Source organism: Callionymus lyra, chromosome 9 (assembly GCF_982586985.1).
Source record: "Callionymus lyra chromosome 9, fCalLyr1.hap1.1, whole genome shotgun sequence".
In the NCBI taxonomy this organism is placed as follows: domain Eukaryota; kingdom Metazoa; phylum Chordata; class Actinopteri; order Syngnathiformes; family Callionymidae; genus Callionymus; species Callionymus lyra.
Window position 1 is genome coordinate 18,595,443 of NC_141826.1, and position 144,179 is coordinate 18,739,621.

The following is a 144,179-nucleotide window of genomic DNA, read 5'->3' on the forward strand; positions in this document are numbered from 1 at the left end:
CTGTCGAGCGCATGATGTATGGCGGCTTATTACATCTGGCTCATTATGATTAATAACGCGGGACGCCGGCTTCTCTTGTCAGCCCCGGAAAATGTAATTAGCTGCTTTGGCTGCGAGTGGAAGAGTCCGAGTCTGCAGCTCTGCCTCCACCACTCTCGCCTCCGAGGTCCTCGGTTTGAAACTGGCTCTCGCTGCTGACTCAGCTGGAAACTTTCAGTTCGGAAAAGTTAGAAAACAAGATTCTTTATTTCTTATTTTCAACGTGAAACGTGTTCAACACGTCTTTTGAATCTCACTGGTTATTTTGAAGATCTGGTGTCAATGAGGTTGTTTTTTTCACACATACATTGTATTATGAAATCAATGAATTATATATATTTACTGGATTTATTTCCAATTAAATTAATGTTTTTAATTAATTAAATATTGTCTATAACTGCATTGTTTTAATTGTATTTCATTGTATTGCTTATAGAGTTTCATATGAAAAATACTGATTATTTTTGTGATCTTCTTTTTATTTTTTAATTAAATCCTATTTAATTAAAATTAATTACTATCCAAACATAGTTTTTATTTACAATTGACAAATGTGAGTTTTGGTCAGGCACTAAAATAGGTCAGGTGTGTGGAAAGTCATGTGACCTCTATTTGTTGTGGGTTTTTTTTTTTATCAGATAAAGATCATTTTATTGTAAAACTAAATGATTTAGTTTAGTTTTTTTATTGAATTAACTTTTTTTTTAATTGTCAAGTGTTGTTTTTTCTTGTTTTGTTTTTAATCCAGTTGTGTTTGCAACTGTCCAATTTTTTGGTATGTTTTCCTGACGTTCAATTAATTTCCAACTTTGTGTTAAATTTCTTAATGTATTTGTTTTGTTTTTGGTCCTTGTTTTTGTTACACATAATATTTTTTGGGGGGAAAATGTCAAGATCAAGCTTTCATCCGTCGACGATTGTGTTAATGTTAGATTGTAAGTATTTTTTGTTGTTCTTTTCCACAAACCAAAGTAAAAACAATATAATTCTACACTTATTTTTAATTAAAAAAAACAACAGTTTCCAACATCAGTCACCGGGCTGTCGGACGGGATTCGAACCCCTGACTGACGACCCACCGCTCTCTCTCCATTTCCAAATCCCCTCCGCACGGACTTCAACCTCCTCGACTTCCCTCTAGTCTCCGCATCCATCAGAACCGACTCTTATTTCCAGAAGCAGCGCAGATCTATGGCTGGCAACCCGAGATGGCGGCCGCCCATCCATCACTCGACTCGCGCTCACGACGCCGTTTGAAAACACAAACAAGCAATCAATTGTTGTGCGCGCAGCTTGGGGTCGCCTAATCGAGCACATTTATCTGGAGCCGCGGCGGTAGCCCCGGCAATACTTTAATTTGCGAGACATTATGTTGAGTTAGTGCCGCTGCTGGCACGTGGCGGTGTCGTACACGAGACGTAAATGATCTCACCTGCTGTATCTTTATGTGGGAATATTGTATCACGCTGTAATTAGAGAGCCCAGACTCGCCCGCCGGCCTCCGATTGGTGGAGCGAGACGGAGGAGGGAGAGCGGCTCTAATAAAGAAGCGCCCTCAGGCCTAATGTGCCATCCATCCCTCCTTTCTCCTCCTCCTCCTCCTCCTCCTCCCTTTGTTTCTGCCCGATGAAATCCGCTCTTCGAGTTAAACGTGTTTTCTGGACGAAGGCTTTCATCATAATTCAGCCGCTGTCACGCGACACGGTGACTTTAAAGATGACGACCTTCCACGTGTGCTTTGAGTCGTTCCACGCCGATGTCCTGAGGGCCCGGTTTTTAGGTCTATTTAGGTCTATGTGCTGTCGAACGTTAGACAAACAGATTAAAAATAGATCGGTTTAGCACTTGTTTCGTCGTTAAATCGTCCGTTTTATCGCGTCAACTTTACGTCGCTTTGCAATACGTCCTCGGATCCAAGTCGTCAACCGTCCGACACCCGGTATGTGCCCCGAGTCGTCACACGGGGGTCACAATAGTGGGGACAAAAGACCTCGATTTCAGAGAACTACCTCAACATCAGAGCTTTGAGAAAACTGTATTGTATTATGTAAAACGTTTTTCACAGCTTACTCTAGGGCCCGGTATCTTCAAATATTTTCGGTTCAGTACGATACCAGTTCTTGAACCATACTTTTTTCAATCCCAATTTTATAAGATCAGTTCTAAGAAAATGAAAATGTCTGGTCAAAGGTCAAGAAGCTCTTAAGTGATACTATCTTCTTTGGAAGGCTCTTAAGAACCCTGTAAAAGATACCATTTTCTGAACTATACTTTTTTTCGACAGCAATTTTATAATATCAGTTCTAACAAAAATAAAACTGCCTGGTTTCCTCAGATTGGTTAAGAAGCTCTTAAGTGCTACAATCTTCTTTCGACGGCTCTTAAGAATGCTGTATAAGAAGTATGTTTTTCCCAGTGTCGCTTCTAGCCTAAGAAGATTTTTCACTAAGAAGGAAATGTAAGATCGGGCTGACACACTCTTAACAGCCTTTTAAGCGATCAAATGCTCAGAGATCAACGTCAGGGAAACCTATATTCTCCACTTTTCCAAATAATAAAACAATACATCAACTGCACATAAAAACATCAACAAACCTGTGAAACCAATAAAGTTGAACTCAGAGAGGATGCCAAAGTCCACTGAGTGCTTCTTAGCTCACCGCTTCTTAAGAGCCTTCTTACGTCCTTAAGAAGAATTGAATCTTGGAATCCAAACATTTCATACAGTAAAAACTCCAAGTTTCGATCATGTTTGAGTAACTTGGCAAACAAGACAACAAATGTTTTGATACTTGGTAGTAAAGAAGCACCATTTGGTCGGTGCCAAAAAAGAACCGAAGTTTAATACTCAGTCCTAATGAATGGGACTTTTTAGACCAAGGTCACAAAGCACTTTAACAAACAAACACATACACAGTTAAAATATATACTTTAAAAGGTCAAGACACATAAGACAAACACAGGAGTCCCAGAAAATCAGGGAAAAGCACGAATAAGAATGTCTTCAGATGGTTCTTGAAGGAGTCAGTAGATCATCAAACACAGAGATCGTTCCAAAGCTTAGGAGCAACAGTCTGGAAGGATTTCTCTCCTCTGGTCGGGAAGCATGTTCAGGAACCATCAGTAGATTCTGATCCACAGACCTCAGAGCCTGAGCTGGGGTGTAAGGCTGGATCAGATCATGAATAGATCTGAAAGTAAGAACCAGAATTTTAAAATGGATCCTAAAAAACCGGCAGCCAGTAAAGAGTTTTAAGGATCGGGGAAATGTGAGTTCTTCTACTAGAGCGTGTCAGAATTCTCACTTTTCAGTTTTGTATTAACTGCAGGCGAGACAGATCCTTCTTGTTTTCAGTCTTATGGTCACTAAAGTCATCTGCGGTCAATCCAGTCAATGGGTTTAGATGACAAAGACTCACACAGTTGACCAGAGCTCACTCCAGACATGAAGCCAATGTTGTCTCCAGATATGGAGCTTGAGAAGAAATATTTGCTAAAAGAGAATAAATAAAAAAATCCCGTTGATAAATGTGACAACAATAAACTGGATATTTTCCACAACAACACCAAGAGTTAATGAACAAAGTGACGCTTATTGAGGACTGAAATGACGTCATGATGAAACTTCACTTCATATCCAGCCAATAAACGGGTTGACACGGCGATGATGAATGAATATGTTGTTGAGATTATCCACTTAAGTCTGCCTCATGTCGCTGTCATGCGCTTGCAGATGTCCGCCCTCCTCCTCCCCTTCAGAGTGGCCTCCGGGCGTCCTCCTGCTCCGCCCGGGGTCGACCGTCTGTGCTCGGCCTGACAGGCGGCTGGTGGCTCCTCAAAGCTGCACAGGAAATTGAATTACTGCTGCTGTTGTCCTGATCTGTAAACAAGACAAAAGCCAATGATACGGACAATTAAGCCCGAGTGGTGCGCATGAGCAGGAGAACCCTGCTGCGTTTGAGCCTCACACACACACACACACACTTTTATTAGTAAATTATAGTTTTAAACACACGTTCTACATCCATTTTTCTTCTCATAATAGATGTTTTTCTTTTTTTTTCATCCCTGAAGACTCAAAAACAAATTCTCAGTTCAATTAATGTTTAAGTTTGTTGTTTTAGTTTATATTTAATTGCAAATATCAACATCCTACAATGACAACAGATCTAAATGAACACGTTCTGCTACTTCCAGAAAAACTACTCGGATATATATATATATATATATGTGTATTCATAGCAAAATATTAGCTAATAGAGGTTAAAGATAAACAAGGAAACATGTGCGGTCAAGCTAACGCTAATGCTAATACAGTAGTTTCTACCACCTTCTAATTGAAAAGTTGATTTTTCTTGTAGCAAATTTATGTAATTATTTAATATTTATAATATTATAATATAATATAAACATTATATTATTCAATATATGTAACTGTTTATTGTATCATTTAAATATACAAGCTTACCTGTAAAAATCAAACTTGTGATATAGCTTCATGTCCTGGATATAAGGAGGATGTTACATCATCAGACAGGATGTGACATCATCAATGAAAGACAACCATCTTTGCTCCATTTTGTTGTACACAATTTTTCTTCTTTAGTCGTGATGTATTGTAAGATTGTAGTTGTTTTGTAACATGTGATCATTATTAATATATATAAATATATATTTATTTTTTTCTGTCAACAATCGTCCACTTTCGAACACAACTTTATTGTTGTTGCTAGCTTGACAACAGCAAGTGTTGGTCACAGAGGCAGGAGTCACCAGAAGTTGAACCATTAAAACTACTACAGTGAGTACTACTTTTGCTATGTCTACTACTCAGATGCTGCTAATAATACCATAGTACTAATGCTACTTCAGCTGTGTCACCCACATCTACTTCCTGGTACTACTGTACATCTCTTGCTGCTTTGCTACAACTTTAGGTATTTGTACTATGAATATTTTTGCCAAGTATTGATCTTTAAAGTATGTACTTTTTTGAGTATTGTTTTGATTGTTTAAGCGCTTTGTGACCCTGGTCTCGAAAAGCGCTATATAAATAAATATTACTTACTTACTTACTTACTTTCATGTATTTGAGAGATATATAAAATACTGGTACTTTGTTTATAATCCATGAGTACCTTTGTTGGTCATCAGGGGTGATGAGAAGTATTTAAGACAATACTTTAAATATTGATACGATGTCTGATACTACTACTAATGCTTCAACTAAAACAACTACTAATACAGTACTACGACTGCTACTACTGCTGATGGTACTTCTACTAATGGTACTGCTACTACAACTACTACTTTTACTATTACTACTGCTACAATTGGTACTTCATCTGCTACTACTACTACTACTACTATAACTACTGCTATGACTCATACTACTTATACCACTACTGCTACATCTGGTACTACTTCTGCTACTACAACTACTACGTCTACTATTACTACTGCTAGAACTGGTACTACTTCTACCACTACTGATACAACTGCTACTTCTTCCACTTCTACTAATACTGCTATGAATAATACTACTTCTACCACTACTGCTACAACAAGGTACTACTTCTGCTACTCATACTACTACTACTATTACTGCTACTACTAATGCTACTCTCTATGTTTGCTATTTCTAATACTCAGAAGCTGCTCATAATACACATCTTGCAAGTACTACCTCTACTTAAATCATGTCACTGAACTACTACAATCTTATACTTCCTGGGACTACATCTCTTGCTGCTTTGCTACAATTACAAAACAACTGGTAACTTGTCAGCGATGATGAGAAGTACTTATGACAAGTCTCTAAATACTGATGCGTGGGAGGAACCTGGAGCCTCTCGGTCGTCACCATGAAGCTCTCCAACTGCTGCGAGTAAATAAAACAGATGTTGGTGATCAGCTGAAATCAGATTTGGGCTAAATAGTCGACCGGAGGCCGAAACACTTCCTGTAATCCACTTTAGCAGCAGCAGCTGAAGCAGTGAAGGAATCAACTGCATCGATTATCAGCAGAAGAATGAAACGATTTAGTCAATGAAGAGATGCGACAAGTACTAGTACCACTACTGCAGTGCCTTCTATTCATAGAGGTACTTCAACAACGCTGCTGTTAAAAATACAATTTCTACTTCTGACACAACCATCTGTAGTACTTTTACTCAAGATGTACTGCTCTTGCTTTTATTCAGTGCAACGTTAGTACTTCTACAGCTGCTTCCTCTACTACTACTTCTGCCGTTGTTACTAGTACTGCTAATACTATGAATACTGTTACTACTGCTACTATTGTTAATACTACTACTGCTACTACTGCTAAAACTACTACTACTATTTTTAATACTACTACTGCTAATACCACTACTGTGACAACTACTTGCACTACTACTACTAGTATTGCTAATACCACTAGTGACACTAATACTGGTAATACTACTGCTGTTAAAACTATTACTGATAATACAACTATTTATAATACTTCTACTGATAATATTACTACTACTACTACTGTTAGTAATACTCCTTATAATATTACTACTTCTAATACTAATACTAATACTGATGCTGCTGTGACTACTACTGATACTTCTTCTACTCCAGTACTACTACAGGGAATACAGCTACAATAGGTCCTCCAGTAGAACTACTGCTACTATTGCTACTGCTATAACCACATAAGTACTGCTACAACTACTATTTCTACTTATTCTACTTCTTGTACTGCTGCTACTGCTTTACTTTGACATCATGAGGGCCCAGTATTACAACCAGAGGAACCGATCTGGCCCCCCAGCCACACTATTTCGACTTTATACTTCCATGACTGCTTCTTCTAACACTACTGTCTGCAGTACTACTAGTGCAACACCTAAATCTGATGTTTGAATATACTAATATCCCCAAAAAGCTCTGCTTAAACTACTAAAACTATACAACTTAAGTACTGTGAATGTGACTATGGATATTTTTGCAACTGATACTTCAACTGATACTGATGATACATGTGATGTACTTGTACTGCCACTACTGCTCCACGACTACAGATGAAACACAAGCGTTGTATCCCCCCCATCCCCCCTGAATCCCACTTTCCAGTCGTCTGTTCTGAAGGCGCCAGTTTTTCCCGGGAGAGCAGGAAGTCGAGGACCGAGCGCTGCTCGCAGAGTTAATAGACGTGAAGGAGTCCCTCTGTTTCTCTTCTTCTTCATGACGAGCTTGACTGACGCTCACAGACACTTTTAGATTCTCATGACGCAATTGTTTTAATACTTTCCAAATTTGACCTTTTTATTTTACATATCTTTTTTCCCACAATTCTACTGAAACTTTTTATAAAAAAAAATAAACTCTCTCTCCCGAATGTGAATTAAAAAAAAAACAAAAAGCATTTTAAAATACTAATTCAAGACAAAGTATTCAAAAAATTGTATTAAATTCCAGAAGAAAAGTGAAAGAAATATTTCTCTATTATTCAAATAAAATGTATATAAAATTTTGAATGACCTTATAAAAAGTCAATTTTCTCTCCTGACAGTTAATTAAAAAAAAAAAAGTACTTTAAATACTAATTTAATTCAGATTAGGCTTAAAATTAATTAAGTAGTTCAAAATATCTTTAATACAATAATAACCCAATAATATTATCTAAATGTAAAATAAATTGGTGTAAGAAATATTTGAAAATAAAACAAACATTTAAAATACAATTTAAAAAATATAATCTAATAAAATGTAATTAAAGACTAGAAGAGATTAATCTAATATATAAATAATAAACACAAATATCAGCCAAAAAAAACCTCTTACTTAATAGAATAAAATTGTTACAAAAAATAGCTTCTTCTTTGAGACAACTATTAAGAAGTTAAAAATAAATAACTTTAATTTGGCTAATATCTTACACGTATCTACATTTTCATAGTTTGTTTCCTCGAGTAAACAAACACTTGAACGAGTCTACTTCCTGCACGAGGTCATGTGACGCTGTGACATCACGGCGGACCAGCTGCTGGTCAGAGAATCTCAGCAGGACGAAGTCAGACGCCGGCGACCGGTTGTTTGGCAGACGCCGTCGACGACGACCCCGCGGCTGTTAGCGCGACAAACATCGTGATCCACTTATGAAAATGTGATTGATGAACCGTACTGGCGCCGTCGAGGCCGCGGGCTGTCGGCCATGTTTGCTCAGAGGAGACTCACCTGGAAGCACGCACAGGTGTTTGTTGATCAGATTAAACACACACACAGAAGCACAACTAAACAAACACACGCTTGACTTGTAATAACCTCGTTCGAACTGCAGAAGTACTACCACTCTGGCAAGTACGTCATTAATACTTGACTTCTGTCTCCAAATACTATTACTGTGAAGTACATCAATGAGTACTGATATACTTATTATTAATCTACCAGGTTCATGATCACTGCTACACATCAGAAGTACTAAAAACACTAGAAGTTCTCAACAGTATTGTGGGTAGAGACGGGTACTGTACTTGATAAATACTGTACTTGATGATTACTGACTGTTTGAACTGATTTACTAGTGATGTGTCAGTGAGGTTTCACGATACACTTGATAGAGCTTCATGATACAGCGTCTTCTTTTTGAAAGGCCACTAAATAAGGTTAAAAATTATGAATACAGTACTTGATTAGTACTCGCTGTTTCAACTTCAGCTTCTACTTTGACTATATCTACTACTTTGATGTATACGATTTACGTGTGATATGTGTACTGGCAAGAATTTGGCAATTCTGTTCATATCACGATACAGGGGCATAAATTTGTCGTGATACTGTAGTAACAAGGATATATTTGTAGTATTGTCGAGTACTTGACTCTGGTGTTGCAGAATCTACAGACCACATGACTCTTGACGAAGTTGTAACTGCTTTCATTTGTTTTGAAACCAAAATATGTCCAAACATCAGCTTTAAAAGCTGCTGGAGTCGACTGTATCCTCTCGTCCTCAGTCTTTTGTTGTTCCGTTAGCTGCAAATGTATTGAATGCTGCCATCTAGCGGCTTGAAGTTGAATTGCAACGCAAAAATGAATAAACACCATAAGAAAATTGTATATTTATTGTAAATTAAATTAATAAAAAATTTAAAAAAAAATTGGTTACAGTGCTGCTGAATATTTATACAGTATAGTTAAAATAAAGACTGTGTTAAAGTGTCATGAAACGGTATTTTCCCTACACAGCTGTTTCACGAGTCCTCAACAATCCAACACGACCTTGAAACACTAAACCAAAGAAACATTATAAACAGAGAGCGCCACCTACTGAGCTCTTAAGATCACGACACTGTATCATGAAAACCTCGTCAATCCATCGCTGCTTTTTTTTTAACTTGAACTAACCGGACTTTGACGACTGTCGCGACTCCAACGAGTACTTTGTGTACTCGTGGCTCGTACTACTACAATCGCTCTACCAATACCACAGTATAACCGTCGACACCATCAGAGTACTTCTAGAGAAATCCATCGTACACCTGCACTTTCACTCCTTCCACTTTCCTTTTCTGCTTCCTTTTGTTTGCTTTAATTTGGCGTGCCGTCCCTCAGGACCCCTGCCGCCCCCCCAACCCCGTCGACCCCCTCGGTTGAGAGCGAGCGGCGGGTCACGGGTGTGTCGAGGAGGCAACTGTGACAAATTCCTTTTGTCTCCATGTTGCTGGTACTTTATTACCCAGACGAGCTGCATGGCCTGCAGATAACGATTCATCACACACAGCCGGTGACCAGAGACACGCCTGCAGGGTGTGTGTGTTAGTGTGTGTGTGTGTGTGTGTGTGTGTGTGAGTGTGTGTGAGTGTGTGCTGATTACACTCCTGCATCACGGAGCTTTTTTAAATCGGGGAGTTTGACATCGTTTTACACGATAATCCGGAACAAGTGAGAAAGATAATCCTCATTTGTGATTCCCGGATGTTTTCCCAGTGTTACGTAAATAAAACATGAGACGTTTATTGCGTAACGGGGTTTGTGACCTTAAATAGAAAACCATTAATGAAGGAGGAATCGTGCAGTCGTTCTTGTTGTGTTTTGTTAACGTTATTTAAGGTTTGTTTCATGATCATTTCATTCATTTGTTGATTTTAAAATAATGTATTTTTTTATAAATTGATTGAGATTTGAACGTGAATGCTGCTGTGAACAGAGTGTATTTGAACGCACCACGGGTATCTTGAAGGCCAAAACAAAAAAGTAAACTTATTCATTTTATTTTACTGAATATTAAACCGATTAATAATGAATACAAATGATTTCTGAGATATTTTACATTGTTTATAAGTCGAGAACGCTATATATATATTTTAAAGTTCTTAAACTATAACAAATATCAAGAACATTCAAAAGTTTAAATAATTATCGATTGAGTTGTGTTTTAATTTACTTTATCAACTCACATTTTTGTAGAATATTAATTTAAATTTTGTATAATCAAAGTCAATGTAGCAACACTATTTGTCATTTATACAATTATCATTATTATTATATAAACAAAACTTATTTAAACGTTCTTTTTAAAGTAAAAAATGTTTTTATTAAACACACAATAGTGTGTAAAATACACTGGAACCAGAATATTTTGCTAACATGTTTAATATCCAACTGTCATCAGACTAACAGGGGGTTTCTTATTAAAATGATATTATACAAATATAATCTCATTTCTTATCATTAAAGTTAATTAAATTGTTCAGTTAACATTATTCAAACATTTAACTTTGTTACGGTTAATGTTGTTAACCATAATAGCATTGGAAGGTTAACAATTCTTCTGATAATAATGTTGCTAATAAAAATAAAAGGTTTCAATTTTGCGGAAAACTAATGAAGATAATAATAGAAATGTAAATTTTACAGTAAAAATTGTGTATCCGTTTCTTTCAAGTTGCAGAAATATATTAGACATACGTTTAGGTGTTTCCGTTAAACATGTTTAAAAACTAAGTTAAAAGGCGTGAGAATGTGTGTTTTCAGTTTTAGTTTATTAACTTGAGTGACAGCCTCGCAGATGTAACCGTGAGGGAGCAGCTCGAGGTCAGCGTGACGTCACGCGCGGGCTCAGGTTTCCGTTAAAAGGCGTTTAAAATCTTCGACGTTTGTAAATGAACCGTCTGGGAACTTCTTCGTCATCCTCGTCGTTGTTGTTGCTTCACGGTGATGGTGATGATGACGAAATAGACAAGTGACGTCATCGCCGCTGGGGCCTCAGATCAGCAGGTTGAGTTTATTACGACAACCTTCATCATATTTGACATGTTATTTTAAGAATTTTATTTCCAAATGGGGGGGAAAAAACAAACAGACCAGCTGACGTCACAACCGGAACTCATTTTTATAGAACGTTGAAAATTTGACTCTTGTTTTTTTTTTTTTGTATATTTATTTTCTTAAAATCTGAATAATATATACGCATAAGTAATTAATGTTTGTTTTAGCCGAAAAGATTAATATTGTAAACATTTAAACAGATCTGAATTTACTACGTATATGTTGATTTTAATCTTAATCCTAAATGTGTATTTATTCTATAAAAACCTGTATTTAAATAGTTTCAATACTGACTGTTTATAATTAAATTAGATTATTTTTAAATATATATTGTAATGACTTGTATTCATCGTTTTCTCATCACAAGCAAATTAAACTGATACATATATTAATTGAGAGTAAAACATGAAAAATAAAATATATTTTGACGATTTAACACGAAATATAAATAATTCAAATACATTTAATACATCAAAATATAATCTATATTTTTCTTGTCAACGTGTCAAATGAAACGAAAAGGAGGTGATTTGCACGATGACGTCACACGAGCAGGAGCTATTACGTCGTAACGATAGTTTACCGTCGCTGAATATGTTTATGTTTGTCACTCCTCCACTTATTCAATACCGTCAACAACGAATGTGTCATCGTTGTAGATGTGAGCGAACACACACACACACACACACACATACACACACACACACACACACGCGCGCGCGCACACACACAATTGATTTTGATTCCTCCCTCTCGCACCTCGAGCAGCGGAGAAGAATCTTTATTCGCGGGGAAAGTGAAATAATCGCGTAATAAAACGGTGATAGATTAAATTCGTTTTTCCCCGAGTCGCGTTTTTATTATCACTCGTTTTTCATTTTTATTGAATTGAGACCCCGAAGATCCACGAGGGGGGACGAGGAGGGACGACGGTGGGGGGGTGGGGGGAGGTGAGGGGGGGACGAGGGGGAGTCATCACCGTCTGCAGCTGTTAACTCCCTTAATTATTTTAATCATTACCCATCCATCTACCTGTCCATCTACCTGTCCATCCCTCTGTCCATCTACCTGTCCGAACATCCCTCCATACCTGGAGTACATGTTGGATCCGCGCTGACGCTGAAACACTCTCTGGTCTTGTTTGACGCCATTTTTTAACAAAATAATGTTAATTAATGTTCCTGCCAGTAGTTTGTAGCATCAACTTCATTCTGTTCATTCTATCCATAGAACATGAGAATGAAAACATATTTTAGCTCAAGAAGTGACTTCCAAAGTCTTGATGATGAAGCTTCAATGTTCAGAGAAATAAACATGTTTTTAATGGGGTTTTTTACGTAACATTATTATTATGAGTTCATTGGTTTCTTTAATTTTCTTAAATTTGACGTTTCCGCACCATTGAAATTTTTTCGGTGACTTGTGTGTGTGTAGACCAGATCTGGGCAAAGTGCAGCCCGAGGGCCACATGCGGCCCTTTCACTGTATATATGCGGCCCTTGTAATGTCAAAGTATGATCATGTATAAATGGTTCTAATGCATTAACAAAAGTACTTTGTATTTATAGTTCATTTACATTTTCTCATTACACTTATTTACTCCTTGTGTGTAATTTTTCGAGTATATATTAATCCCTCAAAACATTTTTTATAAGTTAGTTGAAGAAATGTTTTGAAAGAAACTCATATATACAAGAATAAAATTGCAGCTTATTTATCTAATACATTTTTTGGGGGGGGATTTTATCGTCTTTCTTTTTGCTTGACGGCCCCTAACAACATTCACAGAATTTAATGTGGCCCTTGAAGAATTATAATTGCCCATCCCTGGCTTAGACCCTAGTTCTAGCGGAATTTATAAAATAAAAATAAAAGGATTTTTGTCTGTCCTGCAGTTTTTCATACAAACCCATAACAACTTTGTGTTACAAAGACAGTGTTTTTTTAGTTTTTTTAAAGTGACATCACAGACAGCATCACTCAAACTCTTGCTGGAGCCAAGGTCAAGTCCCAATACAGTTTGATGTGAGTGAGTGGTTGACTTAACGTACCACCACACAACACACAACAGAGACACAACTAGTTAGTTGTTACAAGTGTAATGTGTAAGTGAAGGACATTTTCAACAATGTTATACTTGCTATAGCTTAGCTAGTGGCTAACAGTGCTATTGACCACCCCGTAACATTTGAACATATTGAAGATAAGAATATAAGTCGTGTTGATCTACAATTAAATTACAAAATGTAGTGTCTAAGATTTAATTGACAGATTTTTTACGACAGGAAAACATTAGACTTCGGGAATAAAATGAAAGCATCAGAGAATTAAAGTGTGTTGTGGGGTGGTATAGGAAGAAAACATGACACCTGCTCATTTTAAGCTTAATAAATGTTGTATCTACATTAGTTGTGTTTATGCACCATATAAATGTGGTCTTAAATGTATTATAAATATATATGTAATTGAATTAATTGGTCCGATACGCACAGAAATATATATTTTAACGTACTTGTGACGTCAGATACAATATTTTATGAACAAGTTGATGAAGGACGTGTTGTAACACAACAATAATACATCGATTTAATGACATTAAACCCACTTGAAAGTATTTCTTATGTCACGCAGAGACGCTTTTAAATTGATGGAGGTGTGGACGTCACAGAGCAGATGAGAAAACATTTATCTCCTCTTTTCTCTTTTACTCTCTCTCTCTCTCTCTCTGCCTTCTGCTGTTTCTTTTTATTATTAATATTCCTGCTGAAGTTTCGCTCGTAAATCAGTCGCCGCTGTGAACCGCATCTGTCGTCGACCTCTGGAGACTTTTTAAAAGCTCCAGAAGCGAAAAACGTAAATAAATCTGCTGTTTTTCCAGAAGAAGAGAAGAAGAAAAAAAAAAAAACAACCTTCTGTTTCATCAGCTCCAGTTTAGTGGACGAGAGGAGGCAGCGAGGATGTTTACCAACTGACAAGCGTTTAAATCTCATTAAACCACACCCAGGAGGCGAGCACGACCGCGGGCCTGATTTTCTGCACATTATTGACTCAAACTCGTTTTTCTTAAATCAAACATCGAGTCTTCAGACGAGACGCGCTTTTTTTGTTTTACTCTGCGTTTAAGGAAGATTAAAACGCGTTTTTCTAGCTTCAAATGACCACTTTTATAATAAAATGAACTCCATCTAACGGTGTTTTAATAAATAAGAGACAAGGGCTCAATGATTGTCATGAGAAATGTTGATTTAAAAGAGGATAATCTATTATTAGCGTAAATAAATAAGCCTGAAGATGACGACAATTATTCAACCGATTACTTTAATAGAACAAAAATAATATCAGATGTAAAGAAAAACAGCGATTAAATACTGGTTAATTTTACGAATGGAATAACTCATCAAAAATAATTAATAGGGCTTCAGTCAAATATTCTTTCAAATTATATAATAAGGTATATTAATTCAGATAAAAAAGGGGTTTTTAATCAAAGTAATTTTGTATTATTTAGTTAAAAGGCAATCAATTGTTAAATCTAATAAAGACAGTTGATAATAAAAAAAAAATGGTCTACTACTATGTAATATGTAGTTAACTCAATTAAATATGAAACAAAATATACCTCAATATACACGACATTAATTATAATTATATTTTGAAAGTAGGTAAAAGAGGCAATGTCTCAATGTCAGTGATTCTAAAAATATTTAATTAAATATACCAACACAAATGGCGGCGATGAAAAAACTGTATTAATTATATTTTAAACCCCACACACAAAAAAAATAAAAAAAATGTTGATAGTTATTCGAGTATAATGAGCGATGGTTATAAATCCATGTCCTCGGATGTTGTAACACGGATGACATCCTCAAAAGGTTGAGGATATATTTAATTCATGAATCATTCGGAGGAGACGTTGGTCTGACAGCTCGCTCGGGCGTTTGAGGAACGTCTCGCGCGCTTCAAACTGACGTTTAATTTAAAATATTTCTCTTCAGCGACATTAAAAGACTCGCTGCTGCGCATCAAAATGGCTGCGGGACGTGCGCCCCCTTTAAGAGGGGGGGTGTGTGTGTGTGTGTGGGGGGGGGGGGTGATGAGAGGAGGAGGGAGGAGGCGCGTCTGACTGATCGAATGGCAGCTTTTACGCAGAAGCTCGTCTCACCTGCTCGCACTCGCTTCATCCCAAATTAATCCGCGGAGCATCGAGGTCACGAGGCTTCTTCTCCTCTCCATGGTTCGGATCCCGGCGCGTTTGGATCAGCACTAGCCGCGCGCACAAAAAAAAGCCAAGAGGGTCCAGGATCGGGATTTTTGTTTTAAGTCTCCAGAAAGGATCTGTGTTCCACTTTCCTGCTCTGGTGTTCCAAGGATGAGGTGAAGATGGAGTACGCGGTCTCGTAAACAACAACAAAAAAAAAGAAAGTAGATATTATGGCTGAATTTTGGAGGTTTCGCACCCTGGACTCGGGCCTGTGTTGATGCTCGACTTGAAGACCCCCAAGATCCAGAGATCCCTTTTGATTTTTTGCCAGATTTGAAGAAGAAAGTGAAGCCATGGAGCACACCGGCATCGAGGAGGTGAACCAGACGCACCAGCAGCAGCAGCACGAGCCCATCAGCTTCGGCATCGACCAGATCCTCAACAGCTCGGACCAGTCCAGCGGCTGCATGCTCCCGAACCGGACCGGGGAGGCGGATTACGCGCTGGCGTCGGCGGCGGCGGCGGCGGCGTCCTACGGCAACGGCTACGGCGGTTACCCGGCATGCTCCATGGCGGCGGGTCTGGCGGGCTCCTACAACGTCAACATGAACATGAACGTCAGCATGAACATGAACGTCAACGTCAACTCGGCGGGCGCCGGCGGCGGCGGGGTGATCCGGGTGCCGGCGCACAGACCCATGCCTCCGCCGCCGCCTCCCGGTTCCTCCGCCGCCGCCGCCGCGCCGCACCAGCCGCCCGTCGGTCACCCGGCAGGACTCGGACCCGGGATCCCGGCTGTGCCCGGGATGGGGATGGGGAACGCGAATTTCACTTTTCCCTGGATGGAGAGCAGTCGGAGGTTTGCCAAGGACAGATTAACAGGTAATTTTAATCCGCACCTGGGTTCTCGCTGGATTTATATTTTACATTATACATTATATTTGAAACGAAAAAACAACTTTAAAACATCTAAAAATATGTATGTTCTGGTCACTAGTGGATCTATAAATTTAATTAGTTCAATACAACTTTTTTAAATAAAAATGAAATTAATAAATTCGAGCATAATCTGGATTACAGAAAAGAAATACCGGTTAAACGTTTTCACAATTAAAAGTAGCTGCAGGCGTTTTCGTTAAACATTACATTATTACCTTCCACCAGATAAACAATTAAATCATCATAATTCTAATCTATCAATGTTTTGGTTTTTTTAACCTCTGTTCGGATTTATTCTATCATCTAATCCTGTCTGTCCCTTACTATGTAAAAACTTTTTTTTTTTCATAAGCGTTTTAAAAATAAAAAAAACAACTCTTAATACGTAATATAAATATGATTCCAGGTAAGAAATAATAAGTGAAGCAGGTGGAACCTTTGACACCGTAGTCGCGGTTTCAAGTCGCTATTATGGGAAAGACTTCCGGGTTTTTTTTCCTACATAAATTGACTGGAACACGAGGATGTGTGTGTGACACTCATTTTTACTGTTCATTCATTTGTTATTGTGGGCGCCTCACCTGGTGACATAATAATAACCTAATAATAATAAATGTATCATTATAAGAATTTAGTTTTAAAAAATACAATTGAAAACAAAGTGAATGCAAAGCAAAAAAACAACATAATAAGTGTTTTGTAAAGCCAGGTTTTATAAGAGTTACCTGTCAACGATAATATATTTTAATGAATGAAAGACCATAAATAGTTGTTTCTCTCAACGTTAAATGCACGAGAATTAACAGAACAATCATAGGTTTATGAAATTATATTAATACAAATAATAATAATAAATAACATCGTAACATCCCAATCAAAAATATCCTAATGTGAAAATAATCTGAAAATAAAACCGATATATTATTATTATTATTGTAATTATTATTTGTTCGTTTTGTTTGATTTTCATCAGATTTACTTGTGGGATTTTTTTTTTTTTTTTGTATATTTAATAGAATAGTTTTATTTTCATCACAGTCGTTGGCTTATGAGTACTATTCGAATATTCCTCGCGAAGTCCTTAAAATCGTGTTTTTCTGGTTATAGAAATAACAACAAAAACATAACAATACATAAAGTAAAATATAAACTTGGCTGAACGATGTGTCACAAAATGATGAGTCATTATTATTGTTTTGTGACGATGAGTGAGCGGTTGTCATAGGTAGTCAAGTGATAGTTAATAGTTTACCAAACACAACCATTTGTAATACTATGGTGTAGAAAAATACACGCAGAGAAGTACCAGGAGTAGATGAAAGTAGTGACGTCGTCGTTCAAGAAGGTGTCGTTTAGTGAGAACTTGAATCAGAGCAGTTGTGTGTCGTTTACCTGGAGGAGAATTAAAGTCAACACGGAGACGAGCAGACTGGTGACGAGCCAGGAGAGTCGAGAGTGACGACAGCAAACACACACACACACACACACACATACACACACACACACACACACACACACACACACACACACACACACACACTGACACTCCGCAGCGATGACACCTGCATGTGTTTGTCCGCTCTGAGGTTCTCGAAATCAACCACCAAACCACGTGATATGATTTTTAACGTTTAAAATATTTGATCAAATGGACAGTTTTTAAATATTTACAAGACCTGAAATACGCCAGAAATTAAATTCATAAACCAAAAATGTGATTCGTAAATCTCACACATTCTTCACTTATTAAATTGAACGACATTGTGTCCTATTCAACAAAAAGACAATGTTTTGAATAAAAATTGAAATATTAAATAACGTAAATTTCAATTTAAATAAAATGAGTATTTTAGTGTTTTGACAAAAATAAATGGGAAAAAAAAATACAATTTTTCACATTTCAATTCACGATCGCTGCAGTATTTCACGTGACGTCATTGTCTTTTAGGCTGAAAATGAACAAACGCACACGACCCTCCCCCGTGCACACTCACACACACACTACACACATTAAATATTCACCAATCCGCCATTTTGTCTGATTAATTATTAAGAAATGGCAAAGTAAATAGCCTAATAGATCTTTTTTACACACACACACACACACACACGCACACACACACACACATTAATTATCCTCAAACACCACATGAATTGAACAATTTCGCCTCTAACGACTTCTTGTAGAAACGTTCTTCAGTTTCAGTGAGATATGAACAGATTTATACACACAAAGACACACACACACACACACACACACACACACACACACATACACACACACACACACACACACACACACACACACACACGCTCCCACACTCTCATTTTTCAGCCTGGCAAGCGTCCACGCATGAATTCATGTTTATTACAGTCGATAAATCATTTCAAATCGCATCAGACTGACGCTCGGGATTAAGATTGAGGCTGTTAAAGACAAATTTAATCCAACAGCGAGGAAGAAACGCGTGCACGGGCTCGCTGGTGCGTTCAGGAGCAAACGAGAATTATCCCAATCCACATCCAGATCGAATGTTGACACAAACTGTTTTCATCATTCAAACCTGATTCAGATTTTTAACCCTTGAAAAACAATTTAAAAAGGTGCGTTCAGGATCCATGTGTAACATTTACGATAATAGATCAAACATGAATCAATGGCGAATCAATGGAGGAGCAAATAATTCAAATATATTTATATTTAATTCTTTCTGAACTCATTCAGAATAAATAATCCCATTGATTTAATTAATTTAATTGTTGTGTTTCGATCACGACAACAACCATTTCTTAACACATCTGATGTCTCTAGTTTGGTCCCATCGAGGAAGAATTAAAGTGAGGAGATGACAGCGTGGTGCGTTCAGGTACACGCCAGTGCATCATCGTAAATAAAGAATCAAGATTAATTGTCTTTTAAACCCAGCCCGTACATTATTCTTCTTTATTCAAAAATATCCACCATTTCTTTGTCATTATTTAAGATCGTTTTAAATAAAACTATTAAGAAATTGATCCTTCTTGTTGTTTAACAATGATGACGTTGTCAACCGCTTAACTCGTATAAAGTTCCATATCTGCTTTAAAAAATAGTTTTGCTTCTTAATGTGATCTTAAATATAATAATAGTAAAGTAATTAATCACTTTATTAGCGAATGTTGATGTTGGATTATATATATTTTTGATGCGTTCAAACTAATGTAAAGATTTAATTTTCCTGCAATTTCATTTTTTATTTCGCAACATATAAATACATTTTAAAGGAACAAACATAAATTCACGTTAGTTTGTGTTATAGTTATCATAATCCGCATTGATCTTGTATTTATTTTAATATACAAAAATAACAAATAGAGTTAAAGGTGGTTTAATTCAATGTTTCAAAGAAATAAAAACGATGCCTTTTTACTGCAAAGGTTATTATTATTATCATTATTATTAAGAAAACACATTTGACACAGTTAAGTGTATTTTCATTTGACTTATCTCAACACTAACTCTCAATAACTGTGTATCAATAATCTTAAAGTGTTTTTCAAGGTGTGGATCCTGGCGAGGCGTCAGGTGTGTGTGTGTGTCTCCGCTGAACAAGATTGTGTTCATCTAAACGTGAACGTGTGTCAGCGGTAAACGTCATCATTTGAGTCATGAAACTTCGTGGCAGATAATCGTGATGAAGTATAAAAGTGAACTCGTGATCGTGTCGACAATAAAACAGTAGACGCCGCAGCTCCAATAAAAAAAAAAGTGTGTGCGCGCGCGTCACGGCGTGTGTGAGCGTGTGCCCGCGCGCGTGTGTGCGTGTAATAAATACGACTATATGTTCATGTTAAATCTCCATTTCCCTCCTGAAGGTGGATTTATTAGATTGTCGCGGTAATATCCGCAGCGGGGGCGCGCAAGTGTTATTGAGGAGGGGACTCACATCGTGTTATGATCCGGAGCAGATCCGAGCAGAAGCACAAGACCATTTATTCTTCCTACTTCATTCATGAATTCAAACCTGCAACCCCTTTAAATCACGTGACAGCAGGTGAAGCCTGTCACTCACACGAGCATCTGTGTTTCAACATCAGCGGAGGATGTTCATTTTCAGTGAAATAATAACATTTAAATATATGAATCCTTTCATTTTATTCACTGTTTTCTCATAGTTTAATAAATAATTAATTAAATGTATTTACCGTTATGGTCAGTACGTCTATGATCGTGTATTTATTTAATTTATTTCCATTTTCTATAATTATTTTTTAACATAACCCACGGATATTTATTCAAATAAAATACAAGATATTCATTCATAATTTCTCCTTCGTGCCGTATTGTAATTATTAATATTTTTTAATAAATAATTTAACCAGTTTTTAGGAATATTAATAAGAAAAAGTGAGTCATAAATTAATAATAATAATAATAATAAAAAAAATTTGAAGGTGAAATCGTTGATCTTGTTTATTCAACAGTTATTTAACTCGTTTTTGAATAATGTATTTTTCAATAATATAAGTAGAATTATTCAGACAAAAATGAAATACACGTCATTTCAGTATTCGTTTTTTTGTTATATTTGACAGTGAAATAAGTTTGACAATTAATAATAATTATAATTTAAAAAAAAACAATAATAGAGGGATTAACATAGAATTTGTGTATTTTATCGTATAAATATAAACTTTCAATCGGCATTTAATATTTTCATTTAAATATAGGACTTCTTTTAGTCACTGCAGTTTTGTTTAGTGTTCATAAAGTCATCAACTGTAATTGAAATCCTTGTTTTTATGAAACAGTTGTAGTATATTGTCAGTTAATGCAACATACAATAATATGTTAAAGATGATATTTTCAATCTTGAGCTAACATGCTAATGCTAACGATGTTCAGACACATTTGTGATTCTCGATCCTCGGAGGGTTTTCTGATGTGAGATCGATATCAACTAAACGACTCATTATCTCATTTTTAATGTGGCTCGCGTTTCATACACGTGTGAAATCAGACTCTGGCTTCAGATTATAATCCAGAATAAATCCATCAACAGCAGCAGCGGCAGCAGCTTCGTGATTCACCGCCATTTTAATTTAAAAAGGTTTTTTTTCTTCCGATGATTAACGAGTTTCTCTAAAGATGTTGATTTTTGGATGAATATTCCTCTTTATATTGTATTATATATATTCACTGTATATGGACATTTCCTGGTGCAGTCATTTATATACGAAAATGTTGCTGCCGAGAAAAAAACCCATAAAAATACACATAAAACCAAAAAACTCACCGTTAGATTCAGTTAAAAACATGACTATAATATAGTTTAAATCACAACAAAGGAGACAAGATGTAAACGTGTGGATTTACTTCAGCTTTAAATAGAAAAGTATAGAAATGAATGAAAATTGAATTTAGAAAAATGTACAATTATACTTTGACGAAGGTTCTGGTTCCTTTATGCAGCTTTTTTTTTAAATACACAATATGTGTTGATGCTTATTTGGGTAGAAAAAAGTCTAAATGTCTTATATTATCACACACACATGGAGAGAGACACACACATTGAGAGACACACACACGTAGCGAGAGAGACACACACAGAGAGAGAGACACACAAACGTAGAGAGAGAGACACACATATAGAGAGAGAGACACACAAACGTAGAGAGAGAGACACACACATAGAGAGAGAGACACACACATAGAGAGAGACACAAACACTTAGAGAGAGACACACATATACAAAGAGAGAGACACACACATACAAAGAGAGAGACACACACATACATTGAGAGAGGCACACACACGGAGAGAGACACACACATACTTAGAGAGAGACACACACACGGAGAGAGACACACTCACACACATAGAGAGAGAGACACACACATACAAAGAGAGAGACACACACAGACACACACACATGGAGAGAGAGACACACTCATAGGAAGACACAAACACGCAAATAAGGAAAGAAACACACATATAGAAAGACACACACAAGCACACAGAGAAACACACACATACACATGCTCATTGACACACACACACACACATTTACATATAGACGTATACATCCTCATAGATACACATGTATATAGAGACACATACACACGTTAAGAGACAGACACGCAAGACACACACCCTCACACACACACACACAAATGCGTTTGTTTGCTTTGTTTTTCACATCAGCTTTGACCCACTTATGACAATCACATCATGATCGTTTATGGAAACACAACTTTATTGAATTTTATTTTGTCAACACATAACAATCATTCATGTAGTCTTTAAAAAAACACATCATGTGACAAATCCTTCAAAGATCACGTTCTCCACGAGTGGATCGAGTCGATCACATGTTTTGTCATCAGTTACACAATCGCACACTAAACGAGGGAGAATCTAACATTTGTGGATGTTGTTGTGTTGCACAACGATTTGGCCTCGAAGATAAAGTCATGGATGATAATATATATTTATAGATGATATTATAGACGATATTACACATTTATAGATGATATTACACATTTATAGATGATATTACACATTTGTAGATGATATTACACATTTATAGATGATATTACACATTTATAGATGATATTACACATTTGTAGATGATATTACACATTTATAGATGATATTACACATTTATAGATGATATTACACATTTGTAGATGATATTACACATTTGTAGATTCTATTACACATTTGTAGATGAAATTACACATTTGTAGATGATATTACACATTTGTAGATGATAGTACACATTTATAGATTATATTACACATTTGTAGATGATATTACACATTTATAGATGATATTACACATTTGTAGATTCTATTACACATTTGTAGATGATATTACACATTTGTAGATTCTATTACACATTTGTAGATGAAATTACACATTTGTAGATTATATTACACATTTGTAGATGATAGTACACATTTATAGATTATATTACACATTTGTAGATGATATTACACATTTGTAGATGATAGTACACATTGATAGATGAAATTACACCTTTGTAGATTAAATTACACATTTGTAGATGATATTACACATTTGTAGATGATAGTACACATTTATAGATGAAATTACACATTTATAGATTAAATTACACATTTGTAGATGATATTACACATTTATAGATGATAGTACACATTTATAGATGAAATGACACATTTGTAGATTATATTACACATTTGTAAATGATAGTACACATTTATAGATGATATTACACATTTGTAGATGATATTACACATTTATAGATGATATTACACATTTATAGATGATATTACACATTTATAGATGAAATTACACATTTGTAGATGAAATTACACATTTGTAGATGATAGTACACATTTATAGATGAAATTACACATTTGTAGATTATATTACACATTTGTAGATGATAGTACACAGTTATAGATGAAATTACACATTTGTAGATGATATTACACATTTGTAGATGATATTACACATTTATATATAATATTACAAATTTGTAGATGATATTAAACATTTGTAGATAATACTACACATTATTGGCTGATAATACACATTTGTTGATGATATTTCACATTTAAAGATGATATTACACATTTGTAGAAGATATTAAACATTTGTAGATGATAATAAACATTTGTTGATGATATTTCACATTTATAGATGATATTACACATTTGTAGAAGATATTAAACATTTGTAGATGATAATAAACATTTGTTGATGATATTACACATTTTTAGATGATATTACAACGTAAAGTCAATCAAGGTGTCATGTGACTGACATGTATTAATAAACTACATTTAACTACTTTTATCTTTCTTTCTATAATTCTTTTAAGATCGTATTTGTGTTTGTGGATCAAGTGTTTTTATAATAATGTGAATTAAATCAATGATTGTGCAACATAGATGTGCGTCAAGAAAAATACTTGTGCGTTTGTGTTTGTATCATTTATCTTCAATAAAGAACTTGTTGCTGAAGTTACACACAAGTTGTTGTGTATCAAGGCACAGCAAGAGATAGACACACACACACAAGTGTGTATTCAAAATCAACTCATAAAAACCTCAAGTTAGAACCAGTGTGTAGTTCTTCGTGTGTCTGTGCGTGTTTTTGATATCAACACACCAAAACCTCACATTAAAAGTGAGTGTGTAGTTTATTGTGTGTGTATCCATAATCAACACACAAAAAATCTCATGTAAGTAGTACAAACACCTAATGTTAGAAGTGAGTGTATAGTTTGTTCTGTGTTAAAAAAAATTGTTGAAAAAACTCATGTTAGAAGTGAGTGTGTAGTTTACTGTGCGTTAACATAAACACACAAAAACCTCATCTACGAAGTGAGTGTTCAGTTTGTTGTGTGTTAATTTAAACACACAAAAACCTCATATAAGAAACTAATCTGTGTTTTTTTGCGTGTGTATTCATAATGAACACACAAACAATTCATATTGGACAATTATGTGGTACTTCATGAGTGTGTGTGTGTGTGTTTGTGTGTGTGTGTGTGTGTGTATGTTCAAAATCAACACAAAAAAACCTCTTGTAAGAAGAGTCTGTTATGTGTTCATTTAAATGCACAAAAACTTAATTTCAGAAGTGAGTTTGTCATTTGTTTTGTGTTACTATAAACACACAAAAAACTCATGTTATAAACAAGTGTGTGGTTCTTTATGTGTGTGCATGTGTGTGTTCAAAATCAACGTACACACAAGGCAGTGTTGTACATTTTTCAATTATGAAAACATTACATAACAACAATTGTAGCTTGTTGAGTTGAGCATGTTTTTGTGTATTTAAGCAGCTGGAATGAAGCTTCATTTGTTGGTCTTTGTTTAGGTTGTGTATTTAAAGGTTGGGGGTACAGGGTGGTGGTGGGCGGGGGGTGCCACCTCTGCAGCTGTTTGTGAATTTGTTTGTCTGCCTGTGACAACACAAAAACATCCTGTACGACACAAACAGATGCTGCAGCGAGGAAGAGGAGGAGGAGGAAGAGAGACGGAGGATCAGGTTCCTCTTATCGAGCGACTGTTTACCTCAGGATGACAAAATAGACAGAAGGACCCCAGATTTATGATGCTGCAGATAACACACACACATGGAGACACACACATGGAGACACACACACACATGGAGAGACACACACACACACACATGGAGAGACACACACACAATCAGTGTGCAGTTCTTTGTGTGTGTCAATTTCAACAAACAAAAACCTTTTTTTTAGAATTGAGTGTGTAGTTCTTCGTCTGGGTTATTATAAACACACAAAAACTTCCCGTTAGAATTTAATGTGTAGTTATTTGTGTGTGTTTTTATCAACACACAAACCTCCTGTTAGAATTGAGTTTGTAGTTCTTCGTGTGTATTATTATAAACACACAAATACCTCCTGTTAGAATTGAGTGTGTAGTTTTTCGTGTGTTCATATCAACACACAAAAACCTTTAAAATTGAACATGTAGTTATATGTGCGTGTTCAATATCAACACACAAACCTGATATAATTGAGTGTGTAGTTCTCCGTGTGTTATTATCAACACACAAAAAACTCCTGTTAGAATTGATTGTGTAGTTCTATGTGTGTTATTATAAACACACTATAAACTCCTGTTAGAATTGATTGTGTAGTTCTATGTGTGTTATTATAAACACACATAAACCTCATGTTAGAATTGATTGTGTAGTTCTATGTGTGTTATTATAAACACACTATAAACTCCTGTTAGAATTGATTGTGTAGTTCTATGTGTGTTATTATAAACACACATAAACCTCATGTTAGAATTGATTGTGTAGTTCTATGTGTGTTATTATAAACACACTAAAACCTCCTGTTAGAATTGAGTGTGTAGTTCTTCGTGTGTTCATATAAACACACAAAAAATACTTTTTTTTAGAATTGAGTGTGTAGTTCTTCGTGTGTGTTATTATAAACACACAAAAACCTCCTGTTAGAATTGAGTGTGTAGTTATTTGTGTGTGTTATTATCAACAAACATAAACCTCCCGTTATAATTGAGTGTGTAGTTATTTGTTTGTGTTATTATCAACACACAAACCTCCTGTTAGATTTGAGTGTGTAGTTTTATGTGTGTGTTCATATCGACACACAAAAAAACTCCTGTTAGAATTGAGTGTGTAGTTCTTTGTGTGTGTTACTGTCAACACACAAACGGCGTCCCTGAGTCCTGCTGATGTGATGTTTGGTCCAACTGCTGCTCCAGATGTGGGACTTCACTGTGTGTCCCTTTCCTTTAGGGGAGCTGGTAGAGGAGGGCCGGGCAGCAGAGCTGACAGGGGGGTCGGGGGCCGGGGGCCCCCTCTGTCCGCTCCCCAAAGGAGACCTCGGCAGGGTCCCCGTCTGGAGCACGATGGAGACCTTAACTAAATGTTATTACCCAGAACTCGCTCACCTGCGGGACGGCACGGGCCTCCTCGCTGACTATGCGTTCCCTAAGGGGGCGTGTCCAGGTGAGTCTCCCCCCCGATTTTCCTCCCCCCTATGACTCCCCCAACCCCCCCGACAGAGCTTTGATCTCTGATCCCCGTCATTCCAAACAAAGATTTCCTTCCGGAAAGTTTAACAAACGCGTTCAGGGATCAACAAAACATAGAATGTAAAAAGTTGAGTATTTGATTTTTAAAAAAAAATAGAAGTTTTAGGAAATAAATAAAAAATACTCAAGTCAACTTAATAACATCTTATTATATAATATCATATTTTGTTCTATTTTTATTTATTATTAACGTTCTGGTTTGTTTGTCTATGTGTATTTTTATTTATTATTATTTTTATTTTACATACATGAAATATTCTATTTACGACACAAACTTGATCGAACTTATAGATTTGATTTATTTAGTTCATTAATATTTAACTTAACATATTTACTTTTTGTAATTTTTCCGGATAAATATATTTTATAAAAAATATATTTCACGTATTTACGTTGACAAAATTTAATAAATATAGTTTTCTTCAAATAAATTTCATTTAAATAAACTGCATCTTGTTTATTTATTTATTTATCTTGTGCATTTAAATGAAACTTTTTTTATTCAAATTTTATTTAATTTTTTTAACATATTTTATTAACATTTTTATTTGAAATACGTACGTGAAACATTATTTTAACGACACAAACAAAAACACATGTAAAAATGTAATTAACGGCATTTTAGTTTTATTGAACTGTTGTAACATCTTGTTTATTTTATTAATTGAAACTTATTAAAACAAATTTATTATAATTTTTAAATTAAATTCATCTTTAATTTAAGATCAATATATACATGTTTATATTATTCTTTTAATGTAAAATGTTAAAAAGAATTATAGAAAACACTTTCTTAAATGCAATATATACTGTATATAGTTTAAGTACATTATTAAAAACAAACAAAAAAACAAAGAAGGAATATAATAAGGCAAAAGAAAAGATAAGAAGTTAAGAGAAAGGGTCAAAAATCAAACTAATTTAACTAACCAGTTTGTCTCCTCTCGTCCTCAGCGGCGCTCTCGCCTTTCTCCGTGACGCGGCGGATCGGACATCCGTACCAGAACCGGACGCCGCCCAAGAGGAAAAAGCCGCGCACGTCGTTCAGCCGCGTCCAGATCTGCGAGCTGGAGAAACGGTTCCACCGGCAGAAGTACTTGGCGTCGGCCGAGAGAGCGACGCTGGCCAAAGCTCTGAAGATGACGGACGCACAAGTCAAGACCTGGTTCCAGAACCGACGCACCAAGTGGAGGTGAGACCCGGAACAACTACTACTAGCCTTGTTGCGCTAATGTTTACGTTGAAAAAACTTAGACTTGGATCGAGAACGCAAGACAGTCGCTGCTGCTAGCCTTGTTGCGCTAATGGCTACGTTGAAAAAATATAGACCTGGAACAAGAACACAAGGTGTCGCCGCTGCTAGCCTGGTTGTGCTAATGGGTACGTTGAAAAAACATAGAACTGGAACAAGAACACAAGGCAGTCGCCGCTGCTAGCCTTGTTGCGCCTTATGGCTATGTTAAAAAAAGGTAGACCTGGAACAAGAACACAAGGCTGTCGCCACTGCTAGCCTTGTTGCGCTAATGGCTAGGTTGAAAAAACGTAGACCTGGAACAGGAACACAAGGCAGTTGCCGCTGCTAGCCCTGTTGCGCTAATTGCTACGTTGAAAAAAAGTATACTTGGAACAGGAACACAAGGCAGTTGCCGCTGCTAGCCTTGTTGCGCTAATGGCTATGTTAAAAAAAAAGGTAGACCTGGAACAAGAACACAAGGCTGTCGCCGCTGCTAGCCTTGTTGCGCTAATGGCTAGGTTGAAAAAACGTAGACCTGGAACAGGAACACAAGGCAGTTGCCGCTGCTAGCCTGGTTGCGCTAATGGCTACGTTGACAAAAACATAGCCCTGGAACAAGAACACAAGGCAGTCGCCACTGCTAGCCTTGTTGTGCTAATGGCTACGTTTAAAAAAAAGGTAGACCTGGAACAAGAACACAAGGCAGTCGCCGCTGCTAACCTTGTTGCGCTAATGGCTAGGTTGAAAAAACGTAGACCTGGAACAAGAACTACTAGCCTTGTTGCGCTAATGGCTAGGTTTGAAAAGCATGGACCTGGAACAAGAACACAAGACAGTCGCCGCTGCTAGCCTTGTTGCGCTAATGGCTACATTGAAAAAATGTAGACCTGGAACAAGAACTACTAGCCTTGTTGCGCTAATGGCTAGGTTGAAAAAACATAGACCTGGAACAAGAACACAAGGTAGTCGCCGCTTCTAGCCTTGTTGCGCTAATGGCTACGTTGAAAAAAGATCACTTCCAGAACCTCCAGTAACTTCAATAGACTCCCACTTTTTACCAAATGAAAAAAATAAAAAAATGTTTAAATTGTTTTAACGTAGCCATTAGCACAACAATGCTAACATGACTGGGTTCATGCGTGACAGTGGATACAGCTCAGTCTTCGACAGATCGTGTGATTCACTTTAAACGCTTCAATCGGGACTTAAACCGTCGACTGTTTTTTCCCGTCGGATCTCAATTACTTAGCGACGTCCCGGAGAGAAGCGTCTCGCGGCTGCAGGGAAAACAACACCTCGGTGTCTCTTGACCGAAGCACAATTACTGCTGCTCCTGAAAGGCCTTTCGGAAGAAAAAAACGCCGACCGGTGCAATACTGGACGTGGGGTTCAGGAATCGACCGGCGACTCAGAAACACTCACTTCATTCCAGCTCGTGTTTAATGCGGAGCAGCCGGAGATGAAATCATGAGGCTTTTGAGCTGAAGGGAGACGAAGACCAGACGCTGAGACCAAACTGTGAAGATCCCAGTTGATCAAATAACGTTTTTTAACAGTAAAAACTAAATCTTTATTGAAGTCAAACGACGCACACTTGTGCTACATTTTATGCATAAACTCAAACATAAGAAAATAACCAAGAAAATACAGCAAAATTATTTATGAAAAGTGTTTTTTAACTTGTACATTATATAGTTGAAAAAATACATATATTAATACATATATTCATTTATTTATACTTTATATTTCATTGTTTTTTATCATGAATTTTGAATAACATCAGAATCAATTCTAACATGTTAAATGTATTCATAACACTTTTTAGATTAATTGTTTGTCCAGAGAAATAAACACAAAATCATTCTAAAGCAAAGAAATGTGGAAAAGATGTAAAATAAAAACAATTCACTGTTGTAAAAAATGAATTATAGACATGATTAATCGAAAAAATGAGGAGAAAATATCCTAATAAAATGGGGGTGGATAAACAGACCAAAAAAAATCAGGTTGAAATTATAATTTCACTAATTATTTTTAACTATGTTATCATATTTTATTTCTTTTATTTTCTACTTGAAATTGTATACGGTTAAAAATATATAAAAATATTACTTTAGTTATTTTTTAATATATATATATTTCGTTATCATAAAATAAATGTTTTAAAATAGTGATCTGACCAGAAAAACATACGAAAAAAGTTTTTTTATGTGAGAAAAAATTATAACTTTTTAGAAGAATTGTTTAAATAAAAACAACAACAAAAAAGAAAAAATGTGCAAAAGTTTAGCCATAAAAAGAGAGTCTTGGAAAGATTTACTGTAGGAAAATATATTATATTATTATATTATAGTATTGTTTTGTTTTTACTTGAAATTGTATATGGTTAAAAAATATATACAAATAATGATGTAGTTATTTATTTTCCCGTGAATTTGCTATAATATGCACATATATTTTGTGGTTTTCTTATCATAAAAAAATGACCAGAAAAACTTTATTACATGAGAAAAAATTATAACGTTGAATATTTTTATGAAACATTTTAGAAGAATTGTTTTTTTCCAGAGAAAACAAAAATTAAAAAACAAACAGAAACAAAATAAATCAAAGAAAAATTAGGGAAAGTTAAGCCATAAAAAAACAGTCTTGAATAGAGACAAAAACAGAGAACATTTATTTTCCAATTTTGACTCTCCACTAACCTTAGACCCCTAAGATTGACCTACTTGTTGGTCAACAGGAAGTCAAAACTTGTCCCTATAAACCAGGAGCGAACGTTTAAGTACATCTCAGAACCATCAGTCGTCCTGCGAGTCGCGGCGCCACGTTTGTGATCCTCCACCGGAGACGGATGGCGAGCGCCGCGGCGTCGGAACATGAGGGATTTCTCTGCATGACGACTGCGATTCTAACAAGACGCTGATCGAATCTGCAGCGGCCAATCAGATTAGAGTAATGCAGTTAAGAGTAACGTGTGGCTAATGGCTGCAGCTTTCAGAGGTGTGCTTCCGCCGCCATTCTTCCCCGCTGACATAATCGTTTTCTTCTCCTCCGTTTATGAGCCGTCGTGTTTTTAGCATCATTTAATCTTTTCTGAGAGGACAGTTGTGTGTCTGTGTTTCATCGCAGTGAGGCAGGAAACACACAAACTCCATCCAGACACACCTGAACAGACACGCTACATGCTACACATGCTAATTATGGTGTAACATGTTATTAACTGCTACTTTATTTTTGCATTATTGCGCAAATAAATGTTCTTAACTAAAATGCTGCTTATTAATTACTTGTTTGAATATAATTAGTTGCAGAATTTTGCGAATTAAAATCGTATACATTATTATATTTAATTGATTAGGTTTTACCTGGAATGATGCATTTGATTTAATTTGAAAATAAACATATTTATAATTTCATTTTTAGATTTTGAAAAATAATTCTGCCAATAAATGGTTGTTTGAATATAATTAAATGTTGTACACGTTTGCAAAACATTCTTTTTAATTTATTATTACATTATATTAATTTCATTTGTACCTGCAATGGGTCTTTTTATGACAATAATTACATTTTTTTTAAATAATTAAAATGCTACAAATGATAAGTTGTTTAAATATAATTAAACATTGTAGAGTTTAGTAAAAAAAAAACATTTGATGATATTATATAGATTTGTTACCTACTTCTGCCTTTTTTATTAGGAATGTAAATACAAAAACTTGAAATAAAAGTTTGCATATTATTAGTTGTTGACATATAATTAAACTTTGTAGAATTTAACTAAACATTTTTTAATATATTATAATTTTATATATATTTTATATATATTTTTTACCTACAATGATGCCTTTGTTGGAAGAAAAAAATGTAATTAAACATTTAAAATGACTTAAAATGAAAAAAGAAATGAAATAAAATGCTAAAAATTATTAGTTGTTTAAATATAATTAAAAGTTATCAAAAACATATGATTCTTGATCATATTATATTGATTTTGTTTTATCTGCAATGGTGCATTTTTATTAAAAAAAAATAAAATCGTAGAAATTATTAGTTGTTTAAATATAGTTCAACGTTTTAGAAGTTAGGGGAAAAAAACATGCCATATGTCCATCATGTTTAATTGTTTAACTGGAATTGTGTATTTTGTGTGTTTAGAAAATATAAAAACATGAAGAAAGATTTTGAAATAAAATGCTGCAAATCATGAATTTAAATATAATACAAATGTTGATGATAATATATAGATTTTTGTCTTGAATGAAATGTTGCGTTTTTATTTGGTAACAAAATATCCAAACCTTGAAAAAGATTTAGAAATAAAATGCTGTAAATCATTAGTTGTTTTGAATATATTTAACCATTATAGATGTAAGAAAAAACATATGATACTTATATTCATTTTATTTTATCTACAATGATGCAATTTTAAAAACAATTAGAAAAAAATAAACTGCAAATTATTAGGTGTTTGAAATGTAATAAAATGTTTAATATTTGACCCGGAATTATTCATATTTTGCAGGTTTGAAAATATAAATCTTGAATTAAAATGAGTTACTTTGAGTTGTTTTTAATATAATTTAAAGTTTGGTTAATATACGTGATATATTATCATTGCTTTACCTACACATTTTAAACTGCTTCTCTTTCAATTATTATAATAAAATACATGATGTTTTAGAATGTTTTAATCAACTTGCAATTGTTATGTTTTTCTTTGAAATGTGATTTTAAAATGTATTAAATTGTGTATCACTGAATTTTCTTTCAAAATAAAATGTTTTTTCAACATGTATCCATTAAATATTGTGGCTCCTGGTGTGAAAACACCTGTTGAATGAGTGACGGTGTTGTAAACTAAGGTAAAACTTTATTGTCTGTGACCAGGAGACAGACGGCGGAGGAGCGCGAGGCGGAGCGACAGCAGGCCAACCGTCTGATGCTGCAGCTGCAGCAGGAAGCCTTCCAGAAGACCCTGAGCCAGCCCCTGCAGCCGGACCCCCTGTGCCTGCACAACTCCTCCCTGTACGCCCTGCAGAACCTGCAGCCGTGGGCCGACGACAATAAGGTGACCTCCGTCACCGCCGTGGCTACGTCTGTGGTGTGAATGTGTGTTTGGTGTTGCCTTCAGGGACACGCATGAATGTTCGAGTCTTTATCCCTGCCTGACACCCGCTTTCCGTCTCCCTTCAGCTGACGGTCTGACAGGAGTGGTGGCAGGACACAAACGGACCTCTCTGTACATGCCCCACCTTCCAGACTATTCTCCCCCCCTCGTCCTCCCGCCCTCTCCCTCCCTCACCCTCGGAAGCTGTGAGAGACTTTTGGCCCCAAGCGAGCCTCCCGTTCTTCCCTCTTTGTACAATGTAGTAAATAATGCATGTCTCTTTTCTCTGTGAGCGCCGCCCTGGTGGAAGGACGGGGCGCTGCGGGTCGCGGATTCTCATTACGGTCATGAAAAGGGTGTTTTATATTAAATCATATTGTGACTTTTTGAAAACATGAACCATCTCCTGGTGTTTATTTTCGCTGCTGTGAACTGTCCTTGTGTGAAGCAGCGGTGGTGGTCGTGACCTCTCGACGGAAGGTCATAGGGGTCAACGTCGAAACGGCAAAGTCTGGAAAAGAAGGTTTGATCATGTGATGTGATGGTTTTAAAATTAACGGCGTGTTAAGGTGGAGCATAGATTTTCTTCTGCTTCTTCTTCTTCCTAATATTATTATAAAGTTGCTTCAATTAGAAAACTAAAAAATATAAAAATAAAAAAGTAAAAGTTCCTGGATCAAAAAAATTAAAAGTACATTTTTCGATAAAAACAATTTTGAATTTAAAACAACTTACTTCAATCAAATAGATATTTAATAAAATTTGATATTTATTAATTAATAAAAGAATAGCTTTATTAAAAACGTATTTTCAATCGAAAACAAAAGTTGCTTTATGTCTAAAAATATTTTCAACCCAAAAAGAAATTTCAACACAAAAAGTTCCTTCAATAAAAAATATATGTTCTTTTTTCTCAAGTGCTTCAATAAAAAATATATTTTCTAAATATAAAAAAAAAGAGTTCGAACGCTTCAAAAACCGTATGAAGTGCGTTTCTTATTGAAGTGAAAAAAGTTTTATAATGGACAATAAGAAATAAAAGTACCTTTTAGAGTGGATTTTTGCAAAGATGAAACTTAAGTGCCACAAAACACAATTTGACTGAAGCCAACAAGGAGATTACATTTTTTTAATCTAAAAACAGTCTAGAAAATCAAATAAATAATAAAACAAAAATCCCTTAAAAAATGAAAATACAAATGATCGATGAACTCAATGTAGTATAATAGTAAGAATCCAAACTTTTATAATATACTTTACCAATAAGAATGTTCCTGTTAAAATTATTTTACATGTCAACTCAATTAAAAACATAATGAAAAATATATATAAATATCAATCTTATCAAAAAGGATTAAAACCGACTGAGACGTTCACGAGAGATGATGTGTAACAAAAAGTGTTTGGACATAAAACCGGTGCCATATCAGCCAAGCGTTCCCCGGATAAATAAAGGCTGGAACATGGAATCTGGATCCGATTACAGCGAGTGTCGGAGACGACGGGGAGAACGACGTGAAGACACCAGTCCAACGCTTCAAACTGAGCGAGGCGACAGAATCTCGTCTAAACGGTCCCTGCTGGGGGTCACGGAGGTTTGTGGGATGTGGAGCCGAAACTCTCCGGAGTCTCCGCTTCTGCGGATGAAATTCATGGTAACCCCTGAGTTATCTATTCATAACTTCAGGTTCTACGAATGGTTGGTTTTCCCGGAACCTGTGTGTTCAGCTGGTGAAACGCAATCTTATACGGCAAAAATATGTTTTTCATCATGGATACCTGTCTGTGTCGTGTATTGTGGGAGGAAACTAGAGTGCCTAAAGGAAAAAATTGGTCCAGATGAAGGAAGATGTTCGAGATTCTTCGTAAAAACGCAGCAGAAATAAGATAACGTTCGTTCCGGAAACACTGGGTTCCCTCGGTCGGATGTAAGTTTACGTTGCTGTCAACAAAAGCCTCGTCGACCCTCGTCAACATCCACTATCGCCACATCCGCTCCGTCATGCGAACATTTCTCAGCCAAGACATAACAAAAAGAAAACTTATCTGAGTGTAAACACATCTCTCAGGGTTCTGCCCGTAAATGATCCGAGGGCCGTCACGTCCGGGGGGCTCAGGATCCCCCACCGGATTCCTTTTTTTTTTTTGCAGATCGGAACCTTGCTGTACATCGACAGCGTCTGTCATCCCAGGACTCCCTAGTTGTTGCTCGGGTTGATGATGTGCAGCCGCCGCTCCTCTGAAGACGTGGTATTTTCGGGGGCGTCGTGCCTGGTTGGGATCCTGTCAGTAGACGCCGGTTCTGCAGGTGACGCCTCCCTCCGCCCCCACTTCCTCCCCACGGCTTCGCCGCTTTCATCTCTCCACAGCGGTGAAGACGTGACTTGGCCCATTCGAGAAAAAAACATTCCTCTACTGTTTTTAAAAACCGGTATTGTGTTTGGCTACAGGTGCTTAAAAGGGCTTTTCTTTCCTCCTCCTCCTCCTCCGCCCCTCGCCCAGGAGATCCGATGAACAGAATTATCAGATCTCCTTCTGAAAGCTTTATTTTGAGCAGAGAAAACTATTCATCACAGTTTCTATTGTGGTTCATGTCACGCTTTGACGGACGGTATCTGTTCATCTTTAAAAAGTTTAGCTAGAAACACACGGCGACACAACACGATGACGGCTCCGCTATCAAGTTCTGTACAAGTACAAACACGGCGTCCGTTTGTATATCGAGTCGTGTCTTTAGACGGTGTTTTCGTCTGTCAATACCCACCACAATAAGTATTGTTCCCATATAGATGAGTTCGAGAAATTGTACGTCCGATATTTGTCCTTAAATTGATAGTTCACCCAAATTTTTTTAACTTATTTCCTACTCATCCTCATGTTGACTAAGGTTGCGAAGAATTGTTCCGGAAAAAACCTAAATAAGTACATTTTAAGCGGAAATTATCAGTGTCGCAAGGTTTAGGCTAATGGCCTCGCAGCTAGCCTTACAGCTAGCCTAGCAGTTAGCCTCGCAGTTAGCCTCACAGCTAGCCTAGCAGTTAGCCTCACAGTATACGCTAAAAACAAGCTTAATATATAGACTTATCTAAGTTCAATTCAATTTCTAATGTCGTGACTTTAATACTAGATGGACATTATAAACGAGCACCACAGAGGTATTTGCATACATGTCTTTTTGAACGAAGATAAAGGCGATGACAACTGAGCTCTATTTTATACATTAAAATTACATGCAAATAATTTTGGGTGAACTAACCCTTTAAATTACTAGGGTTTTAAGAAAGTGTCCATACTTTTTTTCATCGCTATTCAACAGCACTGTATAAATGTGCTTTTCGCTTTCAAATCATGTTTTCTTTTGATTATAGTTCTTTAATGGTTTATATTTTAATAAATGATGTGTAAAATAAAGAATTGCCATTTTCTTATTTACAATTAAAACACAAATATTCACATGTTTGTTAATTATTTATGTTTTAATTAAAATTCCGGTCTACCAGTTGAGAGCAGTCATTATGTCCTGCACAGCTAAAGGAACAATGATGACTGAGGACGAGAGGATACAGTCGATTTAAACAGCTTTTAAAGCTGATGTTTTGACATATTTTGGTTTCAAAACCAATAACAGCAGTTATGTCTTAGTAAAGAGTCATGTGAATTCTGCAACACCAGAGTCAAGTACTCGGACAATACTACAAATATAACTTTGTTCCTACCATACCAAATACATCACAGTGTACTGCAGGGGTCACTAATCTTTTTGCAACGGGGAGCTACTACTCCAAGGGCTTCCATCAGTTTGATACACACTTCTTAAATAACTTCATTAAAAATGATCATGGACGGTAAATGATGTTCCTCTAATACACTGATCACATTATTGATTCTTAGATGATTACCAATAGGGGAGCAATCAGGGGAATCACAGGATGAAAGATGATAAGTTGGTTACTGTATGAAAACGCTACCACGTTGAAGCCCCCGGGTGTATTGTTTAATTGACCTTGTATTTCGATACGTATCGCATCACCAGACTCTTGTCAATACACACCCTAAAGATCCCTCACAAAACTCCTGAATCCTTACAGTCCCTGGAAATTCTGTCCATAAAAGGAACCGGCGGTAAAGAGCGTCAAACCTTCCACTATGAGTGACGCCAGATCTTTGTTCATATATATCGATGAGAGATGGTTGGAGAAGGTCTCTAGATACAAATCTACAGCCTGGTCAAAGGTGACGTCAAAGAAAGGACTCTCACTCTTTAAACCATCGCCGTCGGGAGCGGACGGAAAAAACTGCAACACATCACGTAGGTGACTTCAAGAATGCTCACCTGTCACTGACCCATTAAACTCCACTTGCTGGCACAGCACGCTGCCATGGGTTTCTCTCTACACTCCTTCAGTTACGCATAAGTTCCGCTCAAGAATGCGAGCATAAACAGCTACACAAATGTTTTGCCAGGCTTACACAAGCTGAAAGACGTGCCGGGCCCAGGTTTATAAAGACTTATCGGCACGCTACACGATTAATCTTGAAGCGAGACTTAAGACACCGTGTGATGCTTCGGGGATGGGAAAGACGTGGGACGATAGTTCAAGTCTGGATCCACCCACACGGTCGTTCTCAACGTGTCATTCTTAAGGACCCTTTAACAGCACTTTAACCTTTTTTTTAAGGTCATTAGATTTTCTGCTTGGTATAAATTCATTAGTTGGATCATTGCTAATATTATGGTGGATGGTATCTCACCTGTGGGTGTGGGTGTCCTACTGACAAAACGTCTCTCGAGCGTGAAGACAAGTCCATCCTTGTTGGTAGCAACATGCCCCCTTGTTCAGTGACTCAACATGGGATCGTTTTTTTTTGTTTTTTTCCCCGTCTTGTTGACTTAATAACCAATGTTACGACACGGATCTAACAAACCCATCACAAATTAGTTGGTTGTTTTTGTTTATTCTTTTTCAAAAGGCGGTCTTGGACAGCTTTGGAACGATCTTTCCTCTCTCTCTTTGCGCTTGATGGAGTCTACTGACTCCTTTAAGAAACATCTCAAGACGTTTTTATTTGTTCAGGCTTTTCCTTGATTTCCTGGAACTCCTGTTGTGTTATCAGTTTTATCTTGATCTTTAAAGTATATACTTTATTGGATATTGTTTTGAAAGTTTAAGCGCTTTGTGACCCTGGACTGGAAAAGCGCTATACAAATAAAAATTACTTACTTATTTACTTACACTTCTGGGGACCATCCTACCTCTGACACCATTTTTATGAACAAAAGAAAATTACAAAACCCTTAAAAAAAAGCTGGCACTTCTACGCCCCCCGCACCCCCCAAAAAAAGTTGGCTTGTAATTATGTCAGCCAGAAATCTAATATCTCTACTAATATAGTGAATTGTTTTAGTGGTAGTTAGAACTTTCATCTAATATGATTGGATTGTTCTGTGTGTTTATTCGTCTACAAGGAACTCCTTCCCCGGGTGAGTTTTGACACAATTGCTTCTCTGTCACTAATATGTGGATAACTTTCTTCAGCAGCTGGGGTTGTTTACTTTTAGTCGGATGACATCTTGACAGTTTTCTTCCACCTCCGCGCACAAACAGGGTCAGTACTTATATTCAGAGCTACCCTCGTGTTTGTGCGCCTCCATCTCTTGAGCCCATTCTTTTGTAATCATTTAGCTTCACTGTCAAACTTCTCAGCTGGAGGTTCCAGACAACGGGCCTTTTTTTTAAAAAGGTACCGACGAGAGACTCTGTTGTTTTATGTCATCGTAACAAATGAATCCGTATCTTAATTTTGAATTTACAACGTCTTTACGCCGGCGGAGTCAACGTCCCGCCATATTTGCTAAACTCCTATTAACTTTTACAGTTCTACGGAGCCTGGCTAATAAACCACCGTTTACAACTTTAATATTAATAATAAGAAACTATCCCTGGTGCTCGTTTGCTTATTTTGTTGAACGTGCTGAGAGGTGAACGCGGATCTCGGGGGACGAGTTCAGCCTGTGAGGAGTCTACTGTGCCTGTTAAATCTCAATGACTTGAGGACTAGGAGTAGTTTTTTTTAATTATTATTATTACTGGAAGATAAAGACTGAGCCGTGGTCAGTTCAGGTGTAGACCTTAATTAAAAAAAGGAAATGATTAAAGATCTATTTTGTTTTCACATCTCCATTTTAAACTGGTGGTCGAAATGTTGCTGATGTTGAAAATAAATTATTTAATGTAGAATATTCGGAACAAGTAAAACAATATATCTGTAAAATAGTAACACAAAATTTCCAACATTGACATTTAATTAATTAATATATTTTTTTATTTTTTTGGTATTTTAAACATTCAAAAAACATAAATGTATTTTTAAAAAAAGCTATTTTTGTCTTCCCTCTTGTAAAATGCAACACCGCCATCTAATGTCCTTTCCTAAAAAAACAACTCTTGATTCTATTGGTTGAAACGTTTTTTAGTTAACGATACCCTGCCTTCCTATTGGCTCAGCCACACATCAGTCATTTTCCCGCCCGGAAGCGAGTATCGCCTACAACAAAGATGGAGGACGACATCCCTGACGTGAGCAGACCTCAGATGTATTTGTTTGGTGAGCGCTTTTCTCTCGTCCTTCCTCGGATTATTAAGTTGCACAATGAGTTCAAGCACAACTTAGTCATGCTCGAACGTTAAACAGCCACTTTAAGTTCCTTTAAAAGGGGGTAAAACGTGAAAATGGCTCCTGCTACTCCCGCCAGTGGAGCTCTTTTGTTAAGCTAGCTGTTGTAGTCGGCGGTAGAGATTTTATTCTGGGGTTTTTAAAAACGCTTTTTCTGACTTATTTATGGTTAAATGTCCTGTCGTTGATCCAGGCTGCACCCTGAAAGCCGACAAACGGGAGTTTAAAGTTGAAGTGGATGAAGATGAGACGGAGCAGCAGCTGTCAATCAAAGCGGTAAATATTGTTTGAAATAAACTGTCATTAACCAAAATATTATCATTGATTTATGATGTAAAGTTTGTATGTAATGGAATAAAGCTTCAGGTTTTATAAATTGTGGTTTTGAAACTATAAACATCTTATGGATTAGTGGAGGATGACCTCCATCACTATGTAGGTATGTTTGAAAAAATTCAAAGATTAATTGATTTTTATTTTACTTTTATGAAACAGTAATTTGAAAACATATTATCTAAACGGTCTTGTAAAGACGATTCCAGTGACATAAGTATAATTGTTCTGTGATGCATATTAAGGAAGTTATGGACTATTATAATCCTGGTCAACCTCCTCAATACTAACTACAATGAGGTCAATATTTGACCCGACATTAAACAATTCATGACTTGCTCAATATTTACTAAATATTTAAAAAAGGTTGCTATCGTTTGAGAGCTTGATAAACAAAGAAACAGAATCAATTTACTTATGTTATAATGATGTAAATCATTTTTAATCCATTAATAAATGTTGGAGTAGAAAAACAATTGGCTCTAAAAATATGCATAGAAAAAGCAAATTATTAGCCCAGTTGAACAAATGCACCATAAGTTGTTTAAATATGTATACTGTATATTTAAACAACTTGTACTTGAGTGTATGCATCTATATATATATTTATGCATATATACACACACACCAACATCAACATATACATTTGTATACATACACACAAAAAAAGTATTTTTTCTCATATATGTATGTATGTATGTATGTATGTATAAAAAACTCAATTGTAAGTTGTTTGAATATAAACCTATGGAAACATAAAGCACACCTGTAGTGCAGTTATTTGGTTAACTTCATGAAATTAGCTTTGGAAGTGACAGTAAATGTCAGTAAACATGGCTCGTCGGACTCGACCAGGAAATCGGCGGGTCCCAGAAAATATATAATTTATAATATAATGGGGGTTCCAAATGATATTTTACTCATCTGAGAGGTCTGCAAGGGAGTCTTGTCGAGTGTATAAATGGAAAATGTTGTCGTAAATTTGTGGCACGTGTACTTTATCAATCTGAAAGTTTCAATATTCTACATAAATATGACGTGTGTTCTACGTCATCAGCATTAATGAACAGTGGTGACATGAACGATGCGGACGAAGTTGAACGGTGAACACAGCGATCCGGCAGCTATTCAGACATCTTCTACTGTACTTCACCTTAAACATATCCTTCTTCTCAATTCTTATGTCTGTCACGTAGCATCTGAATTTATACTTCAGTTAGCATTGAAACATTGTTTGTTCTATACAACATTTCTGAATTCGTTTTTTTTCCCACGAAATGTGTATTTAGAATTTCCATACAATAGTGGGAATGTTTAAGCAATATTTGAACATTTTCTGTTGAAAATGTTTGCATAGTTATCAGAATCGAATACTTTTATTGTCAGTGTTTCATATTTGAAGTAGCCGTAACTGAATTCTTATATTAAAATATTTAATTATCACTGTATACCATCTTCTCCAGGCATGTTTGGGCGTGGATGCTGAGGATAAATTCCACACTGTGGAAGTGGAAGGATTGACCTTTGACGGGAAGACGACCAAAGTCCCGCTGGTCGTTCTCAGACCTTCAGTTTTGCCCTCAGTAAGTTTTCGGAATAATTGTAATATGTTTATAATGTGAAGTTGCTCTTGTGGTTTCCAAACACATTTGTTGTTCTCACATTTAAAAAATGTTTTCTGGATCTGCTCAGATGAGTTTAGGAGGATTTGAGATCACGCCTCCCGTCACCTTTCGTCTGAAGTCCGGTTCTGGTCCAGTTCATATCAGCGGCCAGCATTTTGTCAGTGAGTGTAAATAATTAAGATTTTGAAGGCTTGATACCCTGATGTAACCTGCCGCGCCCCCTGGTGGTTATTTGATAGTAAAACCCTGCATAAGTAATTTGATAAAACATCAGTTGTGAAGCTTGAAGTGTACAAAAGATCGTATATTTTTTAAATCATTAATACATTTAAGGTTGTTGTGAGAGTTTTGTTTGTCTTTCGATGAGATTCAAAAGTTTAAAAAAGAAACAGTGGAATGGTTGGAATCGATTTTTGTTTACATTCTTAACGTGATATCTTTAAATAAACACCTCTTGGGTTTATTTTTAGGCGTGAAAGACTCTGACGATGAAGAGGAGAACAACTCCTCACCAGTGAAGCGGCTCGCAGGCATGGCAACGGGGAAGAAGCCTTTACCGGTAACACATCTTCTGCAATTATATTGATCTGAAGCAAAGGATTCTTGTGTTGTTGACAAAATGCTTTCTTCCCACAGAAGAAACTGAAGATGGAATCTGACGAAGACGACAGCGACGACGACGACGATGAGTGCGTCTTTTTTTTTTATTCAGAAGATGTTGATTCAACATGAACTTATTTATTCTTGTGTGTACTGTACAAAATATTTGATGGAGGTGATTTTTTTTCTCGCAGTGATGAGGATGATGACAGTGAGGAAGAAGATGTGAAGCCTCAAAAAAGTTTTGTCAAAAAGGTCAGTTTGCTTTTCCTTGGCTACTCGATTTTGTTGCTCAAGAAAATAATAATAATTAATCATTTTATTTATAAAGCACTTTTTAAACTGTAGTTAAAAAGTGCTTTGCATAAAAGCAAACAAATACAGTTAAAATGACACAATCCATTAAAAAAACACAGTATTAAATTCCTTTCAAAGAAAATATTATTTAATAAAATTATACAACACTGAAAAATAAAGGAGAGTAAAAGCCCATTGATGAACCCAAGGGTTAAGGGTCAAGAGGCGACATCACAGAAAAGCCATTCTGTAAAAGTGTGTTTTTAAAGGAAGAAGGCACAGACTTGGCCAATAGTTGTGATGAATTTCATTTTCTGAAACAGTTTGAAAACAACACTTGATCAGAGCTGGAACCAAAATAATGAAGAAACTAAAGACAAAGTTGAAAAGACTGTATTTATATCCAACAATAACATTCATTTTTATATGAGCTTAATTTCCCTTTTAGACTTAGAAATATTTATATATAGGAATTCTTTGCTATTTGTTGAGGTAAGGGTACGTTTCTCAACTACTTGGTGCTTCTCTACCAAATAATCCGACAAAGAAACTACGGGAACCTGAACTTGTCGGTGAGAGTACGCTACGAATATATGGAAATCTTTTTTTCAAATGTATAAGTTGAAAGAAGAGCCGTCATTTGAGTACTGAACATGAGTACTTCTCTTATTTACTCAATTTAAAGTTGTTGTTAAAAACAAACGTGCCGAATGAGAAACTGGAACCTAAACGTTGACATTTTTTAATGAAATAACAATAATAAACCATTTGGACGCTGCTTAATCCAAATATCACAATAGTTTGTGCGAATGCGTTTCCTCATTTGGCCACCAGGAGTCAGTGTCGACGCGAGTATGTTTGGACCGCGTCCCTCTCGTGTGTTAGTACAGCCTCGCTCCTCACTTGCATCAGCTCGACTCCCACGGACAGATCGTGCGCTTACATTTCATCTCGGCAGGCCCTTCCCATCCCTGCACTCGCTGACCGTCCACTGTTTTCCTTTTTTCTTCCCCCCGTCAGAGGCAAAACATGGAACTTTTTCATCCTGTCGGCTCTTGTACCCACCTGTTTTGGGAGCGTAAAACACAGGGTCTGTGTGTTGTAATGATCGGATTTCTCCTCTGTAATCTGCTTGAATTCTCTGTCTCACCAACAAGACAGCACTATTTCATACCTACACACACACACATGTATACATCCACACACACACACACACACACACAGAGGGTTGCAGAAGCATATCTGCCAAAAACACATCCAGTCAAGCGTGGACTTCATACACGCACCACTTATGGGAAACATCTTCCCTCATTTTTTGCTGCATATCTTTGTCCCTCTGTCATCCCCCCGCTAACATGATCGCTCCTTTTTATCGTCTCATGCCATTTCAACGTTGCACCTGGCTCTCCGCTTTGAACACTTGTTTTGCACAACTATGTGGCTGCATGTGTGTATCTGCCTAATTTTATTTTAACGTCGGTGTCTGTTTGTGATTTCGTCCTCCTCCCTTTTTAAAAAAAAAAAAACAACAAAAAAAAAACACGCAATCCGAGTGTGAACGGTGCCAGGCGAAAAAGATCAAAGCTGGGCAGATGCACATACCTGCGACGTGAGCTGAGATCCTCGCCTCAGGGTCAGATGACAGCTGAGCGTTTCTGTCACCTGTTGATTTATTCTGTTGTCTTCTCCTCCGCCCCCCCCTTCACGACCTTAATCCTTCGACTCCTCACTTAGGCTGTCTCTTTACAATGATGCCGGTGACGAGACTTCAGGGCTTTGATTCACTGAGAGTCACTCGTCATCTGTCGTTTCACACATTCAAGAGGGGAAAAAAAAGAAGTTTTAATCACTTCTGAGGTGAAGGTTTATCCACTAGTTTGAGATAAAACAAAATGTGAGATAAACATTCAAAATATGTCTTCTTTTAAACACCCTGGTATCACCAGATGAGTGTGTTGAATTCTGTCAAGAATGAAATATGATTCATTCATGCGTTTAATTTGCTTTTGCAACTAACTTGCATGCGATATGGAAGCAGGGAATCGTTTGTGGCTGGTGGAATCTTTTTAATTATTTTTTTTTACGAAACAACTTTTGCTGTAACAAACTCTCAAGTCTCCTTAACCAATCAGAGCTCTGATTTAACTGAGACAAAGGCAGATTTTAAGTAAGTCATTTTTATTTGTATAGCGCTTTTCCAGACCAGGGTCACAAAGCGCTTAAACAATCAAAACAATATTCAATAAAGTATATACTTTAAAGATCAAGATAAAAACTGCTGAAGAAAGTTATGAACATATTAGCAACAAAACAGAGAAGCAATAGTGTCAAAACTCACCCGGGGAAGGAGTTCCTTGTAGACGAATAAACACACAGAACAATCCAATCATATTAGATGAAAGTTCTAACTACCACTAAAACAATTCACTATATTAGTAGAGATATTAGATTTCTGGCTGACATAATTACAAGCCAACTTTTTTTGGGGGGGGGGGGTGTAGAAGTGTGTGCCAGCTTTTTTAAGGGTTTTGTAATTTTCTTTTGTTCATAAAAATGGTGTCAGAGGTAGGATGGTCCCCAGAAGTGTAAGTAAGTAATTAAGTAAGTAATTTTTATTTATATAGCGCTTTTCCAGACCAGGGTCACAAAGTGCTTAAACAATCAAAACAATATTCAATAAAGTATATATTTTAAAGATCAAGAAAAAACTGATAACACAACAGGAGTTCCAGAAAATCAAGGAAAAGCCTGAACAAATAAAAACGTATTAAGATGTTTCTTAAAGGAGTCAGGAAGGCAAAGAAAAATCCAATGAAACTAAATTGTCGTATTTAAAATGGGATGCATAACTCTATCCTAACGCCGACGCTCTTGTGGTGATACATGATAGCCTGTGACGGTTTCTTGTCAGTTTGCTTCACCCTCGTCCTCACTTTGTTGCTCTTAATGTGTAACTTAAGATTGAAAATGTCCAACTCGATCCCCTTATCCTACCACTAATGCTGAAGCTTAACCCCAACAGTGTCGAGGTGTGACATCAAATCTAACTTTTCATGTTCTTGTGGACATGTTTGTGGTGTTAATGTGTTAAACACGAGTCTCTGTGCATGATGTGCTGGAGTTTTGGTGGAAGGTGCAGAAGTCGTGGCACGTTCATGGAACGACAAACTACCACGTCTTTTGGCGCTGGAGTCCAGCTTCTGTTCAAGGCAGCTGAACTTCTCTTTCTTCCTCTCTTTTTCTTTAAAAAAAAAAAAAGAAGGGGGTGTCGATAAAATCTCCTTCTCTTGTCGAGTGATGTTAAGGACCGAGCCGCCTCAGCCGCTGAGTGAGACGCCACGAAACAACTCAAAACAGTCATTAGGAGCGTGTCAGAACCTTTTGGAAATTTGTCTTGCTGTATGTTAAAGTTTTTTTCTCCCTCATTCTCATGTCATTACCTCTCGGAGACACCGTGACCCTCAATCTTTTTTTTTTCGAAACTATCATCCTTGAATTTATCCTCTGACCTGAAACGGTGCCCATTTACTCTGTTCACGAACGAGAATCAACTTGTCGGGCGAGATCTCAGAGTTATTGTAGCTGCTGAAGCCGGTAAACCTCAGGGTAGCAAGTCACGACTTCTTGATTTAGAAAGATAATAATGGGGCGACTTCGGGTTACCTGACTCTGTCGTGCCTCTCATGCTGAGTCTCCAGAGGTGCGTCGACGCTCTCGCATCCAAACATCCTCTGAAAAAAAATGTAACGTTACTTTAGTTTGCGTCACATAAGCTTTCTTTTTGAAAAGGTGAGAGCGTTCGTAAACTTTTCGGCATCAGGATCCGTTTGTGTTTGATACATTTATGGATATTAAGCATTTTAGTTGATACATTTATGGATATTAAGCATTTTAGTTGATACATTTATGGATATTAAGCATTTTAGTTGATACATTTATGGATATTAAGCATTTTAGTTGTCATCATTATGACCTTGTTTCAACTCGTCTACTATTTAATTCTGTGGTAATTGGCAGTAATTCTGGTGAAGAAAACACAGTAATAATCTCCTTTCAAGGAAAATATTATACAACACTGAAAAATAAAGGAGAGTAAAAGCCCATTGATGAACCCAAGGGTTAAGGGTCAAGAGGCGACATCAGACAAAAGCCAGTCTGTAAAAGTGTGTTTTCAAAAGAAGGCACAGACTTGGCCAATAGTTGTGATGAATTTAATTTTCTGAAACAGTTTAAAAATGACACTTGATCAGGGCTGGAACCAAAATAATGAAGAATGGTGTTTTTTTTAGTACATTGAATTCTCAAGGATATTTTTATGATATTCCATTCACTTGGAATTATTTTCTGAAGCCTAGTAATGACAGCAGTAAAACTGCACACCAGTATGTGTGAAATATGTTTTTTGTTATTACCTACAGATTCATCTATGTGTATCAGTTCCCTAATCTCTCTGTATTTTATGTGTAAATTGTGTCACTATTTCAAGCTAGACTCTAGAGCAGGGGATGTCGAACTCCATCACACGATGAGCCAAAATCTTTTAGCAGTCCATCTTGTGGCACGAACAAATTGTGTAATTGCTTTTGTCCTTTAAAGGAAGTACGAGTCTGATTGTGACCTTATCTTTTTCGTACTTGGTCGCTGTTAATTAAAGTTTATTTTTGTCCTTCATCCAATTCCTTTTTACTGGAAGTCTCTGTATAGTTGTTGTGATTCATTATTGCTATTATTTATCTTATCTTAAACACAGGATTAACACAATCTGTGGGGCCACAGAAAATAACATGGCAGGCCAAATTTGCCCCCTGGGTTTTGAACTATTGGTTAACCCAAAAATCAAATTTCACTCATTTTCTTCTCGCCCTCATGTCGACTAAGAGTTGGGATTTCAGGGATTTATTTTCCAGTTTTTTTTTATTTATTTAGAATTGTAAGCAAAAATGTTTAATTTTAATGCATCAACTGGAACTCAGTTGTCTTCATCTTCGTCCAAAAAGACACTTAAAAACATCCATTACCTCCAAAATGCTTTTATGTAACGTCCATCTTGTATTGAAGCTTCTACCCGAGTAATTGTCCTGGAAAAAACAAAAAAACAAGTCTGTATATATTGAGTCTGTCGGTGTGCAAGATTTACCCTATTAGCCTGTGACCTTTGCACAATCTTGAAATATAGACTTATTTTCTTAACTATTCCTAATTCAATACAAGAGGGACGTTACAAAGGGCAGAATGGAAGTATTTCGATGTTTTACGTGTGTTTATTTTGGTGTGATACATTTTTGTTTGTAACTCTAAAAACGAATTTATTACTCTGAAAATGATCTCAACCCTTAGTAGACATGAAGGTGAGTAGAAAGTCAGTGAAATTTGAATTTTAGGTTAATGATCAGTTTTAGTTTTAAACATGTGCTCTAGAAGAAGATGCTTTCATAGAGATGTTGGATCTAGAAAGGTTGCGTGAGAGAAATTTATATGGATTCCAAAACATGGATGTATTGATTCCAAGTCACATTTTCCACATGGTGAGCTAGTGTGTGTGTTTTATCTTATTTATTTTATTTTGTACTGTATGGTGGCAATACAAGCTTCTGATGGAGGACATAAGCATTTCAGGAAAAAAAATAAACTGAATAAAGTTTGATTGATATTGAAACGGACATGTGCAAAATGTTCAGGACATCAATCAGAGCAAAGGTCATAGTTATGGTTTGATCAGTCAGCGTATCTCTTTTAATCTCTCTTCTATAAAACAATCTAGCTAAGACTGTTGATGTTTTGTGATATTTTAGTTGAGATAAAAGTCACATGTGATATCAATACCTTCCTGCACCATAAGCGAGGTACAGTAGTTTGGCCAAAATCAATTCCGTCAGTCGGTGGTGCTTCAATATCCAGCCTTAAGGTGATCCAGCCTTACACCCCAGCTCGGGCTCTGAGGTCCGTGGATCAAAATCTACTTATGGTTCCATGCACACGGCTCAGGACCAGAGGAGAGAAATCTTTTCAGGCTGTTGCTCCTAAGCTTTGGAACGATCTTCCTCTCTCTTTGCGCATGATGGATCTACTGACTCCTTTAAGAAACATCTTAAGACGTTTCTATTTGTTCAGGCTTTTCCTTGAATTTCTCGAACTCCTGTGTTGTTCTCAGTATTATCTTGATCTTTAAAGTATGTACTTTTTGAGTATTGTTTTGATTGTTTAAGCGCTTTGTGACCCTGGTCTCGAAAAGCGCTATATAAATATAAATATAAATAAATAAATATATAAATATAAAGTCGATGGATTAATGATTCCAATTCTGTAAGGAACAGATGTTATTCCCGTATCTAATCCAGACTATCATCTCTCTGTCAGCGGCCAGTGACGAGGAACGATGAGTGATTGAGCAGTTCTCTGATACAGGAGATTAGATCACCTCATCTTCACTTCCTCTGACATGCTTTTTTTTCTCCATGCGATGACATCATCGATGTTCTTTCTAAACCTCTTAAAACCAACATTTACATCATGCGCTGTCGTCCGGCAGTTTCATCAAGTCATCACATGGTTTGATCCGGCGGTCCGTCTTCATGGCTTGGGTGGCTTTATGTCCTCAAAATAAACGCTGCCTGCACACTTTTTAATCTGCTGGAAGTGTTGTTCTGGGAAATGTGTAATTGCCTTGTAGCAGTTATGTCAACACAGGCAATTACACTGGTAGCTGGTTCCAAAGCGAACACCAGTGATTGAGGAGCGACCGAGGAAACGCAGGTACTTGTCTCGGCTATTACAAGGTAATTACACAGGTGACTGGGACTAATGGGAAGGGCCCCCAGTGCGGAGACGAACAATGATGGATTATTGGGGGATTTGAGTGTCGTATTAAAGCCAACGTATCGGCTGTTTCGTCCGCGCTGGGACGTTTATTTGACTTTTGGTTTCAGTTGCCGGGGCTACAACCTAAATACATCAGCGAACGCTCGCAGTGCTCGTGTTGTGACGCGGCAGAAAAGATCATCAGAATGCCTCATGGCAAATTACGCCTAATTATAGCTCATTCAGCAGTTATAATTTGTCAGCTATAAAAGAAACTTGGCAGTCGAACCCTTGACTTGTTTCTTTTTTCTTCCAGCCAAAGTGCGCTTGAGTTTTAATCAATGTTTTGAAAGGTGTTCAGATAATGCAGACACACTGTCTTGACCTTTTTAGCATATATTTTATTGAGTATTGTTTTGATGGTTTAAGCGCTTTGTGACCCTGGTCTGGAAAAGCGATCTATAAATACAAATTACTTACTTATTTACAATGTTCTGTCTTGTTGTTGTTGTTGTTTACGGTTGTAGAAATTGTTGCATTTCCAGACAAGCTTAGAAAAAGTTATAATATCCTGATTTATTTAGATCTAGATGATGGTTAAATATATTCACCTAAAGTGAGTTTTAATCAAAGATAGTAAATCCAGAACCTGTTGCATTTTAAACATCAATTCCTAAATCCTTGGTTCAGCTCAAACTGAAAATAAGTGTTGTGACTTCTGAGCTCTCACTTCGCCACAATTCTTCATGACAATTAATTTCTCCAATTCCATTCTTGCCTTGCTCGAGAGGATACATTTATATCCTGTTTAAAAAAAAGAAGAGAAACTCTAATCGGAGTAGGAGAAACATTGTGTCACAGTTGGGATGTTTTAGTCGTGGGTCGTTGAGAAGTCCCTGACAAATCATCAATGAAAATGGGGAAACGTAAGAAAAACCCGATATTTGAAGCTTTAAGCCTAACGATTAGTTTAAACCTCACGCTCCACTTCCATTCCATTATCTGAGCCACTCTCCTGCTCACACCTGGTATCTGCAGATGATCAAACGGCTCTAATTCAAAGCAAGTACATGATGGATAAACACCATTTTCCCACAGTTTCACCACAGATTTTTGTTATGTTTTGTATAGCGGGGGCTGCGACATAATTGGCAAGCAGGCTAATCACTCCACACACCTTTTTTATCTTGTTTGCTTTTGCCACCTGCTTTCAATCAACGACAGAAACTTGGTTTTTATTTTGCATTAAAACGTCTCTAATAAAAGACTCCTGGTTACCGGGGCTGTGACTGTTAAACCAAATACATCTTTGTGGTTTATTCCCAGAGCTTGGAGGCGAAGAAGCCCAACAAAACTCCCGTCAAACTGAACGGCCCTGCAGGAAAGCCCTCGGGGTCAGGGGTCAAACCGCAGACGAAGGTAGGAAAAGGCTCTTTTCCAGCTTGTTTACATTGTGTCAGGATGTAATTCCTGAGCTTTATTAATTGCTTGATGGTCTGGAGCACACATTTGCAGGTCTGAGTTTTATCTCCAAACGTTTGTGTGTTTGCTGACCATACACGCCTCTCCTGTGAAGTGAACCGAGGAGGAGAGGAAACCCTTCAGACTTTGTTCAAGAGCTGCTCAAACGACTGTACTCTCTGAAGGAATTAATGATCCAGTGAGCACCTGCAACTTTCAGATGCTAGAAAAATGAAAGAAATAACGGGTCTCATTCTTGAAGCCTAAGAAATCGGGATTTTGGAATTCATCAATATTTTATTAGCGCTGATCTTGACTCTCAAAATCTACACCTGCCCTTGAGCTTAGAAATTAAAAAACGTAATTAATATTGCACTTTATTTACGTTAACAATACGCCTGTGCCTTTGGATAACGTGATTCGAACATAAGAAATAAAATGTACTTAAATGAGTTGACAATTAGCAAGTTTAAAATGAAGATTATGTTTAAAATTGTGAATTATTGATGTAAATTGACTCAAAACATTCTTTATACGTGATGAATGTTTCAAAACATTAAAAATGTATATAAGAATATAGGCTAATAATGAGCTAAAATGACGATATGTTAACAATCGTCAGGTTTTTTTCCTCACAAAGAGGTTTCCTCAATAATACGAGTGATTTTTCTCACCAGCAGGTGATATTTCTACTGTGAGGTCACTGCTCTCATGGCAGAAGTGTTTATTTTGTGCGTTACACAAACGCTACACATGGTCCAGAGTGCGTGTAGATTTAGTTAGTATCTAAGAATTTCTTTCATTTATGTAAAAAAAGGAAATTGTCTTAAATAAGGATAAAAAACTTGATTGACGTACTGCTTGACCATAAATGAAAAGTTGAGCAAAGTAATGAAAAAGAGAAGAATAGACTTAAAAAAATCTGGTTATTAAAGATGATTATTAACCAAATGCCAATATTAAAAACCAAATATAATTAAATACATTTGGAAAAAAGGGGGTGGGGGGATTTGTATGCCAAAAGTTTTGACTTGTGGGTACTGGTGTTTATGTTTGGGAAATGTAATAAAAATCTCAAATGAAAATATGAATTGGATTATAGAATACAAAAAACATATTTAAAAATGCCTTATGAGTTTACAGAAGGTCCCTTAAGTTTCCTGATTTGGAATCTGTGACAGTAATTTGGATCTAAAATGAAATCGGATCCAGTGCCAGGAGGAAACATAAATATAAGAAGCTCAATGCTTTTAAACATTCATCACTATTGAAGCAGACCGACGACGTCACAAATTAGATTTCGTGTCAGAATTTGATTTACACCGTGAACTGAGAAGAAACGCATTCTTATTAAGTCGGCCTCTACATGTGTCTTTGATGTCAAATATTTCATTAGTTTATATTGGCTTCAAATACAGTCTGGCATTATCACTTTCTTATTTATAGAAAGAAGCCAAACAAGCAACAGCTGGCTGGAAACGGTGAGGCTGCTGGGAGTTTTCACGATTATGGACAAGCCAGTGAAATGTATTTTCATACATATATTCATTTTTCTTGTGTACCGGTTAAAGTATGCTAGTGCTAACATGCTAACACCGGTTTCGCAGCAGAGAGGATTTTGGCACCTCGGCTACATGAGCCGATTTTCTTTCTTTCTTCTTCTTTTTTACATCCAGTAGATGTCACAGCTGGCTGCAACAAACCGCAAGAACATCAGAAAACAATCTCTACCTTTTTCTCGTTGGCTCTTGAACACACGTGCACAGGTGTTTCGAGGAACTTGGTAAACTCTCAGATTATTGAATGGCAACAGTGGCTCCAATATCCTCTTGCTGCTGTTATTTAAGACATAAGGAGTGTGTAGTCATTTGTATAAGTATAAAATGTAACTATGTAGTTTTGTGAACTGGTACATCCTCGTAAATGATAGCATAGTCGAGCCCCACTTGTCATTCTTGTTCTAGTAATTTAGCATTTTGAATATAAAGCTCATCAAAGTTCCTTTGGCTCCATCGGAGCCGAAGTGAAACCAGGTGAAATCTAAAGTGTTCTTGGTCACGTTAGCGTCTAGATTAGATCAAATCACACTTGGCCAGACTGGATAGTAAATTTTGTGAATGGAATGTCTCTCACAACCAGATCTTGAACTCTGTCGCTCTTTAAGCAAACACACCTGACCTCCAAAGAAAGAGTTTCCCGGGGCAAGGTTTAAACCCGTGACCCCGTTGGCCCCGACCCTGCCTTCTCGAGCGGCAGCTACCTTTGAAGCCCCCCGCGCCACCCCCTGAGCCTGTCCGCACACCGGCGAGAAGTATAAATTGGCAAACTCCGCCACAGACGCACATTAATCTGATAAAAAGACAAAAGGTGGTTTAAGATAAGAGCTCCAACTGCACCTCGACCCGAAGTATGCTCGGAGCTCGGTTATCTTACCGAGGGGGGGGGGGGCGCCCGAAACCATCCCAAAGTTTCCCTGCCCTGCGGCTCTGCCCCGAGACCCCTCTCCCGCTTCCACACAACAACTGTTCCCTCTCGACAACCTCTTCACACCCCTCGCTTCCTGGACACACCTTCTCCCAATTGCTCTCATTACCAGTGTTTGATGTCTGGTGCAGCTTGCGCTTCCAGATGCCCCTGAGGAGCAAGGAAGCAGGCGTGGATGACTGTTTTTTTTTTCTACCCTTCCCGCTCCCCCCCCTCCTTGCTTAACGCAGGTGACTGGTCATTAGATTTGCTCGTCAGATGTGCTGCCAGCATCGCGGGTCTCACCTCTCCGGGCGCAGCTATTCTTGCATAACCGAATCCGACATGACAACCAGCAAAAGTTCGAGTTCTGCTGATCTGAAGTAACAGTATCTTGCAGCTGGTGTCTTTTGACTGATAGGTCTGGAAAAAAAGTCGATGCCTCAAAGCAGACGTCAGCGTCATAAACTTGTTAACCACTTATCCCAAAAGGGTGTGCGTCATTGTTTTAACGACTGATTGACGTTTGGTGGAGCAGGTGCCTATCTGGTCATCGTTGAATCCGAGAATGTTGGCCCCCGGGTACGAGTGCGATTACGCGGAAACAAAAAAAAAAAAAAAAGAAATCCAACAACACCCACACGTGTATCGCCTGACTTGCTGGCCAGACGGTGACCAGCGGATCTGTCATTACAGCGGAGAGGGGGAAAAAAAAAAAAAAAAGGACGGGTCCTGTCCGAGCGCTGATGAGCAGAGGTGTCGCAACCATGTGTTTGCGCCGAATTGAAGACAAACGATCTCATCAAACGATAGTGTGCTTGTGATTAAGTTCCATGTCTCGTGGCATCTGTAATCAGCGTCTGGCCCAGATGAAAAAGCTTGCCGGCGTTGTGTGTTTATCAGCTGTTTCAGGTCCACAGCTGTCCTTTGGAAGTCGAGAGGCTGCCCGTAAATAATAAATACGTAGTGGATTCGTCTGGCCAGCAGCCAGCCACATATGTGCTCTTTTTTTTTTTTGTTGTTGTAGTGAGGTATGTGTGCGCCAAGGCTTTCTTCATTTTATATCTTTTGATGTGCGCTATAAACAGGCGATCTCTTAGGGACAGGGACAGATGAGTGCATTTTTCAAAACAAGGGGGATAATGAAAGATGATTCCACATGTTTTTAACTAAGTCATAAGTCTCTGTTCAAAGCATGCCATTGCAGGGGTTTTAAGCAATCAAGTAGTAAGCCTTGACATTTGGTGATGGCTTTTATCCCCGAATCCTTGCCAGTAAAGACCGGCAGAATTGACTTTTAATGATGGTGAGGCATTCGTGAAAAGGAAAAGAGGTGAGAACTTGATAAGATGGGACTCTCAGGAGTGTCAACTGTTGGATCAAAGCGAACAGTACGTCTTTTTTATTCCTAGTCAATATACCAAGCCCTGGGGGGATTTTTTTTAATGCCTAACCGTTTAATTCACATGGGAAACCAGCACTTTCTCACAGAATAAGACTAGATGACAAAAAGAACGGCTTAAAAAAGACCAAATTATGACACCAAATAAATTGTAATGACGACCGGACTTTATTTTGGTTTCATTTTCCCCACTAGTTGTTGTTTACCTGAACTCACCTGACAAACCTCATGTTATGGCTACATAATATATATATATAGCCTGGTATTTTGTTGACATTTTTTAAATGTGCATTTTATTTATTGCTCTTGGTATGTTTTAAAAGCACTGGTTTTGCACCAGTGTGATTGATGTCTCAATTTGAAGGAAACGACTTGAACAGTTTAGAAAACATGTGTCAGACTCGTGGCCTGGGGGCCAAATCTGGCACACCAGAAGGTTTGCTCAACATCAGAGTAGATTAAAGGGCAACTAATGTCAAAAACCCAACTGATTTGAAGTCTTCCTCTCAAAGTCAGTCCCTCATCATGACCAATGTTTCGAAGCTATTACTTTTTGAAGTTCTCCCCCGTCCGAAATCTTGGCGAACGAGAGGTTACAAGATTCCGTTAAGGCGTAATAATGGCTTCACTCCTCATCCAGTCAGCTGTAATCACGCCCCGCTTTGTTTAAACAACGAGTCCCTTGGAGACTTTGCGGATTGACGATGTGTGGTGACAGGTCTTAATGTTTGACCAATCACAGCAGAGTGGGCGTGGTTATAGAAAACAAAATGTCATCTCGAGATGTGTTTTCAGTGGGCGTGGCTTAAGCACATTTTCTAATGTAAATGTTTAAATTAAAGAAGAGTTTTGTTAAAACGGACACATGATGAGTACAATAGAGGTCCAAGATCTTTTTAAGACGCACTTAATCGACACATTAGTCGAACTTTAATGTCGATATGACTTATAAAATATAGTAGGACTTGCCAGTGAATAGGCTTAGCTAAGGAATGGAGATGTCAACGATTGTACAGACTTCCAGTAACAATAAAACTGAGGTGGATGGAAGAGAATTTGACGGAAATCGGATACTCTCTACTTGGATGGCTTGCGACCAAGTGCTCAAGAGTTTTTAGCCCCTCGTATGATTTAGTTTGACACCGTCGATTTAGAACCTAAACACAGAAAGCGAGCGAGCAGTCTCCCTGCATATGAACTGTAGTGGGCAGTTGAAGCATCGCTATACTGGCATCCTTTTTCTCATCCAACCTACCAACAAACAATCCCTGGAGAGTTGTGGAGAACATACGACAGCTTCCTCTGCAGCAGTAAATATCACCCCAGTGCACCCCTCAATAACGTCCCCCTGCACCAGGACCGTACTTGCCGCACCCGTTCTATAAGTTGCCTCTTTCAAGAGCGTCCTGGCTATCAATGAAACCCTGCAATTTCACAGGATTCCACACTTGCATTGCATGTAGCGACAAGCTCAGTGGCTCCTTCTCCGCATATGTGTGTTTTGTGTGCGAGTGTGTGTCACATTCAGACATTTCCTAATGGAGGACCTCTGGGGCCTCTGCTGCCCTGGTCCGGACACACCTTTTGGCTCACAAGTACAGTGTTTCTGAGTCACAAACGTGGCTCTTTGCGTGACTAAGTAGTTCTCTTGAAAGCATGAAAAAAATATTGCCCTTTTAAAGAGAATTTTAAACCATGACAACTGATGAAGTCATCTGGTGAAACTGATCACTGACGGCAAGACCTTTTATCTACTGATGGGATCGAGGTACGGCTGTGTTGATGGTGACTTTCCCAATAAAACTCAATACAACGTCAGAGGCTATATTGTATAACTATTGTACTAAGGTATTACTGATCACCACGTGATTTAAACACGTGTGGTGGAAGGCTGCGCAAAATCCCATCGTAAGATTTGAGCAAAAAAAGAATAAACTCTGCACTGATTTCACGAAAACAAATGATTACAGAGGCCTCATCTCAGAATACAGAAGAAAGATTAATCATCGCTTGAACTCCTTCACCTCGGTGACGATCTCATCTACAGCCTGGACAGTAAAGTCCACTTCTCCCTTTATTTACAAAAACCTTTTTAAGTTTAGGCTTGAATGTCTCCTCTAACCATGGCAACAACACGGCGTCATCTGCCAAAAATTAGTTATGAGATTCAGAAAAATATGTCAGTGAAGAAGAGCACTTTGAAATTTGAATAACGTGTTTGCGTTTCATCAAGTCTTTCTTTTAAAAAAAAAAAAAGAAAAAAAGTCAGGTTTCAGTCAAACACCTGTAGTCGGTGGAAAAATACTTTGAAAAACATCTTTCCGGCTCACAGAGGACACAGGGCTTGCCCTCTCCTGCTTGCGAACAATAAAATGATAATGTGCACCTGATGTATTTGCTCGAAAAAAGATGGTGTAATTAGGGTAGAATCTGTTGTCCTTTCTCATTCTTTTATCTCCCTCCAGCTGCTTACTCACGCCAAGTCTGTAAACACAGACTCCGACAAATTGTGTCACGATAGCGCAGACGTTCTGTTGGTCACCAATGAACCCCGACGACTCATTTGAAGTCGAGATTCAAAACATGTCGTCATGTCATGTTTCCAATTCGAAATCAAGGATCACGTAAATCCGCGTTGAAGTTGATGTTTTTATTCCTCCTGTGTTGCGTTTGACGTAGCGATCAGTGCTTCTTATCTGGCTAATATTTTTTTATCGCAGACACCTGCTCCGGGAAAAGACAAAACCCAGGCCGGCCCGTCCAAAGCTCCTTCAATGGAAGAGATAAAGAGCAAGTTATCAACGGCGGCCAAAGAGGTGAGGCTGTCAAGCTGTTTTTGCAAATTACAGCTTTTAATTCAACGCCTGACATTCCGTAAAGCTGATGATTAATCTTTCTGTTTTCCCCCCCCCCTCACATCAGGGAAAACCGCTGCCAAAGACGGAGCAGAAGTTTGAGAATTATGTGCGATGCTCCTTTAGAGTAGTGGACAAAAAGGTAAGCCGTTTGAAAGCTTCATATAGGAATCGTGTATTAAGCGTTAAAGACGTATTGACGCATGGGAAAAATGAATCACGAGGATACGTTGTTGGAAATAGCATTTTATGCAAGAATTATTAGGTTAAAGTAGGTTAAACTCAAACTTGACTGATTTAAAAATGCTCCTTGTTGGTGAAAATAATAGGCCCATCTATCGAGATGTTAAAGATTAAGTTTCAGTTTTGTGTAAGAAGGCAAAGGGAAAACGTTTAATCCTGCGAAAGGTGCTTAACAAATAGATACTTAGTTGAAGGTGGAGAGCATCACAGCACATACATGTGATATGATGGATGAGATTCCAACTCCAACATATGGCCCATTTATTTTGTGTGGATTGAAAAGTATACGTGCAGCAGGTCTCTGATGTTTTGCCAAAGGCAACTATACGTCAAATGCAGAAAGTGACTGGTAGAAAATATCAGCTGTGAGAAAATACATTCTATAGAATGTATTTGGAATAAAAAAAAAAAAAACCCAACTTAAAATGCTTAAGGTTTTATCAGAAGCGTCAGCAAAACTTGTTGGTTCTTGATATAGGTTTTTGTGCAAGTTTGATTTCTATACATTTTTCTCTGCTACTAATCTTCGGTCGTCATTGGGTTCATACGTTAGTATTATTCTATCAGATCCATGATGGAGGTCTGTCATTACATAGATGGATAGATGGATGGCTAAAACTATATTAATCCTTCTGAATATCTCCTTCGGGAAATAGTTTTTCCAGCAGACAGCGACACAGACGATAGATTTATAAAAACAAGAACAAAGGTCAATAAAACGAACAAAGTGCAAGATGACCAAATCTAGTAGAAAGAACATAGATTAAAGAAAAATAATACAAAGATAACAAAATGAGTATCCACAACATAAAGATGAATTAAGTTGGTGTATTATTAAAAAGGAGAGTAAATGTATAGAATGTCTATTACACAGATTAATTAAATATCGTGGGTCTCTTAAATATTTTTAATAAAAGTTCATATCACTGATGTTTAATGGTCTGGAATGAACAATGGTGGGCGTTGAGTTCAGGGACTGGTTTTACACCAAAACCTTTTTGTTGCGGCTTCTTAAATGATGAATACGCAGGAATGCATCATTGTTCTGATCCGACGGGCCTCAAACGCGGCATGCTCTCCTTGAATTATATTCATCTTGTGTCAGTGGAGAGATGGGACGGGAGTACACCTGCCAGCGCTGGTGATTTACTGGAGAGTGTGTCTTTTGTAGCGTTAATGAAGGGACTGGAGGTATGTGGATGGTACCGGTCGCTCCATCACCTCCAAGGCCTTTGACCAACCGAGCTTTTAGTCCAGGACTACCTGTCCCGGGGGGTGGGGGGGGGGCGCCTCTTTTCGGGGTCTGTAGATTATCAGGAATAATATTGCCAAGTTTGATTATAAATGTTCCAGCATCTGCAAGACTTTAATGAGTCTTTTTGATCATTTGTTATTGTCGAGGCGTACAGTTGTGGGAGCAGGTGAGAGCTCGGTGGACAAGTGGGGTGGAGGGTGGAGGGTGGGGGGGAGCTTGTTGATCCCAGTGTGTAGAAACATCTGTGCAAATGCTTTAGTTTCATCAGCCAAGCCTGAGATTTGTCAGACCTGGAGCACCTAGTCATATACTCTGGTATGTAGCGCTGCCCCCACCCAACCCCTGGTCGTTCCCCGTCAGCCCCATCGCAACGGCTCCTATAGGCGAGAAGCGAAAAAACAAAAAAAAAGCATGCTGGCGTGTCGGTGAGTCATGTGTTCATCTGGATGAATTTATCATTTCTCTGTCTTCGCCCCCCCCCCCCCTCACCCCCCCATCCCCCTCTCTCTGTCCCCTCGTCAGGTGGTGAAGGACCTCTGGAGTTTTGTACAAACACAGAAGAGAGGGAACAAGTAACACTGCGAGGTTCTTGGACCAGTTCTCATGTTTGACATCCTCGGGGGACGTTTAAAGGCACAGTCGGCGCGAGTTTCTCTGCTCAGCCTTATCGTGGGTCGGGGAGGGAGGAGGAGGAAGGCTGTTTCGCATTTCGTCACAGGTTCGGTCCAGCGACGGGGGGAAAGGAGAGTCGAGTTTTTGTAGAGCCGCACGAGGGAATTACTTCCTCACAAGTGACGACTCGGGTCGTTCTTTGATCAACTTCTTCCTCCTAAACGATTCATCCTGTGCTCGGCGTTTGTTTGAGGTCCCCATCATAACAGGACACCAAGACAAAACCTCTTTCGCACAAAATTCACACGTTATTTTGTTTGCGACACGCTCCGACAGAAACCATGACGACCGCTCGCTCGTGTTTCTTCCAAGGATGATGAGAACCAAATGAAAGTTGATGGCAACAAACTGTAAAATTTGATCCAGGTGAAAACTTGACTCTCCCTTCCACGTCGTCACAGACTGTACTTCCCTTCTATTTTCCATCGACGATGGTTTCATTTTTTTTTTTAAAAAACCCATTCCTGGTGGTGGACGTGTTGCCGAATGTGCCTTTAAATATCTTCGCTCTCGAGACGAACCCGGTTTTTATCGACATGAAACGAATCATATTGGAATGTGACATTTCTACATTTTAGTGTTTGAGTTTTAGAATCATCTTCATATTTTAAAAATATTTTCTCACAGAAGCTGCAAATCAAAAAGAATTATACTTTTGTTACATGGTTTTTATTTTTGAATTGTTCAATTTTGATGAAACCATCAACTACTGGTGAGATGCTTACTTTGTTAAACCCCTGCTGCCGAGTTTAAGATCATACCAGCGATATACAGTTTTTTTTATCTTCAGATAAGTTTTCAAAACCAGGAAAATAACACAGACCTGTTGATTTACAAGCAAAACGACTCTCGTTTTAGACTGAACTGTCTGCACACGGACGACTCCGCTGTGCTCTCTACGTCACTTAATTGACATTTTGAAGTTTATTCAAATCGGACGTCAATATTACTCCAACACGGTGACTTCTAGGAGGCATCATCGATCACAGGAAGGAATCTTTGTGAAAAATATTGTTATTGCCTCAAGGTTTACACTCAAATTAACTTGTTAACTCTGCGACCGCTCACTCCAGTTGCACTCCGTTTGGTTAACTGACTCCTCTAACCAGTTGGGTTTAGAAAAGAGGTTAAACTATATTTTTGACAAGTCACTGTATAGTGCATTTCACTTTTCGTAAACTATCAGATGTTCCTCAGTCACTGTCAAAACTGATCACCGGTAAATAATCTTCATTTTTAAATCGAGAGAATGATTTGATGTTAAATCTCAGATATTTTCTCATCACGATCGAAGATGACGTTTGTTAAAAAGTACCACAGAAGAGAAGGCGATGAATATTTGAATCAGTTAAATGGATAACATGTGACTGCTCAACAAATGTGATGTTCTATAGAATACAAATGAACTGGTTTTCGTGAGCCATATGGAAAAAAAACGATCTACTTTAATGACACTGTCGATACACATCATTAGCGTTTTTTCTAACGTGACGGTAAAGTGTCGGATGGTTAACAAATGTGATTAAAGGTCGTGGAAACGACCCTGAAAATAGAGGGTTAGACGCCTCACATCCAGAGGCAGCGTTTACAAGTCGACACTGGTCCGGATATCATCGCTCTCGACACAAACCGTGTGATTAACGCCGATCGTCTTGTTTATTACAACATAATCAGCGGGTTCGCTCGACACAATTACATTAAAGCGACTTGACGTCAGCGTGTAGAAGTCGACACGGCTCCCATGACGTGAAGCGTGTGCGCTCGCGCTTATAACGTGTTAATGATCTTGTAGAAAGGACTTTTATGAGCCAAATGTTGGCAGCGGAGGCCATCTTTAACCATTAAGACCTTATTGTCTGTAAAATTAGAAATTCCTCTCATGTCAGCTTTATGACTGGAGCTGATTTAGATGATTAAACTTTATCGCCGGCGCAGGGTGAGATAATGAACCCCAATAATTAACCTGTATTTAGGTAGTGTGTGCGTAGTAAAGTAGACGGCCAACCTATTCCATTAAATCCTTTGTGTATATAACTCTTTCAAGTTCGGCAGCTCATCCGTCCCGCAAGCTTCTTTCATGATTGTTCCATGGTATCAAGCTCTGTTTTTGTATTTTTACTGCTCCGTTTTGTTCTCCCTCGTTATCGATCGACCGTTTCATCAATAAAATGTGAAGTTGGTTAAGAAGAGAATAACTTGTTTTTGGTTTTTGTTAAATCTTGTAAGTGTGCTTTAGCGCCACCAAGCTCTTGACTTGTCCAATAACACCCGTAATGTTGTCCAGTAAACATCAGGTGAACTTTTCCTTCAAAGTAAAAGAAACTATGATCTGATCGCTGTCAATACAATTATCTTAGACGAAAAAATGTATAAATTAAAAAAGAAAAATAACTAAATATCTAAAGATGGTAACAAAAAAACTGGATCTAAAAGGGAGATCTTAGGATATCTGGGGGTTCTTGCACCCGTGACCTGATAAGAGGTGGAGAATGGATGGAGATGGGAAATAAAACTACAAAAAGGAAATACAATATTAATTAATTTAAATTACTTTCAACGTTTTAACTATGATTAAAAACAAATTATATTTAAAAGTCATTTTTTTAACAGAAAAGTAAATGATTAAAAATAAATATCGTAAAAGAAACTTGAAACTATAGGAATTCTAAACTATAGATCATTTGTCAATTCCCAGTTTGATAGATGGGGGTCAGATCATTGCAGAAAGGAACCCGTCTGGGCCGTACCCGCACCAGTGACGTATTATAAAGTCAAGTGAAGTTATTTTATTGTCAAATATGCATGTATTGAGACATATAGCATACATGAAATTGTGGTCCTCTCTGATGATGATGAAGGGAGGCATAATTAAATGAAAAAGTAGAATAAATATGAATATTTTACATAACATACATCTAAATTTCATATATATAATATAGTTCTACATTTATGAAAATTGATTACAAAATATTTGGTGATCAAATACGGGGGAAAAAACTTCTGGGTGAGGCACAACACTGCTGTGCCTCACTTGTGACTCCCTAATCAAATACAAAGTGGGTCAAGTGACGCATGTTTGTTGCTGTTCCTCAGCATATCACCAAAATGGACTTTACAGATATATGTGGGATACCACACGACTCCCTACAGCCTGTAATGCATTTATGAGAGAATTGTTGCTTCCGATCGCTCAATGAAGCGCAGAAGAGTCATGTGACGTTCGTGACGGGGGTCTTTCTGACTGTATTGCTGCAATAGAAGAAGAATTATTTTCAAACAGAAAAAGGTATCTAATCTTCCACTATCTTAGCTGCATCTCCCCTCAGGTTCCTTCCCGTGTTACAGATGAGTGACGAGAAATGACTAAGTCAGCACATCCTGATTTATCATGATGTCACCGTTAATACGTTAGTAATTACGGCTAATTTGTGTCCGCCACCACTGGAGGGCACCGAAGTCCAAGAATCCCTTCAAAGACCAGACCATAATGACGTTTAATTGATTAAGACTTTACCTGAAGTGTGAGTCAGCCATTACTTCATCCGCCGGTCTTTGGATGTCTCCTGCCCCGTGGCTGCGAGCGAGCTGGCGGATGCAGGCGCGTGATGACACACACTTTAATGTTTCCGAGCGACGAGCGAGCGAGAGGCACGTGGAAATCCCCACTTTTGCGGCCGAACGAATTCCTGTCCTGGGTTTGACTGAAGTGGCCCCGAGGTATTGACACAAACGTTCGCTGCACTTGTTGCCGGTTTATTAAACGACTGTCAAGAGGTCAATAAAATAAAAATCTTACGAGTTCAACATGATCAAGAAAAAAAACTGGGTCGTCGTGGCAACATTTTATGAGTTTGAAAGAAAAAAAAACTCTCCCCGTGGGACCTTTTTAAGTGTGTTTTCTGCAGGTGACAAAGGCGACTTATGTGGGGGGGGGGGGGGGGACCCTCGCTTTTGTCGGGGTCGTCAATATGAATCTTGGGGTGTCGGATCCTCGTTCAATGGTCCTGAAGTGTCTTTTGCCTCGTCAAGTGTTTCTGATTACAACAACAAATTGGAGCCGTAACTCGATAGTGTTTCTGTGGCGGCAGCCTGTTCTGACGGCGTGCTGGGTCAGGTCGTCTCAGCCTCCAGACGATAATTGTGTTTTTCACACAACTTTACTTCTTTTTCGCTTCCTGGATTGGCACATTGGAGTGATTGTTCGGTTACCACAGCAAGTCCTTCACCTGTCCGGGCCATACCTTTGTCTTTTTCATCAACACTATCGGTCCAAAATTGTCTTTTCTCTCAATCTTTCCAAAAGGTTTCTAAACTGACTATGTTTACGTCTCCGTTTTCAAGGCCTATCCTCCATTTTAAGAGAAATGTAAATATCGTGACCTTCTTAGTCCTAAACATTGTGATCGTGTGATCCTGGTCCTGAGACTTCAGATGTAGACCAAATAAAAAAGGAAACTAGTAAAACCTTGTGAGCAAGAAATGTATTTAGTTCAACTAAACTCATAATAGTAGGGGTTTGAAAAGAAAAGGATACAGAATTACAGGTCGTTTTTTGGTTCTTTATCACAAGCACTGTATAGATTTTTTGGGGTGGTTCAGGCTTCCAAATCATATTTTCTTTTTGTCATAGCGATTTTCTAGTTTATATTTCAAGAATATGTATGTTTAATTAAATAATTACATTTTATATTTGCAGTCATGTGCAAATAATAAAATGTTAATTTTGGTCAGGGGTCGTCAACTTTTTTGCAACTGTGAACTACTCCAAAGGTGTGAGCCTAAAGGTCTACCATATGTTTAGTTCACACTTTTTTAATAACTAAAGTATTATTATGAATGATAAATTATGTTCCTCGAACACAATAATTCCATTATTCCACATTAGATTCAAGATTCAGTGTCAAAGTGTTTATTGTCATGGGTACAGTGAGAAAAGGTTCTCTGTAACATGAAATTCTTACTTTGTTGCCCAAATAGAATGCACAATGTATAAATATATATATATATATATATATATATATTTAAAATGGAAAAAATAGATAAAACACAACAACAAAAGCTAAAAACAAAATAAAAGCGCAATTAATGCAGAATTTGTCCAGAAGTTCACTGTTGGCTTGAGGTAGATGGTAGATTAACTGTTAAGAAGTATGATGGCGAAAAATAGATTTCAGACTTCACACTCCTGTACCTGTGGCCTGAGGGCAGGAGTGTGAACAGTGCTTGCTGGGGTTGGGTGGGATCCTTGAGGATAGAGGCAACTGCACAACTCTGGGCAGAGAAGTTCTGGTGATCCTCTCTGCAGATGTTTTGCGCCACAGTACTGCTGCCGAACCACACGGTGATGCAGCTGGTCAAGATGCTTTCAACGACGCAGCTGTAGAAGTTCCTGAGGATCTTGGTTGACATGCCGAACTTTCTCATCCTCCTCAGGAAATACAGCCGCTGTTGCGCCTTCTTGACCAGCTGTGTGGTATTAAGTGTCCAGGTAAGATCCTCGCTGACGTGGACGCCCAGGTATTTAAAGCTGTTCACCCTCTCCACTTCAAGCGTGTGTGTTGAGGGTGAGGTTGTTGTCCTCGCACCACGCCACTAGACTGGCCAACTCCTTCCTGTACGTTGCCTCCTCCCCGCCAGTGATGCATCCCATCACTTCAGTGTCACCTGCAAATTTAAGGATGATGTTGTCCTTGTGGGAGGCGACATTGTCGTGGGTGAACGGGTGTAGAGGATGGGGCCGAGGACACATCCCTGTGGGACACCGGGGATAGGACTGGGGCCTCCAGGAGCCAGTCACAGAGGGTGGGATACAGACTGAGTGCAGAAAGTTTGTGGGGAGTGAGTGTTAAAGGCAGAGCTGAAGTCAATAAAAAGCATCCTTACATAGGAGTCTTTATTTTCCAGGTGGAGGAGGGAATAATGGAGGGCAGCAGCAATGGCATCTAAAGTGGATCTGTTAGATCGGTAGGCATACTGTAAGGGGTTCAGTGTGTCTGGTATGCTGCTCTGAATGTGGGCCAACACCAATCGTACCATTGGTCAATATTTGATTCTTCAATAATGACCAATGTGGCAACAAGAAAGGAAACTGGAACATAATAAGATGGTTATTATATGTGGGGAAAAACGATTTGGGAACCCTGGTGACCCCTGGTTTTGGTGTTGCAATTAAACCTCCAGCCACTAGATGGCAGCAGTCATTACGTACTTAAGGAACTATGAAATATCAATGACTGAGGACGAGAGGATACAGTGACTCTATTAGCTGTTAAAGCTAATGTTTGGACCTATTTTGGTTTAAACACAATTGAAAGGAGTCCTCATTCATTGGTCTGTAAATTCTATGACACAAGAGTCAAGTACTTGACGATACTACAGTATCTCAATATATCCTAATGTATCGTATCGTTGCAATACTGTATTACAATTCTATTGCCATATTCTTGCAAATAAACAACCTCAAATATTTTGAGAATTCATATGAAGCGTTTTGTAAAGGATTTTTTTTTTCTCCAAAGTGATATAAAGGTCAAATAATATAAGCTCCTATGTGTTTCTGCATCGACTTTATTGCAGCGCATTCACATGACAGCTTGTGACATCAAACCCAAATGTCTTCCATCCACATTCTCCCGCTCATCGTCGTGGGGGCAGCAGTTGGAGCAAAGCAGTCCAGTTTTTTTTTCTCTCTCCCAGACGCCTTGTCATGCCCTTCTGTGACCGATGCTGGAGATATTGTCTCTTCGATGTGAAACACCTCCCTAGGGAAGCCCCCTTAAAAGGTTTCCCCTCAACGAATATGGTAGCTGGGGAGCTTTGTGTTTTGGCTCAGCTCTTTCTTTATCACCCTACATGATACAGAAACCTCATAACTGAGGATGCCCACTTCAATTGTGGGTAAGACCCTGAGATACTCAAACCTGGACAGGATTTTCACCCTTTTCTGACTGGTCTTTGATTTAGAAACTGATTCTAATCCCGACCGTTTCACTTTATTCTGGTGTTTCTGTGCGAGCTTTAATAAGAACGTCAGTCACAATCTTCTGAATTTAATTTACCGAATGTGAAGTTATTAAACCCGTCTTGATCACGCCTTCCAAAAGTTTCCCCGACCACGTCTAAGCTCTTGTTGGTTCATTAGCCGCCCCTTTGCAGAAGAACTTGTAGAAACAAACTTGCATTAAAATTCAGACGTGTGTTGTCACCACTTCACCGCCTCTTTTGTTAGCTACAAATTTCCAACTGATACCATCACCCGCTCCGCTGCCAAGAGCGTTACTCCGCATGCTTCTCCCCAGACGTCTTGTAAGTGTCAGTATATCTTTCTCAAAGACCAAGCATTCTTTTCCATGAATCCGAGGCTCAGATTATGCAACCTCATCCTACGCTGTTCTTTAAACTGCCTTCAGGGAATGCTAACACTTCTGTCAGACTGACTATATCACACCAGCAGCAACGCCTCTACCTGCATTTTTACAATTCCACTTTTGATAGCTAACCGCAAAGATGGCAACAGCGCGGATGATTGTATTGGTTCATGTTAAGCCATGATTGCGATCTGACACAGAGGTGTGTTTTTATTGCTACAACACACTGAAAAATGCATCAAATCATCGAAATCGTTGACTTGTATTCCCTCCAAGGCATCAAATTGAGGACAATATTTTTCTGGTGGAAAGAAATGTAAGGTCATGTCTCTGCAGGCATGTACATTTCCGCCCTCTTTTTCTTTTTCTTTCTCATGACCCAAAGGGATGTGTGATTTTTTGAACACATCTGTGTGTCAAGTTTGGAAAGAAAGAAAAAAAAAAAAGCTCCACAACAACAGCTGTTGGTAACGTGTGCTAAGAGTGTGTAATAATATTCTGGGTCTGGACATGTGGACGGTAATGTAACCGCTGGAAATTGTTTGTCATGATGATGATGATGATGATGATGATGGGAGGAAGCCGAGCATTTGTCCAGTTTTAAAGGGAGCTTTACAGATGTTTTGCTGAGACTTGACTACGTGGCCTAGTTTGCACTTTGGCGGCTCCAAGCGGAACAAAATCTGGACAACAATTATTAAAACACACCTAAAAGTCTCACTAGCGTCACACCAATATCAAGGAGTTTTCACAGTACGTCTCTGGAAGTGTTGGTTACTCCTGGTGCACATGATGGTATAAGGTCTAATGGAAATACTGGTTGATGTTTAAAGAGCAACTGATGTGTTGATTTAAGTGTCTTTTAAATAAATCTTGGACCTCAGTTTGTCAGTATTCTCTTTCAATTGAAATATTTACATAGATACATAGAAATTCTACTTAATACCGCACGTCATCAATCCCCAAAGTCTCCACCTCCAAGAGACTCGTTGTATAAACAAAGCGGGTTGGATTACAGCTGGCTGGAGGGGGAGTGAAGCCATTATAACGTCATAATGGGCTCCGCTCTTGTAACCTCTTGTTCGCCCTGAATTCAGGCAGGGAAGACCTCTTAAAAGGAGAATTTGGGAGAACAGGAAATGTTGTGAAAAGATCTTCTTTCGGTATTCTTTTTTTTTAATTTTGTGTTTGTTTTTTATGTTCACCTGGAACGTACATCAATAGACCATCCACGTTGAGACGAAGCTGCTGTTCTATGTTTGGTTTTAGTGAGTTTATATCTTGTCAAATCATCGTTGGACAAACTCATTTCCCAGTTTTCAACCAACTCCTATTGGCCCGGGTTTCCAAGATTGGTTAAGAAGCTCTTAAGTGCTACTTCTTTGGAGCACTCTTAAGAACAATGTGAAAGAAGGATGTGTTTCCCAGAGTCGCTTTTAACTTATGATCTTTTTTTAAGACGGAAATGTAAGATCGTACTGAACCCACTCTTAAGAGCCTGTTGAGCGACCAAATGCTCAGTGATCAACTTCCAAAAAATGTTTTTCACTAATACTATGAGTATAACAGTTAAATTAAAAAATCATTTTGAGTCCAATAAACAAATCAAACATGCAACGTAAAGTGTATGGGCTTTTGAGCGATGACACGTCAAAAAAGCGTCAACAACCCTGTGATGTAATTGAAGATGTCATTTAACTCAGAGAGACTCCACCTTAAGAAGCTGTTGCCAAAGTCCACTAAGAGTCTTTGTCTTGATCTAAAGATTAAGGCAGTTAAGAACGCGTCCAGGAAACACCCGTATCTTCTTTAGAGCCTTCTTACGTCCTCAAGAACAATTGAATCTGGGAAACTAGGCCCTTATCTTATCTGGTTTAGCACGTCAGAAAATTACTTTTACCTCCATCAATACACAATGTCTAACTCAAGATCCAGGGGCCAAATCTGGCCATTGAATTCATGCAAAAAAATGAAAGAATTTTAGAGGAAAAAGGGCAAATAAATTGAATAAGAGAAAGGGGAGGAATGTTGGAGTCAGATGGGGTAATTCTACACAAAAGCACAGGCCTGGTTTAGTCTAGAATTTTCTGTGACTAATATTATTTCTCCGCTCAGAGAGTTGTTTAAAACTTGACTCTGTTTAGAGTCTTTGGGCCCTTGTCTTGTTTCTGTTTGACACCTGTGCTTTTGAGTGAAATGTTTAAAAAAAAAAAGCCTTTTGTGTGTGAAGGGTTTTTTGTTTCTTCTCCATTTTGGGGGGTTTTCAGGGAATTTTTTATTTTGTAGTTTCATCTTCCCCTCAAAACATCTGCGGCAGACGACGTCAACCTCCAGTCCATTGATCTCCGAAAACAAAGACGTTCAAATCTGTCAGAATCTCAAGGCGGCTTTTCAGCGAGGAACACTCAGGTGGTTTGTACTTAACTTGTCAAGCTCCCACGGCTGAGTGTGGTCCGACCCCCCCACCCACCCCCTCACCCCTCCACCTCACATCCCTCCCATGGTGATTGTTTTGACCTTTGCTCTGAGGGAAACGTCTGAGCTTGACGTGACAGGTTGGCACATCACCTCAATCCAAACAGATAAAAAACCCCTCCAAACATTTTAACGACAACAAGGGAGGCCTTCAAAACGGAACAATACTTTGGCCCCCGGGGGGGGGGGAGGAAAGTGATCACGCTGGTATGTTTACACTAGAAAGAAAGGAAGCCGTCATTGTCATCGCCGGCGATTTTTTCTCTTCGTCGTTTCTCCTGAGCTCGTGTCAACATCTACCCCCGACTCAAGATGCACGAACCTCCCCAAGTGTTGCCGATCGGTCGCTATTTTTAACTCCTGGGGGGGGGCAAAGTGTGCGAAGGTTCACGGAAATTTCGGGGAAGAGAAAAAAACATTCGAAGGAAGGACGTGATTGTGCAAATGAGAGGAAGAGGTGGAGGAGTTCATCATCCGTCTTTTCCCGTAAGCGAGCGCCGGCGCTGTAAAACACAGTGGGTACAGCAATAGGACATGCGGTTATTAATACAGAGGAGGGAGGCGCGCTCGCCTCGACAAGCGCCGACACGCAGACGCATTACCTCCTCGACTGCTATGGCAAAGATGTAAGCCGCATTCCTCTGCCCAGAACTTGTGTCTCGAATGTGGAGCAGATATTTCTTTCGCTCGCAGCTGAGGTTTCCACGGAACGTCGCGCTGCTAACTTTAGAACTTTCTAAAATATATCCCAAAAATCTGTTTGAACTGTCGCAACTTCCTGGAACTTTACGAGAAATACTTCCAGGTTTTTTCGTGATACGTACCTTCAAGGTTATCGGTGGTGTTCGTACAGTACGAACGAATCGATACAATGATATTTTCACACTGTATTGAAACTATTTTCATACCATAAATCTTGAGCCTACTTGGTTTTCATTACGTTTCAATGTTGTTTTATTTAAAAAAGAATGTTGACAATTTTGTTTTAGTAACATTTGTCAAATTATTTTTTTTTACAGACGTAAACAGACGTGACTCTTGACGAAGTTGTAACTCCTTTCAATTGTGTTTAAACCAAAATATGTCCAAACATCAGCTTTAAAAGTTGGAGTCATTGTATCCTCTCGTCCTCAGAGATTGGGAGTTCATTGTTCCTTAAGAACGTAATGAATGCTGCCATCTGGGGGCTGGAGGTTTAATATCAACACCAAAATCAGCGGTCATCAATCTTTTTTTATACATACAATAACATTTTTTTTTACTTTATTTTGTTATCCATGTTATTCCCTGTATTTTCCGGTTCCATCCATTGGTTATGGGTTTGAAGAACTTTTAAAAATAATAGTATCTTTAGCTAGTAACTGCTTTTTTTTCCTCTCTTTCTTCTACGTAAGTATATTTTGTACCTTCTATTTTCGTTGTACAGGCCGGCCAAGTTTTTTCTTTCATGAAAATTCAGTGTTTTCCGGGCTTCGTTCTCTCAATCAATGGACCACATTTTGACTGGACCAAGATTATCAATTAAAAAGTTATTTAACTATTTTTAAAATGTATTTTCATTCAAAAAAAATAAATCATGGTTATCACCAAAATACTTGACTAGAATACGCAGTGGTAATAAATAAGTAAGTAAGTCATTTTTATTTATATAGCGCTTTTCCAGACCAGGGTCACAAAGCGCTTAAACAATCAAAACTATATTCAATAAAGTATATATTTTAAAGATCAAGATAAAACTGATAACACAACAGGAGTTCCTAGAAAATCAAGGAAAAGCCTGAACAAATGCAGTCTTCATAAAAAGTGGAGAAATAATGGACGAAATCTCACGTTTTTTCACGAATTTTAACCTTAAACTAAGTTTGCTTTTGTCTTCATAAGTGGCTTGACCTTCCACGTTGACCTTGTCTCACCTCTGATGCTCCCTCATATCCACACAGATAGCAACTCATCGCGAAAGAGTCAATGATTCACCAAAAAAAAGTTGACCCTTTTTATCTGGAGACGCCGACGACTCTTCTCCTGCGCTAAACAAACCCACGAAGAGAACGTCGAACCTTCCTCCTCAACGGTCCGACATCAGCAGCAGCAGCAGCAGCCCTGGGCCACACTTTCACCGCATCTCGCGCAGACGAGCCTCACTCAAGCGCCGCAACAAGGTAATTTGTCAGACTTCAAACGGCCGATAGCTGTAATGACTTCAGCCCCCCGAGCTCCTGGAGGGCCCGCGCACACTTGACGTGCGGTCTCACCGTTACACACTCATTTTAGATTCATGTCTTCAGTTACTGCGTTCCTTTCGGGTTGACAGGATCTCGATCAGCGCGAGCGGATAAATCATCTCCGGGGATGCCTGGACAAGATTTAGTGTCGTAGAACAAAGATCTTAAAAAACCTGAGCATCTCCGATCCCGGCACCTTTTCTTTTTTTTGTTACCAAAGATTGTCGGGTGCTGCTCCGAGGTCGGGATGAGCTGAAGGAAGATACGGAACATTTTATCCACCTGTAGAACATGTTTTTAACAGCTGGACATGGGATGGGGTCCGAGCGAAGTGAGCATCATTTCGGAGGTTTCAGAAACTGAACACACTTTTTTAATTCAAGCACGTTTAACCCTCTTTTTTGAGTGGTTGCATATCTTCCAAGACTCATTTGATGATCCAGGCACATTCTTAGATGAACCGACCTGCGGAATCTCACCAGTCAACCATCCATCCTGATTTATGCCCCCCCCCCCCTCGTACCCCCTCTCCCGCCTCCCCCTCTCGTAATGTAGATGCCGGATTCATCGCATACTTCTGCTCGACGGGAACAAAGTGGACAAGAGCCAAAACATCCCTATCAAAAGCCCGGGGGTGGGTGTGGACGCCCGAGATACCAGCACTGCCTTCAATTTAGTACGCGGTACATCTGGAGCAGCCCCTCCCTCCGCTCACATCTGCCGGGTCAGACAGGTAGTTAGAGTGGATTTGGTCACGGACGGATTTTCTTTCTCTTGAGTTTTCTCCTTTTATTTCGGGGCCGACAAAAGCCCCGAGGCTTGTGTTTCACTGATTACAGAGTCATTTGAACGGCGATGTGTGTATTGTCAGAACAAAGAGGGCCGGCGGCCTCTGCTAAGGTGCTAGACGAGAGGAGGGGGGGGGGGGGGGGGGGGGCTCCACGATTAGGTTGAGTGGAAGTGCAGGTTCAGGCTAGCTGGTCTTCTTCACCGCGGAGCTGCACCTTTTCAATCTTTTCTCGACGCCGATCGTCCGGAGGTGCGTCGTGAAGGATTCACCATCAGCTGACGAAACTGCCACGAGGGGATGTGAGACCCGTGACCCCTGACCCCTCCCACGTGGACACATGTTGACCCTCAACCCAGTTCTGAGGTTCAGATCAAGATCTGCTTCAAACCGACTAAGAAAATATTGCGTATTAGTGTGGATTAAATGGTCCCTTTGCCATAGCACAACTTTTTTTTTGTTGTTGTTGCAAACGGTACATCATATTTAAGATGATTCAGTAACATCAGAGCTCTTTGTCATTGTTCAAACTCTGACTTCAACTTCAACAATTTAGTGGGAGACACTAAATACCTGCACCCCCATTACTCCCATGATGCATTTCTACACGGCTGATTGGCCACTACAATACTGTATTTAGAATTCTACCTGGATGTTGCTAGGTGTTAGAGAGCGGATCGGTTGGCTGGGCGGCAAAGCATCGTAGGTGCTTAGAGGGTTGTTGAGGGCAATGGCGTCTCCAATGTGATGTCGAGTTTTCCAGTTCAAGTTAATGTTGTTTAATAAATATACTGTGTTTTCTGCGCTACATGGGACATTGGATTATAAGGCGAGCGTAGATGGTCTATTTTCAAACATTTTTGCACGTATAAAGCCCAAATAAGTGAGTCAAAATTTATTAAAGACAATACTTTTCAACCTTGTTCAGTTTTAGCATGTGAAGAAAAAAACACCGCCTGTTCCCGCTAAATCAAATGTTAGCGTATTCAAAATAGTTCAGTTATAACACCTAAATTTCAACACAATACAACTTTTTTTAGTTAATTCCTCGTCCATAAATCCATCAAGTTCTTCATCTTTAATGTCGTTTTTTAAAGTCAAATTAAATGATTTTCAGTGCAACTCATAGTCCATTACATTTTATTAAGATCATGTAGGTTTTTAAGAGTGTATATAACTGTGAGAACGTTTAAAAGGGTTTGTTTGGAAAACTACAACAATACTTTTTTTTTTTTAGTTAATTCCTCGTCCACAAATCCCTCAAGTTCTTCATCTTTTATGTCGTTTTTTTTAATGAAATTAAGTTATTTTCAGTGCAACTCATAGTCCATCACATTTTATTAAGATTATGTAGGTTTTTAAGAGTGTAGATAAACTTTGAGAATGTTTAAAACAGTTTGTTTGGAAAAGGTTTACAAAGAGTCTGAGGAGGGATTCTAAGGCCTCAACATGTATTCGAATAGAGAAAAATTAAAGTCACAGATTTTGTTTAATAAAGCAGGTTTTTCCAGAAAGTAACCCCCGCATCAAAAACGAGGGCCTGTTGTATTTCCCTTTATCTACCTCGAGTCGATCCGTTCGGATGCTCCTGCTTTCACACCAACTCCTCCGTGTCCGAGACGATTCAATCCTTATCTGGATCTCCCGAAGCCTCACATGTTCCTCTTGGATCGTGGACCCGTGAGATCGGGAGCGGCGTGAGCGTGACAGCTTCCTCCCGGAACACTCACTCAGTTCCTCTCACCCTCCGACATGAGAGTCCGCCACCTACAATCAAAGTCCTCGTCAAATTAGGAGGGTGAGTCGGGGTCACGCGCTTGGTGGGCTTCTGTAGCGTCACCTTCGCAAACCTGCTTCCCAACCCATTTTTAATTTACTCGGCAGGGTCTCCGGGGCTTTAATGAGGCTTGTAAACCTCCATCCATCAGCGGGAGCGAAGACGCCGGCCAGTCAAGAGGCCAGAGCCGAGGCTTTCTTGTTTGTCTTTGGTCAGGCTGGACAAACATCAGGAGCAGATCAGAGGGTAGGATCAAAGGCGCTCTTCGGCGTGGACGGTTAGGAGTCAATTCTACCACATTTTAGGATCAGAAACTTTCAGAAACTATTTATTTTTGCGCACCTTGTACAAGTATTATCCGAGTTTAGTTTACGTATATTTGAATTTCCTAGTCTCAGTATTTTCTGATTGAAATTACATTTTATAAATCATTTTTTTCATACAATATTTTGTAAAATTCCTATTCTTTTGACTCGTTCCCTTCAGTTTTTGTAACCTTTTGGCTTCCATTTTGTTTATTTTTCCCCTTTTTTCTTTTTCTTTGTCTTTCCAACTGTTTAAATTCATCGCAAAATACAACGCAATTCAAAAGTGGCATCAAAGTATATCTAAAATAGTCTTTACGGATGCATCAAGGTGTCCATTAGAGTCAAAATTAAGTATATATATATATATATATATATATATATATATCTAGATTTAAACTAAACTATGAATTAGTTTATATATATCTTTGACCTCTATTGTATCATGTATCTGTATCTTTTTGTTCAAAACTCTCTTTTCATCTAAATATTTACAGTAAAAAATGATCTCAAATCCTTCCGACCTAAAACTATACCTAAAACTTGGTTTTCTGGAGATGAAATCTCGTTTACCGTAACCACACCCACTCTGCTGTGATTGGTCAAACATCAAAGGGACTCATTGTATAAACAAAGCGAGCCTGATTACAGCTGGCTGGAGGAGGAGTGAAGCCATTATTACGTCATAATAGACTCCGCTCTCGTAACCTCTCGTTCGCCCAGATTTCAGACGCACTTTATAAAGTAATATAAGTTCAAACCATGGTCACGATGAGGGTCTTAAAGAAAGTTCAAGTATCATCTTTTCCCGTATAATTGTTGAATATTTCATGGATCACTTTTGTCCTTCGATCTTCTACCAAAGAATGTCCAAATCTTTCATGTAACAAAGTTACCGTAACGACCTCCTGAGCTGTTAGCGTAACCGTGGCGCTGAAGCTGCAGCGGCGTCTGCTCACAGTAGCCGACATCATCGATCAAGTCGGTCCGATCGGCTCACACTTGAGGAGTGACGCTTTAATTTTCGCCTTTCACCCCCTGCGACCACCATCGCCCCCCCCCCACCCCCACCCCCCAAGAAAAACCCCCACCGCCCAGATTCGGTCCTAATAGATCCTTAATGACTCGATGCTAACGCGGTGTGACGCGGGACCAGCGGCGACCACCTCCAGGTGAGACTTGAAAGCTCCCGCGAGGAAGGTGCGCCGCCTCTGTTTCCTCTCTCCGCCACCCGCCGCCGCGTCAGGGTGTCGCGACCTGTTACAAGCTGTCGGACCCCGGTAGCCCGCGGAGGAGCCTGGCCCGCACTGAGGTGGGGTTGGAGGGGGGGGTCATGGGTCTGCTAATGGGGTGAGGCTGATTTCAGGGAGATCAGAGGCCTTCAGGTCTTCACACACTTCTGATGCTGGGGGGGTCTGGGTGGCTCAGTGCGTGCCCCCTTTTTTCTTTTTTTTTAACTGCCCCCCACCCCCTTGAGTCAATATGTCGGTGTCAGAGATGAAAGTGCAAAGTGGGGGGGTCCTGACACTAATGTACTACACTGGGCTTCTTTTGTCGGCTCTTAAATGGCCACCGGACCCCTTTGAACCTGCGAGACCCCCCACCCCCCTCCTCGCCGCCCCCTTGCTTGTTCGTTCCCACCGTCGCTGTGCAGGGACACGCCTTGCTGCACCACGTTCACACTCTTTGAAAGGGGGGGGTCCCCGAAATAACATCGTTCACCAGTTCAGAATGGGTGCAGGACGGTTGCTCGGCGACAGCTAAGAAGTAAGGGGGGGGGGGGGGGGGGGGGCAGGTAAACTAAGACCTGTCGCTTGTTTTCTTCGCTCCTTTTGCTCTTGTCTGATAATCTCTGAGGAGAAACCTTATCCCTGCTCCCCCTGCCTCACCTGTCCCCCCCCTCCTCACCCTCACCTGCCCCCCCCCCTCACTCACCTATGTTGCGTCTTGTGTTTCTGATCGACGGCCATGTTGGCAGCTGATCTGTAACGTGGCGACTCCAGCTACACGCTTCACAGTGCTGCTCGGGGGCCACGTGTAGGACGTGCACTGCAACTGTCGGACCCCCGTGATCACCTGTGTGACTGAATATTGAGTTTTGTTTGCAAACGATTGAGTTTCTCTGTTGACCTATGGAGGTAGATTTCCTTTTTACTAAATGAAAAAAGAAAATGTTGCTTTTAACCCCCAAAAAATATCAGTTAAAATACCCAAAAATATTTTTATCTAAAAAATTAAGATGTTCAAACTGACAAAAAGTTGTATGAATTAAATTAAACTTAAAAAGTTGTTTCAATCAAAAGAAAAGTTGCTTCAATAAAGAAAATGTCATCTAATAACAAATATTTTTAATCAAACAAAAATTTGTATCAATAAAAGAAAAGTTAAATTGAAACGAAAATCCAATAAAAAATGTGTTTGTTGTTCTTTGACTAAATTATTCTGTTTTTGTTTCCAACATATTACAGATTATTATGGAAGAGAATGTGTCTTTATTATACGATCCTTAAAAGTATTTTTAAAAGTCTTGTTTTTTTAAGCAACTTTTATTTTGATTGCTGATGTATTTCTTTGATTAAAGCAGCCTTTTTTTTATTGATTAATAAAGAAAATAAATTCTCCATATTAACCAATAAAAAGGTTGATCGTTCTGAACTTTGTTTTCTATCCTGTGTGTATTGATTTATATTCTGCTGTTTAGTAAAATATATTCTCTAACACATTTTAGAAATTGTTTATTTTAATTGTTTGAAAAAAAGCTTGCTTTTAATGAAACCGCGGTGTTCACAGCGGCTCTGAGGACTGTGTTGATTTAGACGAGGAAAAGTTTGAAGAAAATCAAGTCTGACCAAAAACCCGACACTGTCTGTCGCTCAAAGGTCCTAATACACGAGTTTAAAAAGTCTCTCTTGCTGCTAAATCCGAGACCCAGGGGCCCCTTGATATTTATGTGGCCCCCTTGAGGTCGCAAATCTGCTAGAAACTAAACAAATAGTTTGTTTTTATTAATTATTTACATGTGTACTCATTACTACTCTCTAAAAATTACTGTTTTTAGGACTCTTGTCATTTTTGTGAGTCTTTATTTCCCTCTAAAATATTTATGTGAATATAAAAAAAATATTTCGAAAATAAATGTGCTTTTATATCAGTTTTTTTTTTAACATTAAGTTAGACGTTGATAAAATAAAACTTTTTGAGTGTATAAAATAAAACTAGATTAAGCATAAAATATTTGTGTCAATATAAAAAAAATATTTGGATAATAAATGTGCTTTTATATCCTTTTTTTTTTTTAAACAAGTTTGACATTGATAAAATAATCTTTTTTTGAGTGTATAAAATAAAACTAGATTTATCTTTCATTAACTGTAAAAAATGTGTGGCCCCTAAGAAAATTGAGATGCCCACCACTGTGCAAATTCTTTATGTTCTTATGTTCTATATCTTTATCTTTAGACTTAGATTGTTTCATCTTGTTCTTTCTCTTTATCTTCTTATTTGATTTTGATTTTTTTTTATCAAAAATTGCTGTATTTTCTGTGGCTATTGGAAAAAAAAACTATTTCATCAATAAAGTTTAACTTTACCTTACCTTACCTTAAATATGATCAAATTCAAATATAATCTGAATTTATCGATGAAATATTCTCAAAATTTAGCAAAAATAATTCGTATTGAATTCATAAAACAAATGTTTCATAGATTAATATTAAAGATTGTTTTTAAAGAATAACGTAGGTATATTTTATTACTTGAAAAAATGAATAAAACAAGACAATAAATGCGTAATAAATGACCCGAATTGAAGGGTTTCTGTAAATAAAAGCAGACGTTCCATCCCTTTGGTGAGCAACACAAAAACACGCCCCCGTCTGTGCAGATGAATCACTTTTATTTGTTAAAAGAAAAAAAAAACAGAAAAAAAAACTCTGTAATTTGTGCTCAGATCCAGCAGCGCTGGTTCTGGTTCTGGCTCCTGACGAGTGCGAGGAGAAAAAAAAGGTCCTGATCTCACCCTATCAGGTGCAAACCGCCGACATGTTTCCTCCCACCAACAACAAAAAACCCTCTCGGTGCCCAGAACCTGCAGCTCAGACGCTCCGACCGCCGCCGCTGCTGCACCATCAACCGGACCCGCGGTTCCGAAGGAGGATCCAAGACTCTCGGGATACCTGACCCTGGCGCGCACTTGACCCCTTCTTTCTGGGATGATAAGGTGTTCAGTCCAGGAACCTTCTCAACAAAAAAAAACTTGGATTTGGGGCTGATCGGAACCGGATAACAAGTTTTGAGGATTTCTGGACGAGTTCTTGTTTCGGGGTGACTCGAGGAGCGGTCAGGAGCCCCCCTCATGTTGCAGCCCGAGTCCGGTGACCCAGTCTCCCGCCGGGATCCGAGCTCGGTACCTCCGGGGGTTTGTGCGTAACAGACGCGCAGCGCAGCCGGAGCGAGCGGCACCGGGAGGGGGGGCGCCTCCGCCGAAGAGACCCTCCAAACCCTCCGCGCGCGCGGGAGCAGGTGGAATAAGACCCGCCATGTCTCTGCTGCCGTCCAGGTGCATCTACCTGTAAGTTGCGTCACAGTTCTGGTCGCCACTGGTGACTTTTTTTTTTTAATTCTTGTGAATCTCACCCTCACGCCTCCCCCCTTCCTTCCTCCCCCCCCATCCCTCTCTCTCCTCTCAGGTGTTTACATTTGCTGGTGCTGTATTTTCAGCTACAGGTACGTTCACGTCACTTTTTTATTCCGCCATTTTACAGCCATTGCTGTGCGTCAGCGCACTTTTTAAATCCATGTTGGAATCGAGGAAAGTTGTTTTTATTGTGGTTTTAACTGTCGCTTTAAATGTGCGTAAGATGTGCGTAAAAACGCGCTCGATATGAATCTTTGTTATTTGAAAATATTTTCTGTTAAGTATCTGTTTTTTATATATATATTTTATTAAAGATTGGAGTTATCTCGATATTTAATGTATAAGTGATTAAAAAGAACGTGTATCTTCATTTAACACTGATCTGGGTTTATTATTATATTTAAATTATATATATATATTTGGTAAAGCAAAACTGTTTTATTTAGGGTTAAAATTGCATTTTAATTGGAAATAGATTTGGAAAAACTAAAAAGCTTTAAAATAATAAAAATGACAAGTTACATCTCGTTTCTTTTTAAAAGTTAATTTTAAAAAATATATGTAAAATTATGTTTAAAATGTTGATGATGTTCAAGTTTTTTTTATTCATTATTATTTATAATGCGAAATATACATACATTATTTTCTTGAAATAAACAAATATATTATACATGTGGAAAAAAGTGATTATTTATTTTGTGAAATATTTTATTTAAATATAAATATTATTCCAATTGTTATATATTTTCAAACATTTATATTTATTTATATTCATCTATTCATGATTTAATTTTGAATCCATGAAAAATATCAAATCATTTTCTTTTCATTGTGAAAAAGGTAGAATTAGTTCATAAATCACTCATTTTTTTCTCTAAAAACTTAAAATAAAAGTTTATAAAAATGTCTTTAATGTCGTAAGAATAAAGGTTGTGTTATCATCATCTTTAAATCTTTAAATCAGAAGAGAAAGAATGAAACAAATTCAACGATGATGCACAAACTCAAGTCTCTGTTAGATCTGTATGTTTTTTGTGGGACCAAACCAGAGCAACAAGTGTTCACTGGAGGTAGAAACGAGGAGTCGGTGTTGATGGAACGACATCAACGTTACGGTCCGTGACTCAGGAGTCGGAAGATGAACCGTGATCCATCTTTCTCCGACTCTTTTTTCTTCCGTGAAGGGCTGATGTTTTCTTGCGGTGGCTGTTGTCTCCCGGGTTGAAGTAGCAGCTTTTTACAGCAGATAAACGTCCAGTGGCCCGGGGCGGCGGCGTCGTTATTAGCGCGCAGATGTGCTGCTCCGGGTTTTACGAGTCTGACTTTGAAGAGTAATGACGTGCAGGCGTGTGCGGCGAGTCACCGCCGCCGCCGCACGACTCCAGCATCACATTTGTTTATGGCCACGTTTGATCTTCTCGCTGGCGTGCGGGGGGGCGGAATGTAAACAATCAATGGCGAAGATTCAAAACCGGCGACCTCGCCGAAAGTCACCCGAGTGTGGACCTAGTGTGTCTCAAACGGTTTCAGTCAAGGACACTTGCCTCCCTTTTTTTTTTTGTTGGCAACTATAGTTGTTGCACTTTGAGTTGTGTTGCTGTGTTTTCTCCGCTAACATTGTGTTCATGTCGTTGTCATTGCTCTATTGCTTCGTTGTGCGTCTTCTGTCATTGTGTTGTTCGTGTCTTTACCACTTTGTCTTTTGTTGCTTTGTTTTTTGATCCGAGTACTTCCCGGTGCATTTGTGTGTTACTTTTCTCCTCCCTTACTTGTGTTACTTTACAAACTTGTTCGCATGTTGCCCTTCGTTGGAATAAAATCCGAGGCATCAGACTTCGAAGAATTTATACAGAATCAAAATCTGACTTTTCGCTTGAAAAACCATCACATTTTAAATGTGGGTTTTTTTGCCTTTTTTTCAATGCATAAATCAATTTAGTATAGTTTTACATAGAACATAAATGTAAAAAAAATTAATGAAATTAAAAAATGTAAATAAATTCAGTGTAAAAAATTTGATGAAGAAATTTGTCGTCAAGTTACATTACGACAGGAAGTAGGAGTGAGTCAACGCAACCAACACGCGTGACGGTGCTAACACAAATAAAGCGAAAAAACTCTCATAGTAGTACTAATACTTTCCTTGACCTTAGCGCGACGTTGCAGCGTAAACCAGCGTCGTAACCTAGCGGCTGTGATCGATAGCTTCTCCCTGGTTCCCCCGAATGTTAACACAGACTTAGTTTTTATTTCCATTTTACTTCCATAGTTTACACTGAATTTTTTTTACATGGGATATTTTTAGCCGCTTAATTTTAACCTGAATTATTTATGCATTTAAAAGGGAAAAAAGAAACGGCAAAAAAAATTCAATGCTAGAAAATTTGATGGTTTTTCAAATTCAAAGTCCGATTTTAATGCTGAAATAATTCAGTAAACATTCATGTTAAAAGGCTGATGGTTCACATTTACCTCAATACCCTTGTTGTTGCTTTTATCTGACCTCTCTTTGTGTTGCCGTTGTGTTGTGTGTTGCTATCCGTAAGGTTGTGTATTCGTAAGGTCATTCAACTGTTGCCGCGTTGCTTTTGTTTATGACCTAATTTTTCTTCATCCCGATTGCTGCGTTGTTGTTGCGTCCTCATTTATTAATTGTCTTCTCGCCCATGATGCAGATTCCTGTAGTTTATGTTGCTTTTTTTTATGTGATACATTTTTGTGTTGTCAAGGTTGTCGCTGGATTTCTACGTTGTCAATTGTGTCTCCTTAATGTCGATGTTCAGTTTTCTTGTTGACGTAAAAGTAGACGAAAGTTTTGTTGAACAGCAACAATTCCGGCTGGTGTGACGTTGTGTGTCAGTCGTGCACTGTGTGTGTGTGAGTGTGTTTGTGTGTGTGTGTTCACTCGTGTTGGTCTTCTTTGAAGAAGGACCGTCGCTGGCGAGTCGACCGTGGCAGCCATGTTTGTTTAGAGGTGTCAGGTATTTTCTGTCGGCGGCTCGTCGGGTCACGTCCCTTCTCTCTGGTTCTGGTTCTGAACTGTGTTTGACAAGTTGTTTGTCTTGAACAGTTTCCTGTTTCTGTGCAGATAAAAAGGAGAGTTTCAAGATTCTCAAATTCAAATTTGGGGAAAAATGACAATTTTCCATTGAAATAGTTTTCTTACTTCCTAAAATACTCAAAGGAATGATCTTAAGCTGGTCAGTGACTTGAGAACAAGATCCATACTTGGCGAGCCGAGCTCAGTCATCCAGAGCCTCAGAGTTGATCCCAAGAGAAGCGTTTTTATCTTTTTTAAGTCCTTTTACCAGCAAATAAAAAACTCACTCAGAGCTGCAAAAACATTAATATTGATCCAGTTCTATAGTTATTGTAACATGACTTAAATTACACCGGGGGCCAAAATGTTGAACTCAATCTGGGTCGAGGGCAAAAGAAAATAACAATATGTTTATCCATAGTCGACCCTCAAAGACACCATACTTTATTGATGTGAGTCAAATAAATGGTTTTATTTCATCATAACGTTTTCATATTTATGGTATTTATACATTACTGAAAGTTTCCTCATACATTTATTATCTTTGCTTTGGAAAATGTTTTTGCAATGAGTCGACTTTAGCCCCCAGTTCTTGATTTTGACATATGAGAGTATTTTAGTAAAATAAACGAAAACCTACTATAAAGATCAACGAATGTTAAAAACTCCAACTCTCCTGACTCACGTGTTTGAAATGGTAAAGTCTTCCTCTCAACATGACCATGTTCTGAATTACTTTATATAGTTTGTCTAAAATCTTGGCGAACGAGAGGTTACGAGAGCAGCGTCCATTATGACATAATAATGGCTTCACTCCTCCTCCAGCCAGCTGTAATCACGTCCCGCTTTGTTTATACAACGAGTCCCTTGGAGGGGGAGACTTCCGGGATTGATGACGCGCGGTAGCAAACCATGGTTATAGTAAACAAGATTGAATCTCCAGAAAAACATGTACTCAGTGGGCGGGGCTTAAAATCATTTTCTAGTCAATATTTCAATGAAAAGAGAGTTTTGTACAAACAGACACTGATGATAAACTAGAGGTTTAAGATCTATTTAAGGCTCACTTAAATTAAATTAGTCGAGCTTAAAAGTGACAAAACTTGTTTCTTTAATTTAAATATCTTGTTTCAACTTTCAATCCTCTTCGTTAATAAGTCATTTATGAAGATACAAGATAGTCGAGAAAGTTTTGCTTCTTCTTGAAATAGAGCAACGTCATTAGAGACTCGGATCAGAGCATCACAGTAGAATCTGATGGTGGATCTCAGACAAAAGATGGAGCAGACAAGACTCTGAAGTCGAAGCTCCTCCTGTCGTTCATTCAGTTTCCTGTCACCTTCTCTCTCTCCGTCTCTCGAGCATGTAATGAGTGTAATCATCCGCCACATAAAGCAGCTGTGCGGCGAGCAGCTGCGAGAGATTCCTCCGCCGGACGCTCGTTTCCCACTTCTTTTTCTTTTTTTTAACGCGAGGTCGAGGGTCGACTCGTAAACGTCAGACAGGTGAGCGGCGGGTTTTCGTGTAACGCGAGAAGAAGTTCCTACCGCCCCCGTCACACTTCGCCGCGTATTTACAGCGCCACCCGCAGGTGGATGACAGAACAACAATAATCCCAGCCTCCCCGGGGTTGACACGATGGACTCTCTCGCTCGCAGGAATCGCAGCAGAGTCCGCCCGATTTCCGGATCTACATCGAGAACCACACGAGGAACCCGGACGATGTGAGCAGGAAGCAGGTGCGGATCTACCAGCTCTACAGCCGCACCACCGGCCGGCACGTCCAGATCCTGGGGAAGAAGGTCAACGCCAATGGAGATGATGGGGGCAAGTATGGTATGAGAGAACTCCTGCTCACTCGACATCGTAGATCAGGCATGACTAATGTCTGGGGGGGGGGGGGTCTCCATTATAAACGTTATTATTCAATAACATTAAACACAGATTTAAATTAAACTTTTTAAGTGTGATACAAACATTTTTGTGACAAGATAAGTCAAATTAAAACACCACAAAGTGACACGTTGTCTAAACATCTTATGTCAGTCAAGAAGTTTTACTTTTTGTGTTGAACTGGATGAAGATATAGACGTTTATACTTTAAACTCCTGCTCCTTCCCGTTTTTTCCTCGAAAAAAGTGATGTAATAATTACTATACTATAATTTTGTTCAACACCAGAACCCTTATGTTTTTAACCCTTGTCTTATCCCCGGGTCATAGTGACCCAAAGGCCCGAAAACATTTTTTTTTTTTATTCATTCATGGTTTCGCACCTTTGGGTCACCATGACCCGGAGATGACACACGGGTTAAAAGAAGTAGAATTTGGTCCTTCCAAAAAAGTTTCAAAGAAAAAATAATAAATTGACAAAATCCTTATTATTTTAAGAGTACGAACAAAATCGACAGCCAGAGACGTTTACCAAAACATGTTAAATGAAATTAAAAATATTCTTTACACAAATGTCAGCAAATAAAGCAAAAAAGAAATCAAGAAAAAAAAAAATTTGGGTGAAAAAGAAAATTCTGTTTTCGGTCGAATATAAACCGACATTTAAAAACGAGGTTCGTCAAAAAAACAATTCTTCGTATATAAATGTATGTAATGTAATATCTTGCTGATTATTTAATACAAAACACTTTTTAAAAAGTGAGAGAAGCTCAGTCGTCCCAGAGAGACTGGGAGTCGAACCCGTGTTCTCGCCGCCTCTCCAGCGACGTCTCGGTTCCCAGGAAGTTTCTTACCTTCGTCGGGTCTGACGTAAGAACCTGGTCGTGGAAGACGCTTCCGTGCAACACTCGGGCGGCTAAATGACAGTGATCCTTCCTTCCGCTGGTCAACGAGACGCTTTGATGCGAGCGCAGACGTTCCTGAGTCACAGACTGAAATTGTAGGTCTTTTGCATTTCCTCGCCGAGCTTGTTGTAGCACGAGCGGCGGCAGATCCGACATTTTCCCATGAGGCCTCATGACAGCCGTCGTCTGGTCCTCGCGCTCGCGCTTGGATTGCAGAAGAAAATGTTTTTCAATAGTCATGTGATCAAAAATATTGAAATTATTAGAGAAGTTATCGATTCGAATAAAGTTAAAGGAAAAATAACCAAAAATCAAAGTAACTAGAATTTGGTAATAAATAGAATTTAAATTTGAAAAATCACATGAATATTTTGAAAAGAACAAAAAACAGTGTATTATTTTAAACGTGGATATGTCGTGTTACTTTTTGAAAAAAAGTTCCAATTAGAACAAGAAAAAATTTAATTGGTAGATTGTGGCTAAATATATTTTAAAAAATGTCTGATTTCAAACTTCTTAAAGAGCACATGAAGATAGAAGCAGGGCTGTGTGTGGCCCTCGACCATATCTTTAAGATTTTTAAAGTTCCAACAAGGCTGAAACAAACAAAAGGATCGACTGGTCCGAGGTTTCTTCCCGGTCGGTACTTGAGATGGGGGGCGTGTCCGAGGGACTCCTGCCCTGGAGCCCATCCACACACCCCCCCTCACCCCCCGGCTCCCTTGAGTGGCGCTGAATGGTTCTGTGTGTTAAACAAATGGATCATCTTAACTTCTTGATTGAGTGAGCACGGACTAAAGAGATCCTGAAACCCGAACCTGAGGTGCACAGAAGCGCCACACAAACGTCGGCAGGTCTGTCGGACAAAGGCGACCTCGAGGGGCGGGGGGGGCGGGGAGTGGGGGTCAGATGATGGTGGCGGGGGGCGGGGGTTACTCTTGAGTCGGGTTAAAGTGGCGTGGAATTGTTTTCGGGAGAGATGAACGAAGAACCGAGTGAGTCGTCACTTAATGATGATATTATCATGGTTTTTGGAGACGTCCAAATAAGACTGTATGCTGATGATATCATGCTGTCGTCCTGCAACAGAGGGAAATGTTTGAGCTGTTGCCCGTCTTGTCTCTTGAAGGTTCCACTGAAAAACATTTTTTTTAGAAGGAAGAACAAGTACTGCTATGTTTTTAAAAGTTTCTAGGACAAAGTTTGGTTTGTCAGTTTTAATAAACGTTTAAATTTCGAAGTGATACGACCGGGACTACGAAGTCCTAAGAAAGATGAAGAAAAAGATCCATAAAAATGAAAGGAAATCTTTATTTAAAAAGTTGTCATTTAGTTTTGTTTTATCCAACTTGTATTGAAGATTTCTCGATTTAAACCAGGAAATAACTGTTGAGTAGTTACTTCCCGCTCAAGTCACTGTGGGAATCAAACCATTTCAGCAACTTGCTCATGAACATTCACTTGAGTAAGTTTGCTAAGAATCTTTTTAAAATTCATTCTCAAATAATTTATGTTCAGTTTTAAATGTTTGAATCATATTTGATCGTTAAAATAAAATGTATAATATCTGAAGCAAAACAAAATGTAAAAAAACGAAAAAAACAACAACAAAAACATATAGAACAACCACAATTTGGCAATGAAATGATGAATTATTAGTATTTTTGTTTTAAGAAAACACAAGAAATGGAAAATAAATGTATAATCATAAATGAAAAAAACAAGAATATTGCAAGTAATTTATCTATAAAAAGTTATATATATTGGGGCGTGACTGTGTTTCAAGTTATTTTGGCTAAACTCGTTAAGGTGCGTTCAAGGAACATCGTAAGAACTACATCCCACTGAATCCCTTCCACTGTAGACAGGAAGTGAGTCCCACGATTGAAACGAGGGATGGTTAAAGAAAGACTGGTTTAAAGCTCTGGTTAGAAAGAGACTCTTTAACTCGCTCCTCTCCAGACACTGACCTTGAGTCTCTGACGTTCCAGCTCTTCTGGTCGTGGAGACGGAAACGTTCGGGAGCCACATCCGGATCAAGGGGAAGGAGAGCGAGCACTACATCTGCATGAACGAGAAAGGCAAGATCGTAGGACGGGTGAGTCTCGGCGAACGCTCTTGGATTTTGGTGACGAAACCCGTTCCCGACACTCGATCCGTTAATTACGCGGCTCGGATGACTCGGCAGGAATGTCGCCGCCATTAACTCGCGGAGAGGACGTCACTTTAGAAATCAATGGAGCCTCAAAACCCCCAAATATGTCGGCTTTGTTCAGTGAAACATGAGTTCCCTTTAGTTCTAACTTAAATGAACATTTAAAAATATATAATTGTATACTGTTATTAAAGTTATTCTCTTTCATTATATATGTATTTTTATTTTCCTTTTTTCTACTTCATTTGTCTACAATGTCAACTAAAATCTTTTGGACAACTTTTGTTTATTTATTAATCGATTGTTTATTCTTAGAATGTCTTCATTTAAATAGTTATTGAAATTTCAAACAGTTTATTTTATTAAACTGTTTGTAAAAAAAAGTACAAACTTTGTATTTAAACTAAATGCAATCATATTTAAAGACAAATAAATAATTATTAATTATTATTCATTTAATTGTTTTAATTAATTCGTTTTAAAATTGGTTTAATTCATATATAGTATTTATTATTGTATATAGTATAAAACACAATAAATGTAAATTAAATATATAGTTTATAATATACAAATAATAATAATAATAAGGATAATATAAAAATAAATAATTAATTATCATTAAATAATGAAAAAGAAAAAAAAAAAGATAACCAAAATAAATAAGAAATTTAGAATTGATTTTATTTTACATATAGTATTTACAAAATACAAGAAATATTGAATAAATGTGTATTTGTTCTATAAAAAACATATGAAAAAAGATAAAATTGCAAATAAATATATTTAAAAAATAAATTCTACTTCATAATTCATGTTAAAAAATAAAATTATAAAAATGTGGAATAACAATAAATAAATAATTAAAATCCTGTTTACTTTATGGTCTTTATGGTCTTTATTATAAAAACTGTATTGTAAACAAAATAATGAAAAACTAAAGCCAAATTAATCAATAAATGTACAGTATTACATAGTCAAGAAAGTGTAAAATAGAATAAATTATCATTATTAAAGGTAAATAAATGAAAAAAAAGGCAAATAAATAAATAATTTAAATATTTTTTTACTAATATTATTTACAAAGGACAACAAATGTAAAATAATTAAATAATTATTTAAATAAATACTAAAATATCAATACAAATATTACATCTTACAAAAGACAAGACGTAGAGATTTTTTATGATTTTTGTGTTAATTAAATAATTGTGATAAAAAACCTGACTCGGCCTCTGATCTCGAAAACACTTTCAAAGATTCTCTGACACGTTTCTCTCTCTGGCAGCCGGACGGCAGGAAGCAGGAGTGCGTCTTCGTGGAGGAGTTCCTGGAGAACAACTACACGGCTCTGGTCTCGGCCAAGTACAAAGGCTGGTACCTGGGCTTCAACCGGAAGGGGCGGCCCAAGAAGGGCTCGCGGACCACGCAGCGGCAGCAGGAGGTCCACTTCATGAAGCGAGACCCCCGAGGCTGGGCCAACCCGCTGGAGGAGTTCCGCTTCAACCCGGTCACCATGCGGACTCGAAGGGCTCGCCGGTTAAAACCCAACCGCAAGAGGAATTAACGAGCGGCGGCGGCGGACGCTTCCGAACAAAAGAGATGTTTTATTTTTCTACTTCGCCGGACGGTGATGTCATCGTTATTTATACTGGATAAACTGTCCTCTGCCGACGGACTCGTAAAAGTCAGCCGAGTAGAGCCTCATTGGAATACCCCCGAGTGTGTGTGTGCGTTGCCCCGGACGACTGGGACCCCATACCTTCCACTGGACCCGGACCCCGTGGAGACGGCGGTGGCGGCGGGTGACGCGGCGGGATAACTGTGTAGCTCCGAGTGCAATATTTCTACACTTCTCTCTCCTCCTCTTCCTTTTTTTTTTTTTTTTTTTTTTTTTTTTTTTCCATCCGTCTCTCAACCGTAGCAGGATGGAATGTGCTCCGAGAACTTCCTTGACAACTTCCACGCTGCCTGGGCTTCGGCAGGAACAAGCTCCGACTGGTCCGACACCAGCCGCGGTCCTGTCCAAACACTTTTGCAAAAACACAAACAAAAATGTGATTAATAATTTTCCACCCCGTCTTCCAGCCTCACCTGGACGGCTGATCCAGTTCCTGTTTTGTTTTTTTTTCTACCAGACTTTCTTCCTCCCCTCCTCCCCCCTGTCGTGGGCCTGAGCTGGGCCATCTCGGATCGTGTCGCGAACCCATGGTCGGTTGACCTCGAACTTAGACAGAAGTAATCTAAAAAGAACGTTAGATTCTCCAGTCGCCGTACTAAACTTAAAAACCTTCTTCAAGCATCATCTTAATGCTCGAAGAAGGAAAGAACGACTTGTTTTATCAACAAGTCTTTGACTTCCGAAGACTCTCTAATAGTTTATCGCGACTTCTTTTGTCTCCCGATAGAGACAAACATTACGATGTCGGTCTTAAGCTAATGGAGTCCGTCTGAGATAAATAAATGCTTCAATATCCGGGAAAAATAACGTCGTCTTGAGTCCGACAATTCGATCCGAAATAGTACGATTTGTTAGTCGGTTGACGATCACAGCGAGTCGACGACTCGTGTCGTAAGTTTCTGTGAGCGTCACAACGACTAGGGTCGTGAGAAAATATTGATTTAAATATTGCGTTTTTTTTCATTCTTTCACGATACTCGATTTCCAACAATCCTAATGATTCATTTTAATTAATTAATTAATTTGGATTTAAAATCTCATTTTATTTTCATCACAGTAATTTTGTTTTTTACATTTAAAATACATTTTGTATAAAATAAAATAATTCAAATATATATTTTATAAATTTTCGAATAACATACAAACATTCAAGGGGTTTGTTCATTTTTGTGTTACAGTTAAACATCGCTAGACGGCATTAAGTCCTCCGCAGTTAATGAAACAATGAAATCCCGGGGATGACTGAGGACGAGAGGATACGGTCGACTCCAGTAGCTTTTAAAGCTAAAGTTTGGACATAATTTGGTTTCAATACAAATGAAATCAGTTACGACTTCATCAAGAGTCATGTGGTCTGTAAATACTACAACACCAGAGTCAAGTACTCGACAATACTACAAATATATCCTCGTTAATACAGTATCGCTAGATATCGTATCGTGATACATGTCGTATCAACACATGGATTCTTGCCAGTATTCGAGACAATGAAAAATTATAAAAATATAAAAATAAAAAATGAAATCCATGACACAAAAGTGTTGCCAGAAAGTTAAACTCATTTCGGGAAAATGACTCGATTCCCTCGAGTCTCGTGCTTAATTTCCGTCTTTTGAGTTTGTATCTTAAGATTTTTATCCAACTTCCTACGACAATCAAGACACTCACGATAAATATACATATATTTCTTACATGATATACACACAATTTTTTTTTTCTGACTAAAATTCGACGAGCCAGAAAAAAAAAAACTTTTGCTGAGTCATGTAAGGAAGTCAAAGCTTTGACCCTGGAAACCCTTTTGTCTCGGTCACGACCCGGGTCTTCCTCCTGACACGAAACTTTTAACGTTAAATCCGATCTCGACCCTTGTCTGATCCTCTTACGCAAGATCTTGATCGCCCAGCTCTCGCCCCCCACACCCCTCTCTCTCTCACCTCATTCTTTAATATTGCCACTCACCTGCGACCCCCCAGCCCCCCACACCGACCACCACCTCTGCCTCCGACCCGGGGACTCTGAACTATGTACTCACGACTCTACTGGTCAGTTTTGTTACTAACGACACAACAACTTGTACGATTTTTTTTGTTTTTTTTTCCAAGCAAAATAATTATTATTGAGATATTTATTTCCTTCCTGTGTAAATAAAATGTGACGAGTTTATTTGGCCTCTGTTAATAAAATGAGGACTATATTTTAAAACCTGCCGAGTGTTCAATCCCACCTGTGACGCCGCGAAGAGGATCAGCAACGCCAAGTCTGAAAAAACACTATTTATGACACATCCGAAGAGTCAATTATGTCTTAGTTAAACTATTTTGACATCACAGAATTTTATTTTTAATTCAAACTAATTCTGTATCAAGAATTTAACTCGAGGAGTGGGGGCTCAACCTGGGCCGCCAAGTAATTTTTTTGTGGTCCGCACGATCTTTTCACGTAAAGATGACTTGATTTTTCATTCATGTTCGACTCATAAACGAAACTTTTTTAATGAAAACATTTCCCGATTTTTTTTTAAGATTTTTTTTTAAACTTCCTTGTGGTATTTTTGTTATTTGTTGCTGATTTTTGTCATATTTAAAAAAAAATAATTTGGTGTCTTCGGTCAGTTGGTTGTTGACACTTCGGCTCTTCATCACCGACGTGGTCGAGTCTCTTATTTCCTGTGACTTTAGATAATTAAAAAATATTTCTGGATTTTATTTTTTTTCTGTGATAGCTTTTTGATATTTAAACAAAATCTATTAGAAATCGGCGACTTTATTTTTATTTATTTTTTAACATTGTTGACATTTTTATTGTGACACAATTTTAGTTTTTGACATATTTTACTTTTATTTTTTATTTTAACTTATTTATTCATATCATTTTTTACTGAACTTTTTCTATTTTATAAAAACAACATTTTCTTATTAACGCGATGGTTTTATTTCATGTGACTTTTCAACCTTTTAAATCACTTTTCGTCTTTTTTTTTTTTTTAAACCTTTCTTTTCGCCGCATCATCCCTCGTTTGTTACTGACGTTGTTTCTTAACGAACAAAAATCGTTTTTGGTTTTTTTCAAAAAGCGTCGACTGAACTAGTCGTTGACTTCTCTTCGCTCGACGACATCACAAGGTTTTCATCCGCCATGATTCGAAATAAAAACCTCCCGATTTCCCGCCTCCCTGGCGCGACCTCTGACCCGGCGTCCGCACGTAAACAGGGTATTTTAGAGGTTTTCTTTAAAAGCGGCGCTGGAATGTGGAGACGCTCGTGTGCTGCGGCGCTGGAATGGTGTTTACAGGAGCCGTCAGACTGAAAGATGGCGCCTCGGAGCGAGACCGGCGCCCCTCCCCCGCTCGCTGCTAAGCTAGCTCCCCGGCCGCCGCCGCCGCCACCTCGGGATTCTGCGGGTCGAAGACTCGTCGACGGCGGGAGTCGAGTCACAGGTGTCGTGACTCGACTCCTGTGACCTGAGTGACGATGAAAATGAAAACGACGTAATTTCTCAAAGTCTTTCTCCGAAGTCTCGAGACTAGATCCGCGACGAGGAACACCTGACCTCACGCCTGGACCCGTGTGAACCAGAACCTTCTCCGAGTCCACATACTTCAGAACCGACCGAGCGGAGCTTCATTGACATTTAAACCAGTCCGACGTGTCGTCCGACTTTTCGCAATAAGACGTTTTTTTTTTGCATAAACCTCCCGCCGGGCCTTTCTTCGACCCCGACCTTTGATCAGTGGGGTCTGGACGGGTCTGGAACCGGACCAGCGACTTCAAAATGAAACGTAGAACTCCTCCCTGGAGTCTTTTTCTTGAAGTGGACCTGCTGCCAGCTGGTTCTCTTCTATTGATGCGGAACAATGGAAGCGCCGAACCCGGTCGAGGTCCAGAGGTTCTGAACGACACAAATGCTTTTTCAACATCTTTCCTTACTTTGGAAGAAATAAAACACAAACTTTTCCTCCAGAAATAATCTGCAAATTTTGACTTTTTCGTCGACGACTCGTTAGCCGCGCAGTTAGCGACAGGAAGTTTAGTTTCAAACACGTGAAAAAAAATTATAATAAAGAATCAATGAAAATAAAAGAAGAAACACCAAAAAATATATAGTGTTTTAAGAATAAAAAAACACAACCAGACCAAAAATCAATCAAATGTAAAAAATTAAATAAAATTAAAGTAAAAAATAAAAGAAAAAACAATCAATGTTACTACAAAAAAACAGACGGAAAAAAAATTCACAAATGCAACAGAAGAAAAACAACAAAAGTAAAAAAAACAAAAAAAAAACATCTATTATTCAATAAATAAAGTTGTTTTTTAATACATCTATTATAATTTAAAAAAAACAACTTGATACAACATATTAAATAAACAATTAAAAGGAATAAGTATGAAATAGAAATAAAGGTTTTACATTGAAAAACAAGTCCCTTATTGTAAAAACACAAAAAAAATGTGACTCTTGGATTAAAATATATCAATTAAGTCTCAAACTGTGAAAACAATAAAAATTCATAAAATTAAAAGTTAAACAAAAGCCCAGAAGACAGAAAAAAATCCAAACTTGCAGGTTCGACCTTCGACGAAAAAACTGTCAAACCTTTAAAAACCAAACACGGAACACAAACTTGCCTGTCGCTGGAGCGCGTCTGTAAACAGGAAGTGACAAAAGTAGACTCTAACGTGTGTGTGTGTGTGTGTGTGTGTGTGTGTGTGTGTGTGTGTGTGTGTGTGTGTGTGTGTGTGTGTGTGTGTGTGTGTGTGTGTGTGTGTGTGTGTGTTTGTGTGTGTGTGTGTGTGTGTGTGTGTGTGTGTGTGTGTGTGTGTGTGTGTGTGTGTGTGTGTGTGTGTGTGTGTGTGTGTGTGTGTGTGTGCATCATAATGACACGGCTTGACTCTGATACGTGTTCGGTTAAAGAACATTTATCGATGAAACGCAGCAGCAGCAGCAGCAGCATCAGCTCGGGCCCCTGCAGCTGCCAGGTGACCCAGCTCATTAACTTTTCCTCCATTCTCCGGGCCCTTCATTGTCTTGAGATATGAGATGAGCCTTTGTTGGGAGTCGCTCTCCCCCCTCCTCCCCCCTCCTCCCCCGCTCCTCCCCTGGCTGTAATTAGTGCGTCCTCGCCGGCGTTCTTTCTCACAGCGCCGCGGCACAATTAATCAGCACTTTCCCACCGGCGGCCAGGAGCCGCGTGAGGCCACGCCCACTTCCCGAAAAACACGGCGGTCAAAACAAGCGTGTTTTGTCAACAGGACTTGTGTGCGGCGTGAGTCTCGGGGGGGGCGAGATCCGAGTCTTTTTGGACTCGTGAGAGACTCGGAGGAGAGCATCAGTCCGATCTGGTGAATCGAGTCGTTTTCCAGAAATGAGTTTCACTTTCTGGCAACACTTTTGTGTCATGGATTTCATTTTTTATTTTTATATTTTTATCATTTTTCATTGTCAACGAATACTGGCAAGAATCCATGTGTTGATACCGCATGTATCTCGATAGGATATCTTGTTATACTGTAGTAACAAGTATATATGTATAGTATTGTGGAGTACTTGACTCTGGTGTTCTTGACGAAGTCGTAACTGATTTCATTTGTTTCTCAAACCAAAATATGTCAAAACATCAGCTTTAAAAGCTGCTGGAGTCGACTGTATCCTCTCGTCCTCAGTCATCACCGTTCCATCTTCGTTTGTTTTCGAAGTTGGTTCGTTTCCCACTGCAAACTCAGGCGGCCATCGGTGAGAGACTCGGAGTAGAGCCGAGAACCGAACCGTACCGCCTTGCTCAAAGGTAACCCAGAGATTTGTGCGGCCGTCTGGGGAACTTCTCCAGCTCGCTCTCCGCTTGGCTGCTTCTGCTCCATGTCAAGTTTTCGCGAGACTCGTTGATACTGAACATTAAACCGTTTTTCATGGCCAATAATTCGGACTATTTCACGCTACACTAAGACACAAGCAGATATAGAAAAAGTTTCATGTATTACTGAAGTTTCAGAGTCAGTAATGAAGCAGGATCTGTCTAAGAAAGGTTGTCGGATCCAACCCCAAAATCAATAAAACAGAACCAGAAGAAAAAACACCTGAAACAGAACCTTCATTGTTAAAAAAAGGTAATTTAAAAAGATAAGATTTAACTTATATGTTCAAATCCAACGGACGTCACGATACAAGATAATACATCATAATACATCACAAGACGTTTCCTCAAACCGTACATTGCGACATACGTTACTGTACTTGACTGCAAAAGATAAAAGTTAAAACTCGTCGTACAATGTACTAATATTTTCATAGTATTATCATCTTCTCTTTATTTCTCTTTGTTCTTGTTCTTATTTTATTTTGATTTATTTTTTATGAAAAATTGCTGTATTACTGTGGCTATTGGAAAATAACTATTTCCCGAAGGAGAAGTTTTACCTCACCTTACCTTACCTTAATGAATGAAAACCGAAACACCTGAACACCTATTTCTAAAACTGTAAAAAGTCTTTAGAAATGTGTTGTAGTTCAACATTAGCGATACAAGAAAAGAATAAAGATAAAATGTAATGAAATATTTCAGTGTGAAATCAGTTTCGTTCACTGGTCTAGAAAGTAAGTAAGTAATAAGTAATTTATATTTTTATAGCGCTTTTCTAGACCAGGGTCACAAAGCGCTTAAACAATCAAAACAATACTCAATAAAGTATATACATTAAAGGTCAAGATAAAACTGATAACACAACAGGAGTTCCTAATGATAGTGAAGCTTCACAGCTTATAATTTACCTTCACAAAACTTTATCTGTTGCGTATTCTTTAGCTAGTATTTCTTACGTCGTGTCTCTTAAAAGTCAAAAGTAGGTCCACGATTTAGGCTGAAAACTTGTGGGTCTTTGATTTGTTTTTAGTTGTTTCTTTCTGTTCGATTTCTCGGAACTCATAATTTTTCGGAACTCGTAATTTATTGTGGGTTACAGCCACCGGGAACGCCCCCTCGATGTCGAAAATCCCGAGGTCAAAAGTTGTAAAAATCCAAGATGGCTGCGCACACGGTGTGAACAGGAAGTCCATCGATGTCTCCCGTTTTTTCTTCTTCTGTCGTTACCGTTACGTCTATTTTACCGGGATTATCGCCTGGACAAACCGTACGATAGAGATTAAGTACTGACGGTGACAACTGGCTGAATCTGTAACGTGTGTTGTAATAAAGTATGGAATGATGGTGACAGAGATCGCAATAACATATTCCGATGTTTTTCTTTCCCCCTCCTTAAGTGGAAATATAGCAACGCTAGCAAGACTCTTGCTTACGTTGCTGCTATTAGCGTAAACAAACGAGATATTCTAAGCTCAACGAAGTCGCTCTTAACACACATATTCTTTTATAAAATCATCTTGTGAGTCGAGAGAATCCGTTTTTTCCCCCGAAGATCGTGACTTGTCACCCGAGGGTCCGAGCACGAGTCCGCGGCCGACGATCGCGCCGGGACCGGCGACCCCGCCGCGGTGGCTGCTCTCCAGAACTAATGATGTCAAGTGATTCCAACAGAATCCCATTTAAAAAACCCATGAAAGCGGCTGAAGAGCCGGGGCGGCGGGGGCGAGCGGGGGGGCGTACAGTCGTGGCAATAGGATGAAGTGGAACCCTTCTTATGTCACAAAGACCGGGGTGCGGCGAGGGGGCGACCCAAAGACCCCACCAGCGACTTCCTGTGCCAAATCTTGCCCCTCGCCGCCATCATATCATTGTAGGCAGAGAAAAGGGCTCACTTTTTATTTACGCCGCCGGTTATTGCCGGAATATTGATTTTAATTGCTGTCCTGGATTCCCTGCGGCGGTATAGGCCGAGTCTGAGACGATTACCGGGCGTAATGGAGCATGATGAAGTCTGGGAGCGGCCCCTGGAGCCCAGGTCAGCGCCTGACAATGTGAACATTCAGCTACTTAGCTTCCCTTTGCAACTTTGTGACAAAATGTGTTTGCCCAACATCAATTAAGATGCCTCTCCGTGCGCCCTGGTCAATGGGTTTGACGGAGAGGGTCGTCCAACGAGTTGACATGTCCCTGAGCACGAACAAGCTGGCCTGTGTCCTCGCCCCCGTAATTGGTGTCCCTTGCAACGTGCCGCTTCCCAGGGCCGTCTTTTGTGTGGCCATGGCAGTCCTAAATGAGGGGAGTCAGGGCTTTAATGGGAATCCTGTTAGTTTTAAACAAACACAGGGCGACCCCCCACTGTTGAGCCTGTCGCAGGAACTGCTGGGAGTCCAGCGAACCCACCCCCCCCCCCCGGGGGGTGGTCTGGGGGGTCCTTCTCCTCACCCTCCTGTGGCCGACCAATGCGCAGCCATGATCCACTTTCGATGGCCTGATGGTTGGGCGTGTCCAGAGGCAGAGGGGGAAGTGAAGGAGGTGAAGAAGAGAGTGCAGGCAGGGAAGATCGGTGAAGTGTCTCTAGGGGTGTGACCAAATATCCAAACAATTATATATAACGATACTGTATCTATTAACCCTTGACTCGTCTATGGGTCAAGGTGACCCGAGGGCGCGAAAACAAATTGACCTCATAAATACATATGCAGTGGTGGAGGTCGTTCACCTTGACCCGGAGACAACACAAGGGATGCCACAAACGTTTGTTTTCGGGCGTCCGGGTCACCTTGACCCGGAGACAACACAAGGGTTAAAGCCAAGATAAATCAGATTTTATTATCATCATAGTTCTTTAATCATTTGTTTTCAATTAAAGTGTGTATAAAGCAATTTTATTTCATTTTATTCACAAATGACATGCAAATCTTCTCAGCGTTCCTTTTTCTGTGTAGCAATTAAACTTCCAGCCACTAGATGGCAGCGGTCTTTGTGTTCTCCGCAGCTAAAGGAAGAAATTGATAATAGACGTAGTTTTTTATTTCCTGTAACAAAAAGACTTGTTGTATTCAAGTTCATCAAATCAGTATGTGTGAATGGTTGAATTTCCCCTCGCGGGACTAATAAGGGATTCTAAAAATAAAAAAAAAATAAAAAATAGGGAGGTAACTCTCCCGGGGGTCTAACGTTAGTGGAGAGTCAGAATTTTCTTCTTAACAAATTTACCCTTGCTGCTCATGTCAGGCTTGTTTAATGGCTTGTTAACCTGTGTGTTATCTCTGGGTCAAGGTGACCCGAAGGCCCGAAAACAAATGTGTTTGTGGTATCCCTTGTGTTGTTGTTTCTGGGTCAAGGTGAACGACCTCCCTGGCTTTTATCAATACATATGCAGTGGTGGAGGCTGTTTTTCGGTCACCTTGACCCAGCGAAACACAAGGGATACCACAAAGACATTTGTTCCCGGGCCTCTGGGTCACTTTGACCCTGATATAACACAAGGGTTAAAGTAGCACGGACCACAAAAGTCTGAAAAACTAAAGCTGACTTTCAAATTGTTTTACTTCGATCAATAACAACTGACAAAGAGATGAAAACTGTTCTCCCTCAATAAAAAAGACACATCATATGATCCCAGCTACACAGGGTGAGAGGAGGACGGGGACACCCTGGAAAGGTGTCTGATCACATGAGCACAGACGACCACACACACCATACACTCATTAATCCACGTGTGTGTTCTCGTGGGAGGAAACAGCCGCACATAGTAAGATTTCAAAAGGATAAGATTCGAACCTACGACCTGCTGCGAGGAGACAGAGTTCGATTCCCCGGCAGCTGCTCTTGAACATCCTTCAGCAGTTAATCCTCAACTCAAATATTTACACTTCGTGTGATTGACTCTTCGGATAAATCTTTTCTGAGAAGCGTCTCCTCCTCCGAGCCTTGGGTCGTCTTTTCTGTTTTAATTGTTTAGTTTGGATCAGAGCTGGTGTTGGATGAAGACGTAGATGAAGGCAGATGAGAGATCGTCAAGATTCTGATCATGACCAGGTTGATCACATGACCATCCATTCATCCATTCATCCATTCATCCATTCATCCATTCATCCATTCATCCATTCATCCATTCATCCATTCATCCATTCATCCATTCATCCATCCATTCATCCATCCATTTATCCATCCATCCATCGATTTATCCATCCATCCATTTATCCATCCATCCATCCATCCATCCATCCATCCATCCATCCATCCATCCATCCATCCATCCATCCATCCATCCATCCATCCATCCATCCATCCATCCATCCATCCATCCATCCATTTATCCATCCATTTATCCATCCATCCATCCATTTATCCATCCATCCATTTATCCATCCATACATCCATCCATTCGTCCATCCATCGATTTATTCATCCATCCATTTATCCATCCATCCATCCATCCATTTATCCATCCATCCATCCATTTATCCATCCATCCATCCATCCATCCATCCATCCATCCATCCATCCATCCATCCATCCATCCATCCATCCATCCATCCATCCATCCATCCATCCATCCATCCATCCATTTATCCATCCATCCATCCATTTATCCATCCATCCATCCATTTATCCATCCATACATTTATCCATCCATACATCCATCCATTCATCCATCCATCCATCCATTTATCCATCCATCCATCCATCCATCCATCCATCCATTTGTCCATCCATCCATCCATCCATCCATCCATCCATCCATCCATCCATCCATCCATCTATCATCCATCCATCCATCATCCATCCATCCATCCATCCATCCATCCATCCATCCATCTATCCATCCATCCATCCATCCATCCATCCATCCATCCATCCATTTACCCATCTATCATCCATCCATCCATCATCCATCCATCCATCCATCCATCCATCCATCCATCCATCCATCCATCCATCCATCCATCCATCGAACCATTTATCCATCCATTAAAACGGTGAAATAAACTTGAAGAAAACTGATTAAAAAAAATTAATAATTATTACTTATTTTTAGAATTTTTACAGCCTTTTTATTTGTTTATTTTTCCATAAATACATTTTCTTTCTTATATATTCACTCATACATTCCATATTACCTCCAGAATTTTAATTACAGTAACTATAAGCGAAGAATAAACCACAAAATAAGCTCATAATTTTCAAAGATATAAACATCCATAAAAATAAACTACAGTCAGCCTCGGCTCCAGAAGACGAGATTTACGGCTCGGCTGGAAAACCTCAGCAGCGACGCTGGACGTCCTCAGTCGTCTCTGTGTGGTCTCACAAATTTTGGGCTTCATAAGGGAGGAGAAGGTATGACGGGCATGATAAACTTCTGGCAGTCGGAATGTGTCTCTAAATAAAACACAGACGAACACGTTGCTACAGGTGACAAATAAAATAAACCACTCCGGATGAAGACAAACAGCTGTTGTCATGGTAACGCGAGAGAGCAGAGACGACACCAGCTCTACTCCGAGTCTCTCGCCTGCTTCTCTGCTGACTTAGTCCTTGTCTTAAGTCGTTTTATTTGTTCAGGCTTTTCTTTGATTTTCTGGAACTCCTGTGTTGTTCTCATTGTTATCGTGATCTTTTAAGTATATACTTTATTGAGTATTGTTTTGATTGTTTAAGCGCTTTGTGACCCTGGTCTGGAAAAGCGCTATATAAAAAAAAATACTTGTATGACCAGTAGTTAAACTATTTGACCTATAGATGTATTTTTAACTATAAATAAACTTCATACTTCAAAAAACTTCTTTAAGTTTCTTTGTTTTACTACTTTTTCGTAAGCTCAAAAAATATAAATAAAGTTTAATGTCAGGCAAGAATATTGAAATATAAGAAGTAGATGTGTCTTTTAAACCGAAACATTGTTGATTTTCCTCAAAGTAATACCATCTCCTTAATAATATATAACATTTACTTGTATTTCTAATTATTATTATTGTTTAATTGCATTATTATTAAAAGAAATATGATATTATAATATAATTATTTATAACATACATTGTCTTGCCTTATTATAAACATATATATATATATCTTTCTAAAGTTCTACCTGCATATATATTTAAATATTTTCATCATTATGATTAAATTCATTCATTTTCTTTACCACTTAATCCCTTATGGGGGTCACAAGACACCCTGGACAGGACGCCAGTCTGTAGCAGGACACACAACGGTTCACACACACACTCATACCTACTGACAATTTCCCCAAGAGATCAATCAAACTCTGTATGATTTTGGACTGTGGGAGGAAACCGGAGTACCCGGAGTAAACCCATGCAACACAAGGGGAACATACAAACTACACACAGATACAGTTTGTAACTTTTAAAGGTTGTATTTTTTGTTTTAGCAACTTTATTCCCTGTGATTTATTGTTTATATATATTTACTTTAAATCTTATTTTAGTCCTAGGATGATTTTTTTTTGTGTTGTTGACATTCTCCGACATGCTAGTTGCTAACAGCTAGCATGAAAAATTGTAATTATACACTTTCACACTGACTCAGAAATACTTAATAGATTAAATATAGCTTTAGGCTAGCGTTAGCATCAATAAGAATCTCCAACAAATGACAGCGTCAAACATTAGCGTAGATTTGTGGTGGGATTCAACGCTGTGAACGAGTCAAGCTCACGGCTAGCGTTAGCATCCACAGGAATCGCTGACAAATGACTTGATCTCTTAATTTCTCCTGCGTTGAAACATCCGCGCGGTGAGATTAGCGCTAACACCTGCTAATCTGGGCTCCTGAACGCATCACACACACCTCCTTGTTACCACAGAAATATATATATGCTGTGTATACATTTTTAGATTGTTTTCTTCCTCCATATACGTTGATACAAATAGATTTAAAAACATTTTGCCTTTTATGGATTTGTTTTTTTCTGTTTCCCTTTTTTTGTGGGAATTTTGAGGTTAAATTTTGATAGATTTTTGTGACCTCCTAAACCTTTATTATTTGTCATGTAAACCGTTTTTATTTAGCTTTTTTTCCTTTAAAATATAAAGTTGTTTCCTTATATTTGAGTTGTTAAGTCTTTCTTTTTTCCACAGTGACATCCGTGTAAATGAACATAGCTAATACGGCGCAATTCATGTTTTTTTTATTTTTGAGAAATTTGGTAGTACACTTAATTTAAAATCTGAGAACATGAGAAGAAACTCTTAATCCTCGACACTCAGACACTGTCAGTGTGACTCGGACAAATTAATAGATGAAAAAAGCTAGCGTTAGCATCAACGAAGATATCTTACAAATAACTTAATCTCTTAATTTCCTACTGAACACATCACAGCACAACATTTTTAAGACATTTTCTTTTCTGTTTTCTTAGACTGTCATCACCAGATCCTTGTTATCAGAAAAATATTAGTATTTTAAAAATGTATTTTGCCTTTTAAGTATATCTTTTTTTCTTTTTTTTTCCAAATTATTTGTCTTTTTGTTGCTTTCAAAAATGTATTTTTTGTTGTTTTATCAACTGTTTTTACGGCTAGCATCACCGGCATCCAGCGTCGAAAAATAACTAAGAGTATTTTTGAGAATTTTTCTTTTTTTTTTAAATCTGAGAACATGAGAAGAAAGTATTGATCCTCCTACGGACGCCTCTACACTCGGACACACTGTGAATAAGACGAGTGAGTAGAATAGAAAAAAAGCCTCAAGCTGGTGTTAGCATTGTCAAAAATATAGTTTTATCGCTAAGAAATATAAGTTCTGTTATCAAGTCTGATATATGTAGTGACATAGAGCTCCACTAGAGGGCTCCCTGGTGTTTGACCAACAAAACAAGGGTTGTAGAAATGCTAGTTTAGCTTTTTGCTAACAGCTAGCATCGCAAAAAGGGTGCATTAGCCAAAATTCACAACATTATTATTGTATTAAATTTTCAGCTTCTTGTTCGACGGCTTGACGCGCTAGTTCACCTGAGTTCAGCGGCGGCGGCGTCGGCGGTGACAGAGCGATGTTTGCGAGCGAGGATTCTTCTGCGGTTGAATAAACGCAGGTGAGCGGCTGCTCTGACAGGCGACTGAAATATCCCGCCGGTGTGTAAACATTACGTCAGCGCGACGATAAGCCGCGACTGGCGAGCGTCCAGATCTTATTAACGCATTTTATCGTCTTAATCCGGACGGAGAGCCGCCGCGAGGAAGGAGGAAGTGACGGAGTTTTTTTCGGCCATCGATGACGGAGCCGACGAGTGAGGCCACTGAGAGACGTCTTAATCCGCGAGTGTGCTTCCTCCGGAGGAGGCGAGGTCATGAGGTCATCCAGGCAACAAACATTTCTTTAATTCTGGGGTTGCTACCAAACATGACCTTCAAGTCATGACCGGTTTTTATACTTTTCTGCACAAATCTTTGTATAAATATCTTGTTCTTCAAGTCACACTTGAATGAAAAGTTTCCCTTATTTTATTCCTTATAGTTTTTCTGTTATTATATCACCTTAAATGTTATAAGATATTGTTGATATGTCCAGATTGTGTTACGGATACTTATTGTTTTGTTTTGAATTCGAATTTTTCATTAATTTTGTTTCGTTTTATTATAAATTATACATAAATAATAAATAATAATAAATCAATTATAATAATAAATGGAAAATTGAATTTGAGTTTGGAACAAAAAATGTTTTTGACGTGGATTTAATTATATTATTACAAAAATAGTTGTACTGGAAGCTTTTTTGTAAACAGCTTATTAGTGCAGGTTTTTTATACGTTTTTGTTTTGTCTTTGATTGTTTGATGGTTGATTGTTTTGTTTTAAAAATATATATTTTTTTAGTTCTGGCTTTTTCCTTGGTCGAGTTTCTTGTAACTTTTTTGTGTACAAAGAAAATTAGTTGATAATACCAATTTTTTTCCCACATTGTATATATCCCTAATTTTTTTCCCTACGATGTTTTTAAAGCTTTTTTTTTTTTACCCTTTTCTTTATTTTAAGGCATCATTTTTTTCAACTTGTTTTTTGAAACTGCCTGGTTTGTAGTTGCTATAATAATACATTTATTTTTCATTTCTAAAAGTGTATCTCTATTTTTTTTTTCGTAGTTTCTTCTCCAAAAGGAGTTTTTTGCAACGTTCATTTTTTTCCGTTTGGCTTTTGCTTACAATTAAAAAAGATCTTTTATTCTTTGTTCTAAATTCTTTCTAAAAAAAATGTCCGTGTCTGTGTCGATGAACATACTTCTCCAAGATGCTAGTTGCTAACAGCTAGCATCACCAACGTTGGAATCAAAAAAAATATACGTGGTTTTATTTTTCTATTTCCTCATTTTCTTGATCCTCCTCCACACCCTGAACGAGTAAATAGATAAACGCTAGCGTTAGCATCGACCACAATCTCCGACAAATGACTTGATCTCTTGATTTATCCTGCGCGGAAACATCAACGCGGTGAGATTAGCGCGCTAACACCTGCTAATCTGGGCTCCTGAACGCATCACGGCGGCAGCGCGTGTTGACGGAAACACAGCCGTGAACGCGGCGCCGCTTGAGAGCCGCACGATCAAGTCTTATCTTGCCGCCGGTTAGATTCTCAACCTGCAGGTCTTCAGATTTGAAGATCTGAGCTCAACAGATGAAGACGAACGTTTGTCGCCGGAGTCGAAGGAGTCGCTTTTTTATCATTTGTTAAACGTTGCTCTGAGAGCGAAGAAGCTTCCAAGTCGTGTCATAGTTTACATTTTTCTGAAGGAGACACGAGACGAGACACAAACACAAAACTAGAGAAAGCAAAAGCTGTTCTGACAATGTGTAGGTAACCAGACCAAACTTTTGGAAAGTAAACAGGTGTAAAATCTGCCTTAAATTATTACAGTCTAATTAAATTATTTAATCTAATTAACCGTTTTGGGGTAATTTTAGCAACTTTTTAAAAAAGTTAAGCGAATAATTGCTGGCATTTTTAACGTTGCATAAAATTTAGTTTGGACTTCAATTTTGAGGAAAAGTTTTTATGCAAACCTTATAGAATTAGTGAGTAAGCTTGATTTGTACACCTTGAGAAAATTCATATATAGGGATGTTATGAAATATTTAGACATCATTAAATATTGCTTTTTTTTTACTAGAGTGTATCCATTTCAACAGCCCTGTAACATTTTGTTTTTGTGTCAAATAATATTTACTTATTTTATCATAATTATTTCAATAAAGTGTGTAAATCTAATAATTCTTACTCTTTTACTTACAAATCCAAATATACACATTGTTGTTTAGTTTGTGTTGCAACTAAACTTCCAGCCGCTAGATGGCAGCACCTATTACGTACTCTATAACAATAAATTCCAGCGAGATCTCGCCGATGACTGAGGACGAGAGGATACAGTCGACTCCAGTCTGTAAATTCTGTGTCAAGTACTCAACAATACTACAAATATATCCTACAGTATCGCAATATAACATATCGTTGTCCCTTTATCGTGAAACGTTGTGTTTCCTAGTGTAGCTGAGTGTTGCCCCAACAGGAAGTACACAAATATCAATGGTAAAACATCACGTGTGTTGTTTTTTATTGTCAATAAAAATGTCTTTAAACGTTGATTTTCGTAAACATGTCAATGTTCCTCCTTTAGATGTAGCTTCGTCACCTTTATACTTTTTTTTACTGATGAGGATATTTTGTTTGGAGGCTGTCCCAGCTACTCTGGGATAGAGGCAAAGGCATTGGCATAAATCAGTCGTTACAATATGTATCATGATACAGAGGCAGCGATACCATATTTAGCAATATGTTGTGGGATATATGTGAAGTATTGTCGAGTACTTGACTCTGGTGTTGCAGAATTTACAGACCACATGACTTTTGACGAAGTCGTAACTTATTAAATTAGTTTCAAAACCAAATTAAGTCCGAACATCAGCTTTAAAAGCTGCTGGAGTCCACTGTATCCTCTTGTCCTCAGTCATAGCCGGAACTTCATTCTTCCTTTGGCTGCGGAGGGCGTGACGACTGCTGCCATCTAGCGGCCGGACGTTTAATTGCAGTACAAAAATGGACACGGTGAATATTTGCTAATACACTGGTCGTGTAACAAGTAACTTCGGGTCTAAAAGGTTCTTCGATCAGGTTTCAAGGTCACACCCGTGAGCGTCTTCGTGATGGATCGTCGAGAAACGCCGTTAATGCGGCAGAAGCTGGAATTCCCATCGCGGGGAGATGCGGAATTCCAGCTTCCCGACCGAGCGAAATACGCGTGGAATTCCCATTAATTGAGGTTTAAAAGGCGAGGGAGGACTCAGTGTCAGCAGAAGGATCTTAAACAAACGCGCGGCGTCCACGACTTCACTTAAGAACCAAAGTAAACACGTCGTCTTTCATGTCCGAACCTCTCAGGCTTCTGTTCTCCACTCCTGCGGCTCGTAAAAGCTCCGTGACACTTCACAGCTCACCGGTCCGACGCTTTTTATCACAATATTCCAGATTCAGTTGAGTCATCGTGACAGACGCCTGGAAAACAAGCTCGGCGGGAAGACGAATCAATCCGACGGATCCCTTGAGGAAAACAAACGTTAATTATAACGAGGATTCAAATTTATATTTTCAAACATATCCAGGTGCATTTTTTATTCTTAATTATTTAATCCAACTTTCCAAGTATTCATTTTTTTAATTGCTTAAATGAAACAAAAGTAACTTTAATAAAAAAATATATATATTTTTAATCAAAACAAAAAATTGCTTCAATAAAAAAAAATACCTTAATTAAAAACAAAACAAAATAATTTAAAAAAAATTTTAAAAACTTCAATAAAACAGAGTTAAAAAAAAGAACTTATAAAAAAAAAGACATAAATAAAGCCGACTAAATACAAAAGTGTTCAATATAAAAAAGGACTTGAATAAAAAGAAGCATCAATTGAAAAAAATTATCCAATAAAAATATGTAAACAACAAATATGTGAGGATCTGGGTGGTGGAGTTCCTCAGGGCTCAATCTTAGGTCCACCCCAGAAGTTCTTCATATTCATATACATTCATGGAATACGTCAAATAAATGTTTGAAAAAAAGAACAAATAACAAACTATATATTTTCAAACATACCCAGGTACATTATTCAAAAACATATTCCATATTATATTACAAAAAAGTTACTTTAATCGAAAAAAGTATTTTCATTTTTTTTTTTTAATTGCTTCAACGAAACAAAAATAACTTTAATAAAAAATATATATTTTCAATCAAAACAAAAATTGCTTCAGTAAAAAAAGATTAATTAAATTAAATTAAAAATAAAATAAAATAAAAAATACTTTCATTTACTAAAAACTTCAATAAAACACAGTTAAAAAAAGAAATTATTTAAAAAAAGACATCAATGAAGCCAACTCAAATACAAAAGTGTTCAGAAAAGTATTAAATAAAAAGAAGCATCAATTAAAAAAAATGATCCAATAAAAATATATAAACAACAAATATGTGAGGATCTGGGTGGTGGAGTTCCTCAGGGCTTAATCTTAGGTCCACCCTAGAAGTTCGTCAGGAGAGGGCACGAAATGAGAATTGACCATGTGCTGTTACATTATGACCACCTGTTATAGACAACAAATAGTCGCGATCATTCGTCAACATTTTTTTTAAAACCATACAGAATATACGAATTCTTTCGTGAAAAAAAAAGAAATGAAATAAAAAAAACATCAAATCTTTTCAGTTCCAATAAAAAAATTAATTAAATTGAAGCAACTTTTTAAGGAATGAATAACTAAGACAAAAATGTCCTACAAACACAAAAAAAAGCGTAATTCAATCAATTAAAACTGAATTTAGTTTTTAATCGAAGCAGCTTCATTTAGATTAAAGAAACTTTTTTTTATAGATAAGTAAAGAAACAAATCCACCTCCATACGCAGTTTAAAGTTAAAAAAAAGTATAAATAAAAAAGGAAAAAAAAGAAAAGTTAATGAACAAACGTTCTAAGATCGTACAAACAGCCACGTGTCGATAGTGAGTTCAGGCTACTTAAGAGTGCAACGACACCGCCGGGTCTCATGTTAGTGGAGAGTCTCGACTAACGCGCGGTGACAGCCAGTGTGTCGCGGGACAAGACGCAGCACGAGCCGAGCCGGACCGGCGTGTCGGCGGAGGATGAAAACAATTTGAAAGCTGCCACGTAGGACTCGGGTTACGGGACGAGCGAGATGATTGACGGCTGCTGCTCGGTAGAACAACTTGCTCGGACACTTGTGTTCAGCTGCGGGATCGGTTCTCGCTGTCAAGCAGAAATGCAGGCGTGTAACGCTGATGAGAATTGTCAGACTCTTGGCAGCGCGGGTCGTGATCGCAGCCAGGTTTGTTTCAACAAGGAGAAACACTTTCAAAACCATGGAAACAAGGAAACACTGCTGTGAAATAACACCTTTATTTTTGCCGCTGGAATCCAAAAATGTGGATGTAAAGATGTTCCGCCGTTTGTTGACTTGTCAAGTTTCCACAAGAGCAGAAGATGAAACTCAAGTTTCCTCCCGGACGCCTCTGATCGCTCGAGTTCACACCAGTCGACGGGGTGTTAATCCTGGTTAATGGAGCTCCTCAAGGCTCCATCTTGGGTCCAATTACTTCCCGTCCAATCTACTTCCCAGAATTACTTTTAATAATGTAAAATATAAGGTAAGGTAAGGTAAAGCTTTATTGTTTTTTTCCAATAGCCACAGAAAATACAGCAATTTTTCATGAAAAATAAAAAATAAATCAAAATAAAATAAGAACAAGAACATAAAGAGAAAGAACAAGAAGACACAATCTAAGTCTAAAGATAAAGACAAAGAACATATGAAGTGGAATCTGAAAAAAAAGTTTTGACCTTGAACTTTCCTTTTTTATATTATATATATTATATATTTATATTAACACATTTTTTTATTAACGAATAAAGGAGTTCGTTTTTTAATTGTTTTTTCTTTAAACAAAAGCTTTTCAGATGTACTTTTTAAAAGTTTTTTTTATACTAAATAAATCAAATTTTTACTTTTCTACTTTTTTTTTTTTTTTCTACATATAAACTCTATATAATTTGTGATTGCAATTACTAGTGAATGATATTATTTTTTAAATGTCAAATAAAACTTTCATGATTCTGTTCTTTTTCTTTTTGTTTTTTTGGGGGCGGGTGTCGCTAAACAATCAATAAAAAATGTTTAGTTTAAAATAAAAATAAAATACTAACAGTTTAAATTGTATTCAACTAAATTTTTTCAAACTTCATGTTTTCTTTACACATAGTTAAATACTTTTTTTCTCTAAATAAATATATATATTTTTTATGTCAAATTATACTTCCACAATTATAAGAAGAGCACAATATTTAATAATCAATTAAAACTTTGTTTCAACACTCACCTCTCTGTCATATAATAAATATTTGTTTTTCTGAACTCAACCTGCTGCTGTGGTGGAGAAATCAAGCCCCCCCCCAAGTGACACACCGCTTCACTTAACCCTTGAGCAAATACAAAACGTGCACACAATTAAAATGGTTAAAATTAAGGGGAGATTTGTCCTCTTTGGGATCCGTCCAGAACATTGAAAAACCGACTACAACAAGGTCAACTGGTGCTGATCGACCAACTAAGCTCGCCCTTGAACACGTCCCTGAAGGTTTTTCTCCTCCACAGCTGTCTCTGATGTTCGACCCTCCGAAGATTCCAGTCGCTCTGTGTGTTTTCCGACCCAGGTAGGTCTCGGGAATGGACCTCATTACTCGTGCTCTCCAACATCAAAAAGAAAGCGGCGTCGACGCTCGGGCCGGCGTCATCCAAAACATCTCCGCGGCCGAACCTGGTAGCCGCGGCCGGTCACCGCGCAAGAATGTCAATATTTTCTCTGCGGCGAGGTCACGTATGGCGTCTCCGTCTCGCTTGTTGCCGTCTGACATGACGGTGGTCGGCGCGGCGGGAATGAAACACATGAGGAACAATGAGGACGACGAGCCAGACGTGTGTCAGCCGTGTTTGATTAGCGTCGGACGCTGCGTCGCTGCCAAGAGTGAGTCTGATTACTAGAGAGGAGCTGGTCCTGTGAGGATCTGGGTGGTGGAGTTCCTCAGGGCTCAATCTTAGGTCCATCTCCAGAAGTTCGTCATCTCGTCTCAGGAGACGGCACGAAACGAAAATTGACCATGTGCTAGTGATCTGTTACATTATGACCACCTGTCAGGGACAACCAATGGTCGCGATCATATTTTTTTTTAAACCACACAGAATATACGAATCTCACGCACACAACTGTGCAAACGTTTTTTTTTGGGTATGTGATTGTTTGGTTGTTTTGACCTTTTTAGTGGTTCATGTTTGCATGTTTGTGGTGCACACACAGGTTTGTGGTCCTCTGTGTGTTCGTCGTTGTTATGTCTTGCTTTTTGTGTTGGGTACGTGCTTGATTTGAGTTGTAGATTATTGTTTGTGCTCCGTGAATGTCTTTAAAGAGACTTTTTACATGTTTGTTTGTGAACTTTTGTTGTGTTGGGTTTTTGCCATGTTTGTGTTTCCAACGTGGTTCTTACTGTCCTAAACATTCTTGTTTTTTGTTTGTTCATTTGTGTATTATTAAAGTAGTCTAAATGCTCGTTCGTGTTTGTTCATGCTTTTGTGTGTTTAGTTTATGTTTATTAACTTTGTTTTGTATGATTGTCTTTAGTGCATGTTTGTTCTTGTAACAATCATGTTTGTGTTTATCTAATGTTTGCTTTTAATTGGTTCTATTGTGTTTAGCTAATGGTTTATTCTATTTCGTTAATTTTTGTGTTTAGTTTGGGTTAAGTACATGTTTTTTTGTTGTTCATTTTTGTGTTTCGCTCATGTTTTTTTTTTGTGTTAGAAACTTGTTGTTTTTAGGTTCATGTTTGTGTTTGTTTTCAGTGCAGGTTTGTTTATTTTACATCCATATATGTTTTGATGTGTTTTTTTTATTCGTTTTTGTTGTTTAGCTAATGTTTGTGTTTAGCTAACATTATTTTATAACAATGTTTGTATTTAGTTGATGCTTGTTTTTGTTCAGTACATGTTAATTTATAATTCATGTTAGCGTTTAGTTCATGTTTCTTTGCGTAACATTACTTTTGTTTTTAGTTCACGTTTCTTGTTAATTAGATCATTTTTGTGTACTTGATATTATTTTAATTATCTATTTTTCGTGTTCAGCTAATTGTTGTTATTTACAAGTTGGTTTTGTTTTAATGTTTCATGCTTGTGTTTACTCAATACTGTGGTTTGTCTTTAGTGCAACATTTTTGTGTAACATTAATTTTGTGTTTTGTGTTTGTTTTATTTTCGTTCCTTTTCTTTTAACTAATGTTTTTTCTGTTAAGGCACAGGTTTGAACAGCTCATGGTGCTTGTTTTTTGTGTTACATTGATTGTGTGTTACGTTAACACATGTGTGTGTGAGGTGCTGCAGAACAGTCATGTGGAGGTGATTCTTCAACAGGTGATTCTGTTCATGTGCTCACGAGTGTGTGAAGAGCAGTGGGAGCTTCTGGTGAGTAAGTTCTCACACTGAGGATGATGACAAACACACACTCGTCCATCTTCCTCCTCCTTCCTGTCCAATGATGAGCTACAATAATAGAATAAAAAACGTAAAACAAGATAAGACGACAACATATCATCATCAACCCCCGGAACAGACACACGAACTTTAAATTTACTGTGAACTTCTTTCATTGAAGCATTTTTCTTTGACTACATTACTATTTGTGTATACATAAACATAAGAAGTATACTTATTATATACTAAGATTTAAGTAGCATATTTGAAGTTTATTCAACATCCCTTAGAAAAAAAGAAGTATATTCAAGTAAGTATACTTATTTTATACTAAAATTGAAGTGATATACTTTAAGTTTACTATACTATACTATACTATACTATACTATACTATACTATACTATACTATACTATACTGTACTTTTTATACTATACTATCATAAACTGTACTGTACTGTACTATGCTATACGATACTAAACTGTAATGTACTATACTATACTATACTATACTATACTATAATATACTAGACTAAACTAGACTAGACTACACTAGACTATACTATACTATACTATACTATACTATACTATACTATACTGTACTTTGTATACTATACTATCATAAACTGTACTGTACTGTACTGTACTGTATTCTACTAAACTATACTATACTATATTATACTATACTATTCTATACTATACTATACTATAATATAATATAATATACTATACTATACTAGACTAGACTATACTATACTGTACTTTGTATACTATACTATCCTATTATGTACTGTACTGTACTGTACTGTACTGTACTGTTCTATACTATACTATACTAGACTAGACTAGACTAGACTAGACTAGACTAGACTGGAAGACCACCATACCATACTATACTATACTATACTATACTATACTATACTATACTATACTATACTATACTATACTATACTATACAGTACCGTACCGTACCATACCATACCATACCATACCATACCATACCATACAATACTATACTGTGTGAGTCTGTTAAATGTAGTGCATTTTACTAAGATTAACTAGAAGTGAATACCTAGTACACTGGTAGTATAGAGACAAGCATACTTGAAAGTAAACTTCTGTTAACTTAAAAAATGTCACATTCAGTCAGAAGACATATCACATTAGTACACTTGAAGAAAACTACAAGTACCTATTAGTAGATTTATTTAACCTTTCCTTAAGAATACTTCTTTCGCTTTGTTTGTTTGGCTACAACACTCGTGTTTATTCCTGTCGTTGTTCCTTCAAGTTCCTTCATGTTGGGTTCTGTGGGAGCAGCAGCCTCGGACCTCCCTGATCCTCTAATCAAAAGGTGATGTTGAAGAGCGAGGGGGAGCACGTCCTCCTCGCTCTTCAGCTGACATCCTGGTCTCCAACCAAGTGCTCTTTGTTGCTTCTCTCCTCCACACATTCTGCTAATGAGCACTCGGCTTCAGTGTAATTGTTGCAGGAAGCCCGCGCTGATCAAGAGGTGCAATTTGAGGGAAAATGAGGTTCTGTCGGAATGACCTCATCGCTCTGCTCGGACGGGCCGAGCCCCCGGGCCCTTCTGATTTGTCTTCTCGGGTCAGCAGCGTCACATGTGTGTGTGCGTTTGTGCGCGAGGTGAAGTCAGCCTCCTGCGTCTGAGATGATTGGACCACCTAAAGATAATTTCTGCTCCGGTCCAGGAGATTTACTGGACTCTGGGTGTCTCCGTCTTATCGGGGGTTCTGACGAGCGCCGACTCTTGTTGATTAAACGTGAGTTAATGCGAGGGGTTGTTGGGGCGCGAGCGGCAGGAATCCAGGGGATGAAACGAACGCACCTCCAGGTGGAAACCCGAGAGTGATGATGATGTCATGAGGAGGCGACGTCGGCTAATCAGTGAGACTCGCGTTCGTTTGTTTCGCCTCGACTTTGACGAATGTTGCTCCTTTGATCTGGCGAACTCGCGCAAGAAGAGACGTTACCATGGCGACCAGTGTTTCCCCATGACCTTCGGAAGGCGACTGGAACACACCTCGACTCGAACATGTTCGATATCTGCAGGTATACGACGTCGCTGTGAGTTTAACAAGGTCTTCACTTGAATCAGACACGAATAATCGAACCTAGATAATGGATTTGAAATATTTAAAACATTCACGTGAAGAAATGATGGCAGTAAACGTCTGACATTAGACTTTGAATATGAATTTCAAACACTGAATCTTTTTTACATTCAATTTTCTCTTTACGTTGAATATTTTTTACATCAATTTCTTTTACACTTTGAATTTAACTCTGAATTTATTTATGTAATGAAATAAATTAAACAACAACAGCGCTTGAAATTAGTTTTTCAAATTCAGTTTAAAGTTTGATTATTCATGTCTGAAACAAACAACTGATGTTTAACAACGAGTCTTCTAACTTAAATAAAATCACTTTCAGACTCATTTTCTTACTTAAATAAAATCACTTTTAGACTGATTTTCTAACTTAAATAAAATCACTTTCAGACTCATTTTCTTACTTAAATAAAATCACTTTTAGACTGATTTTCTAACTTAAATAAAATCACTTTCAGACTCATTTTCTATCTTAAATTAAATCACTTTTACACTCATTTTCTAACTTAAATAAAATCACTTTCAGACTCATTTTCTAACTTAAATAAAATCACTTTCAGACTAATTTTCTATCTTAAATTAAATCACTTTTACACTCATTTTCTAACTTAAATAAAATCACTTTTAGACTCATTTTCTAACTTAAATAAAATCACTTTCAGACTCATTTTCTATCTTGAATTAAATCACTTTTAGACTCATTTTCTATCTTAAATTAAATCACTTTTACACTCATTTTCTCAACTTAAATAAAATCACTTTCAGACTCATTTTCTTACTTAAATAAAATCACTTTCAGACTCATTTTCTAACTTAAATAAAATCACTTTCAGACTTATTTTCTTACTTAAATAAAATCACTTTCAGACTCATTTTCTTACTTAAATAAAATCACTTTCCGACTCATTTTATTACTTTAATAAAATCACTTTCAGACTCTATTTCTAACTTAAATAAAATCACTTTAAGACTAATATTCTAACTTAAATAAAATTACTTCCAGACCCATTTTCTTATTTGAATACAATCACTTTCAGACTCATTTTCTTACTTAAATAAAATTACATTCACATTCATTTTCTAACCCAATAAACCCGCTAAAACGAACTCCACACATGTTTTACAACACACTCCTTTGTCTCACTCCCTCTCAGTGAACTCATCACTGCATGAGCAAATACATTTTTTTCTGATTTCTGGAACTGTTCAAGTTGTATGTCAATCACACATAACACATGATAGATAGAAAGTGTTTATATTACGGGTTATGTTACGGTTTTGTAAAGGATATTTTAAACTGAATGCTATACTTGCTAACTTAGCTCGTGGCTAACAGTGTTAGCTTCAATGACGTATAAATGAAACACCCCGTAACACTTTGTATATGTTGAAGATTACAATGTTAAAACTACTATTTTTACGAAAGGAAAACATTCGATTTTGTCTATTCTTTGGTCTTAATTAACCTTGTCAGTTAGAAGGCGGTAAAGATGAAATAAGTCATCAGATCAAGACGTGAATAAACGACTTTATACGATACAAATGTCTAAAAAATGACTTTTTGTCAACGATTCAGAAAATGCTAAAAACTATAAATTCATTTCTCCTCGAGCGATCTTGGTTTTTTTTCTTTTGGCAACACAATAAAAAACATAATAAGAAACCACATACTTTGATCCGCCCAAGTATCGGGGAATCAAACAAACTCTCCATTAGCTGTGACCGTGTGCAGCCGACTGGTCGCCGCCGCCAGCGCTAGCATCTGTGCGCCGACGTCGCGGCCCCGCCGAGCAAACAGACAATGGGCGCATCGGTCCGGTCCAGGTTCCGTTTGATCCTCCTGCGACCAACACGGCTTGATATCAAGTGCAGGAGGGCGATTGTTTAAACATGGCCGAGTGATCAGAGGCGCGGCGCCGCAGGATGATTTGATTACAACGCTCACCAAGCCAAATGGATTCTTTTAACCTTCTTCTCTTGGACGACTGCAGACGCTGGACCTGCAGCGACGCTCGTGGAGCTCTGACTCGACTCCTCAGACAAACTGTCTTTCACTGAAATTAAAAAAACCTGCTCCCGTGATGCAGCGCCTCAGTTTGTAAAAACACCAGGAGAGAACAGGCGTCGTCGTCGACGTCATTTTATACTTTTTTAGTGTTTGAAATAACTTTCGCAGCAGTGAGCTGTGTTCAACAGCAGGTGGCGGTGGCGTTTGGGGAACTTCTTGGATCCTGATGGTAGTTCAGCACAAGACGACATTTTTTTCATTTACTTTTTGTACTTTTTAATTTCCTGAAGATTTCCACGAAAATCTATGTTTTAGTTATTTCGCTAAAAGACGATCACATGACCTTCTTGAAGTTTTCATGCTTTGTATTGAAGTACAGGTGCCCGAATATTTAATGTTTTTTTCAATTTAAAATAAAAAATCTAGGTGAATAATTTCTATATTGAAAGATTGGGTTGTTTCCATTGAATAATATAATTCAATAATATGTATATTAAAAGAGCAATTTTGTTTTTATTCAATATATAAATTAAATATTTTCTATATTAAAAGGTTAATTTTGTTATTCTTAATTGAAGATTAAAGATTTTTTACACATATAATTTGATATTATATTTCCAATAATTATAAATAAATACACGTTTTATTCATAGGGCTTTGAATTCAATATAAAAATGTTGCAATTTCAAGCAATTAATTCAAAAATTATTAAGTGCTTTAAAAATAATTAAATAAAATAATTCATTATTTCACTCATTTAGAATTTAAATATGTGATGGCAGTGACCAGACTCTTTTCTTTAACCCTTGTGTTATCTCAGGGTCAAGGTGACCTGAAGGCCTGGTTAAAATAATTCCTTCAAACTCACTCATTTTTATGAATTTCACTGAAAAAAAGGTCTCAGATTATAAACAAACTGAACCAAACATCACGACCCTGCTGTGGAACCTCGTGAAAACCCCTCACCAGCTTCCACATCAGCGCTGCAAACACACCACCTCGACCCCCATCCACGCTAATCCCTCGTCCGACATCACAGACCAGGAAGCAACCACTCACCCCCCCCCACCCCCCCCCCCCCCCCCCCCGCGGGCGATCAGCAGAGCAAACATCAACGTTGACAAAGCAGCGTTCGGTACTTCAGACTCGGAGAAAGCCAACACGGGCCCACAATAGTCACTCGGCTCTTTTGATACAGTAAGTCTTGGACAAACACGGCAGAGGCTCCGGCTCAGATCAGCGGCTGTTGCTGGAGAATTAGTTCTGATCCTGGACGGACGACGATCCAACTCTTGCGACTTCTGTGGCCAAACTGTCTGTGTTATGATGGTTTGTTCCAAGACATCTTTGTTGACATCAATTAAATTAGTATCTCTGCTGTAGTACACTGTGTGTTCGCATTGACAGGAAGTAGCCAAGCTACCCAGGGTGAGATAGTCTAGTGTCGATTAACGTGATTGTTGCGAAAAAAGTTGTATTTTTAACAAAATATCAATAAACTCTAATTACGCAATATTATTTTCAGGAAAAAGTATCGATATTCAACTGCACTGTTTCGATTGAAACAATAAAATAAATAACGTTTTTTTATCATAGTTATATTATAGTTTATATTTCAATAACATTTGCATAAAATTATTATTATTATTTTTTTAATTACAATTAACTCTTATATTAACATTATTGACATAATATTCAAGTTTTTTTTTGTTTTTTTTTCGTGTTGCAATTAAACTTCCGGCCGCTAGATGGCATCAGTCATTATGTCCTCGGGCGATGACTGAGGATGAGAGGATACCGTCGACTCCAGCAGCTTTTATAGATGTGGTCAGACAGAAAGTTCAATGTGGGTCATATGTCCTGTAATCTATTACACACCTGGCCGCTAGATGGCAGAAGTTGTCACGTCCTTCGCAGCTAAAGGAAGAATGAATTTCTGACGTTGACTGAGGACGAGAGGATACAGTCGACTCCAGCAGCTTCTAAAGCTGATGTTTGGACATATTTCGGTTTCAAAACTTAATGAAAACAGTTACGACTTCATCAAGAGTCATGTGGTCTGTAAATTCTGCAACACCAGAGTCAAGTACTCGACAATACTACAGATATATCCTTGTTCCTACATTATCGCAATATAACATATCGTTGTCCCTTTTTCGAAATCCGCTGCGTTTCCTACATTTTTGCCGACGCACACTTCCATCAGTAGCTGAGTGTTGCCCCAACAGGAAGTACACAAATATCAATGGTGAAACATCACGTGTGTTGTTTTTATTGTCAATAAAAATATCTTTTAACGATGATTTTCGTAAAAAGTCAATATTCCTCCTTTAGATGTAGCTTCGTCACCTTTATACTTTTTTTTGCTGATGAAGATATTTGGTTTGGAGGCTGTCCCAGCTATTCGGGGATAGAGGCGAGGGAATGTGCATTGGCATAAATCAGTCGTTACCGTATGTATCATGATACAGAGGCAGCGATACCATATATTGCAATATATTGTGGGATATATGTGAAGTATTGTCCAGTACTTGACTCTGGTGTTGCAGAATTTACAGACCACATGACTCTTGACGAAGTGGTAACTGCTTTTATTTGTTTTGAGACCAACATATATCCAAACATCAGCTTTAAAAGCTGCTGTAGTCTACTGTATCCTCTCGTCCTCAGTCATAGCCTGAATTTAATTCTTTCGCTGCGGAGGGCGTGACGTCTGCTGCCATCTAGCGGCCGGACGTTTAATTGCAACACAAAAAATGGACACCGTGAATATTTGCATGTTAGTTGTAATGCATGCAACACAGTATCATGAAAGAAAACATCGTATCGATGTTTTCTCTAGCAGAGAGTTCAAGGACACCCTCAGGAAGTTGATTTAATAATTAAAAATATTCAGTTACTGTTATTTATAAACGTGGACATCTGAGAGCGGTCTTTGAAGACATGAGCAGCAGGTGGTCATAATGTATCGGCGGAAGCGTCATCGCCGGTGAGTACTTCAAGTGTGTACTTCAGTGAGAGTGAGTCTGGCAGCAGCCGTGTTGTGTCGGCGCCGCACGCCACCGAGCGAGATGGAACAGAGATGAAAGCGAACCTGCATGCGATGACGAAGATGAGGAGGAAGACGCAGCAGCCATTGACACAGTAGGTGCAGACGATGAGGGTCTTCCTCTCCAGCCTCCTCTTCAAAGACCGCCACAGGAAATAATAAAAGATGTTCTATCTCTGCAGACTCACGCAGGACACATCCGGACGCTTCCGTCTCGCCGCTGCACTTCTAGATCACGTTTAAAATAAGATTAATTACATGTTTATCAAGTGTTCTCTTGATGTTTTTATTTTATTTTGAAAAATTAAAAACTAAATTTGTTTAACAATCAATTCATCCGACTAATGAATCACATATGAGTTTTTAAATGAAATAAAAATAAATTAAACAACAAAATCATCTTAATTACATCATGAAATTAGCAAAAGGTTCTTTTAAGAGTAAAAACAGCAAAAAAAACGTTTTTGATTGACGAATGGAATCATGTCAAATTATTAAAAAATGTATTTTTATTAAATAACATACATTTATTTTTACATTTTGCGTCAAGTAACTCCAACGATAATTACGTTTACTTAATCATCTCAAATAATTGAGGTTAAAAGGTCGACACAAAAATGGTAAAAACAAACAAAAGAAGAAAATTCTACATTAAAATTAACAAGTAAAATGTAGTTTAATACAAAATATATAAGATATATTAATGAATCAGATGAATTATATATTGTAGGTGTCGATAAACATTTGAATAAATTAAGTAATACGTTATTTTAATGAAAAGTCTGACTAAAGATATCGTTTTTGCAAGCTTGAATGACTAAAAAATACATTGAAATTAAGAAATAAAATGTGAAATAATAAAAATATAAGATCAATTATACATTTTAGGTGTTGATAAACATTTGAATAAAGTAATAATACATTATTTGAATAATAAGTCTGACTGAAATTATAGTTTTTGCCTCACTTTTGCTCTTGTGTTATCTCTGGGTCAATGTACCACAAATGTTTTTTTCGAGCCACCGGGTCACCTTGACCCAGAGATAACACAAGTGTAAAGACAAAAAAACAAAACAATATATGTGTCAGATTGATGATGTATTTAAAGTAACTTTAAAATAACGCATTATTGTAATTAAAAAATAAAAATAAAAAATATTCTTGTATCAAGTAATAAAATATTAATAAGCAACAATAAAGAGTTTAATTAATAAAATAATTATTAATACATTATTTCCATCAAAAACAAGAAAGTCTGACTAAAACTTTATTCATTTGTGATCTTGAATTTGAAAAGAACAAAAAAAGTTTATTCAGATAAAATCCTTTCTTTTTTTTTTAACTTTCCATCCAATTATCTTCTCTGGAGAAGATGCTCTACACAGAGTCTCTCCTGGTTGTCTGAGCATGTGTCTGAAATTCTGAGACACCTCGGCCCTCCAGCCTGACCTGGGTCTGACCCTGGGCCTCCTCCCTGGGAAGGCTTTTCAAAACTAGTCAAGGAACATCCTAACACTTAAACAATTCTGTCCGAGGAGCAGATGCTCTACACTGAGTCTCCTCTGGATGTCTGAGCATCTATCTTCAAAATTGAGCGACTTCCTCCCTGCAGAGCATCCTGGGTGTGACCCGGGGCCTCCTCCCAGGTGAAAACTTTCCAGGAGATGTTGTGACAAGAGCCTATTCAACACTATAGTATTAGAGGAGCTACACTGAATCTCTAATGGATGACTGAGCTTCTCTGAGAGAGTCCACCTGAGAATGATCTCTGGACCTCAAGGGCCTGGAGCTGGAGAACCAGGGTCTCAGACTTGTGGAGGACGGGTCACGCCTGGTCACTCTTCTTCTCTGCGCACACACGCAGCCCTGAGGCCAGCAGACCATATCTTGAAAGTGACTCACAACACAACACAACTCAACACAACACAACACAACACTTGTGAATCACACTCATTCCTGGATCGGGGTTGTTGCGCAACACGGCGATAAAGCGCCTAATTGCGATGACGCCGATTGTTCTCGGGTCCGTCCGTCCGTCCGGCCGAGGCTCGGCGTCTGCTGCTCCCAGATCTGTTGTCGCCCTCATCGTCACGGACGTTCAAGAGGATGCGGGCGAGAGGGAAACAAACAAGACTGGGTCCAGATCAGGGAGAGTCATGCAGGCAGGAGGAGAGTCTTCGGCTCGGATCCACTCGACTGACTCTCTTCGTCTTCGTCTGCCGGTCAAGAAAGAAGGGATGAAGAAAGACAATAAATATCAGTTTTTATAATAACATTTTTTATAAGGAAGGATGAGTGACTCTACGTTTTCATGAATGAAACGACTCCAATGCCAGACTTTTAATCCCTTCATCTATCACTTTCACCCGCTCCATTTATTTTAAGCCTTTCTTTCCTGCAGGTTCTTTCTTCGCTTCCATCCATCCAACATTTACATCCCTCCTTTCCTGTGTTCTACATCCAAGATGTATCCATCCATCTATCAATGAACTCATCCATCCATTCTTTGATGACTTTGCCCATTATCTTTAAAAATCATCAATCATTCCCTCTTTTCTTCCCTTCATTCCTCTTATCCACCCATTTGTTCGACCACTTTTTTTTTATCTCTTTCTCCATCAAACCATTTGTTTCTTCAATTCATTCCATACTTGTTGCTATCCATCCATCCATCCATCCATCCATCCATCCATCCATCCATCCATCCATCCATCCATCCATCCATCCATCCATCCATCCATCCATCCATCCATCCATCCATCCATCCATCCATCCATCCGTCCGTCCGTCCATCCATCCATCCATCCATCCATCCATCCATCCATCCATCCATCCATCCATCCATCCATCCATCCATCCATCCATCCATCCATCCATCCATCCATCCATCCATCTCTCCTGGCCTTGATCCTGCCATCTCACACGTTATACCTCCTCCATCCATCCATCCATCCATCCATCCATCCATCCATCCATCCATCCATCCATCCATCCATCCATCCATCCATCCATCCATCCATCCATCCATCCATCCATCCATCCATCCATCCATCCATCCATCCATCCATCCATCCATCCATCCGTCCATCCATCCATCCATCCATCCATCTCTCCTGGCCTTGATCCTGCCATCTCACACGTTATACCTCATCCATCCATCCATCCATCCATCCATCCATCCATCCATCCATCCATCCATCCATCCATCCATCCATCCATCCATCCATCCATCCATCCATCCATCCATCCATCCATCCATCCATCCATCCATCCATCCATCCATCCATCCATCCATCCATTCATCCATCTATCATCCATCTCCTTGCCTTGATACATCCAACCGAAATGTTGTACCTCCTTCATTTATCCATCCATTCATTCTTCATCTATCCATCGTTTCTCAACCCAATTCATCGATCCATCTATCCAAACATCCATCCTTTCTTCCATATCTCCTTGCCTGGATGACACTAAAACGCCTCTTTACTGAAATGTTATACCTCCTTCATTCATCCATCCTTTCAAACATCAATATCTCAATCCTTTGTTTTTCCCTGTCCCTCCCTCCCTCGGTTCCTCCTCTCTTCCCTTCAGGTCCTGGCCAACACCGTGAAGGTCTGAGTGACTCGCGAGTCTCTCGGGTGAGTCAGCGAGGTGGTCTGGATCCGTGCTTCCCATCCCCTGATGAGGTTTTCCCAGCAGATCCCCCGGTCAAGCCTCCGTCTCCGTCGTTGCGTCAACCACTTTGTGTTTCGGACAAAATTCCAGTGTATTCATGTTGTTTCTGGCTTCGACTGCCACTCTTGAGTATCGGGAGGTTTTGCGGGTCCCGCTGCCAGCCAGAGGCCTCGGGGCTTTTGCCCTACATCACTCATTGTGCCCTTCGCCCACCGAGGAGCACAAGCTGTCCCGCTCTGGAGCCGGTCCAGGGGGCTCCGGTCATTAGCTTGCCACTTGGCGGCCAATTGCTGGAGCGAAGGGAGACAAAAGCCGCGTCCACCCCTGCATGCTCTGATTGCTGCGAGAGGCGGAGTGGGGGAGGAGAGGGAGGAGAGGGAGGAGAGGGAGGAGAGGGAGGAGAGGGAGGAGAGGGAGGAGAGGGAGTAGAGGGAGGAGAGGAGGAGAGGGAGGGATAGGGCCTCCTTCTCATCGCGGTTGTTCGGTTGGTTTTGGCACAGGACGTCCGGGGTAAACAGGGTCTCTATCTTCTGCATGACTTCATGAGGTGGAGTAACACAAATCTGTCCTCCGATAACTCTTTTTTTTTTTCTCTCTCTTCTTTTATCCGACTCGCTTCCAGCTCTCCCCTCGTAACGCCGGCTTTGTAGATCCTGACAGGTGTTTGATCCGGCACGTCTAATAAAAGTGGGCTGCCACGGAGAAGATAGAGCCGCCATTGTGTCCCAGAGCGGTGACAATAAATGAAAGGATACGACGCCTTCCCCGTTCGCCGCGGCGTCGTCTTCTTTTTTTCGCCTGCAGGGCGCTCGCGGGCTGTCAGTCAGATCTCCGGTGACCCCGCTGACCCCGCTGATAAGATGCTACAGTGGGGGGTGGGGGGGGGAGGAGCAGAGACAACAGTGGCCCCTACAGGAGGCTAAAAAGATCCCCAAAGAGCTGAAGAAAAAAAAAGACATTGTGTGAAGAAAAACTTCTCGTAGATATAGGACTGATATTTAGGTACCGTGTTCTTCTTAACTTAAGATGGATCTTTTTTTTTTCTTATTTCAGTTTTTGTTTAATCTTTAAAAAAACATTTTGAATAGAAAACTTTGCTTCTGTCACTGACGACGTTTTGTGGGTTGTTTTTTTTGGTTTGTTCTTTTTAGAATTTACTGATTTTTTATTTGTCTTTTGTTTTATTTTGGCCATTAAAAAATCTTTGGTTTTGATGTATCTCCTTATGATTAACTAACAATGTATTAATTTCTTTGAGTTATTAGAATTTAAACTCGTTTTTTTATTTTAATTGTTTAAGTTTAAGAGTTTTTTTTAAATTAATTTTTAACCAATTTATATGAACTTATTTGTAATGGTTTTCTAATTTCAATTTATTTTATTTTATTTGTTGTTTTTTTTCATTTTAATTTAAAACTTTAAATTTTTGTTTTAAAACAATATTTTTTAACATTAATCGTGTAAATAGAATTTTCATTCTTCCTTGTTTTAATGAAGATAAAAAGTGTATAATTTTTGACTCATCACTTCCAATGTTAACTGAAATGTGGCAATAAATTATTCTTTATACTGTATAGATGTTTTTTTAACCCTTTTTTCCACATAAATTGAATTCAAACTGAATCTCAAAAGTAATGAAATTGAAGATAAGGTTGAAGAATAAAACCATCATGGCGGGTCTGACTGAAGAGGACGTGTTTAGGGGGGTCTTCAGGTTGAGGGCTGAAGACCTCCACAGAGTGACAGAGCTTCAGTCCAGCAGCTGAAACAAACACTGACCAGCAGAGATGAATCCTGCTGACACTCAGAGCCAAAACATTATGACCATCCACAGGCTCTGTTTCTCATGCAGAAAACTTGAATCTTTTGTCTTGTCCTCCATTCATCCAACCTTTCTTCCTCCTCTTGCTCTGTCCATCATCCATCTGTTTATATTATTTGAGCTTCAGTCATACTAACAAGTGTGATCTCAGAATAACTAGTCATGAACTTTGTTCCTAAAAAAGATTTCATCACCATCAACCTTGAAGAACGATCTAGTATGTCTTCAAGATCCTCTCTCGCCTGCAGAAGCTCCAGACACCTGTTAGTTCTCTTTGATACGAACATACTTTGAATACCAGCTCTTACAACATCACCGACAACTTATCTGCCTTCTGAGCCGAGAGCAAACACATTAGTTCTCTCAGCAGGTTCACAAACCACAGGACTCTCTGGACCTGAGAACAAGCAGAAGATTGAATAAAACAGATTTAACATGATCTTTATTAAAGCTCAGCGAGACACTTGTTTGGCTGCCAGGCAGATAGTTCATGAGCTGGTGTGACTTTCGAATCGTCTCTCAATTTAAAGATGTAAACTGATGAATAAAGTTGGATCTGGAAAGTAAAACTCGGAAGTACTTGCTAACAAACGACGTGTCTACACTGCCCTCTATCGGTCAACGTTCATCTCTGCATGATTGAGGATAATATTCCCACAACCTTTCGGAGCAAAACCACCTTTATCAGCTTTAGAAATTGTAAGGAATCATCCCTTGCTTTTTGAAATGTAATATATAAATTAAATTCGATTGATGTATTGATGAATGGAGACCAGGTTTGTTGCATGACAAACATTACAACTTTAAGCGCCACTTTTAAAACTTGCAAATATCATTGAGTGATGTTTAAATTCATCATTGATTCCTCTTACAAATGCATATTCATGAAATTCAACATTATTATTTTTTGCTTCAAACATGAGATCAGAGGTAAGATTCTAAAATGTAAAGGCACATGTAACACAAATCATTTCCTTTTTTAAATTTAGAAGCAACTGAACCTTACTTGATCGGACGTATCTCAGGTGCAGACGAGTCCATCTACAGGTCAGATCGGGATCAACAGGTGACCTGGTGCAGCGAGAAGAACTCACAGCTCAATGCTCAGAAGACACTGGAGATGATCGAGTTCCAGCCAACGCCAACCCCCTCATCATCAATGGCTCCACGGTTGACATTGAGGAGTTTATCCGCTGGGTACCATCTTCACTGGAGAACTGAGGTGGGAGAAGAACTTCAGTCTCATCGTGAAGAAGACCCTAGAAGCGGATCTACTTCTTGTGTCAGTTGAGGAAATTCCACCTCCCACAGAGTTTTCCACTGCCAATGTGGAGTCGATCATCACCTCCTCCATCACCGTGTGGTACTCCGCTGCAACCGCTATATGGAGAATAGACTGGAGTGATTCACTACCCTCTCACCTGGGACACCCCCTGTTTTTTAACTGCTCCCTTCTGGCAGGAGACTGAGATCAATATGTACCAGAACATCACGGTTCAAGAACTCTTTCTACCGTCTGCTGTCCAGATCGTGAATATTGTTTAATTAAATTGAATCTATTTTTTTCCTTTATATATATATATATATATATATGTACACAGTATACATATTTATATTTTAATTTATTGATTATTTATATAAAATAAAAGACTAACATTAATGTATGAGTAATAAAATAATTAATAAAATACATAATTCCAAACCTGTCCCATCCCCTTTTATTGTATTTATTTCATTACTGTTTTGATTTTTTTGATTTTTAAAAAAAAAAGTATTTTATGTTAGTTTTGTTATTTTAAATATGTGTTCTGTACGTCTACATATAATGTGTAGTCTTTTTAAAGACAAATAAGATTACACATAGACTATTTGTAATCTTATTTGTAAGCGCTGTGACAGCAAAAATAAAGTTCAATATAAGTAAGTAAGTAAGTAAGTAAGATATTTTTATTTGTATAGCGCTTTTCCAGACCAAGGTCACAAAGCGCTTAAACAATCAAAACAATATTCAATAAAGTATATACTTTAAAGATCAAGATAAAACTGATAACACAACAGGAGTTCCAGAAAATCAAGGAAAAGTCTGAACAAATAAAAAACAGTAAATCGATTATAAAACATCTAATTTACACTTCTTATTTTATCATTTTTTGTCTGCGGTTTTCGTATTTCAATGTAATAGTTTTTTTATTAGAGGATTTTCGGACATAAAATAAAGTTCCGTCAAACACATTCTAGTTTTATTTTCCCGCCAGCGAGGGCGCTCCGACAGTGTCCACTTCCGGATTACCCGGATGTAAGGCAGAAGTCTCAAAGATGGCGGAACAAGGACCGATGGCGATAGCGATGCGGCTCCGAAACCAGCTCCAGTCCGTCTACAAGCTGGACCCGCTTCGAAACGAGGTGAGCGACCGCGTCCTCCCGTCAAGTCGAACCCGAACCCGAGTCGTCCGGACGCTCTGACCGAACCAGAGGCGAGCAGGAGCCGCAGAAACACTCGCGGATGTCTGCGCGGATGGAGAGTGAGAGTGGGGGGGCGATGCTGCTGCTGCTGCTGCTGCTCCGCGCACCAGAACCGGGCATGTGGGACGCGAAGCTCCGCGATCTCTCGACCCTGGTTCCGACCCAGGTTCCGTTCACTTTTTCTCGACTTATCCGCGGGATGTTTCGAGTGAGTCGCGGCGGGAGCTCCGGTCACTTCGGACGGGACTTCAGTCGTAGTTGACCGGGACCTGCGCCGCTCGAAGCTTTTTTTTTTTTTTTCTTCTCTCCGCGATGATCCTCCTAGAAACGTCTTCCGATCCACGTCATCGATCCTCCAGCATCGATCCGAACCTCGCAGTTTGATGTCGTGCGTTTTGTTCCGCGTCCCGGTTCTCGCGCAGATCCGCGTGAGAAGATCCGCAGTTGAAACATCAGTTTGTCGATGTTTTTGTGTGTTTTTTGTTGTTGTGTAGAAACAACTTGACAACTGAGTTTCGTCCAGGTTGAAGGTTCGGATCCTCCCGGGACTCAAAGACAAGCTCGATCAACACGATCCTCAGAGGAATTAACACTTTCCTATATTTATACATTTAATTTACAAATATGAAGCTGCTAAAGTGCAATTGTTTTTTCACTTTTTCAACTTTTATAAAGAGATTCATTCTTCATAACACGACAAAAGTTGATCAAAAAACTGCATCAGTGATGTTGTAACAGGTGGAAAAAAACGGTCATATGAGCGTCAGCGTGTGACTGTCACGTTGTCAACAGCTCCACCCGGAGCCCTGGCTAACTGGGATCGTCTCAGATCACCTGCTGTGGCTTGTTCGTCCAGTTCACTTAAGGTCAGCTTTTGGGCAAAAGTGTGGCCCTTTGACAACACCTAAAAAAAAAGAAAAAGGATCATGTCGAAATTATTTACCGCTTTACCTTGTTCATTTTACTGACGTCATTCTTTACTTCTTCAACTCGAAATACACCTTGATAACGTTATTTTTTGTTGAGTCCATCAAATAAATGTTATTTTTAAGATTATAATACAGTTTATAAGGCTGTACAGAACAAGTTATTGTGTTTTTTTTTTAATTATGTTAAATCATTATTTTATTATTTACTGACTCCACCAAAGAAATCCTATGTTGGCAAAAAAAAATCATTTTTTCTGATATAAGGGCCACACTTTACCCAAGATCTGACCTATAGTGAACATGAGTACTTGACTCTGGTGTTGTAGAGTTTACAGACCACATGACTTTTGACGAAGTCGTAACTGCTTTCATTTGTTTTCAAACCAAAATATGTCCAAACATCAGTTTCAAAAGCTGCTCGAATCGACGGTATCCTCTCATCCTCAGTCATCGCAGGAAATTGATTCTTCCTTTAGCTGTGAAGGACTTGAGGACCCGGCGTTTAATTGCAACAAGAAAATGAACAAACACTAGATATTTGCATGTTAAATATAAATAAAAATATAATTATACTAGACAAACTAAAATATGTTTTATCACAATATATGAGTGTATGGATATTTTCTCTCTCTCGTCCCATTTGTGTCTCGGTCGTTTCAATTACAAAAAATATGTAGTTGAAGAGAAATTGAACGACGGTGGACGTTCAGAGTAAGTTTAGTTGACTTGAGTTAAAGAGATCGGCTGCAGAGACGAAGACCAAGAGTCGTGCAGTGGGCAGTACCTGGTGTCCGTTGAAGGAGTGGTGTCGAGGTTCTGAGGTGCTCATGACGAGAGTGACTGGATGTGATCAGACAGAAAGTTCAAAGTGGGTCACGTGTCCTGTGAGGGTGTGAGAAAATATCCGTACACTGATATATTGCGACAAATAAGTGTGTCTAATATTATTATATTTTTGTTTATATTTAACATGCAAATATCCACTTTGTTCATTTTTGTGTTGCAATCACACGCCCGGCCGCTAGATGGCAGAAGTCCTCACGTCCTTCGCAGCTAAAGGAAAAATGAATTTCCGACAATGACTGAGGACGAGAGGATACAGTCGACTCCAGAAGCTTTTAAAGCTGATGATTGGATATATTTTGGTTTCAAAACAAATGAAAGCAGTTACGACTTCATCAAGAGTCATGTGGTCTGTAAATTCTGCAACACCAGAGTCAAGTACTCGACAATACTACAAATATATCCTTGTTACTACAGTATCACAATATGTTGTATCGTGATACCACTGCCAGATTGTTGCCCAAGTGTTGAGCAGATCTATGAGGATTTCTAAGTGTCGTGTCCCTGTTGTCGCCAGGAGGAGGTGAAGTTGAAGATCAAGGACCTGAACGAACACATCGTCTGCTACCTGTGTGCCGGCTACTTCATCGACGCCACCACCATCACAGAATGTCTGCACACATGTGAGTGTCCGAGCGCCTTCCTCTCCTCTCGCCCTCCTCCTCTTATCACTCACTCTCTCTCTCTCCTCTGTCTTCTCAGTCTGCAAAAGTTGCATCGTCAAGTACCTGCAGACCAGCAAGTACTGTCCCATGTGCAACATCAAGATCCACGAGACGCAGCCTCTGCTCAACCTCAAGCTGGACCGGGTCATGCAGGACATCGTCTTCAAGCTGGTGCCCAGCCTGCAAGAGAGTAAGTCTGCCCCACGAGGATCCACAGGTGGTCCGGGCTGAGGTGTCGAATGTGTTAAACCTGGTCGACGGTCAGAGAGACTCACTCTCTGCTCTGGTGTTTCCACAGGTGAAGACAAAAGAATAAAAGAGTTTTATCAGTCCAGAGGGCTGGAGAGAGTCATCCAGCCCGCCGGAGACGGTACGTACATTTTTAATGATGTTAGATAAGAAGTATTATTTAAGATGTTAGAATTAATTTATTATAAGCAAGTGATTATTATCTATAAAATACCGTTTGCAAGAAAATAAAGTTTCTTATCTTTTAAATATCACATTTATTTATTTAAAATTCACCTTTTCCCCTCTTTTTCTCCACTTCACTTCAATGTATTTAAGTTGTTTTATTTTTTTTAGAATTTTGATGAATAGAATTAAGGTTAATATGTACTTTATTTTGGCAAGAGAAAAACACAGTTAAAATAATACAAACACATTATTTTCACTCTTTTCTTTTCATTGTTTTTTCCCTTTTTTTAGTTATACATTTTCTGTCAAAGAAGCTTTTCTTCATCTTTAACTCTTCATATTGTAATATTTCCATGAATAAACATTATTTAAGATAATTTAAAAAAGATTATCATTATGTTGCATTAATTAATTTATTTTTGTTTTCCATTAATCTGACACCAAAATGTTATCTTGCCTCTGCTGATAATGTCTGTTGAGGTTTTAAGGCCATAATATATTTCCTAAAACTACTTTTCGTTAGATTGTTAATTAAGTTTGACGAGCTTTTCTGTGGATCCGCCAGCAGATGGCGCCATTTCACACTCGCGACTCCAGTGTAGCGAAACACAATCTTTATCAATTTTTATATATACATTTTTTTATATTATCTTGTTTTCTCCTTGGCAACAAAAAACACACAAAAACGACTTCTTTAAATAAACAAAAAGATGACTATTAAATGACAAATATAACACTTACCAAAAGTGTTAAACAATAAAAAGAATATCTGCGTATTAAAGTCATTTTGATTGGCTAATCCTGATCATTAATATCTACACTGTTAATCAGAACGCTGAGTAATTGTAATCTTACTATATTCTACATAACAGACCATTTTTAATTATTCTTTATTCCTTTTATTTTATCTTTTCTTTTCTCCAGATACTGTTTTTTTACTTGTGTTTCCTTTAAATATTGGTTGGAAGGTTGTGTAGTTGTTCTGAAGAAGCTCAATACAATCCTCGTGCTAAATGTAAAAACATCAAAATAACACATTTACTGCTATAACGTTGTGGTAAATAAGGCTCAAAAGAGGAGAAAAAGTGTTTTTATTTGGAAAGTCAAATAATAACGTGAAGAGTTTGTTGTGTGACGATATGTTTGATTGACATGTTGGCGTCTCCACAGACTCGGTCCCAGACGCCGCAGGACTGCCCTACACCAGCTTCGATCACTCCAAAGCTCACTTCTACAGATACGACGAGCAGGTTTCTCTCTGCCTAGAACGACTCAAGTGAGTCACACGACTGAACTCTTGTACTCGACTGACTCGGATAAGAGTTTATTGTTGATGATTATTGGTTCACGTGAGGAGTGAAGGTCAAGGGTCACTTATTGAATGTCTTCTGAGGCCACAGTTTATACTAGTGCTGCCAAGGAAGGTGTGTGCGTGTGCGTGTGTGTGTATAAAATTACTCTAATTGTATAATTATTAAAAACAATATTGCATAAAACCAAGATTAAAATTTACAAATATTAATACTTTTGAACTTATCTTGATATTTTTCAATTGTGGATATAAATTGATAAAACAATACTACAATAAAACTTAAGAAAATGTAGAAAAAATTTAGATACAAATTCTATAATTATCTTTACTGGTTCAATGAAAATGGAACTGATTCAATTTAATTTAATAGTTTTAATAAAATGTATATATGATTGACTCAAAATTAAATGTTTTTTAAATATAACAAATGCTGAAAGAAAAAAGCAAGATGTTTACATTTGAGGAGGCCCCGGGTCAGACCCAGGCCGACCTACCTGGAAGAGCTAGAGAGTTTCTGGAGAGAGAGCGGGAAGCTTTTAACTCCTCTAATGCTCCCTCGACCTGATCTTGGATGAAAGGAAGGAAGAAAGAAAAGCGTTATAATATTCTAAAAAAAAAAAAAAAAACTTAAAAATGTGTCTCATTGTCCAATTAATTGATTGATCAAGTTCATCATAAAATGTTCTTTTTTTTTCTTTGTTAGTTCATCGCTCGCAGGAAAAGACAAGACGAAATTTACACTTCAGGTAAGACAAACTTTTTCTATTGTTTTACATTATTTTCACTCCTTTCTTATCATTGTTTCTGCGCTTTTTAAATGGTCAATTTTCGGGGATTTTGCAGGTTTAAGGTTGGTCTGAATTGAATCTCGCTGCTTTTGGCGACATCTAGTGGCCGCTTTAAACACACTGAGAAACTAGACACTCGCCAGTCTGGCTCTTTCTGGGACGATAGACGTTTTAACACTTGTTCTATCCTCGAGGTCAACAAGTTAATCTATCATCCATCTATCAGAGCGATAAGGACTAAAATATTGGATTTAGTATTAAAGATATTTGTTTAAATGTGTCTTCCTTGTATTAGATATTAAAGAAAAACGAAGCAAACAAGCAAAACCAGCCAAAAAAAATACAAGATAAAAAAAAAAACTATTAACAAAACAAACAATGACCAACAAACCATTAATTATAAACAGGCAAACAAAATTCCAAAAAAATAAATAAACACAACGATCATACAACCAAGAAACCAACTAAAAAGGTAAATAAACCGACCAATATACAAAACATTACATATAAGAAACTAAAACATTTTTTGCTGTTGAATGAATTTCATTTATTTATTTCATTTATATATTTTCAAGAGATTGTCCATCAATCTGTTACCACAATTGTATCTTGCCTCTGCTGATGCTGTCTGTGGAGGTTTTAAGACGATGATAATTTCCTAAAACTACTTTTATGTCTGGATTTAACCAGATTGTTCTCGTACTTAATTTTGACGAGCTTTTCTGTGACTCCGCCAGCAGATGGCGCCACTGCACACTTGCGACTCCAGTGTATTGACACAGTCTTTATCCATTTTTAGGAGAAAATACGGAATAAAAACGTGAACACATGCACCTTCACATGAAAAATATGTGCTCAACTGTCAAATAAGTTATTTAATAAAAGACTTAATTTGATCTTTGAAAAGTTGTGAACAAATTGTTGTTGTTTTGGTCTCTGCAGCAAAAGTTTGTTCGATGTTCGGTCCGAGCGGAAGTGAGACACCTTCGGAAAGTTCTTTGTCATCGGTTAAACGTGGAAAAACACCAGGTCAGTGTTTCAGCCGCGCTTTCCTCAGGTTACCACGGTAACGTATAGAACTGTCAGAGAACTTGTTTTCCTTTAACTCTTTTTTTATAGTCGTTTTATTTGTTTTAACAAAAAAACATCCAAGTTTGTAGTTTGTCTGCAAAATATAGAAAATAGTTTTCGTTTTACAATTATTTTCGCTTCATATTGCATGTTTGTAGTGCATTGTATGTGACGTCAGTGTCCACCAGAGGGCGCACAACACCCGTGTATTTGAGTTGACCTCTTGACCCGAGTGTTGCTAATGAGGCTGCGCAGAAAACTTAACAATTTGATGTTGTGGTTTCGTGTCTGCAGGTCCAGATGTTGTTCAACAACGAGTCGCTGCCCGATCACATGACCATGAAGCGACTATGGTTATCGCACTGGTTCGGAAAGGTAACACACTTTCTTCAGAGTGGTGTCGGTTGTTAGTGTGCGACTCATGTTTTGTGTTGTTGTGCGCAGGCGCAGCCGTTGGTGCTGCACTACACCGTCAAAGACAAGCGGGGAAGATAGAAGCGGCTTTTTTCCTCCACGTGTAGATATTTTGTACAAAATAATCTATTTTAATAGTGTTTGTGTACATAAACTTATTTTCCTTGGTTTTGTATTTTTGAGAATAAATTTGACATGGAATCTTGTCGTGTTGTTTGAAGAGACTTTTTCACAAGGACGGATTATTAATCCACACCTGGAATTAGTGATTTTGCAGGATTAAGGTTGGTCTGAAATTAATCTGGCTGCTTTTGGCGACATCTAGTGGCCGCTTTGAAAATGCTGAGAAACTAGACGCTCGCCAAATTTGCTCTTCTTGGGAAGATAGACGTTTTGACACTTGTTATGTCTTCGAGGTCATCAAGTTTATCGATCAATCTATTTGAGCGACAAGGTCTAATATACTGGTTTAAGTATGAAAGATATTTGTTTAAATGTGTTTTCCTTGTATTAGATATAAAGTGAAAAAAAACTGAAGACTCAAAGCAAACAAGCAAAACCAGCCAAAAAAAATACAAAGATTAAAAAAACAACATACAATTAAACAACAAACCAATTAACCAAACAAACGATGATCAACAAACCAATAACAAATATGCAAAAATGAACTTTCATACAACCCAGAAACTAAACTCAATTAAATAAACCGAAAGAACATCAAACATCAAAGAAATCGAACTAAAAAAAAAACGGATCCAGATACAAAACAACAAACAAAAGAACCAAGAAACTAACCAACCAAAAACAACAAAAGTATTAAGAAAAACAAACCAGAGAACAAAATCACATGTAGGAACAATTAAAAATGTCAACGACTAATAAACCAAACAAACAAACAAAAAAAAACCGACCAACATACAAAACAACCTAGAAACCAACCAAAAGAACACAAAACAGAACATACAGTATATATTTTTTAAATGAACAAAAAGGACAACCAACCTATATATATATATATATATATATACAGTATATACAGTATATATATAGGTTGGTTGTCCTTTTTGTTCATTAAAAAAAATATATATATACTGTATATATATATATATATAAAAAGCACCAACAAAAAAATGTACCAAAACACTATACGAGTCGGTAAAAAAAAACCAAACAATAGTTTGAGACTCAAACGTTTGCAAAATACGCCAATTTCGCTGAGAGCATGTTTTATTCATTTGTTACCACTAGATGACGCCATCGAGCTATTTGTGGTCCAGCTACAGTCAGCTGGACGATGGACTTCCGGAGTAGACTGTTGTATTTGTATTTTGTAGTCACACACATATACGAGGAGTGTATGCAGGCGTGAACGGAAAGAAAGATTAAAAAAATCATAGTGTGTGTTGTTTTAATTTGAGTTTGGCACTTTTACACAAACACACACACACTTACAGCTGACACACATTCAGACACACACGCCTTGGTTCTAGTATTCATTCGCCTGCACACACTCCCACATTTACCATTCATACCTCCTGCTCTTCCTCCTCCTCCTCTTCTTCCTCTTCTTCTTCTTCTTGTCTCCAAACAAACGGCAGATGTGCACGTCAGGGACGCGGAGGCGGGTCCAGTCATCAATCACGTCCGCGGGTCGTGTTAAGTCGAGTGGGGAAAAACATATGGGCCGTGTATGGGAGCCAGACCGGGACCTTCTTGTGTCGTGCTGCATTCATGCTCCGGCCTCAGAATGGGAATAAAAGCCGCTAATTGAAGAGCTGGGGGGTCACGAGGGTCTTTATTTTAACCAGGCGGAGCCGCATGTTGATGTTTTAACCCGCGGACACTGAAGTGGCTCTTTTCAGGGGGTCACTGCGGGACCCCCGCCTCATTTATTCATGACTGTTTAAGCGTTTTGTTACATTTGAATGCACTTTACAACACGGTGTTAATAAATCAACGTAAATATTTATAGAACTGTATTTGCGATCAACTTTTTAATAAAACCTCCGCGTTTTCTATGAACGAGTTGAAATATATTTAAAATATCTAAGTTATCACGAATATGTTTTTTAAACACTCGTTTTTCAAAATGACACTAATAAAATAAATTAAAAGACATGAAACTCGGATTTCATTTCAATTATGTATTTTGTCAAATGTGTTTCAATAAAGACGTCGTCACATCATTAAATACTTAAGAGTCTTAAATTCCCTAAATTACTTAAATAGCTATTTAATATCTCGAGTAAATATTTGTTCATTCTAGAGTAAAATACGTTATTATGTACTTTAAGTTCCAACACAAACACAACTATAAATACGAACACGATTGACTAAATATACTGTAAATATACTTGTATTCGCCAAACCTTCTGTATACTGTGTTGCACTTTTATTCTTCTGCTGTTCATTGTTATATTTATTATTATTTCATGTATTACTGTTTTTGTTATTATGTTTTATGTTAATACACACGTGTACTGTATATGTTTAATCTTTTCTTGAACTTCCTGCTGGGAGGGAAGACTAAAGCAACATCAATCAAATAAAAAAAGCACATTTTAACTATAAATAAAATATATTTTTGGGGATTTCATTTTTTTTTCATTAATGAATATATTCCCATTTTTTTTGGTCACTGGGCCTTGAACGCATCACGTGTTCGATATGTTCCGAGTCACGGAAGCGATGTTGAAATATCATAGAACTTTATTTACATCGATGCTGATTAAATACAATAAAATTCTTCGTTATGTACACAACAGTTCGTCAGTTTTGTTTTTCTGTGGTGGAAATATTTGGCACAAACTGACCGTTAAAAAACAAACGAGGGTTTTTTGGTGGAAGGAGCTCCTTCAGAACAAATAAATAGAAAGGGGGGTGAGGAAAGTGGGGGTGAGTAGGGGGGTCGTTGTCCGTGCAAAAAAAGTCATCGGAGAAACGAGAAAAATTCCCCCGAATCCGTGGACCAGGTTCAGTCGTCCACCTCGATCTCCTCGTCGTCCTCCGAGAACTCGTCCGTGGTCTGGTCCCGGGAGGACGAGGGCGACTGCGGGAAGTGTCCGTGCGAGGCGGGGGAGACCCCCGGCGAGCCTGCCTCCCCCTGGGCCTCCTCGATGCTCTCCATGGTGACCAGCTTCTGCAGGGTCTGCGGCGTGATCTTCTTCAGCGACTCCACGTCCGCCTTCATCTCCTCCAGGTCCCGCTTGAGTTTGGCGCGTCGGTTCTGGAACCACGTGATCACCTGCGCGTTGGAGAGTCCGAGCTGCTGCGCGATCTGGTCCCGGTCCGCCGGGGACAGGTACTTCTGGTACAGGAAGCGCTTCTCCAGCTCGTAGATCTGGTGGTTGGTGAAGGCCGTCCGCGACTTCCGCCGCTTCTTCGACGTCTGACGCTGACCGAACGAGTTCACGTGCTCGCGACCTGGAGTTACAGAAGTCAGAGGTCAGAACCAGAACCAGAACCAGAAGACATCACTCGAGTCTGACTCAGGTTCACAAATGATCTCCAGCAGAACCACTGGTGGATCTTAAATGATGAAGTCAGGTGTCGTTTTTAAGGATTTAAACACAGAAATAAATACAGAAATAAATGTAGAAATAAATAAAAAACCCGTCGAAATCAACTATTGTCAGATTTATTAGTTTGTATCTTTAAACCCTAAAAAATGGACTCGAACATCACTTCAATCTCTCGAGTCGTCACGTCAGGTTCACGGACACGCACGAGGCCTTTAAACAATAATACGTCATTAAAAAGACGTTTATCATCATTAATTCACATTTAAACTTTCCCTTTAATCAAATGTATTCGATGATTTAAATCACATTTCAAATTAAAAACGACACAAAAAAATCACAAACTAACAGTTTATCAATATTATTATAAACGCGTCAATTGATTTAATGATATATTCGTTAGGCAGGAAAAAAAAGTCGAGTTTATCGAAACCTTTTTTTGGGATTTAGATCATGAAGTCAGGCGTGAAAAACACTCCAACACAACCGTATAAACGAGTCAAACCCGTGAGACTTTGAACACACCAGAACCAGAGATTCATCTTCGCATTTAAACGCTTAAAATCCTCCGATAAAAATCAAGTTTTTGCAGAAATTCTTTGCGTCATTTTGTTCAATCGAAGACGCGAACGCGTCCCAGTGCTGCAGTGACACGCGTTAAAATAAAACAGAAATTCATCATAAATCAACAGAAAAAAAAACGTTCGAACCTCGACTCCACTGCTGGCTTAAATCAAATATATCGACGCGTATCGTATAGTTCTTTTTTACAAGCGGGTGAGACAGAATAATGACACCAAGCTGCCCAGAATTCGGCCTAAAAAATGAAAAAGAAAACGAGTTCACATTTAATGTCAGCTTTAAATCGATCCATGGAGTCAATCGACGTGTCAGTGAGACGTTCAAGGACCAAACCTCGAGACCAAACAGGTGATTTTTGGATGATAAACTCGAAACTGAATCATTAATGGATGAACATCCATCATGAATCCAAATGATCTCATTGACTTTTGAGGCTGAGAATAGACGCAGTGATGCGTTCAGGTGCAGAGACTCGCTTTCGTTTTAGAGTTTTTTTTTCAGCTGCTGTCAGGCCTTCAGCACGAATGAAGTCCAAGTAAATGTGCGACATTAAGAAGCTTCTTCACGATCAACTACACACGCGCAGACAACGCCCTACATCACCGAGCACGTGACCACATTTGTCATTAAATAAACCTATTGACAACGACGACATATTGAATCTATAAACTGAGAATTATTGTCTCAAATTTTCGCGACAGAAACACACAAACCGAGTGATATTTATCGAGATAATATTCTTCTATAATTAAAAAAACGGAAATAAATAAAGCATGTTTATCATATGACGTATTTTTAAATATATATTTATGATTATTAAACACGTTACATTGCTCGTAAAACCCAATATCGTCTCAATTTAATTTAATTAAATCCATGTTTCTATGAAGTTTTAAGGCCTGAATCTATTACAATCAAAGCATGTTTATTTCAACATGATGACGTCGTTTTTGTGTGTTCAAAATACTGACACACTGAGTTTCTACGGTGTCGACAACACGCTCAAAATTTACAACTCTGGGAAAATATTTTGACAGCGGATCTAGTGCGTGTTTCCGTCGTTCCTTAAACGCATCTCGGTGATTAAAAGTCGCACTTAAACGCACCACAAATGTTGTTGTAAGGCAGTGGAGGTCAGCCCTCCGTCACACCGACAGCACTCTTGACGAAACGTCACGACAGTCGTGGGAGTTTAAAGGAAAGCTTAACAACATCCCAGATTTTTGTTTTTGTTTTTGTTGACACTTCAGAAGTGAGTAAATAAACGTCACAGTTCACACCGTCAGAGCAGCAGATGGTTCACGAATCTTTGAACAGCATTTTGTCTTTATTTATATTTGCCCTCAAACAAGGCTCTTTTATATTAAATCCGTCGTTTTGTTATATTTCATCATCATTTTATTTATTAATGTTTAAGTAAAAAATAAATGGATTTATGTTTCTTTTTTTTTTCCATGAACGTTCTGCTGGGCCATTCATGGAATTTAAATCAATCAATTTTTACTATTTTAAGTCAAAATCTTTTAATTCTTTCGTCCTATCTTGCGTGAAACGATTGTAATCCGTTTGCTTCAATGAGTTCGCGAGATTAAAACGTCAATTTAATTTAAAGAAATGTCCATTAAACGATCGAGAATGACACAATAAACGATCAACAGGCCTATTGTATGTCAAAAAACTCCGCGACGTTCAATAACAAAATAAGGTTAAATAATAAAGTTTTTGGATATGTTTGGTCTTATTAATGTTCTGGGTTCGGAATTTAAATAGTTTCACCAGCTTTAAGCAGAGATACGAAGCAACATGTGTCAAATGTTTGACTCTAATATGTAATTTAACTCGATATTACATTTGAATTCGTCGTTTTTTTCCACAATTGTATTAATAAAATACACTTTACGCACAGAGGATCGAACAAGAGGATTTTCTTTTCAATAGTTGATCATGTTGGTCAAGTTAAGAAAGTGAACATAACTCTTTGAAGCAGAGCTCCGTGTACCTTCGGCCGCCTGGATCACACTGACTTCCAGCCCCTTGAAGGTCTTGCTGGCCAGCTCCTCCAGCGCGCACAGCGGCGACGACGGCGTGCCGAGGATGCCGTTCCTGGCGGCGCTCACTCCGGCCACCTTCTCCAGCACGCGCGGCGCACAGATGCTCGCCACCGCCGACTTCTTCACCGACGGCTTGTTCAGAATGTCCTCGATGCTGAACGGCGTCAGCGGCTTGTTGGAGTTGGCCGGCGGCGGGAGCTGATCCAGGGGCGCGCGTCTCCGCTCCTCGCCGCCGGACCTCAACACCGAACCCGTCTTCATGTCTTTCCCAGAGGTCATCACGGGGTCCAAAAAAAAAAAGGGGAGAAATCCCGCGGTAAAACAAAAAAAAAAAAAGGAAAAGTCCAACAACAGAGTCCGGGTCTCACAGCCTCGCAGCTCCTCCGCCCTGCAGCCCCATGTGGACCTCGAGGAGAGTCTCCCTCCCTGCAGCTCCAGGAGACTTTAAACTGGTCTCTGCTAACAAGTTGCTGTTGATTGGCCGCAGTTCAATTAGAGCGAGTCTCCGCTCCTGCTGACCCGCCGCCGCGTCTTAAAGGGCCCGAGCATCGAGACTAATTGGCGGCGGAGGAGAGGCGGAGTCTGAGGGTCGCTCCGCCGCTGCAGCGGGAGAGTTAGTGCTCATTAAAAATGCACCTTTTTTTTTTGGAGGAGGGAAAGTTTTTTCAGTTCAACGTGACTGATGTGATCTCCTGCTGAGACGCTTCTCTGGGAAAGTTCGCGTAATTACGAGTTTTTTTTTAGTGGAAACTTGATTTTTTTTTTATTTTGATGGTGTTTTTAGAGCAAATTGTAGAAATTAAATGTCAAATATCCAGTAGGCTTTTTTTAAATTTACTTTTTGATTGTTTTTTTTCCCTAAAGTAATTTTTCGAGTTATTCAAATGGATATTTGTTATTTTTTCTGAACGCGAAATGTTGATTTTAAGTGACGTTTTCGGCCTTTTTTTTTCTTATTTTGTTATTTGTGCTTCGTAACGACGCGCAAATCCGCGACATTTTAAAAATGCATCTTTACTATAATAGAGAGTTATATAATAAATAAATAAATAAATAATAGAAAACATAATAATTATATAATAGATAGATAATAATAATAATAGATAAACAATTTGACCTCCTGAGGGATCAATAAAGTTCTACCTTACCTTATAATTGTATTGTCAAATCCGTCTTTTTTAAAAAATAAATACAATTGTTTTAATTATGATATTGAAAATTACTATTTAAACATTTAAATCAAAAAATAAATTCGGTAAAATATTTAAAAAGTACATTTGTTCACCAGCTTTTTCACTCCTGTTCTAAAAATAAATGTTCATGTTTTAAAATAATCTGAGTCCATTAGTGAGTCGTTATCTAGTGACGTTTTTCATTTCCTCTCCTCCTCGGTCGGGTTTTTGTTCTCATCTCTCGTTATCGTCCATCTTATCTCACTTCTCTTTCCGAGCTCGTCTTAATTGTTGCTCCTCAAAGCCTCCATCTTGATTTATGGCCGAAGATTTTTATATTTTTATTTCACAAGACTTTTATGGCATTGTTTTCCAGTTTAAGGTTTTTATTTATAGACTCACTCAAGATGTAGAATTTCGTTCCAGCGTGTTTTTTTTTCTTCTCCAGTTATCGTTTGTCTTTCGTCGAATCGTTTGAACGCAGCGAAATGCGGATGAAAACGACGATTCTGTCTTTGATTTTATAAACGTGTCCTGATGATGATGATGATGATGATGATGAAGATGAAGATGACGTGGTCTTCATCGCAGGTGTAGTCAGAAGCGTTCGCTCAACGAGCAGCTTTCTTTCTCGTGTGCACCTGAACGCGACATGAGGCGTTTAAAGTCGTTAACGAACCGTTTATTATTATTTTTTTTGTATTGTGGATATTTAACGAGTTGAAAACTTCAAAATATGAATAAAATAATAAAAATAATAACCAAACACTCCCCCCCCCCCAAAAAAAAATGTTGACTGTCTTTTAACCAATATATAGATCATTATTGATCAGTAATAGTATATTTTTGGGTTTATATTCGGTTGGATAAATACTGATTAAAATCAGAAAAATTATGAATTATAAAAAAAAGCACCATGAACATTTAAACGTAGCATTTTACTTGAATTTATATATATACTGTATATATATATTTCTATATTTTATTTACATTTTACTCATTGAAATGTATACATTAAAATGATTTGACATGGAGATCATTTAATGAAAAGCGATACATATTTAATTTGTTCAGAAGTAAATAAGTCTGACATACTTTGATACTATTGAGGAAACGTGGCAAGCAATTTAAATACTGCATTGTTTAAATTATATTTGATGTATTTGATAGATTAATAGGTCATTTTTTAAATGAAATGTACTACAAAATTGTATATTTTTTAAATTAAATTCTGTATAATTAATTCTCTCAATATCCATCCATCCATCCATCCATCCATCCATCCATCCATCCATCCATCCATCCATCCATCCATCCATCCATCCATCCATCCATCCATCCATCCATCCATCCATCCATCCATCCATCCATCCATCCATCCATCCATCCATCCATCTGTCTGTCCATACAGTTGCTCAAAATAAACTTCTACGCTGACGACACTGATATCTATTTTTCCAAATGTTTTCAAATAAAATGATTGACGACAAATGTAAATAAAACTAAAATAAATAAAGTAACATGGTTGAATTTTCATGGTGATTTAAAGATGTTTGTTCTGCAGTGTCCCGGCGTGTTAGGGGTCGCTCGGCGCTCGTCCTTGCAGACGTCGCTGGCAGCGGGAGCAGATGGCGACTTTGGGACGGAACGAGGAAGCAGCAGGAGATTCTATTATCCACCCTGGAGGGCAGACGTGTGAATATTTATTTCCCCATAACGAGAGGGAGAGAGGGAGGAAAAGAAGAGAGGGAAAGATGGAGAGAGAGAGAGCTAATCAGTGTGTAATGTGTTATTACAACAAGCAACACAAGCAGCAATGAAAACATTGTGTGTCGATAAAAAACGACCGTGACACGTTTCTTCACCAACATCTATTCATTTGATCTAACTCAGCTTTTTAGATTTCCCTTCAACCCTTTAAAGATGTTGTTATTTTGGTGTTCGGAAAAAAAGAGACGGTCCAACACATGAGCCTTGAGGTGCTCCACACCATCAATCATGTAACAAAGATTACAGACACATGTTGCAGATTTAAATACTAGGAAATAAAACATCAGATTGAAGCCTATTTATGTTTTGAATCAATTACATGGAAAAAAAAAATCAAATTATTTAGGCTTCTATTAATTAATTCATTAAAATCTTAATTTCTGTCTTTGTTTTCAACACTTTTTTTTATTTTCCAAAACCTAAAATATAATCTATAAAGAATGTTTTATCAACTGTTTTTTTTTTCATTCCCATAGTTGAAAGTTTTATATTTAGATTTTTTCCTTGTTTTTAGATTTTTAAATTCCTTATAACATCAGATCCTGAACTAATTAATTTAAAAAAATTAAAATCTTTAAGAAAAAAAACATGAATCCAACATTTTTGTTTTAATGTTTAAATCTTATATATCATATACAATATATTATAAAACGTTGGTTTGAATACATGGAATTACTTTCTTTCACCTGCAATAATTTTTTTTTTATTATCACTTCGTAAAAATAAAATCCAAAGAAATCCTTATACAATATTCTGTATTTATTTTCTTTTAGTGACTTTTTAAATCTTATCTTTTCCGTTTAATTTTCTTAATTAATTAATCATTTTAAAAACTTGATTATTTGAGTCAAAATCTTCTCTCATCGAGCTAAAATATAACTATCGTCGCCATGGCAACCATTCAGGTAACGACCCATTAAACCTCATCGCAAGCTCAACGGTTTGTTTATGCTCGCTCTCTGGCGCCCCCTACAGATAAGAGCCGTGACGCTAATAAAAGACTGAAGACGGATTTTCTTCTGGCGCGAAAGTCTCACATGAAGACGGATGTTTGCGCGCGAAACTCTCACGAGACTCCGTCTAATTAATCACCTGCAATTCTATCCTCGGCCGCTTGGGCCCCTGAGAGGTAATGAGGCCGCGGAAGAGTCGCTGCAACAAACTAGAGGCGAATAAATGAGTCTCTCGGTGGAGATGGTTCTGACTGAGGGTCGAGGCGTCCTTCGGCATGAGGCTTTCATTAAGAGGGGAGACCTGCCTCCCCCCTTCCTCACCCTTCCTCACCCTCCCTCGATCTACTTTGCTCAAACTAAGCGAGGAAACGACTCGTCTGGTGGAAGATGGTGTGAGTCCTGTCTTTAAAAAAAATGCAAATATCATCAACTAGAAGTAGTACTTTATTACTTCTGACAATTACTTTTATTTTATTTTATTATACTTTTTAATGTCACATTTATTTTTTCTTCTCTCAGTATTTCACATTATAATTATATGGCTTTTATGTCTCCCTTTAATAGGAGGAACTGCTTTAAATAACTATTATTATTATTATTATTATTATTATTATTATTATTATTTTTACAAACGTCATTGTACCTGATTTATTCCACCTTTCCATTTCTGATAAACTGTAGCTTCTATTTATTTATTTAATGGAAACAATTATAATAAATTATATTGAATAAAAACATGTTTGTGTGATTTGTTTTTGAAATTTTATTTAGTTTAAATAACCGTTTTTTTATTCGATTTAAATTTTTGT

General features: G+C 38.3%; 5 protein-coding genes across 8 annotated transcripts; 4 read left to right on the forward strand and 1 right to left on the reverse strand.

The window, feature by feature from the left end:
* The first annotated feature begins 15,489 nt into the window (after nt 1-15,489).
* On the forward strand, nt 15,490-33,808 carry tlx2 (T cell leukemia homeobox 2). 2 transcript variants are annotated; one of them, XM_087799252.1, is made up of 5 exons: nt 15,491-16,427; nt 26,764-26,976; nt 28,017-28,254; nt 33,190-33,370; nt 33,496-33,808. In XM_087799252.1, exons 1-5 carry the CDS (start codon nt 15,899-15,901, stop codon nt 33,505-33,507), a joined length of 1,173 nt encoding a protein of 390 aa, XP_087655378.1. In that variant the 5' UTR covers nt 15,491-15,898; the 3' UTR covers nt 33,508-33,808. The 2 variants fall into 2 exon arrangements, with proteins under 2 accessions (XP_087655379.1, XP_087655378.1); XM_087799253.1 differs by lacking the exon at nt 26,764-26,976 and having other exon boundaries at nt 15,490-16,427.
* Nucleotides 33,809-39,920: 6,112 nt separating this feature from the next.
* On the forward strand, nt 39,921-62,283 carry npm1b (nucleophosmin 1b). Its single transcript, XM_087798448.1, has 11 exons — nt 39,921-40,015; nt 40,278-40,360; nt 41,881-42,000; nt 42,110-42,203; nt 42,513-42,601; nt 42,679-42,731; nt 42,837-42,897; nt 51,064-51,156; nt 57,784-57,879; nt 57,986-58,060; nt 59,939-62,283. The coding sequence occupies exons 1-11, from the start codon at nt 39,967-39,969 to the stop codon at nt 59,990-59,992; spliced, it is 867 nt and encodes a 288-aa protein (XP_087654574.1). The 5' UTR covers nt 39,921-39,966; the 3' UTR covers nt 59,993-62,283.
* A 16,467-nt stretch (nt 62,284-78,750) lies between these two features.
* On the forward strand, nt 78,751-91,532 carry fgf24 (fibroblast growth factor 24). 2 transcript variants are annotated; one of them, XM_087798450.1, is made up of 5 exons: nt 78,751-79,591; nt 79,710-79,746; nt 84,356-84,524; nt 87,486-87,592; nt 88,935-91,532. In XM_087798450.1, the coding sequence occupies exons 1-5, from the start codon at nt 79,560-79,562 to the stop codon at nt 89,211-89,213; spliced, it is 624 nt and encodes a 207-aa protein (XP_087654576.1). In that variant the 5' UTR covers nt 78,751-79,559; the 3' UTR covers nt 89,214-91,532. The 2 variants fall into 2 exon arrangements, with proteins under 2 accessions (XP_087654576.1, XP_087654575.1); XM_087798449.1 differs by having other exon boundaries at nt 78,910-79,591; nt 84,356-84,533.
* Nucleotides 91,533-126,666: 35,134 nt separating this feature from the next.
* On the forward strand, nt 126,667-133,528 carry pcgf1 (polycomb group ring finger 1). Of its 2 annotated transcripts, none has more exons than XM_087798921.1 (9): nt 126,667-126,825; nt 129,175-129,280; nt 129,360-129,512; nt 129,621-129,692; nt 130,910-131,015; nt 131,755-131,797; nt 132,782-132,868; nt 133,205-133,285; nt 133,355-133,528. In XM_087798921.1, the coding sequence occupies exons 1-9, from the start codon at nt 126,739-126,741 to the stop codon at nt 133,403-133,405; spliced, it is 786 nt and encodes a 261-aa protein (XP_087655047.1). In that variant the 5' UTR covers nt 126,667-126,738; the 3' UTR covers nt 133,406-133,528. The 2 variants fall into 2 exon arrangements, with proteins under 2 accessions (XP_087655047.1, XP_087655048.1); XM_087798922.1 differs by having other exon boundaries at nt 129,178-129,280.
* A 2,721-nt stretch (nt 133,529-136,249) lies between these two features.
* lbx2 (ladybird homeobox 2) lies at nt 136,250-140,512 on the reverse strand. Its single transcript, XM_087799574.1, has 2 exons — nt 139,424-140,512; nt 136,250-136,747 (listed from the first exon to the last, which is right to left on the reverse strand). Exons 1-2 carry the CDS (start codon nt 139,752-139,754, stop codon nt 136,299-136,301), a joined length of 780 nt encoding a protein of 259 aa, XP_087655700.1. The 5' UTR covers nt 139,755-140,512; the 3' UTR covers nt 136,250-136,298.
* Between the last annotated feature and the right edge of the window lie 3,667 nt (nt 140,513-144,179).

Coding starts and splice junctions, on each gene's coding strand:
- tlx2 (XM_087799252.1), top strand. CDS start 15,899: ATGGAGCACACCGGCATCGAGGAGGTGAACCAGACGCACCAGCAGCAG. Junction 16,428..26,763: donor TGCCAAGGACAGATTAACAG/GTAATTTTAATC, acceptor CCTTTCCTTTAG/GGGAGCTGGTAGAGGAGGGC. Junction 28,255..33,189: donor AACCGACGCACCAAGTGGAG/GTGAGACCCGGA, acceptor GTCTGTGACCAG/GAGACAGACGGCGGAGGAGC.
- fgf24 (XM_087798449.1), top strand. CDS start 79,560: ATGTCTCTGCTGCCGTCCAGGTGCATCTACCT. Junction 84,534..87,485: donor AGATGATGGGGGCAAGTATG/GTATGAGAGAAC, acceptor CTGACGTTCCAG/CTCTTCTGGTCGTGGAGACG. Junction 87,593..88,934: donor AAGGCAAGATCGTAGGACGG/GTGAGTCTCGGC, acceptor TCTCTCTGGCAG/CCGGACGGCAGGAAGCAGGA.
- npm1b (XM_087798448.1), top strand. CDS start 39,967: ATGGAGGACGACATCCCTGACGTGAGCAGACCTCAGATGTATTTGTTT. Junction 40,016..40,277: donor ACCTCAGATGTATTTGTTTG/GTGAGCGCTTTT, acceptor TCGTTGATCCAG/GCTGCACCCTGAAAGCCGAC. Junction 57,880..57,985: donor TATCAACGGCGGCCAAAGAG/GTGAGGCTGTCA, acceptor CCCTCACATCAG/GGAAAACCGCTGCCAAAGAC.
- pcgf1 (XM_087798921.1), top strand. CDS start 126,739: ATGGCGGAACAAGGACCGATGGCGATAGCGATGCGGCTCCGAAACCAG. Junction 129,281..129,359: donor CACAGAATGTCTGCACACAT/GTGAGTGTCCGA, acceptor CTGTCTTCTCAG/TCTGCAAAAGTTGCATCGTC. Junction 129,513..129,620: donor GGTGCCCAGCCTGCAAGAGA/GTAAGTCTGCCC, acceptor GTGTTTCCACAG/GTGAAGACAAAAGAATAAAA.
- lbx2 (XM_087799574.1), bottom strand. CDS start 139,754: ATGACCTCTGGGAAAGACATGAAGACGGGTTCGGTGTTGAGGTCCGGC. Junction 136,748..139,423: donor TGTGATCCAGGCGGCCGAAG/GTACACGGAGCT, acceptor CTGTAACTCCAG/GTCGCGAGCACGTGAACTCG.